Source organism: Erithacus rubecula (assembly GCF_903797595.1).
Source record: "Erithacus rubecula genome assembly, chromosome: 6".
Lineage (NCBI taxonomy): Eukaryota > Metazoa > Chordata > Aves > Passeriformes > Muscicapidae > Erithacus > Erithacus rubecula.
This window is the reverse complement of record NC_136688.1, coordinates 50582005-50703900: the sequence shown is the minus strand read 5'-3', so window position 1 is coordinate 50703900 and position 121896 is coordinate 50582005. Positions and strand designations below refer to the sequence as shown.

At 41.9% G+C, this 121896-nt stretch overlaps 1 protein-coding gene across 15 annotated transcripts; it reads right to left on the bottom strand.

Annotated features, from left to right (window-relative positions):
- Nucleotides 1–1467: 1467 nt before the first annotated feature.
- Nucleotides 1468–71061, bottom strand: TRAF3 (TNF receptor associated factor 3). 15 transcript variants are annotated; one of them, XM_079309484.1, is made up of 15 exons: nucleotides 70872–71061; nucleotides 70507–70639; nucleotides 69856–69911; nucleotides 56303–56445; nucleotides 50127–50270; nucleotides 35681–35937; nucleotides 32643–32694; nucleotides 30239–30343; nucleotides 29313–29480; nucleotides 25245–25325; nucleotides 22512–22586; nucleotides 20624–20716; nucleotides 16044–16184; nucleotides 10460–10634; nucleotides 1468–9276 (listed from the first exon to the last, which is right to left on the bottom strand). In XM_079309484.1, the coding sequence occupies exons 6-15, from the start codon at nucleotides 35920–35922 to the stop codon at nucleotides 8705–8707; spliced, it is 1704 nt and encodes a 567-aa protein (XP_079165610.1). In that variant the 5' UTR covers nucleotides 35923–35937; nucleotides 50127–50270; nucleotides 56303–56445; nucleotides 69856–69911; nucleotides 70507–70639; nucleotides 70872–71061; the 3' UTR covers nucleotides 1468–8704. The 15 variants fall into 15 exon arrangements, with proteins under 15 accessions (XP_079165610.1, XP_079165613.1, XP_079165603.1 ...); XM_079309487.1 differs by lacking the exon at nucleotides 50127–50270; XM_079309477.1 differs by lacking the exon at nucleotides 56303–56445.
- Nucleotides 71062–121896: the final 50835 nt, after the last annotated feature.

Sequence of the window (121896 nt, the reverse complement as noted above, 5' to 3'; positions counted from 1 at the left end):
CTGGCTCTTGGTGCTCCAGAGCTGGCACTCTGCTCGTGTCACCTTAAGTGCCAGATGGCCCACTGGGGAAAAGCACCCCACGAAGCTCACAGTCACCTTCTGGGACCTGGCATGAAGGAGAAACCTTTTGTAAAGCCCCACTGGAGCCAGGAAAGGCACCACCTGTCATTTCAATCAGGATTCTTTGCTGGGGGAGGAGTAGCAGGGAGGCAGGAGAGAATTAGTGTTTGCCTTCACGTTTAAAACAATTTGTTTCCTCTCTGCTTATCCTGCTGCTCTGTAATGATGGAAGTGTCACATCTGAGCAGCACCAAGCTCCCCAATTTGGAAGGAGGAGTCTCTGCTGGAAGGTAACCCACTTCATTAAGATGAGGAACTCCCCAGCCCTCCACACTCCACAGCAGAGATGTGGAGAGTTTCGGCAGCACAGCCTCAAGTGCCAGCGCTGGGAGTGTGAGTGGAAAGGCTGATGAGCAGGGCAGAGTCACATACAGTGACTGCTTCCAGCAGCAAGGGGAACATCCACATCACCTCAGCACATCCTGCACCCGTGAGGATGGCACCTCTCACCACCCTCCCCATGCTCACCTGCCTGCCTCTGCCATCCCCATGGCATCAGAGAAGGCTGGCCAGCACTTTCAGAGTGCCTGCTCCCAACACCGGCGTGGGCTGGCCAGGTCCTTCTCACATTGTCACATTGTCACATTCCAGTGCCAGCACCGCCGGTGGCTTTTGCCAACACTGCAGGTTTGTGTGTGAGCACAGGCAGGACATTCCTGCATTGCTAAAGTCAGTACTACCCCTGCAGCCATGGGAAGGAAGGGAAACTGCAACCTCAGTGAGAGAGGGGTGGGAGGGACAGCAGGGAAGAAACAACAGTGTTGTGCCCAGTAAAAGCTGCACGCTTTGTTCAACAGCCCGAGGGATCAGGGTTTGCATCTCTAGGCTGAATCTGAAACGTGGTGGAAATGCTATTGCTCCACACATTCCAGAACTGCCAGGTGTTTTTACAGACTGCATCATGTTCTGTGATTTCAAGCACACACCTGGCATGCAGTTCTGAGCAGAGAAGAGTCACTGATGACACAAGAGAAGAAAAAAATAAGAGATCTACATCTTTAGAGATTCAAGCTATGCTTCAACTCTCTCACACCTCTTTGGGAAAGCACTGTACCACAAAAGCCATTCCATTTATTTCTACTCTGTCTGCACCAGGGCTCTCAACTCTGATGTTAGGATGAACACCATCACCTGGATCATTCCAGCAGAGTTAGCACATAGAAAACAGGAGTCTGACAGAAGTTATGGCAAGTTACCTGTGCAGAGGATGGGAAATGCCACAGCAAAGCTCTATCAGGTGTGTGAGCACAAAGCACAGAACAGCCATGCACTGAGCTCACACAGGAGGAAGGATGTACCCTGGCCATCTGCAAGTCAACAGCAGTCATTCAAATTCAACACACCAGGTTTTTGTAAAAAATATGATTTCCTACTTATTTATTTTTCCTTTAATAACACAGTTTAGCATTTCAGAGTTCAGCATTCTACACTCTTACACACTGTCCTTGTTTATTAGCATTTAAACACAAAAAGACATAGCAAGACCTCCAAACACAAATAAATACAAGAACACAATATACAGTAAACTGAAATACAACATATAATAATGCTATTGGGAAATTAAGACATGTTGCTAATTCCTTTTTTTTATTATTATTATTTTAACAACATGGTTATTGCTGAGCAATAAATTATACATTTTAAAATTGTTTTTCCCCCCTAAAAGAAAAGGACAAGAACCACTGGTTACCAGATCACTTGCACTGTATCCTTACAGCTATTGATAATTAAGACAGGCAGAATATACACAATCAAATGAGGCTGGCCTTCTTTGGTCTTTGTTTTTGATCATAAAACTGAACACAAGTGTACCGTTCACTGAAGAGTATGAGATTAAAGAAATGGATACACAAGTTTCAAACACATTAATTTGTACATTATTCTCAATCACTGATGTCTTTTCCATAGTTCTCACAGAATTTCTTGGAAACAAATGTCAGCTTTAGTTTTCCCAATTATTATGTTGTTCCATGCATCTTAAAGGTTATCCTACTTGTCTAAGAGAAATGGACCTACATTGAGCCCATCATCTCCTAATGGGGTATTTTCCACAGCTCTCTAGTCACCACTAATTCATTGGAGTTTTATACCTTGTAGAAAAAATCCTGAACTTCCCCATTTTTTTTTTCTATAAATCTGAAAAAAAAAATAAAAAAAAAGAAGTATTAACTGAACAACAGCTATAAGAAAAACCAAACAGGTGGATTACACGATGCATCAGCAACGATGGAAGCTTGTACCTTCCCATTCCACAAGTACAGATTACACAACTCTCTGCCAGTGACGCAGGTCATAGTTGGAAGATGTGTCCTTTCAGGTGCGAGCTGTATTCAAATCCAAAGCTCGGAACACTATGCAAGAAAATGACCTTTACGAATGATAATGCTGGTTTATCTCGGTAACCCTTAGACAGAGTCAAATTTTATCACCACGCATCGCACTGCCAGCAATGGAGCGTGTGAACACCGGCATCGCTAAGAAGTTAAAAAGTCCTTGCAGAACTGGCAACCAAATTAAAAGCTTAGTTCCAAAGGACCAAAAACACAAACACCACATAGAGACAACAAACCCTTCCCTGAATGGGTAGGTTAGTAAGCCACAGAGTTGGGATCCAGATTTGAATTCCACATCAAGTCTGGGATGTTTGAATCCAGGGTTTTGGTTCAGGTGCTTCTCTGTGAAATTCAGATCTTATTTGAACCCTAAGGAACTAATCCTAACTTGGAGGGAAAATAATGAAGAGACACAGCCGAGTATCTACACTGACATCGTGAAATGGAAGACAGAAGCTGCAGTCTTATTAGAAGAGAAACAGGAATAGTCAGATCCCTTACGTGTTGTATAACTCTACCCTTCTAAATCTTAAGAGGATGTCCCTGAATCAGCAGTCCAAAGTTTTCCACAACCTTCCTATCTGGTGCTTCTCTGCAAAACGCCTGGATTAAGAGTCAAGAAAGAACAATTAAGCCCTCCACATTTTGATTTACAGAAAAAGGGAGAAAGCCCCACAAGAAAGAAATGGTCAGTCACACTGACTGGTAGAACAAAGATGAACGCACTTCACTGTACAATGGTATTCTCCCTCCTTAGTAAAGAGGAGCATCAAACAAGACTGGTTTTGTTGGATGAGGCTGAACAAACAGAGCAGGACACACGTTTGCTGCTGTTACTCACACTGATGCTGTGCTGGCCTTCACTGCACAAGTCTGGGCCACCACGCGTGTGCAACCCCAAATCACGACAGCTTGAAAGTTTAATTCTAGCCCTTACTGTCCTGATGTGGGTCTTCAGGGTATGTCAACATATTTTCCAGTTCCTTTAAGGGACTAATGTGTTAAAAGAGTAAAACCTCATGATTCAGAGATAACACTAGGGAACTGAAACCTTTCGTTCAGTCCCAGCTCCAGGAGATTCCTTTTGTGACTCTGGGCAAACCACATCTTATCCTTGATTTCCTTGTTCCAAAAAAGAGGAATAGCACTTGCTATACAATGTACACAGTATTAAAACCTATTCTCAGATTAAACTACCAAACCAATCATTTTTATTGCAGCAGCTTTGACTTCTAGGTCAACCAGAATATCAAGGTATTGAACCGAATAGGACAGGAATTCCAGAGAAGAGGTCCAGATGCTTGTTATAATTTTTTGTTCCAAAGTAGAGGAAATAATTTGCAATCAAAACGTTGCCCATCACTATAGTTGTTTAAAATACAGGAATCTCCGAATTATCAAAGCATGAGGAAGAACATGTGTCCTAAATTACAATTCAAAGTCTTCAGAAAAGCTAAACAAAGTGTTTGCTACATACAGGTCTTCAAACCTGAAAGATATGAACCAAAGTTTGCCCTTAGCCAAGATCCTCCCTTAGCAGCAGCAAGTTATATTTGCACCAATTGATCAAGTGTAACTTGGAGGAAAGGGTTTTGTTTCATCACTTCTACATAAAGAAAAGACTTTGCATATTTATGTGCATGCATGTCTGTGTGCACATGTATGTACCAACACACATACAAGTAATTTACAGAGCAAAATCTAAGAGATTAGGTATGCAACCCAAGAATTTCCCCCCTCACCTATCTGTATATTTGCATAGTTAAATCATATCAAAGGCATCAATACTGCAGTCACATTTTTCACTCTTCTGCAGTGCAGGCAACTTTCCTTGTCACTCCTACACACTTCTCTGTCTTGGACCAAAGAGCACCAGTGCTTTAAAAACTAAACAAAATATCAACAGATACCCTGCACTGTTGGTGAAATGCCTATCCCAGGTGATGGAATACAGATACAAATAGGTGGTAGCTTTTAAACTCCATCTCAGCAAGCCAAAATCGTGGCAAGCTGAGGAAACAGAAGCGATACAAGCACAACCTAACATTCATGGGTTCAACACTTAAATCCCAGCTAACACAAATCTCTATCACACCTTTGCATTTGAGAAATTCACCAGGCACAGAAACAGGCACATATCTTCATTTTTCCTTTTCCAAGTAGAAAATATCATGAGAAAAGGAAATAAACTGCATTTCATGGTTTTTTTCATATTTTAAAAAATCTAGCGTGTTTTTTCCATCAAAAGTATGCCACCCACTATTCCCTTTTCCTATTGCACATTCTTTTTGTGAAGAGCAACATTTACAGTACAAGGCTGAAATCAACATCGCATATTGTAAGTCAGCAGTTGAAGGTGTACCGTGTAGACAGTAACTGAAACAAGACCCCAATTAATTAGCTCAGACAAGCAATGCAGACATGGTCATGCATCATAATTGCAGGTTGGTCTTTAAACACCCAAATAGTTTCATCCTGTTTAGGATTCAAGACTTTCTAGGTAACAGGTGCACTCACTCTGTGCTGAAGAGTATTCACAAAGGGCAAAATCCAGATAGTCACACACTGGAATCTCCCTAGAGGAAGTGGAAACGGAAGAGGCTTGTAAGAGAAGAGGCTTGTCACTTGGAGCATCACCGTGAAGAAAGAACACCAGTAAGAGACTTCAGCTGTGTGCTGCTAAGAATTACTAAGTAGAGGACAATATGTTTCCACTGAACAAACTCTGTTCAAAGTGATGCAAGCACTCTGGGACCCCCTTGCACTAGTGGCACCCCCCAGGAGTTTGCCAGGGTTCAGGAGTATACCTGGGGGCAGGGTGTTGTCCCATGAATCACTTTGAACAGACAGGCCCTAGAAAACTTCGGATATCTCAGTCAGGAGCAAAGAGAAAAAGGATAAAGGGCATTTCAGCGATGAGAGAAACAGTTAAATAACTTAAAAGTATTGAGTAAAGCACCAGGTATCTTTTCCTTTCAACTCAGAGAATATACAGTGGCCTTGTTTTCACAAAATGCTACATACTCCTTGCTGGAAAGCAGAGGAAACCGATTTCTATGTACACAGTAAGAGCTCTACAGAGATGGCCTGTGAGCTCTGCGGAGAAAGGGGTGGTACAGTCAAGGCTTCGGGTATTCCACAGCAGGCGGTGTCTACATTGGTGTAGCAAGATCCTGGATTTCACAGTACGCAGGGTTGGCAAACTGGAAATTCTCTGGCAGCTTCATGTAGTTTTAAAAAATAAGTGCAGTAGGCCTCTGTTTTATTAACTGTGATAAAAAGCACATATGCAAAAATATTTTTATATCGATAGCACATTACTGCATTATAAAAGCTGCCCAAGTGAAGCTGAAGATTCTGGCAGCTGGTGCTTTTGGCACTTGGGAGATGTGGAAAGCAGCATAGAGATCTGTGAAATACAACAGTGACTGATGTTTCTGCTACAGTGATCGGCATTTAGATAGTTAGCAGTGTTCATATTTAAACTTCTCTGTGAAGTTTCTGAGTCAATATCCCACCAAGACGAGATATTCAGATCTCTTAAAGCTACTAGTTTAGGCTGTGTGCAGACTCAGGAAGACTTCCCTATTGGTTTACACATTCACATGTTTCAAAGTCCTCTTTCAATCACCAAGGCTGGAAATGCTTTTTTTTCCTCCTCTTTTAAAGAGCTTGGATTTAGAAGCGCAATTCTGTCACAGAAGTTGGAAACTGTAGTCACAAATCTGCAGAATATGCTGGGCCCTGCTTATACTCAAAATCTCCTCCAAGTCCCAGATTGAAACAGGATATAAAGTGTTTTGAGATGGCCAAACGGTTTCATTTAATTTTACAAGACATGCATTAGCAATGGGAGGAGAGTCCTTTGGACATTTCCACTTGGGAATCCTGTCTTCAGTAAAATTCTGTGATGCACAAACACAAAAGCTCAGCTGCCTACATTCACAATTATTAAAATGACACAAGTCGAGCGAACCTTCGCCCTAAAGCGTAAGTGATGGGTTTACTTATGCAGCCTGCATAAAACTGCAAGTGCCATACAATTATATCTAGAGATATAGATGCAGGTATATCTATAGATATTTGTCTCTTGTGCAGAACATCCTCCTTCCATGCTAGAAATGAAATGCTAGCACGTGCCTCCATATTTGAGCTTGCACCTGTTGACAGCCACGTACCATAGAGGAGTACAGTACCCGGACAATGGAAGGCAAGAAAAGGAAGACAAGGTGCTACTGACAGTCAGGACTATCAGCAGCAGGCAGTATTCTAGCAGGTGCCTGGAAAACCCATGAAGACCACTTAGCATGCATTGTATATCCATAAATACTTCTTGCAGGCACTGTGTGTGAAGGCACAGCCAAAAAAGACAACGGCAAAGACAAGCTGAAATACAAAGGCATGAATTCAACTGCACCTTAGACAAAAATTGTGACTATGCCTCAAAAAAGCAGAAAATTGATACAGCCTGACATTAAAGACTGAGATGCAATAGTTTGTTTCAAGCCCATGAAGGCTGGAAACACAGTGGTGCAAGCCTGCTCTGCTTAAGCAGGATTTTAAAGAGCACCACAGTCAGGCTGTGTCTCTGGACTTGCTTGTCACAGGCTATTAAATAGAAGCAGATGAACACAGCAGGTTGCAGTCAGCATGTTTCAGGGCTAGCAAATGCTTTCCACTACAGTTCAGGCTGTTACAAGAAAGAAGCCCATGCATTCCCCATTAGGATGCTTGTCTGCTGCGAGAAGCTGCCACGAGCATCCATATTCACAGCCCCAGAGTTCTCAGATGGATTCGTTTCAAGTGATGCCACCTTACAGCCACAGGCATTAGAGGAAAAATGTTGCCTGCCTTCACAGTGGCCATGGAGACTGTCTAGTCCAAGCTCCATAGGAGCACTGAGCATAACGTTTTTGGCACCTCAATAGGATGGATTCCACCATGGCCAAGTCATAGAAGCTGCAGAAGCCAAAGGAGTGGGCTTTGGCTTCTGTTTTGTACATTGCAAGGTACCTAAGGGCTCTGAAGACAAGGCTAAACATTATGCCTGAAGTCCAATCAAACTACCATTTCAGATATCAGAATTAATCTGAATAAAAAGCTATGGTTTATAAGCAGCACAGCACATCTAAGGCACATGTATGCATGCAAGCCACCATCACTGTATTAAGACATTGCTGGTTTGTCTTGAAGCAATGGCTGCTAGTACAGAACAAACATAGAGGCTTTTTTCAGCACTAATCCTCCTCCCCAATACTGAAAATACTATATACTGCTGACAGCATAATGTGCAACATATATAGCTTGATTGGAAAGCATGGGGCAGAACTTTAAAAAATGTACAGGATTCCGTTTAGAACTCCAAAGTTCAACAAATGCCCTATTTTAGGGTGAAAACAATTATAAATCTGATAATGATGCACAGCATCCATGAGTGATTTTTCCTTAATTTTGAAATAGTGTCATTAACTACGACATATATTGTAGGTTTACATTTCTAAAGAGAAATAACAGAATTGAATAGTTTTTTTTTCCTATCACAAGTGATAACCAGTGTTTGATATCTTCTATTTTTTCTTCCAAGAAATATCAGTCTATCAACAGTTTTAAAATAAAATGTTTTCTGTAACAATAGAACTTTAAATAAAAATATGATTTTGATTCAGATACTTTTGAGAAGACATGGATACTTTTCCAAGATCTTCTGACAAAGTAATTATTAAAACAGAGACCAGATGAGGCCTTAAAAAGACAATATACTATATTTCAGACAAGATTGCACCTCAGTTTTTCAAAGAATATCATAATTGCAACATTACTTCATCTTCTTTTAACATGCTGACAATTTCCAGCTAGCCCACGTGTGAAGGGTTTTTCTTGTATTCTAGCTTAAAAGAAATAAAAGTCAGTAATTGATTCAGCACATACTGTATATGTCTTTTCACCTCCAATTGACTAGATCATTAATAAGTTAAAAAAAATCCTCTCTGACCATAATCACTATCCTGATGAGGGATAAGTGATTCTTCAGAGCTCAAGTGTTGCTAGTTCTATTAAAAAATATACCATGGTATGATTTCTTAATGTGTTGCTACTTTCGCAATTGGACCCTATGCAGTTATGCCTTCAAACTCTTCCATCTGTTCCACAAGGTGGTTTCTGTGAGCTTTAGGACCTCTGATTGAAGACAAACTGATATAAAACCCCCAAACGGAGTTGCCTTCTGTTTAATCCGCCTCCCCCAGTGTATGTCAGGGGTCTGGTAGATCCGATGTATCCACTATGACTTTAATAAAAATAGTATCATCTTTAATATACGTTCCATTCTCTAGAACAGTTTGAGCCACAAAGACTGGGCAGCCAGACGCAATGTTCATTTCTCCAGTTGGCTTCTTGAAACTGCTGCTGTTTGGGTCTGGCTTGAAAGCATCTCCCAAGTGGCGTCGAGACGGTCCCTGATCCATGAGCATGAGAGTCACTTTCTGCTTGAAGGGCCAAGGAAGCAAAGCATCGTATTCTCCACGCATTATGACAAAAAACAGAGACAAGTGCGTCCCCTTTCCCATGCCATCTCCGTTCAGGTAGACTCTGGCACACATCTTGTAGCCAAAGTATCCAGTATAGAAGGGTTGGCTGTACAGGGACAGAGTCTTCCCCATGACTGCTTCCTGCTTCCGCCGTTTGTAGTCGCGGATTTTCCAGATCAGCACTCCGTTGTAGCTGGCAGTTTCCAGAACCTGGAAGCGGAGGTCCATGTCAGCCAGCCGGATGTCGTGCACGCTCAGCATCTGGTCGTGCCTGCTCAGCTGGGTCTCCAGCAGGCCTGCCACAAACACAAAGGATGAGTGAGAAACCTGCTGCTTACGAGAGACTGAAAATCAATCACCAGTGCTGCTACTGTGTATGGAAACGCTTTCCTCCTCCAGAACCCGAGCGCATCTGGTCACTGATGAAGCAATTTCTACAGGCTCCAATTTGCTGGCTGGTGTCTAGGTTAGCTGGGAGTTTTACAAACATGGGTGTTATTTGTACAAGCAGTAAAAGTCAAATATTCAAATCATCTAACAGATTTTTCCTGGTCACTAAACAGCATAACCAGAGGCTTCCATTTTTCAAAAGGAGACTCGGTAGCATTATCTGCAGATTGCTATTTAGCAGGCAAGACCTTGGAAATAGTTATATATCCTATGTAATCCCTCTGAAATTCAGAAGCATCCCTGATCACCCAAAAAATTCTTTTTATAGACACTATTTGTCTCAGAAGCACAGTGCTGTTACAATGTCTAAAAAACCCCCAAAAATTAAGCTTAGATCGGCATTATAAGGTTATTTATTTAGTTTGGAGGGAGGACTACATTTTCTGTGTCACCCTTCCCTTTCATGTTACTCTTTTGTTTTGTTACTGGCAAAACTGGCCAACACACAATACTGAGAAGCAGATTAATTCATAAGGCAGGTTTATCTCTATAGGTCTATTTAAATGTTCTGTCACTGTCATTTAAATGCTTGCATATGATCTACACTGTCCTGCTGAATTCCAGTCTTTATGCAGAAGCACAATAACCTTATTCTTAAGCAGATCTGTTTTCTTAGGATCAAATACACCTGTCTAACAGAATCAGGATGGGTAGTTTCAAGTGCATAACCATACTGGTCCATTCACAGGGGAGAAGAGTAGTAAAAAAATGTCAATACACCAATACTATACTTAAAGAAGTTGCTGAAAGCTATTAGCTATCAAAGATCAATTAAGAAACTGCTTATAATGAACTAACAATGCAGTCAAGACAAGAGTCAATAAAGCAAAACAGAAGACAAGAATCAAGCCCAAGAAAAAGCACAGAAGCAATGCCACACCATCAACAAATGAGATACACAACCTCCCACTCAGAAATCAGAAGCATCATCATTACTGATGTTTCCATACAGGAGTCACAGTGGGAGTGCCACTCAGGGGACACTGTTTTCCTCTCCACAGCACCTCAGCCCATTGTGCTTGCACTCACTTGTATTCCGAGCTCCTTGCCCTGCAGTTTTATCAACACTTTCCAGCTCAGTCACTCTGTTCTGGAGGGACTCCACGCTGCTCTTCATGCTGTCAGCCTCCTCCCAGTTCTGCCGGAAGGGACGGATTTCTTTGTCCAGTTCTTTGAGTTTCTCTGCTTGACTGTCTATCACTCGCTTTATAAAATAACAGCAGACCAGTTAAAATAACATCAAGACATTAATTTATGCAAATTAAGCAAAGATTATATGTTGGTAATAGGACTGAATTCCAACATAAACAAGTCTTGCTAACGTCTAATATTTTATAAATAAAAACCCTGCAAATTTAAAGGAATAGCCCAGGTATTTATGAAACACTTAAAAAATATTCAGTGTTGTATAGGTAGAGAACTATCAGAATAAGCCTTATTTTAAAAAAGTCAACTTGTTACTGTGTACCTCCTAAGGTAGTTTGATTTTGTATTTTTTTTAAACCTTTCAATGTAAGAACAATTTTCTGAATGTCTCTATATTGGTATTATGGGCTGCTACTTGTTGGGTTTCATGTGAGGGTACTTAAGCAGCAAAGCATGGGCACAATCTCCTGTGGTGTGGATCAAATGGCTGCCCATGTGCACAGGTTTATATTGGTTTACAGCAAAATAACTTATGCCTCCAGGAAAACATCATTCTTCTTGCACACATGGAACACAAGTACACACATGTGCAAGCTCCCAGCTCACATAAATCAGTCATCACAGCTCAAGTTATTATGTGCCCATAACTGTATCAGAAACCCTCAAGAATGTAAGCAAAAGAACCACCTCTCTCCCCTAAGTACCTTTAAAATTCCCACTCTTACTTCCTAAACTCAATAACCCATGCATTTTGAAGGTATTTTCAGTTGAGTCCCCTTAAGAAAACAAACAAAAAAAATTGCCCAGCTGGTTTTGCAAATATATCACTTAAGAAAGAAATAGACAGAAAGGCCAGTACTCTCTGAAAGAGGGACACTGCAAGCACCTTAGTATATTACAAATATAAAGAACATATTTCTCAGTCTACCTGAAATCTTATGCAAGAAATACACAGCACTTTACATTATCACATCTAATTTTGACTAGCAGGAATTTTAGCCAGAACCCTATAATCACTCGTGAAGTTCAAATGATAACAAAAATATCTGAGAGAAGAAACTACTTTTGCTACCACCTACAGTTAAATTCCAAATCTAACTTTACAGCTTTATAGTTTATCATCATTAAGAGCCAACAAACATAAAAATGGTTTTTCTTTTTTTTCACAAAAATAAAGTGGCAGTTGAGTACAAAACGAGAAAATAAATTAATTTTGCATTTGCCTTCTGGTTAGGCATGTGGATTCAGTGTTTCCCACTGATGGGGAAAACCCTTCTGCCTCATGCAACCTCCATTTCATTTCCCCTTTGAGCCATTTGCTTTTAATCACGTGGTTTCAGTTAGACTGAAAGTCTGTAACCTTTAATTGAAGGTTGTCAATTTGATGAGCCAGCTAGCAAAATCAGGTTCTAGGAGTCCTATTTTTTGTCTCAAAACCACTGAGCAATCTAACATATTTCAGGATTAACTATTTATTTCTATGCTCATGTTTTAAAAGAAGTTATGTAACTCTGACTTCCAGAATTAGGGCTTTGTAAAGGAAAGCTGTGCACTGAATAATAAATGCCAGGGGTATGGGCCCTGTAAATATATGAAGCAGCTTGCCTGAACTTATGAAACATCACCTACCAACACAGTCACACCCTCCCACTGGGGCTGATGGCAATCTGACAAGAGAGCAGGGAAGGGCTCTTAGCCATATGTGTAAGGAACATACCACAGCATGGCCTGAATGCATGTTGTGAGAGCAGAAGCAAAGCATTTGGCCACTAGTTCACAGTTAACATGCAAAAGTAACCCAAAATATGCCCAAGTCTGATATTTTTCCTTTACTCATACCAAACATGAATTCTCCAAGGCAAGGACAGTAACATGGCTGGGGTTTGCACAGTGCCTCACAGCCTGCACCTCTTTGGACTAACACAGCGTCAAACAAAATAAATGATCACATTTTTACGTGAATTGGGGAAGTGCTAAACATGCAGAAGAATTGTAAGCTATTCTTTTGGGAGAAGTTTACCCAAAATTGTTAATTGGGACCCACTTCTCTCCACCAACCTGTTCAACATTCTACTTTTGTGCATGTATAACCAATTCTAGTTTAGCTGCTTCTGCTTCACATTGGCAAATGTGTAGCATTTTTATCTACTGTACCTTGACATAAGAATTCAAGAGATATGAAATAATCAGAAATAAGACTTCTATTTAATTTTTAAAAAGCAGTGGGATCTCTTATCTTTTTACTCTACAGGGAGTCAACCTCCCTCCTGCTGGGAGATACTGATGTACTAAATCTGAATTTAATGCAGCAGTGGAGATTTTTCAGACTAATTATTCCATTAGAAAGCACACAGATGTTTCACACTGTACTCATAAATTTTCAAGTAGATATAAATTTTCTGCATGCGCTTTTCATTCCAGCAACTGACCTCTCTGGATCATTAATCCTGAGTTATGTGCTTGGCAAACCATTGTGAGCTCCTCTTGATGTTGATTTTCTTATGAGGTTTTGTTTAGTATTTCTACCAACTTCCAGAATTTTAGCACTATACTTACTAAAAGAATTTTAGAAAATGTCATGAGGAATTGAAGAGCTGTAATGACCTTTCCTCTGCAACTGATGGGGAGAAACTGAAAAGCTCAAGAACAAACTAGAAAAGGTACTGCTTGACTTGGGAAATAAACCACGTGTCCTTCTCTGAAGGAAGGTATTACTCAGCAAATCATTTTATCTTCATGAGGCCACTGTTTCTTTTGTCCCTCAGTACTTCATGTCCCAACTCCCCCTACAATGTGCTTACTCACATTTCCATATGAAAGACTGGACACTGCATGTGCAAGTTCCTCTGCATGTGGCAGCAGCCAAAAAAGTATCACACACCCTTGGTAAAAACACTTTTCCTAGACACTAATATATATAAAACTGAGAGGAATGTTACATTTGTCTTTACAAACAAACTGTAGATCTGTTGGTAGGTAAAGTTAGCACCTATAGATAAAAGAAACAATGGGTGGGATTACACTGATTGATGAATGGAAAAAGAGATTTGCCTTTACAAACAAACTGTAGGTTTGCTGGTAAATAAAATTGGGTAACAGAAGATGAAAGAAGCAACGGGGAGGGGGAAAACTGAATTCTACAAGAATTAAAAATTAAAGGGAGGGTTATACATTAGAGGGGAATGTCAGGTGTCAGGCGTTCCGGGAAGTCTGTGCCTCTCGAGTACCTCAGCCAATGGGGAAAGAGAGAGGGAAAAGCGGCCGGGAAAATAGGATAAAAAGGGAGGCTGTGTCCTCCAAAAATTTGGGAGATCCCAGGGGAATGCCCCATGGCCTCTCCCTTTATTCGAATAAAGCAAAAAGGACTCCTCTGTCTCCTTTTTGGACATAAACCTCTGGTGTTTGTGGGTTAATTTCCCTTACAAAACTCATCTGAAAACAAAGCATCTCTAGCTGAGGTTCCTGGCAGTGCTCAGACTCCCTTGATGCTTTTACACTGGTTGTGTCAGATGCCTCCCAGTGCAGAGGATGCTCAGTGATGCTGCTGCCACTGCCCAAAAAAGGTCACCTGACTCCAATACTACAACTGTACTAGACATCAGTAGCATCTGTAGGTCTTGGGGGGACTAAGCAAACAGCCCTTGCCCAGACCTGAACTGGTTAGTGCAGATCTGTCAGTGCAGGGCTGCTCAACACAACCCAGGAAAGGAATGGCTCACAAAAAGTAACTCATTCCTTCCACTCCTGGTGGGAAACAGGAAGAGGCTGATCCAGGAAAAAACAAATTGAAGTGTGTTTTCAGGATACCCTTAACAATAAGACTGAACCAGGAAATTCTGCTAAGTGGAAGGAATCAGGTTGAAATAACTTTGAAATACAGTTCGGCTTAAAATTGAAATAGCTGGCAAGAGAAAGTAAAGAGCAGGAGGGGGAAAAAAAAAAGAGAAGAAAAAAAAAAGAAAAAGAAAAAAGAGCAAAACATTTTCTCCAGTACTTATTACCACCACAAAGCCACCTGTTGGAATCTGCTGCTTTGTAGTGGTTTGGGGGTTTTCTTTTTTCCAAAACCAACCATTTGAAAATTGATTTTGCTAACACTTACAGCTCTCAGAAAAAGATATTGCAATCTGTCACTTAAGACAATAATGAAAAACTCTGCTCTATGTTTTTTCTATTTCCACTCTCATTGAGACAGGATGTATAAGAACTCCAGGCTTACAAATTAACTTACCTCCTGGTAGATTCAATCAGCAATATCACTACATACAAGGATTAGCTCCCCAGTCAGAATGCAATATTGGAAGAAGGCAGCCATAGCCCAGACTATCATCAGACAAGTAACAATGACTAAGGCAGGCTGAGCTGCTTACTAAGTGGGCAGGTCATGGAAAGAAATTACTGATGTGGGGAAAAATGCTGTAGTTGCCAAACTTGAAGGTTTCCTCGTAAACCATTATCAAGGGTCTTCAGGATCTGAGCTCCTGAACATGCCACCCTTTGAAATTTAGCCACACACTGCTTTGGAGGCCTTTATCTTTCTTGAATTACCTATCTTGAATTATTATTATTATTTGCAGTTTATACGTGAAGCGAATAGTAAGTGAAAAAGGTAATTTTATTTACATTCTTTAAGGTGGATGCTCCAACAGGTATCTGATATTCTAGCAGCAGACATATTACATTAATGTGCAAATGATACCTCCACAATTGCTTGCTAAATATCTCCTGAGGTTTCCCTAATTGTGGTTAGTATCATGCAAGCTAATAAAAATTCCCAGCACCCATATTCCAAGTCAGCTCTGAATACAGAAATAGGAATTTCATCCTGGGCTAACCACCATGCCAGGGCATCCAGAGGATTTCTAGTTTCATACTGGCTTATGGCCAGGTCATTGGAAACACAGAACACGAAACTCAGACCTATGAAAAAAGGAAGAACTAGATAAATTTTCCTCAGAAGGACAACAGAATCCACAGAAATGTGGATTTTTAAAAAGTGTATTCAAATGCATTATGCTATGTTTGAATTAAATCCACACCAGACTGATCTCACTCATGATTCATATTTTTTTAAATACCAGCAAGTAGAAAAGAAGTATCTGTAATACTTGACAACTTCAAGGTGCTAATATTGCCCTTCAGTGGAACTTCCTTCAGTAGTTTTGTTTAAGTAAAAAAAAAAAAAAAGATTATTCTTCATATAAGATTTCTATTTTGTTTTCAATCTTTTCCCTTTTTAAACAGTTTTTTTGTTTTAACATGGGCTAGGCAATTGCAGTGTTTTAGTGAATTATCTTACCCTGTTAGATGCAACAAACTAGAAGAAAAAAAAAAAAAAACAGAACGGCTCTCTAATAATGAAAAATCTCCCTCCCCCCTTTTTTAATTAGACCACCTCATTTCACAAAGGCACAGAACAGAAGCTACTACCATTTCTGCTTCAATGGGGAGATTCTGTATTTCTTACCTGTAAATGAAGTATTTTAGATTCATTATTCCGCAGCATTTCCTTCTGTCTTTCAATTTCTATTTCAAAGCTACAAATCTGATTATGTAAAGTTTGTATACTCTTGTTCTTTTCCAAACTTTCATTCTGGAGCAAGGCCACCTGGAAAAAATTCTACAATTACTCCTGCCAAAGTTTATTAAAATACCTATAACTTTGTTAGTTTAAAGCGGTCTTAAACACATGAAAGGGATAAGATCCTAATAAAATCTCTCTCCAAGTCTTGCAAATAAATAAATAAATGAACAAATAAATAAATAAAACCCAACCTTCTGATAGCTATTTTTGCACTTCCAGTCTATGGCATTGATACAACTTTGGCTTAAGAAAGTGCAGATGGGATACAAAACCAGCAAAGAACTTGTGTCTAAATGCAACATTTTCTTTTTTAACTTGTTTTTTAATGGCTTAGTTTCCTGGTTTCCACCAACTGACTTGGGAGTTGCTTGGAGTTTGGAAGAAACAACCTAATTCACTCTAAATTGGTGTTAAGAATTCAAGCCCTGCACAGAAGGGACACCAGAGACAAGCTGAGCTGGTTGGATCAGGGAACAGTAATCTTCTACACCTACTCCAATCTGTCCTGATCTATAGCAAATTTAAAGAAAAACATCTGCATGACTTGACTTAAAAGAATGTGATGGTGATGAAAACTCTTGAAATGAGTGAATACAGAAGGGATCCATGCATTTGAAGGACAATCCAATGGTGCCTACTAGCAGAAAAAACCAAAGAGCTACAGGCTGTGAATTATATTTTCTCTCTGTACTGACATTTTATGAATTTATTCATTAGTGACTCATTCTGTTTTTAAAACATGAGCCTTGTTAAAAGAATATCGTATTATAAAGATCTCCTTGGGGATGAAAGTAATACAGTAAATATTTTCTGCCACACTGCTTACTGCTGGTTCATTAATGTGGCTTGCAGAAGGGGGCTGCTTGGTGGTGATACATTGCTTTTTTGAGAAGGGTAGCTCTTCCCCAGGCAAGATCATTCAGCAGCAAAAACGTAGAAAACAAACACGTGGCACAAGATGATGTTTGGACAGGCCCTGACTGTTCAACAGATAGATCTTTATATGGATATGACACAGCACCATTTCAGACCCAAAAAATCTTGATAAATTATTCACATCAAGACCAATTACTTGGATGTTTCATGTTCTCAAAAAAATCAACTCCCTGGCCTCTGTTACGGGTGCTAGTTTGAGGCTAAGCCATCCTCACCACTGATGTGGGTGCCACTGCAGAATTCCATCCCTTAACTGCTCCCTAATCAGACACCATCACCAAATCCCCTATGTGCCACTGCATTCCTAGCAGAACCTGGCCTGCTTGAAAAGGTAATTATCCCAAGTCTCTGAACCAGCCTAAACTAGACAAAGGACCATCAAAGTCCACAGGAATTCAGCAAATTCATTGGACAGGGGCCCAAAAATACAGACACTATAATATATATATAGGTATTACTTTTCAATATAGTACAGTACAGTATGTGTGCATATAACACACATAGTTTGGTTCTGCACTTTATACATGGAAAAACTGGCAAAAGAAACTCAACAGAAATGAGACAAAGCTAAGTTTGTCAGTCCAGAGAGAGATGCAATATTGAGGCTGAAGGAACGCATGCCTAGGTACTAGAAAAAATTTCAAGAATAAGATTAAATTTAAACCAGTACCTCTGCCTCCCAGATATTTAACATCTGCTGGGTGGATGCTTCATTTTTTTGCATCCTCCATTTCCTTAATGAATCAGAGTTCTTTAGTTAATTGTGATCTTTACATTTCCCTTTTCTCACTGTTTCCTCCCCAGGCCTCCCAATCACAAGGCAGTTGTGCTCTGGGTCACTAAGCATTGCATTTCCATTTTTGTACAAGTTATAAAACGTGGGTCAGTCTTGTACTGAGATTTTCCACGCAGCTTTACAGAATATAAGAAAAGCAGAATTATGTCCTGCAGTCCTTAATCATACAGAACTGTCATTGCAAAGTCAGCAATTGCAGTTTGGTGGTGAATTGTGAATAAAAAAAAAAAATTAACACTAAATAGTTTCCCGACTATAGTTTCAGCATAAGTCTTTGGAACTTCAGTTTAAAAAAGGGTAAAGGAAACACAGCATCAAATTACAAATTGCATCAGCTTCCTTTACTTAGTTGGCATATTTGAAATATTCCTAGGAAAAAGCATGCTCTTATTCAGCAATTTTTCAAATTAAGCTGTTGCTTACTAAAGAAGAATGGAAAAAACTTTACGCCGCAAGAAACAGGTCCCATATTTCAGTCTCATATTAAAAAAGAAAAAACAGTTTATACAGTTCTCTGTAAGAATGTGATGAAGCCACAAAATTACATTCAACTGATTATTTCCAACATTACAAAACTGTGGGAGTTTGGTCTGCAGTTCTATGCCATCACTGAAGGAAAAAAGCACTGAATTTTAAATCCTCCCACAAAGTTCTGATTCAAGATTTTACATCTGACCTTCTCTTTCTACTCTTTGCCACCAGCACTATTCAATACCAAACTCCTAACTTAGCACAGGCTTTGCAGCTCTGAACACTTCCAGTTTGCCTACTCCAGATGCACTGGTAAAGAATGTGATGACTGGGAGAAGACAACTTCTCCTTTCCCCTCCAGATGTACCCCAGAGAGAGCCCCAAATGAAATCTTGACCCTATACAAACTAAGAAGACTTCCACTGACTTCAGCAGGGCAAAGATTTCTGAGACACCCATCAGCCACGTTGATTTTGCACTGTTGCTCTTCAGGGCATTGATTAATTTTTTCCTCAAAGAAGAGCACAGCAATGAAGTTACAAATCATTCTGTTACCCCTTCCCTAGAATAAAGTCACTGACATATGACATGTGGTTAGCTATTCTGGTAACTTGGCACTGGCTTGGGATTTCCAGTGATTCAACTCTTTATTATGAATAGGAAGAAGTCTACAAAGCAGGAAGTAAAAAGAAAAAAAAACGGACATATGATGATAAGCAGTTATGTCCAAAATGAAAGTTGAAACAGAAGCCCAACATAAAACAGTAGTAGAGTGTATTCTCTAAGGTCGGTAAGAGACAAACATAGAACCACTGGGCATTTCTTAAATGACAAAGCAGCTCTCAGGACACTGACAAAAGGCAGAACATGATCTATTCTGCAAGTCACAGGGAACGTGGGTTTTTTCCTATGATGTGAAATAAACTGTGTAGTTTTAATCAGACTAATGAAAAACGAACTAAGGATATGAATCTGTCTCAAAATCGAAAAATGTAAAGCTCCTACACTGAAAAAGTGTCACATGCAAAAGCAAACTGAAGTAATGTTATGGAGTGTCAAACTAGGACCTATTTTCACACGTAGAAAAGTTCTGTCTAAAAAAACTGTATTAGATCTCTCCCAGGTCCAATGTCTTCCTTAAGAGGCTTCAAGTTCAAAATCAAGCAGTTCATGGACAAACATGCTGGGGCAAAAAACATATTACACTGTTCCAGGTAATGTCTGCCTCAAAACTACACTTCCTGCAGCTGCAGGACCTTGCTGGAGACCCAGGCAGAAGAGATCTCCGTAGGCCAAGAAGGCAATGTGCTTTCTAGACAGGGTTTGCTAAATTCTACCTTGTGATCTGCCCTGAGATGACAGAAATCATCTTCTAAGTCCACTGAGTTTACACTGAAATTGCTACTTGTGAACTCATTTGAGAAAAGTCTGAAGGGGTTCCTGACTCTTGTGCCTGCATTTGTAAAATACTTTTGTAATTCTAGGATTTGCTTTCCCCTAAAAATACAGAAACATCAGTTTGATGTCTATGTAAGACTTTTTCGAAAGGATTTAAGAAAACAGTGATTTGTTCTGAAGTTTTGTATTTTTTAAATCAAAGCCTTGAATTTTATTTGCAGAACATGTGGTTAACTCATTCAAGCTTATTCACAAGATCATAGCTGATACAACTCCCAGCATCTCCCAAATCCCAAACAATTTAAAACCTGGAGTCCCAAGGAAACACTGCAACATGGACTTCATGCTGGTCTAGCACTAAAGCAGACATCATGCCCATGAGTTACAGTATATTTAATTTAATTAACCTGTGCAGGTCTTTAAGTTTGGAGAGCAAGAATAAAAATAAATAAAATAAATAACCAGCTTATTACACACTTCTGAAGTTGTGTCAGGAAAAATGATGAAGCAGAAAAGATTCAGCTCATAGTGCTGCCATGGCTTTCTGAACTCTCTGTTCTGTAAGAAGGCAGCTCAGAGAGGAAATACAACACTGGACTGTTTATTTATGTGAAGAAAGTGCTTTAATTGAGTTATCAATGAGGAAAATTGCCCATGGAGTTGCAAAGCCAAGTTTCTCACAGCATTTTATTATATAACAAAGGTACAAAGGTACACTAAATGCCTTGATAGCTTTTGAAGCCTACTAGTGCCTTAGCTGTAAGGTTGAACAGCTGTAAAATAGGAAAAAAAAATGCCTCTGCCAGTACTTTTATATGATTTTAAAAAGTCAATGAAAATTAGAAGTGAGTAGAAGATATACCTTATTTTCTAGAGCATTGCTCCACTCTTTCAATAAGTTAACATGCTGCACTGCTGAGCTGGCTTCGTGTGCTTTAATTTGTTGGTTTGTTCCCTGTGACAACAAAGAATTTATACATTTTAGCCAATTCCACTTCTTTTAAACCCACAAAGAAAGAGTATATAAAGACATTGAACCAACACTACATATTTTGGTTCACAGTGGTGCTTGTTGCAGAACTGTAGAGAGGAGGGAAATCTCCTTGGGAATTTACAAAAATCAGGAATACATTTAACATAGCAAGTGTTTTATACAACTGCTATGCTTCTCCATCCAGTGTGCTTGATAACTCAGAAACAATAAAGATGAACAAGATTTACAAAATGAATTGTATTTTAGTCTTTTGTGTAGCTTAGAACTAAACAAAGCACAGTAAAACTCTTGAGTCATATAAAATCTGAAACTTCCAATTCCACTAACTGTAATTTAAAAGTTCCATTCTATTTCATGAACAGCTTCATAAGCACTACATTTTCCTTCAGCTGAACATTAAAGACAAATATTTAAGATAAATTTATCACCACTGGAAACCTCCAGCTTTATAAACTACACTGAGAGTTATTACAATGCCTATTTTGTCATGTTTAAGATGTTACCATGATTGTTCTGTGATATTCAGATATGCTGCCTCTGCACAACCTACAAGAGCTGTTACAAATAACCAGTATATAAAGAGTTTACAGAACACACACAGATTATATACAGAGTACATAAGATGCAGACCACATTACTTATTTCACTTGTATCATGTTGCATTACACCTACTTCAGTAAGTGCTTTGCAATGCAGAGAATATCAGCTTTGATGGTGGACAGTGCTGCAAAGCAACTGAAAGGGTTTCAATGATCCTCAAGGTATGTACTCTATATAAAATCCTATAAATATATATGTGGATATATGTACATATATGCACACATATACATACATAAAATGAATGGCAATACGTACAACCAACATAACAGTGGGCAGGGTTACAGCATTGATCACTTCTACCACTGAGAGCATTACTGCTAACAATTAAAAAGCTCATTATTAAAGAGCCTGGAAATACCTGCAGGACATCATCTATTGAGAACTGCTGCTCCTCAGTGAGTCCTTGTCTCTTTAAACAGCCATGGGCTAACAAATGAATCATTCTATCAGATAAATGCCATTTTTTCCTGTCAGCAGTTTCTGAAATATCCTGACTAATATTTTCATTGCATAAGCATCCAAATTCCCCAGGATTTATGGCAAGGGAAGCAGAATATTGGAAGAAACTGGAATAACACTACTGAAACTAAACTCTGAGGTTTGACTTTATTTTTTAAATTTTGCAGGGATTGCCAGGATTAAGATCTAAAACTTTTTTAAAAAATAAATTTCATGCTTTGATTATACACCTATGTGCACACAAACATATTAATGCACATAAAAATACATGTTTTAAGTGTGCTAACCTACGTGTAACCTCAATTAAAAATATTAAGACACACAAATGAGAGAAAATATAAACATACTTAGTTCAAGAAAATGCTTTCATAGAAACAACTGAAGTTACTAGTCTGTTTTCTGAAGCACTAAAGAGACTTTCCTCTTATCCTAAGTTAACAAGTTCTTCAAATGTGTCATATTCCTATTTCAACAAGATACCCCTAGTAACTGGACTCACAAACCACTGCAGGAACATGTGGGCTTTTCATGTTGTTTATTTTTAAAATGCAAAATCAAACATCTCCTGTATAATCACTTGGTGCAACTGGATGATTTTCTTAACTGAAACTGGAGAAGTCCAGAACTTTCATGTTAAAGAATTAGGTTCTATTTGCAGACTTTCATCAATTGGGAAGTATAATTGTTATATACTGACCTGAAAAGTGCAGCCATAACGCTTAAAACTACAGGTACTTGGGGCATTAATACATTCTGACAAATGTGCATTCAACTGTAATAGGAAAAAAATGTGAGTTTTGGCAAAAAGACTTTTGCATGATAACATAAAGGGCAGAGGTTATCAGGTTTGTATTGTGTGCCATTTGCAGAACATACAACACACATGTGTATATTTTCTCCAGTCTGATCTCAGGTGCTAATTCTGTATATACACATATGTAAACCACACGCACATGCCAATACAGTATACAGAGTGATACATTTAATATACAGTGAAACTTCTACCAAAGACTATTTCAATAGGCAACCCAATTGAAAAAAACCAAAACAAACAGAAAGAACATACTCTGCAATTATTTGTTTTCAACTGATTTAGTGAATGGCTAATCTTTTCTCAAAAAGTGATTTTTTTTTTATTTTACTGGTGCTCTGAGCAAGTCTTAAGATCAGTTTCACTGTAGTAAAGTACATTTTTTTCTAAGCCTAATTTCATGAGGAACCAACTTTTCAAAACATAACATGCAATTCTCCGTGCCTAAATTTAACAGTTAAATTACACAAAGAAGACTAAACAAGTACTGCATGAAACAGACAAAGAGTTTTAGAATAGGTACAGGTCAATAACTTTAAGAAAATGCAGTACATAAGATTAAAACTGATTAGTAAAATGCCTGCATTTGTCACAGATTGAGATTTAGTCCAATATTTTGGATTATTACAAGCACAGACCACTTTTCATTTAGAAGTAAACCAATTTGCAGAAGCATATACATATATATGGGCAGCAGCAGCACAGGTGGCAGCAGCTGGATGCAAACTGTCTGGAAGTTGGAGCAGAGAGACATTTTTGGAAAGGACAGCCTAACAAACAGTCTCTTTTCAAAAGAAGTGTGCAGTTTCTATTTCCCACAAAGCAGACAGAGCCAGAGCCTGGCTCCTCAGCTGGCATCCCTCTCCTGGGCTGCAGAACCTCATCTGAAATTCCCAACCTTAATCCCCACAGGACTCAGCTCATCCACCTCCCTGGAAAGAAGTGGTGAATCAACACTGCTTTGAGTGTGTAGCTCTGGAACAGGCAAGAGAGTCTTTAAAATCTCATACTGAGATGCCATCAGTCACTCATCTCTGATTCACAACTACTGTGTTCTAAACACTACCTGTAAAAATTCATAGTAACATTTCAAAAGACATGTAGTAGAGACAAAAAAAAAAAAAAAGAAGAAGGGGACATGTGGTCTAACAGGTTTACAAGAACACCACGTTTTTCAACTTCTCAAAACCAGAAGTCTGTCAAAGAGTTATGAATTAAATATGAAAATTGCCTTTTATTCTACAGTAAGATATCCACTTGTACACTACAGAATTTTCTCAAACTGTTAGGCAGGCATTTTTCCATTTTCTGCATTAGACCTCTTGTCCCTAGTCATGCAACCAAGAAATACACACATTTTCACAGTATTAGAAAAAAAAAAAAATTAAGCAACATACAGCAACAGATGATGCAGGGCAAAGGGCTGTTTAAAGTTCTTTTTCTACCCATGGTTTCAAACCCCATTCTGCCTCTGTGTGTAACAACCCAGCCTTTAATGGTGCAGCTCTTACAGGCACTCAGACACACCTCTCTGAAAGTAACTGCTGAAGTCAGGGCTTAAGAATAAGCCAGAGTGCTCCAGAACCAGGATCTAATCTTGGCAGTAAGCACTGGTAATGTTGGCCAGTATATGTATTTTCTCTTTTCTTAACAGTTCTGTTTCTCTTAATAAATACAGTATCTCTATTTTGTATTTCATTATCTTGGAGGAAAAGACTGCACTAAGCTTTGGGAGGAGTCTTATGTGCCTTCTGCACTCTGCTACAATTAATAATTTACAAGTGCAACTGAAAAATGGTATGAATCCAGCTCAGGAAGTAAGTAGCAGAGGAAAGAGAAAAGCTCATCCTCAGATCAGAAACTTCACTTTCCTTAAAAGAGGCTTACTGAGGGATGAAGACTTCAGTAAATTCTTCTCTATCCTTGGCAAATAAGTTCTACTTTTAGGGAAAAATTAAATAACTCAATTTTGACAGATGCTACTTTTATCTTTTCAGGTACAAGAACATGGATCTCATCAAAACAAGGCTTTATTTTTTTTTTATCTACATATTACTGGAAGCTTCTATACAGTAGGAGAAACCTTTATATGCATTGCTGCATCTGCTGTGCTCTACACCTCAATCTTACACCATTTCTCTATCAGTTACTATTTTTCCCCCAAAATTTAACAGACTTAATCATAATTTAAGTTTTTTCCATGAAATTACACATCTATATGATTTCTGTAGTCTTCACTAGCTCTTGTCAACATGCTCTGAGTTCTAATTGTGTATTTTTTATTTTAATATAAGCTAACAACCCCAAGATGCTGCTCTGTGAGAAGAGGGAAGGGCAGGGGGAGAGTTGCTAAAAACAAAAGCAGGAAGGACATGCGCTAGCCTTGGACAAGCCAAGTGTAATAATGACTCAAAATCAAGAAATTGTTTCTTTTTAAAATAAATTTTCAAGAAATTATAACAAATATTTGAGTGTTATCACACTTAACTGTGTGGTAGAAAAAGCTTTTCCTTAGATCTCACATTTTTAACAAGGAAATGGCTTCTGGCAAAATTCTTGCGAGATCTTACTAAAGACATTATTTAATTTTTCAGCACAACACTGGGCACGAGTCCTTACCTCGCTCCTCATCAGTGTTTTAACACTGCATTTATGGGGACAGGAGACCATGACACATGGGCAGTCTGTATCTTCATGTTTCTACAGAGGGAAAAACCAAACAAACCACAAATCAGACAATACTCTTTAATTAAGAGGAGACTTACCTGCAAGGAAAAGCATCCTACAATCATTTAAAACCCCCACAAGACTTTTTTCCATGTTATTCCCAATTGCACAGTTAGAGAACTGCAATTTCTCAAACATCTCTTTATACTTCTGATGGAGGTGTTGATATTCTGAAGCAAAACCAAGGTTTTTTTGTATTTTCCCATGCAAAGAAAATCTATTTGCTTACCCTTTTATTGGTTTTACTTCAAACAATGAAACAGTAGTCAAAGTTAAGTTTAATCCCCAACAATTACTCACAAAATTGAGCATCTTTAAGAGAAAGCAGAACCACCCTTTCTGGTAAGGGTGCATAGTGCATGGAAAAGTTAATCAGAATAGTACACTGCCCACTGTCAGAGATTCTCTTTCCTATGTTTGGATATTTCCTTCCAATTCTTTTCTAATTTTGATTCCCAAACACCTGATTCTAAGACTCACTGTTACACATCATGATGCTGGGCAGGGATTTTAATCTGAACCCAGATGACAGGTATGTCAGCATAGCTGTCAACCCTATCACCCCAGTGAGGGAAGAAAGTCAGGCCCAAGAAAACTGAATTTACATTTCCCCTCAGTTTTCTCAGCAAAATGAAAAATCTGTTTCTCGTCAAGTGACACGTCCCATTCAACTTGAAACACAGTGCTTCATTTCTGGTACTTAAGAAAAGCAAAGGAAACAAAGTTCTAGATTTTTATGCCTGTTAGAAAGGGAAGAACAAATAGTAGGCCCTTTTTGCCCAGTAACCAGGTCTGTTTTTTTGAAACAAAACCAAGTCATAAAGGAGATCTGACCTCCAAGATGTGGAAGGCCTTGGGCAGAATTCTGCCACTGTCTGAAATGGTGTGCAGGCCAGCAGATGCCGTCCTGACCCACCTGCCTGGCCATGCTCCCATTCACACCTGCTCATTTGGGCTGTGGCACAGTGACACAGTGACAGGGACAGTGACAGGGAGCCTTCAGCTGCTCCTTAGCCAGAGAGCTGGGACAGCTCCTGAGCCATCCTCAGTCTGTCCCCACCAGGGGACCCAGCCAGGATCCCTGCCAGGAGCAATGGCAAAACCAGCCAGGATCCCTGCCAGGAGCAATGGCAGCCCCTCTCCTCATTGCTGTCAGGGTGACAGCAGAGTCCCAGAGCATCCCTCCTGCTCAGAGTCAAGAGCTCTCACTGCACACATCTGGAATTGTGCTCAAGGGAGACATCACACACAACCATGTGACTCTACACACTTCCTTAGTTAACAACTACAAACCCAGAAAAACAATACTCTCTTCTAATGCTCATTCTCTAATTTTAATTTCCTAACCATCTGACAAAGACTGTGACACCGGCAGCATTCAACTTCTCAGCATTCTCTCCTGTTCTCCTCCTTGCTCCACATCCCAGTGTCCACTCACTGAAGCCATGGCAAGCCAGGATATACCAGAGTAATCCCAGTCCAGTGGCAGAACTCAGTCCCTCCTAATCTAAATTCAGCCAGCTGAGCATAAATTCAGCACAAACCAGGTGATGCCACAAGCAGGGCTCCCAGCACAGATGAGGGCAGGCAGGATTTTAACAGGGCTCCCAGAAAAGCCAGTGCCACTTTAGGACCACATCTGGCTACTTTAGGAACACATCTGGCTCCAGAGCAGTGACAGGGAGCAGGGACAATGTCTGGGCTCTTCCCAGTGCTGTCCCAGCCAGCTCAGCTGAATTTCAGACACTGGGCAGGGCCCAGATTGCCCTGGCAGGCTCTGGGTTATGGCCAAGGTTTCAGGGAGGGGCCCTGGCACAAACAGTGCTGTCCTTCCAGATCTGCCACACTACTGCTGTCCAAGTATCAATTTTACAGGACATGCACTTCCAAGTAGCTCTGTGGACTATACACAGAAAAATACAGCAATCCAGAAGCATTTCAGACTACTAATTTCCATTTTAACAATGCATCATCTTTATCTGTCAGGAGGTAGAGAATAGAAAAGGTAGGTTTGTGACAAAAAAGAAACCCTAAATTTCTAGATAGTTTGAGCAAAAGACATTAAGAAGCTAAGTCACTGAGTGAGCATGCAGGCAAGACAACTGCAATCTAAAAAAGCATTTTACTGATATTGTTAACTTGTTGGAGTCTGCCTCCAACAACGGGGATTTCCTACCCTATGGGTCATGGGATTCTATGAAGACATGAACCACATGTTCTCCAGTAAATTATTTTGTTTCCATTTGCATACCTTTTTTCTCAGTCTGCCCCCCTATCTCCATTTTCAGTTCAAGTCACTGAGGCCAGCTTCAGTCATTATTACATTAGAGAAAATTCTAGGCTACAGAACCTAGAGATAAATTCAAGTTCATCTCTAAAAGTCCAATCTTGTCAATGGGGTGACAAAACTCAAATGAGAAGTCAAAAGGAACTTAACAGTACCTAAAGGGGCCTACAGAAAACCAGAGAGGGACTTTATACAGGGGCATGTAGAGATAGGACAGGGAGAAGGGCTTTAAACTGATAGAGGTTTAAATCAGATATTAAGAAGTTCTAGACTGTGAGGGTGGTGAAGCACTGGAACAGATTTTCCAGAGAAAAAGTGGATGCTTAATCCTTGGAAGCATTCAAGGCCAGGCTGGATGTGGGCTTGAGCAACCTGGTCAAATGGAAAGTGTTCCTGCCCACAGCTGAAGGGCTGGAACAAGAATGATCTTTAAAGTCCCTTCTGAGCTAAATTATTCTGTGATTCTAAGATTCAAAAATACAGTGTCATTAAGCCTCTGATTCTTATTATTGAAGTATAGTGAGGTAGCATTTTAATCAGGCCACAACAAAGAAGCCCATCTGCATTTCTATAACCATTGAAATTTTAAAAATCTAGGAAAAAGTTCCAAAAGTATCAGCCAATCCAGTTTGCAGAACATAGTTAAAACTCACTGATTGTTAATACACCAGACATTTTTTATTATCATTTTTTGCCTCATGCCAATCCCCAGCCTAACCATATTTCTGGGAGAACAACATCCATAATCTACCTAAATACACTTTCACCTCTATATCAGAACATACAAGAATAAATACAAGGCAGACTTAATTTTTTCTGTGTATTTTCATGTCTCAGCTGCCTTATTCTAGGTAAGGCACAGTTATTGAACTACCAGCCCCTGCAAGCATGCACTCAAATAATTGAGAGACAAATTTTCATCACTCTCACTATTGTGAGATTCAAGACCATCAAACTACAGAAACTATGTAGACAGAATTTTTAAAAAAAAGGTTAAAATCATACCAAGATAGATTCAGCGCAATATCTTTCAATGCAAAATAATACAAACACAGTCAAGTTAAAATTCCATGTGTAAAGAAAGCATGGCTTTCTCAACCTCTGCTCTGTAATTCTAACCCTCAATATCTGATGCCAAGAACAGCATTAATTCATCCTAGGCCACTGCTGGTTATGGCAAGGTACAGTTTGCTTTTACATTCTTTCTTTCCTTACACAATGGGTTTTAAATTCTTCCCTTCCTCCCATAACAGATCACACAGCACCCAAGAAGGATTACATAGAAGATGCTATTTTTCCAGTCAATTGCAATGCTTATGCTTTTCATGCACAATATTTGATTATTATTATGGTATTTACATTTATTATTTAAATTGCAAAAAAATTAAAAAGCATAGCAAAATTAACTTCAGTATCAATACCAGGTAGTGGATATGAACTTTTTAAAATGCAGTATCTGAACATCAGAATAAAAAAAATATTTCCTATTCAATGCACTTTTTTCCCTGCAGGAAAAAGACATGTTTTGAAAGTCAGCCTATTTTCTTTTTTTGAATTATTAATTCTGGCTGAGAAGCCAAAGTTCTTTTGGCAGCAGAGAAGGACAAGAAAGTTGTTATTATTCTACATTAGTGTAGGGAATCTTGATGTATATGCACAAGAAAATACTGCACCTGCAACATAATCATTGGGACTTGGCTTTTACAGTATTTACAGGTTGTCTCCCGGTATTTACAGGTCTTCTCTACATGGTCTGGCAAATCTTTCCTCAGTATTTTTTCTTTGCAATCAGCACGAGGACATGGGAGTTCTTCAAACTGACAATCAGTTCTCAAATGCATCTGAAAGATTAAAAAAAAATCAATTCAAGTAAGTTTTGTGCATGTCTTCTGTCCTTTGAAGACATCCAACATTAAATAACTTCAGAACCAAAGTAAGGAGAGTTATTTTGTGAACTGCATCACACAAGAGCAAACACTGACAAATCTACTCAGGAAAAATATTACACAGGCTATTTAAAGAAAAGGTAAGAACTCTTTTTAAAGGTATATTATAAACATAGATACTGCTTCAAGTTGTTTAGGTACCTGAGCTTGTTCACTCAAAGCAAGAATCTACACATCTCACAGCAAACAGTTTGTTGTGTTACCACACAACTGCTGAGTTTCTGAATTACTGCTATCCCATTCCTTCACCAAAACAGCTACAGGTTATTTTACACAACTCTGGAGAAGCAAAAGGTTTAATTTCACCCCATGAGAGGATTAAGACAAATAAAAACACACCAAAGTAGAAATCAAATTTCTCACATTTGTCAAGTACACATTAAGATTCTTCACCATTTTATTTCTCCTTGCAGTTTTCATTTGGTTCATCCATTTATATTTCCAAGCCTTAGTGCTAGACATTCACATATATTATACAATTCCTTACAGTTCATTGAAAAAGCTGAGTGCCAAAACAATTTAAATCTAACATTTATAAATCACATTAACAACCAGTGAGAGCAAGTTAAGAAACTGACTGATTTTAATTTGTAAGAATTTTTTTCTTCATCCTTTAACTCAAAAGAAAGCTTATCACTGTTAAATTATCTTACCAGTAATTGACCCAAAGATAGCTGTTCCTTACAGCCCTTGTTTTCATTTCTGCAGTATATCTGAAGGGCAAGTAGTTCTCTCCTGCAACAATTATCTTTAAATACCTGAAAAATCAAAAATCACTTTATTTTAGACACTGAAAGCCACTCAAGGATATGCAAGTTCAAATAAAGTAGAAGCCATGCAATTCAGCTACAGCAGTGTCATTCCATTCTAGCTTTGTGTGCCAGAAATAAAATCCTGCTATTCTATTTTCCTAGAATGTGCACAACACTGTGGTTCCTCCACTGTGAAGCAGCTGAGTGAAAGAGTATTTGGACAGATACTCCTGTTTCAGTTTTACTATAAAAGCAATAAAGGGAAAAATACAGGAAAGGACCAAATTTGCTGCTATTTGCTTGCCAATATTAGACCTGCACAAGCTAAAACTGTGTCCACTGGGAGTTTGGGGAGCTGCTGTATTAGGCACAATACCATAAGACAAAAGAGAATCAAAGCACAGTAATTTGCAGGGGAAGCATTTCATGGATGGTGGTCCCAAAATTACTAGATTGGTTGGCTGGAATACCTACTTGCACTTCAGTGGTAACACACAATGACAGATATTTTCTAAGGTTTGGGATGGAAGGAGGTTTTTTATTTCACAGATAAGTGGGCTTTAACTATCTCTCCATTTTAATGTTTATAAGAACTTAGTGTTTTTTGTCCACAATAAAACTGAAAGAAGTTACAAATAGAGAGGTTGGGGTTTGAGTTTTACACCTTTTATAGGAGATAACCCATAACAGACAACACAACTGAACTCTCAAGAAGCCAAATTGAGAATGGCAGAAACTAGAGAGAGAAACAAGAATTGAAAACCACTGCTGTTATTTTTAAGTCCAAAACCAGAGAGATAAACTTCTAATTGCTTTTTAACTGCTTTAACAGCCATTAAGAAATACCTTAAGAACCAAGCCCAACCTATGACTGCTTCTCTGATAAACAGACTCCTGTGATACTGTGTACACTGCAGCACTCCTGTAATTATAGAATGGTTCTGCATGCTAACACTAAACCAAGAATTATGATCCTGCCCACAGTGACTATGAATCTATCCCCAGCATCAGTGAAGGAGGGAACACTGCAATCCCTCTCATCTGATCTCATCTGACACAGGTCACTGATTCCTATTTACTTTTCAGAAGCGTGTGGGAAGTTTAATGAATCAACAAGTCTCATTTAAATAATCAATTGGCTATGCTGAAGCATCTTTTCCAAAGTAATTCACAGGGTCAGTATGCAGAGTTTTGCTGCCTGAAGATAAGATGACAGTTTTTAAATTTTTTTAGACTATCTAAAAGCATTTCTGTGATTTAGGATTTCAGCATTCTGTGGGAAGAGAGGTTTCCAGTTTCATGAAAAACACTGATTTGCACAGTTATTCTAATTCTATTCTATTTAGTATACAGTGGCCTTCTTGTCTTGTTTTAAAATATTTGAAGTTCCAGAATAAATGTACATATTTATGTATATTGAGAGCCAGAAAGTCAGAGTTAAAAGAACAAATAAATTGGACATCATGATTATTGGTCTGAGCTCGTGGGGAGTCCAACCATGACAAAACCAAATTATGCTGAGCACTGTTCAGAGAACTGCTTTGGATTAAAACAGAGATTAACACACCCATCAACCTTTTCTTGAAAATTGTTATGAACAGAAGTATTCATTTAGGCAAGAAAGACTACTAGCACAAATAATCTACTAAACACTTTAGCAACAATGTAAAAACACATAAACCATGTAGTAAGCCAGTAAGTTTTTCAACCTTTAACGTTTCAAAGGCAGCAAAAAGTTTTGATGTGACAAGCAGTGAAGAGGGTATCACTGAAATAACTTATGCATATAAAAATAATCTGATTCCATTACTATTAGTGTAACTCCCCATTGTCTTAATCCCAGTGGGGTTCACTGAACACCACACTGAAAAAGAGATGAGTGAAAGAGCAGTCACTGGTCTAAACCAAATCTGTTCCCCTAGACCTGTCACATCCCTGCACCTACAGGAGATGCAATATTTTCCCTCTCTATAGGGGATGGAATATTTTCCCTCTCTATAGGGGATGGAATATTTCTTACCACCCTCTTGGTTGATGGGAGGACAACTGCAATGTGCTGCTGCAGCTCCCAGCTATCAATATGAGATGTGACACCTGTCTGGACATTTTGGGATGAAGCTGACATGTTTTCCACCATGAGGTTAACAGGAAAAATGAGCCACCTACCTAAAAAATGCATGGCTCAGGTTGCATGACAATCCTAGCTTTTTAGGCAGCTTATTAGGTTTATGAAATAATTACCACATAACAATAACCCAACTAATGTACACCACACAGTGTATATAACCAATTATTTTAACAATACCTTATCTTTTACTATGCTTTCTTGACATGCTGTACATTTGGGACTAGAAGACCTGAAGAGAAAAGAGAAAAACTATTTTAGCTCATCTGAATTTTTGCAGTACAGAAGTTTCCGTTTATGAGGCATTTAGTTTTGAATATTCAGTATATTCTAAAACCATTAAAAGTGGATATAGTTCATTATAAGGAGAAAATACAACATTATTCCAATGTATCTGGCATTCCCAAAGAAGTAAGACCACCACAATGTCTCCAGACAACCACATAGTGGTTTTCAAGTTGGCAAAATTCATTCCCTACTTTTCAGTCTGCACCTGATCCAAAACTGCTGTAACTCCTCAATCTGTGCAAACAGGCAAAATACTGTTTCTTCAATTATTGTTTCTCAAACAATATCTAATGAAAATTTACTTTCTCTAAGAGTCAATTTTGCATCCTTTTAGAGTAAAAAAGTATTTATGTCCATCTCCTTCAAGTCTGTTCTGGTTTTAGCAACTGTTACAGGTGCTTGCTGTCTCCTTTATCTGAACTACTGCTTTGTAGCTGTCTTGGTAAACTAAATACCAAACTTGTGACCTCTTGGGCACCAGGTAGAATCAGGAGCAGGGAAGACTGTGACAAGGAACTGGAGTGCAGAAAACCAGAGCTCCTACAGCTGTTTCTGGCTCTGACCTGCCAAGTGTTGTAGTGTAAACCCCTTAGAATCACAGAATGGATTGGGCTGGAAGAGAGCAAAGCTCATCTGGTTCCATTCCCCTGCTATAGAGAGGAAGACCCTGCACCAGACCAGGCTGCTTCCTTCCTTTTTAGCTCCTTTTCCCACATAAAATGGGAACAGTCCAAATTATCTCCCTTGTAAAGCACCGAGACAAAAAGCACCAGGTAAAAGCTGTGTGAATTCTTTCATAAAGCAACTCACTGACAGGCTACCTAGCAGCAGTGCAAATCAATGCAAAAGGCTGAAAAAGTTCAATCCTGTTATATAATCTGTATGGTTATTTCCAATCATCACTGCCTTCTGCTCTTCACACCAACCATTTTGTGTCTCATCACATTTCTGAGCATCTTAAGTACCTTGAAGCTTCAATATCTGTAACGCTTTTCATAAGTCAGAGAAAAAAAAAAAGGAATCTAAACTACATCAGGGCATATAGTGTTTAATACAATGTCATGCTTTCCTTGCTCTTACTGAATTCACTCAAGCATCCAGCTTGCTTTTTCAAACTACTCTTGCATACTGAGCAGACATCTTTACTGCTTTATCTCCACTAACTCCCAATTCCTTGTCCTCAAACAACCCTGGAACAGAAACTGCTAACATAATTAGTGTGTTTGTGTATGCAGCAATGTATCAACACTGAATGAAAAAAAATTGTTCCAAATGCAGGACCAACACAAACCTATTTTACCTTCAATTTTATAGCACATATTTTATTAAAAAAAAAAGAGGAGAAGTAAATTTTATTTTAATATAGGATTTGTTTGCAACAAGCTCTTAAATAACCCAATGGCCTTAAGTGTCCTTTTCAGTAACAGACTGGTTGGAAAGTCAGGAAGATAAAATTACACATATTCTAGCTACATTGTAATAAGCACATGTGCATGTCTCACAGCAGGGAAGGAAAATTGCCCAGACTCTAGGAATGCCAAATTGTTACTGCTTAGATTGTCAGGGATCTGTTCTGTCCACCTGTGCACATCCAAGCACGGCAGGTGCTTGGTTTTTTGCAGTCACTGTCATTACCATGTAAGAATCTTCCAAAAACACATACTCAGTAAGAAATAACTGCATTTCTTAAATACCACACCTCACATGACACTATGTATCAAAAGAACAGTCGGTGGGTTTTTTGGTTGTTGCTTTAAATTTGAAGTGCTGTAAGCACAAAACCTGCAGGAGTGCACTTAGTGAGCCTTGTGTCTGCCCAGTACAGAAATTACTCTTTATCAGGAGACAGAATATTGTAATAACTTCCATACTCTTTTGTATACTACTGCATATAGTCTTGACTTAGTTATCTAAGTATTAGATATCAGATTACAGTACTTCCAAGTGACATATAAACCATCTAGAGTCAGAATGGTAACAAAAACACTGGTAAACAGATCGCCAAGGCTTCCAAAGTGAAATGCTCTCTTTATAGTAATCCAGTATGCAACACTCATCAAGCCAAGCATCTTCTGTATTTCTGCTTTTCCAGTAGTACATGAACATATTTGCTGCTTATTTACTCCAGGAGATTGCTAAATGGTATCCAAACATTATATACAAGGTTTTGAAATCACACTGCTGGATACAACCAGCAGTAATGCACCAACACTGACAGGCAAAGAAATCTACTGATGCACAGGTACTTCTTAAAACCTAGACACTCCCTAAATGATTGCACTTTTATTTTTATCTAGACTGGGAAAGCTTGCCCCTCTCAGCATTCCTTTTACATCTGTATCACTCCCTGACCCTCTGTGCACTCTGGCCCAAACATCTCAGCAACAGATGCCAGCCTTTCTGACCCTCCTGCATCCACAGGACACACAAGTGCCATGGCAAACAGCTGGAAGGGCTACAAAGAAACTGCTCCACAAGCAGTTACCTATATCCAAGGGTCCCACACCCATCTCTGAGGCTGGGTCAACAGCCAGGTCAGGTATCACCACCCCAAGGAACGTGTGTACAAGCTCAGTTCCTCACACAGACAATTTACTGTGTGTATTTGACACCAGATTACCCAAGTCAGAAGCCTTGAGAAACAGATACTCCATTTGGCCTCCACAGGGAATGAAATTCTTACCTAACACATTGCTACACAGGATTACACCACCTTAACAACTGTTCCAACAATACTGATGGAAAGCTCAGTTGCCTTACCCTGACCTAGAATAGAGCACAAATGTGTGCACCAGCACACAGATAACAAATTCTCAAGCAAGCAACAGTGGAAGGCTCATATTCCTTAAGCTGCAATGGTGTTCACAGTAATGTCAGTAGTTCACAACATTTAAAGGTATCAAGATGCTCTGCCAGAACAAACAACATACCTCAGCAAGGCATTCATGCAGGTTTCACAGAATCTGTGTCCACATTCAGTCTGTTTAGGATTGCATAAGATGAGGTGACACTTTTCACATTTGTACTTATCTTCCACAGCATTCACAAATTTCTCCTTGTAGCCCCCTTGCTCTGGAACGTAGATGGAGGCTGATGGGCTGCGGTCAGGATTGGCCCTCTGCTGCACCATTTCTACAGACAAAGGGGGCTCTGACTTCTTACTGGTGTCCATGCTCTAAGATAGTTTCTGTGAACCAAAAGAGAGAAAAACTGAGAAACGAGGACCTCTTTCACATACAAATAAAACAAATGGAACATCTGAGAGACTGCATAAAATCAGAAAGGATCAAGAAGAGATCTGTGTCCACACATCATGTGAACACAACACATACATTTCTGCCTGAGTATATTTAGCACAAATCTGGGTCTACATATTCAAAGGCTCTAGAAAGCAAAGAATTAAAACCTTCTCCTGAAAATGAAGTGTCAATTATGGCCATCACTCTAGGAATACATAAGGCATTCTTTCAGATCTTTCTCTCTCTTTCTTTCCAAAAAGTATTGCTTAATACTGAAGCCCAACCATTAGAGGCAGCAGGAGGTGTGGTGAAGAAGGTGCTCTGGCACAGCACAGCCACGATTCTGCTCAAATGCTGCAACAGCACACAACCACCAGTGTCCTACACAGGGTATCCAGAGCCTGCCCAGCTCCCCTGCCCACTTTTCCTATCAATCCCTTTGCAGTACCATAGTGAAAGACACTGCTTTAAGTCTGCTTTACAACACCACTAAAGGGTTTTACTTACTGGACACTTTCCAACCTTTCCAGTGCATATGTTCACCTGAAGAGAGCAGCTGACAAAGTCTAAGTGACAGCAGAGAAGAGCCTATGTAACATGGCCATTTGATTAATTTACCAGGGCTAAGCACAACTGACAGGCAGCTGAGAAAATAATTAATCCAGCTGGAAAGTAAATTACAGTACCTATTATCTTGGACAATTCGTCTTCTAGGTCAGCATGCAAAGCATTAGCAGAACAACAGAGGAATAATATCCCAGGTTAAGTTTTTAAATGTGTTTTCAATCATTTCCTAGCTAATCTCAGAGTCAAACAAGCATAAGTGCCCTTTGAAAGGCTCAGCATATACAGGAGAAAGCACAGTTGGAGGATACAATAGCTATTTACCTATGAGAAGTGTCTGGCAGTCTGCAAGAGGAAAGAAAACTTCAATTCTCTCTCCATGTTAACTGGCAATTTAGATATAAACCTATTCTACTGCCCTGCAGTTGCCTCAGCTGATTTAGTTATAATACAAATTTTAAGAAGCAGAATAAAGAAATGAGGCTCAGTTCACTTCTCAAAGTATGTCCACAAATGCTACTAAGAGAGCCAAATGCTTCACATCCCAAATACACAAATCCTCTTGTACACAGCTTTTGTGGTATCTTACCTTCCCTTGCTAAGCCCAAAACCACACACTTGTAGTGAAACATATTTACTTGTAGATATTTTCTGCATCTATAATTTTGGTACAGAATTCTCCATGCAAACTAAGCGGGTAGGGAATTTTCTTTGATTTCTGATGCCATTATTTACAGAAACAAAACCCAAAATCATTGTGACTCAATGCTGAGACCATTTCATGTTTTTACAACACCAGCTGAGCAAGGGTGAAGAATTCTCACTTCATTGCCCCCTTGCCCAGGGGAAAGCCTCTCTGGTTTCCACCACAGTCAGAGAGAGCCCAAGGAACCCTAACTGCATACAGACTCAGTGATTGTTCCATATTCAAAGAATATGTGATACCTTATCCAAAACCAACAAAACAACACAAACACACCCCCCAAAAAAGAGAAAATTAAATGAAAAGCTACTATAAATTCTAAGCCATGATTTGAATTAATGTTTTCCTATTCCTTGTCTGCTCTTCAAAGACTGTAGACACTTGTCTTGACAGAACAATATGTGAAAGAACCCGAAAAGTCTGTGCTGAACTGAAAGTGACTCACACTTCTCATTAATGAGGAAATTCAGATTATTTCAGACCTTAGCTAGAGTTTCACCAGCAAGCATAAAAACCCAGCAGGTAATAATGACACTGAAGAGGCAACTCGAGATTGTAACCAGCACAAAAGAAACGAGACTGATGTTGAGAACATGATTCAGACAAGGAGGTTCACAGAAGTGCCATGAATGAGAAAGGAAGCAGCTTACAAAAGTAGTCTGGATTGAGATACTGCCCAAGGCATGAGTGCTGCTGCTGTACATCAGTGGCTGGACATGGGGAAATGCAGTCATGAGCTTAGGACCTGACACTTTTCTGTGGTTGTAGGAGAAAAAGATTAGCAAGAGTTGGAAAAAAGTGCAACTCCTTAAGTATCCAGGCTGCAGAAACTTAGTTGCCTATGGACTTGATTCCAGTGTGTCATTGGAAAAGCTTCATTTGGCACTTTGTTTAGGAGTCTGTAAATGTTCCTTGATTTGTAGATACTTACACCTCTTTTCCCTCTAAAACCATATTCCAGATCTCCACTATTCTGTCAATTCTTGAAGTCAAAAGCCAAATTCAACCACGTGGACTTGTAGGAACAACACAGGGAACATTACTTCCCTTAAAATGACAAAAAAAACCAGGCATGACCTGCTTCCAACCCACAAAAGAAATATAGAAAAAGAGGTACTAAAAAGAGATGCTGACAGGAGAATTGTCAAGTTAAGAGAGCTCAAACTAGCAAGTCACAGTCCCCAGCTACTGAATGTCTGCTTCCCCATTAAGTTTCTTCTGAACAAAAAGAAGCTAAAGATGATTGGAGATGTGAAGTCTTCCAAAAGCAAGACTTCTTCAAGGAAACTGAGTAATTAGTCATAAGGAGGCAGGCAGAGGTGACAGGAGAATATTCAAGACTCAACACAGACAGCACCGAATGCCAAATGAGCAGCAGGTGAGAGTTTCACAGAGATACAAAATTGCTCCAGGCTGGACTGTCAGCTGTCAAGAGAGATTTCACACCAGAATAAACTGCACAGGGTGTCACAGGACTCCACTTTTGGAACTGACACCTTGGAGATCTTGTCACAGAAAACAAGCAGAAAGCACACTGACAAATAAAACACACTATGTGATATCCTAACAGTCAGATCTGTCTGCCTCGGGTTCTGCATTTATTTTATGAAGAAGTATATCAGACCAGAAAAGCTAAATAAGCTGTGCAACAGAGCAGCCAGATTGGTGAGGAATTCTCTTCCACAATACTCTGAATGCCAGCCTCTTCTTGTGCAGCAAAACTCAGAAGCCATTCATGAAGTACTGTCACAAAACACAGCAGAGCACTGAGCTCACAAGACGACCACAGCTTTATTCCAGTAAACAAGCTGTATTTAACAGGGGGATGGGGAGAAGTGATGTTTATCTGTCTGTATGCACACAGCTTTGCCATCATGCATATTAGTTAAATGCTCCTACATCTGCATGTGGGATCAGTGGTGAACACAAGCACAGATAACACAAACATTTCAGCTGCCACCCTTTTGTAAACAGCACTCTGTTATGGTTCCCATGCCACTATAGGGTGTCATCTGCAATGGCTTCTCTTCCTTTTCAAGAACCTTTAACAGCAGGACTCGGATTATTCCCCCATAATCATGTTTCAAACTGCCAAGAAGAAGCAATTTTGAAGTCACACCTCAGTAAGACACTCTGCACTTATGGCAGTGGAGGTAACATTATTTCCAGAGAGCAGGGAGAGGAGCCTAGCTGGGGTGTTCAGGTTGGGCTGGTTCTGGTGGGGGCCTCTGGTTCCTAAAGGCAAGGCAAGCTGCCATCCAGCCAAAGACTCTGGCAATTGCTCAGCAAGCTAAACCTCAATGCCTAATTAATCACCAGCTAGTTCTTACATTCCAGTTTCTTATCTGTGGGAAAAGATCATCACAATGAAAATATATGAACTTTTAGATGCATTTTAAAACTGCTAAACCCTGGACAATCACTTTTCAGGACAGATAAGCACATAAAAAAGAGGCACAGTCACCAAGGCACTGTGACACTGCTTGTCCAGTCTGGTCACTATTGCTCAATACAAGTGGAATTCAAGCACCTGAGGCTGGACCTCAGCTGATACTTCAAGCTGTACATACTGCAGTGAAGGTCAGAACAACTTGCTGGTGCTTAACTAATACTAATATTAGTACAGAAGCCTAGAAACTGGAAGCAAAAGTGAGTTGACCCATAAATTGTTCCGAGAACTAGGAAGCACGGGAATTCCCAAACAAAAAGCATTTTGCTCTTTCCTTATTTGAACAAGGGTGTTGTTCTCACTGCACAAAGAGCAAACACCCTAAAAATCTGCACTGGTGTTCTGTATTACCACATAGCTTTAGGATTTGTTCTTTGGGAATAAAGCCAGTTTGTGACATAGAAATACAATAAAGCTTCTATGAAAATTCAAAATAAATTTGCATCCTCAAGAAAACAGAAAAAAACTTCCTCTTACAGAAACCTAAAACACTCCCAAAAATTTGACTGCATTTGGTACCATGGGATTTGGAACCTAGAAAGCTCTGCATGAAGACAGTTTCAGTGTATTGACAATATGAAGTAAATAAGCTTTTACCACAGTTTTGAAATTCAAAAAGAGCAAAAAGCTATTAGAAATAAATGTTTTCATTACAGTACCTTAGAAGAGAATAATGCATGACACGGTTTAATTTGGTTATTACTACAGGACAGCAAAGCTTTTTGATCAAATTACAGTTTGCACTGAGAACATCAGTTCCTGAAACAGAACAGCACTGCATGAACAATATCTAAATTAAGCTCTGAAAGAGAAACCTGAAGTGGGACAGGGAGCTTAAGATCAGAGCAGAAAAGTAACCTTTCCTCTTCAAAAAAAATTTTGTATCTAAAACGTGTAAAAGCACACAAACTTCAGCATCTCACCCTAACCAGGTCATGTTTTTGGGCAGCCTGGGGTGTAATTTTTTTATATAGCTTTTAATGAGATAAGGGCTTGTGATTGTGCTGTCTATCAGCCTCCCAAAACCACATCAGAACCAACTGGACAGCATTTTCATGAAAATGAACAGCTAGGAGGGGAACAGAAAGAGAAACTTAAAGTAGTATCCCAGTGAGCAAGAGGCTGTAAAAGTGCACTATCAGTCAGCCAGTGCACAGACAGGTACAAACCTCCTATACCAAAAAAAAGCAGGGCTGGGCTGCAGATTTAGAGGTTTGTGTTGTGTGATTGTTTTTTTTTTTTTTTTTTTTTGTTTGTTTGTTTCTTGTTTCTTTGTTTTTGAGTAGGGGTAAAAAAGGGATGTAGAACCAAGACTAGCAGGAAAAGAGACTTCATCAGTTTCACTGCTCTTCACAGAATTTTCTTCCATATTCCACAGGATATCCTCAGAGACAGATAACCAGGTACCAGGAGAGGCATTTCCAGATCTTCAGTCCTTCCAGCTCACTTGCTTTCTATCATCAAGAATTATTGCTTCAAGTTAGCACTCAGAAACCTTTATCTTAAAATTAAATTATTAAAACAACCTGAACTTTTTCTCTGTTATATTTCGGTATTTTATAGCTTCTAATAAATTCCTGGCACATGCTAAAAAGAATGTCCATCTTTCTTACACTATTTTATACAAGTCTTGAGCTGGTTTGGGGGATTATAATATGCAACATCTATTGGCATACTCTGATGTCTTGTTAAAACAGTAATGCAAGCTGAAAGTAGAATATTGGTGACAACATACTATCAGCTTACTCAAGGCACACATGTCAAAAAATATTAAAATAAGGCTTGACCCTGGAGCTCTCGAGTGTGAAGGGGTCCTGCTGCAGAGTATCACAACACCCAGCACACCTCAGCCTGGCCTGCTGGAACAATCCCACTGCTCAGTCTGGAAAGGGCACTGAACAGACAAACAAACAAGATGCAAATGGCTTGAATCACTCCAAAAGAAGACTCAGGCCATGAGTGAGGCAGCCCTAGAGTGGCAGGTTTGAAAAGCAGATGACCATCCATCAGATTTGTTTTGGGTGAGGTCAGAGGTCTTGTTTGCACAGGAGAATTACTGATTTATTTATTTTTACCTCCATGCATTTCATGCTTGAAGTGCTATTTACTACTTCTCCAGAGCATACACAGACACACACATATATATATACACACATACATATATATACACATATATATATATAGGACCAACTAACCAGAGGTTCAGGTATTTCCAGATACCCAAATATTTGATAATATAAAAAATATACTTATTTTTATACCCTAAGCATCAATGCTGCTTTTATTTCCGTACAGAATTAGACATTGTATTTGTGTGTAAATCCATAAGAAGGTGAGGAGTGGTCTTATACTTCTCACTGTGTAAAGTTTTATCAGCATTGGTGATTTAGCAACCCTTCCCATATTCTCTCTATGTCCTGGAAATAGGTATTATAATAATAAATATTGATATTTAAAACTTCTTTTTCTCTGTGGTAAAACAAATTTGCTATTTTACCTACTTTAAACTTTGCCCTACAATTTCATAAGCGTGGGCCTTCCTTGCTGTGGAGAACACCTGGAGATCACACATATTATATTATAGAACAGATGGAGACCAACAAGGGGAAAAAAAATTAAAAAAAAAAAAAAAAATCAGTGCTTGGATGTAAGCAAGGAGGCCAAACATTTGAAAACACACAGAAGCAGAGCATAGAGTGCTCTCCACACAGGCAGCTTCTGCAGCCTCCCACCAGTGCAGTGCTCCAGCTGCTGAGCCTGCAGCACCTCTGGAGCTCACCCAGCCCAGGAGAGCATCTTCAAAGTCAGCTCAGGCTGCCCACTGCTGAGTTTTCAGAACAGCCTGGGTGAAGAAACCTCTCCCAGCACTTACCACCCCTCTGTGTGGAATTTTTATTGTAGCAATAATGATGTGATATTCTGAGGGAGCAAAAAGGACCCCTTCTGATACCTGAACTGCTATGGTCTCAAGCAATTAAACCACATTTCACCACAATCTCCACAGGCTTTAGCCTTTAGAAATTACTGAAAAAATAGGAAAACTATTTGTTTTTGGAAGGTACAGACCAATACTTCTTTTTCTATCTGACCTAAAAAATCAGAAGTAGCATCAAAAGATGTTCTAATGATATTCTTGGAAAAAAAAGAAAAACAACCTTGCATGTCACTTGAATCACAAACATTGTGTATCTCCCATGATCTAGTTTGCAAGATGACTGAAGAGCTGAAAATGAAAGGCAGGTTCAGTTTTACATTGCTTTATTCTTTTAACTTATCAATTTCCTTGGCTGCATTTATTTAAAAAACAAGTCTACACACCTATATGAAGTGTCTGAGAGGATTAAACAAAACAGAATCCCCATAAATGGATCTCAATTTAGCAGGTCTGCTGGACTATGCTGTCATGAAAAGAGTTCTAGCATATACTCTCTCCTGCTCAGTGTAACAAACTTCTAGATTCCAAATAAAGGACAGATTTGGTCATTTACATTAGCAATTTGGTCAATTACATCAGCACTAAGAGGTTAGAATAGCAGTATGTAAATAATAACATAGTATTAGCATAGCTCAGAATGCCCAAGAAGCCAGGGAGTGACACTTTTAGTAACTATCCAATTATTTGATGAATACAATTCACATTTAGTCTAACACATATTTCCCCAGATGAGAGAAAACAAAACCCCACAACTTTTAAAGGGCTTAAATTTTATCCAATAAAAAAAGACAACAGGAGAAGTAAGTCAGTGCAATTAAGGAAAGCTGATTTTTATGTGACACTATGTTCAACTCTTACTTTATTGAAGGTTTACAGCATTTCTTTGAATCATGACACATGGGTTGGCAAAACAGTTTTAAGATCCAGCCTCAGGCAGCAGTAAAAATAAAGTGTTTGTATTTTGATTTACACTTGCTATCTACAGCTCTCAGTAATTACTTCCTAATCTCACTGGGCTTCCAAAATACAGTATAAAGTCATCTGAAGTGCAAGAAATCAAAAGCATCTTTTAGAAATCAAAAGACCTCTTAAGCTTTGAAAGCCTGGGTTACAAGACAACAGATAAGAGAAATGCTGCCCAAGCTCATGACGAGTGTTCCTCTGCATTCCCAATTCCAATTCTGGCTCCTGCACATTTCCTCTTTTCTCTCATCCACCCCTAGACAAAGCTATTGCATTTTACCTATTAAGTCAACCCCCAGCTGTGATCTGTATTTCTATACCAGGCTTTTAGTAGAAGCAGATAAAGAACAGGAAAGATCAAAAGATGATCAGATGAACACAGAACAAAGTATACTTTAATCTCTTCCTTTGCTGTTTAGGGGAAGTCCATGATTGAGATATATCTGATAGTCCTATCTGGGGGAAGTGGATGAACACTATGAATTTTTTATTTTTTTTACCTTCTGGCTCTGTTTACAAAGGAAAAGTTCTATCTTCTACAGAAGAAATACACTCAGATAAAATATTGCCAGAAACACCATGAAAATCATCATATTTGAAATTAAAGGAAGTGTCCTCTCAAAATGGTTTTACATGTGCTTTGAAGAGAGAAGTAGGAAAAACCAGCTTGTATGTGCATTCAGAACACTCTGTTTTTATGGAAAGCTATTTCCATCGATCCAGATTTCCTCCAATTCCTGTTTCACAGCAAGCCTAACACTTCCTTCACTTTTCCTGCCTTTGGTCCACATGATACAAGTGGTAGGGTCAAATGACAGACACCCAAAATCCCAAGTGCTCACTGGGATTCCCACTCCTGCTGCAACAGGGCACTGGAACCAGCCACAAACCCCAGCAAGGATCAACAAGGGTTCATGCACATGGCATGTCCCAGGCATTCTGACCCTGGCATACAGTCCTAGAAAATGATGCCTCATCCTCTACAGACCTACTCTAGTCCCCTTTTCTTCCCAAGCTGTGCCCTCAAAAAAAATCTGCTGCATGAATAATCAGGAACAACTTCCTTATAAATTACAGCAATTTAAGACAACCAAGTCTCTTCATCTCTGAATTCACCAAGCAGGAATCAAAAGATTATTGCAGTATTTTTGTCAACCTTTTCTTTGTTCTTAAACCAAGACCTATCAATCAGTGCTATTCTTTTCCTTTCTGTTAGTCAAAGAGATCCTCAGCTTCAAATCTAACAAAATTTCAAGTCTATCACAAGAGCAAAAGATATTCCCCAAATCAAAGTCTACCTACCTACACTGCCAAGTGCATGAAGAATATTTCTGCATTGCCAATTCCTGACAGAGTGCATCTGTGCTGCCTCTTAATAAACCCAGCCTTGAAGTCTCAGCAGAGATAAATAAGACAGGTAGTACCTCATCTTCTACAATTAGAAGAAAGTATGTGAAGGTAAAGGTGTCAGAGACCAACAAATAAAAAGAAAAAACCCAGAGCACTTCAAGAAGCTTATTATGAGTAATTACTGCAAAACTGCCTTCTCAAGAATACCTACAAAATACTACTTAATTAATTTTAAAATGCTGCTCATCTTTAACAAAAATAGTCCTCCCAGGAAATTCTGAACACAGCAGAGTTTAGAGGAATCTGGTAAATGAAACAATTCAAGTGTGGCTGGGCACTTCTTGAACTCAACACTGAAATGAAGTGCTGTGTAACCAGAAATGACCACACCAGAAAACTGAAAACACAGTATCTCACTTCCACATTAAGTTCTTTCCACTCTAAGCATACATCCAAAACTCAGAAAAATATAACCTGTCTTTTATGGAAATTAACTCACTCCCATAAAACATTTCCTGCTCCTCCATTTTATCCCAGTGAACACAGCATACTATGAACACAGGTAAGAAAGACTTTTTTACACTGCCCTCTAGAAATTAACACAGCCTGTGACATTGTCAGAATACTTTATTGAACACTAAACTGCATGGAAGACATTTATTCATGCACATAATTCAACTTCTCACTAATCCTGAGTGAAAACTCTCACCATTCTAGATAATGTATTCAGCTTTGTCTCAATCCATTCCTTCTTATTCAGGAAGGAAAAGTAAAAAAGAGAGTAACTCTCTTTGCATTTGCCTACATTTTATTATTTATCAGAATGTGAGGGAAAGGAAAACATTGTTCACTTATGTAATGAAGCAATAGCAGGTTTAACTTCAGTGATTTCAATGTCTACACTGTACACTTCAGGGTTTAGATTTTATTATCTATGACCAACATCTTGGAATTTGGGAAAAATGTGGGAGTTTCATTAAGATTTTTCTATTAGATGAAAAAAAAACCAAAACCAAACAAACCAGATTTGTAAACAGAATATGGAATAAAGGAAAAAAAAAACCTCTCTAAACCACTTGTGCTACAATTTCTAGTTATACTAAAGTCCATTCCAGTTTCTGTGGCTCTAGTAAAGAAGTATTACTGAAGTTGAGTTTTCAGGACAAAGTCACAAACCCCTTACCCAGACTTGTCACAGTACTCATAATCACAACTTCACATTCACTGCTATCTAAACCATTTCTTACCTTTATTAAGGTATTTATGGAGGAAGCTGTGTTTTCCCTAACTGAAAATTTAGATTCACAAAATATGTTTCCCAGCAATGTAAGAAAGGAAGGAGCATGTTGGCTCCTCTTGTAGCAGACACAGACTTTAGGAATGTGCTGCTGGAAGCCAAGATACCTAAAACACAAATGCCTGCTGGTATATGACAATATTCATTATTCCAACTGTTGAGTGCCATTAAAAGACTCTTACCTGGAACCTGCATGCTATTTCCTCATTTCTCTCACAGTTTCTATCTCTTCTTTGTGATTACTTTGCCAGGTAACAAACTATGCTATTATTTTTCTTGCCAACCTCAATGTTTTATTTGCTGCCTGCAGGTTTACACCAAGTGCAGCTCTGGAGGTTTCAGATCAATAGATACCATTGACATCTTGAGAAAAAGTCATCTCTACAGCCCTGGGTCAGACAGGATACTACAAAGGACCAAAAACCTCAGGTCTTTTTGAAGGTTTCTCTTGTAGTGGATTAAGAGAATTAACAAAAATCAATGAGGATGTTATCCTTCTACAACATACCTAATGTGGAGGTTGTAAAAGCAATTAATAATTTTTTCTGACTGAATCTCACATCACTACCCAGAACCAATTTATCACTGTTACACATCCAAAAAAGTTTCACACAAGCGTTAGCAACCTTCCAAAGAAACTTCTGATAACATTGCACTGTACTGCTGCTGCCTCAGAATCACATTAAAACTGATTTCCACACCATCCACAAGGCCTTAAAGAGATCTGTCTTCAGATTTGGAACGTGAAGTCGACAGTTTTAGTTGAAAATTCTTTTTGCATGCTTAGTGCCTGAGGGCTTCTTTAGTTAATATTAATGAAATCGTGTTCGCTTCTACCAAATAAATACTTAATAAAGCAATCCTGTTTAATGTATTAATGGCAATCTAACCTTTAAACACGCATTTTTATTTCTGAAAATTCAAACCTGAAAGCCTCCAGGTGTTACACTAGAAACTAAGTGAGAATACTCAGATTCATTGGAAAATTTATGCTCATAAAGAATTATCTGCTTCCAAAGATTCACAAAGGCAGATATGCAGAATGAAAAGAATAATTTACTACTGGAGCAAATGCCATATTTAGAAGTATGCAGAGGACACTCACTGATGGAGCAAGTGACTTAAGTCCCAAGATTAGAGCAATAGGATCCTGCACTGCTAATGACACTTCAGAGGAAAGAGTGCTGGCTCCTACTTTTTGCAAATGAAGCTTCCAATATTACAGCACTGGTTTGGATTTTTTTCTCCACCAATTCTACAGAATTGCTACATGATTTTAAGACTTGATCACTTTGTTTCTCCCTGAACTGTATAATAAGCAAAAAATTGTCCACCTTTTATAGCATCCCTGGCCTGAAGTGTTGTACATCAGCAGGAAGCATTATTTTTGGACTCTTCTAGCGGGATTTGTCACCACTCTAAACCTTCCTGGAAGTCTTCATAAAAAGAAATAACTTTCCCACACTTCTTAAGTGTCATAAGATATTCTTTTTTTTTTACATGATACTTTCCAACTAAACTGTACACCGCTGCTGTATTATCTTAGGAAGCAATTCCAGGACCTGAAAACACTAGGTATAATATTAAAGACAAACCTACATCTCTAGGTAAGGAGAACTACCACCTTAACATAGGATTCTTCTCAGAAGTATTTACATTCTTCAATCTGCTTCACACTGTTTTGGAAATTCTTTTATGGCTGCCTTTAGAAGATCCCAAAGGAGTGCCAAATTTAATTCAATTTAGAATATATATAAATGCACTTCCTGCAATATAGCATAAAGTCACAAAACACATTAAAAATAGTGTAATGTTGATCCATCAAGCCAGGCTCAAACCATTTCCTGAAACTTTTTCCCATCATTATACAGCATCTACAATACACAAGGGGATAGGCAAGAAAAAGAAAAGTGGGGGGAGGAAGGTAGCTCCAAAGATTGTGCTAAGCATGATTCCTATTTCCTCTATATATCTGCTAAATTTACAAGCAATTATTTTGAGGCCAAGAGCAGCAAATTCTTAGTGTTATCTCAGAACAGTGAGTTCTGCAGCTTAGACAAGTGTCATAGTGTCAAAAAAGTGGGTTGTCTTTGTCCTGGGGCTTTTAAAAACAATTTTCCATTTTTCAAGACATTTATTTGGGGGAAAAAAGACATCATTAAATTAGCTACATGTAAACTCAAATGCATTTTTATCTTTATATGGTTTTACTACTTCACTAATTTATTCTCTGGGGTACAGACTGCACCAGAGTTACATTCATTCACTGACAGCTGTGCTGGTGATAGCTGTGATTAGTTACAGTGAAGGCTATTCCATTTTGGAACAAGGATGGGTTTTGTTATCAATCCAAGCAGCTTCTGTGTGTCAGTGAAATAAGGGACTCCATCAGAGCACTAACACAAGACACAGGGCTGGCAATAGCTGTAATTAAGGCAAATCCACAGCACCTTAAGTTCAGCTGAGAGAGGACAATCCTAAGTTTCTCTCACTTCCCACAAGAAAATTTCACATCTTTAATGATATGTCACCACCCAGTTTTCTAAAATCATCTCCAGATAATTTTTTTAAGTGGCCTAAGCTGAATGTAATAGGCACATAAAAGATTGTCTCTCTTAGTACAAACTTTTTGTACTCATTTATTTTCCTTTATATAGGCCCCCTTTCCCCCTCATTTGCTTAGTTTTAGCAATAATTTCAATCAAGCCCTCCATTACCACATTCAAGTTTTACTTTGATGCACAACACAAAATCAACACTACAGATGCCAGGAGAATATATTGCAAAAATCTATTTTACATCATACCAGCAATGCAATGCTGAATTGGTGAAAGAATTGCACATGAAAATTCAGACCAAGGTGATAAAAGTAAATGCTCACAAAAGACTGCATCACATTTTTTTACACAGAGGAGGAAATATTATGTGCATGACTAAAATTAAAACCAAAGAAAAGCAGATTTCCAAGCACCTACTTCACAGCAGTATTAAGACTGCTTAGGTAAAATGTTCTCTTCTACCCAAATATTAACACTTTAAGAGAAAAAAAATAAAATATCACAATATCTTTAATAAATGTAGCAGCAATTTGCCTCCTAACCAGTACATAGCAAGGTTATGAAACTTGAATTGAGAACAGCCCAGTTCAGCCGTGCACTCAAGCACAAGGCAAAAGAAACCTTTGAGAGAAAGTGTATCAAACTGCAATTCCAAATAAACCTCCTTCAGAGTCTATCCAATGCTGTCAATTTTTCATGTTTGACAAATGTGAGAATTTTCCCAGCAGCCAAAAAAAACCTTACATTAAAAACAAAAGGAAGGATTTTACCATATCAGAGCCACAGAAAGGAGTGGCAGTGCCACCAAGGAACATGTCATATGTGAATATGAATATGTGAATAGAGTTTCACACAAGTTACAAGCATTAGGAGTTTAAAGGTGAGTGTCCAAACTCACAGTAACACAATTCCATGAAATGTATGCATTTTCTTAAAATCTAACCTTCAGAGAAGTTCACCTTAAAAAGAGGTTACAGGACCCTTTCCCATTTAAACACCTCTTTGGTACCACAGATGTTGCCAGAATAGCATAAAGGTTGGAATCCTTTACAGTTCTTGGTTGTTAGTGCTTTTTCTAACCTCTTCACTAATTACCTGCTAACAGGTAAACTCTGCATCAGTCTGGAAATTATATGTTCCTTCTTATGTAACAATTCTCCTTCACAGACAATCGAAGAGACTATAACATTAAAAACTGAGCTGTTAGCTTAAATTAAAGCTTTTAGTTTACAAGGTCCATGCAACAGCTTTCTTGATCAAATCTGTATATTCCTTTTCTTCCCACACCTCCCCCAAATTTGGAAGACTCTCTGCTTACATTTCCTTGGTTTTATCTGAATCTCATTTGATCCGCAGCTTGAGAAGAAGGAAGAATTGGCTTTCTCAATGCTCTGATAGGGTTCTCTTTACTCTTGCCAATAAAGGGAGCTTTGCTACAGTCTGCCTGGTTTCTTTCTTTGCCCTGAAGAAAGAAAAAGCTTGAGTTACATTACCTTCATGCAAAAACCCTCTAAAAGGCTTCTCAGAATCTATCAAGCTACTTTGTTAATTTCATTAGACCATCACACTAATTCTTACCTAAACATAAGATAAATAACAAAGAACACTACACAAAATATATCAAACATGATTTTTAAAACTATTGTTTTCTTCTCCTCCACTACTGCTCACAAAGGACTCTCAATAAAACAGCACTAAAGGAGGACATGCACAGTTAAAAATCCCAGCTAATATTTTTTGCTTTTTCACTCATACAAAAAATTCTCCACCCATACACACTGTCAGTCATTGCAGACTATACAAAATCTTCAAAGCAGTGTTATTTTCTCGGAAAGTCTAACAAATTCCATTTGAAAACACCAGCTCAATTCTGGGAAAGTAATTAAGTGTTCTGCAGAGTGTTTTCTTAAAATTAAAAAAACCAAAAAAAAAACCAAAAAAAAAACCAAAAAAAAAACCAAAAAATAAAAAACAACACACCACGACAATATTCCAAGAGGCCATTAGAAGTAAGCAACTTAGTTTGGGGAAGTTTGTTCAATCCTGCAATTTTTACAAGTGCAAAGATGAAATGGGTCCAAAAGCATAATTAATATAAATTTACAGTAAACTCTGTTTAGGTGCATTCTTGAACGTGGCATAGAGCTCAGTAAAGTTCTCAATGCCCAGGTCAGCACACTCAAAGCCTGATGTCCCTCTCTCCCCTTCAGCCCCCAGTGCACACACGGTGCTGCAGATACGGGTCAGCCCCAGCAGGCACCCACAGCTGGCTACAAAGGGGCACACAAATGTCACACAAATGCCACTGACCCTGCACAGCTGGGCTGGCCAGCACCACACCAAGACAGCCTTCAGCCAGCCAGAGGAATGCCACGAACTGCCACAGCTACCAAACAGGGGGTTTGTGGCTTTCTGATTTTTTTTTTTAATCATAGTCATGTGCTACAATTCACCTTTGGTCCTCAGGGAGCGGAAAGGAAAGGCTACAGCTGCTAATGAAGTAGCAGCAATGGTACTTTGGACCATCATCACAGTGGGTAACATGCTAATGAGTGGTTACAGATTCTGGCAAAACACACACAGGCCAGTGAAAACCCAATCTGGCTCATTCTAGAAACACACTACCTGGAAAAACAGCCCAGCACTGAGATTTATAGAAAACTCCAGGAATAAATGCTTACTCAAACAAAAAGGAGATCTGCAACACTTTCCCCACCAAAACAGTATATAAATTACAAGTCAGCCCATTATACCTACAGATGTCATGAAGGTAGTACAAATTTCTGTACTAAACATTTACATATTAACTCAGCAAAAAACTGAAGCCCTAAAACTCTTAGCTCCCATTCTGACTTCAGACACCAATTATATCAATGACCCTGGGCCATTATATGGCCCAGAATATGCTCCTTCATATTCTTAGGTATAAATCCAAATTTAGTGCAGGAAGCTTTGCACTTTCAGCCTCCCCTTTCCCTCCCAAGACACCAACCAACCCCTTCCAAACCACAGAGAATTAAGGAGGCTCCAAAGTTTCATTCTTACTAAACAAGTGCACTCCACAGCTGAACAGCAGCATTATGACAGTGCTACACCCTTAAAAATCTGGCATGAAAAAAAATAAAAAAATCCAAAGATATTGGCAAAACATAGAAAGATTGGGGATTTAGCTCCTAAGATTAACATAAAAAGAGGAACATTCTCAGAAAAATTGAAAAGAATTATCTTGAAAATAATTCTGTATTATATTGGAAAAACAAAGTGAAAACTGACTACCAAAAAAAAAAAAACTCTTTTAATACTAATGAAGTACACATAACTGTTTCTCAACTTGAATATACCAGCTAATTCAGGGAAATTATCACAAAGAATTTCAATGAATTACAAGCAATAAAAAAGGCAATCAAAACTTTTACTTTCCAACAAACACAGTTATTGTTGCATGCTACAACATACAGAAATTACTTCCATTATCCTTTATATGTTAGTCAACAAAAAGTACCTTACCTTATTCTCCACTGTCTGAGCACAGAGGATTAAAAACAAAATATTAGGCAGAAACTGCAGGTGTTTTGTATCAAGAAGAAAACCCAAACCACTGCATCAATAAGCTTAGTGGCTGCCCAGCATGCCATGCACACTCTAGGGACATTTAATGAAAACTTATCCACATCCTTTTTATTGCAAGCTTCCAGATTTCTGAATTGGAAACCCAAAGGCAGCCGCTCGTTACCTCCTCCAAAATGCAGATCTCAGCAACCCCACACTGCAAGAGGAGCCACCACAGCTTGATTTTCCCTCCTAGTAATTCCCTCCTTGCCAGCTACTGCACTGCAGTCTTTCTGAGGGCTGTGCAAAATGCTGTCAGGGGAGGGCTGAAAGAGCCCAGCAAAGGATCACAGCTACAGGAAAGTTCTGTCACATCATCTCATGACTTCCTAGTTGTGGGCTGAAAGGCATAAAGTGCACAATTTAGTGGGATCTCTTAGCATTTTCACTGCTGTTCCTCCTCTAATGCTCCAGCCTACTTTTTATTTCATTTTTCACAGGAAAATTGGAGGATAGTATTTTGTGGCAAAACTAAAGGAAATAAGGGGGAAATAATAAACAATTTTGTTTAATTCTCATAACCATAATATTTTAAGGGATTAAAACTAAAATGTCTTTTAAGGTTTAGGGTGCTTTGGTGTTTTCTCAGTTCAGGGAAGGGGGAGACACTGGTGGATTTTTTCTGCTTTTGTTGCTTAAATTGGGGAGTTTAGTCAATTAACTACTTAGCACTTGGATGCCTTCCCTATACAATTAAAACTGCAGTGATTACACAACAGCAGTATTTGTGAGACAAGTGCCCAGCAGGGGCATTTGTAATTATTCCCCAAGTGTTCCACAACAGCAGCAAAAGAATACATTCAAACATTAAAGAAGCTTTCACAGAAGCCATGGGGTTGGAAGGGACATCTGGAGACCATCCAGGCCAGCCCCCTGCCCAGGCAGAGCTGCCCAGCACAGCCACCCATTGGGTTTTGAATATTTGCAGAGTGATTCTAGCACCACACTGGGCAGCCTGTTGCAGTGTTTGAGCACACCCCCAGTCAAAAGCTTTTCTTGTATTCAGATGGAATTTTATCCATTTTTTCCTTCATTTATGCCCACTGCCTCTCTGTACACTAGAAGTCCATAATACATAATAACTCTAATTAGTTACCTCCATCCCCCTCCACTCTCCACAGCTGTGTTTAAGAGCAAAGGGAGCAGCAATGAGCCCTCAGTGTCAATCAGCCAGTCCTAGGCTCATCTCAAACAATAGGCTCATCACTGCTTCCCACCCCTGCTCCTTCTGCATCCTGCAGAGCCAGGCTCAAGGCCAGATCTGTTAGCTCGTGGCAGCTGCCTACCATCAGCAACCCATTATTGCTGGGGATCCAGCCCTCCCTGGGGGAGCATCCTGCCCATCTCCTGCTTCAGCCTCCCTGAGGAACGCTGAGCACATGCTGCCAATGACATGGAAAGCTCAGAAACCTCCAGAACAGCCCTCTGGCACCTCCCCAGCTGCTGAGCAGCCCCAGGAGAGGGGCAGCAGCCAGCAATCAGAGCGTGTTGGATGGGGATGAGCAGAAAGGAAATGGGACAGGTTAGCAGGAGCTGCATCCTTCAGGGGCTTGGCTCAGAGCAGTGCAAAGGCTGGCTGGTTTCAGGGTCATGTTTCAGGGTTTTCCTTTCCCTGAAAAGGCCAATATAATGGGCAACACAGGTACAGACTCAATGAACACAACTACTACCCACTCCCCCACCAACAGAGGAGGATTCATTTCTCAAAGCTGTGCAAAAGTCCTCTGCTTACTCTTCACAGGGGCTCCTGAGCTCCCATGCACTGAAACAGTGATTTTACAGTTCTTCTTCTAACATGGCTTAGCTAACATTGACATTCCTGTAGTGGACAATATATACCCAGTTTAGGCTCCCAGTTATAGTTAGTTTTGTTTCAAAGCTTTATCTATTGAAAATAATTCACCACCGAAGGTCATCTTCAGCTTCAAGTCCCTTCCTTGGTTTGCAGACCACATGACATACAACATTTTAAAAACACGATCACAAATTTGAAAAGGGGAAAGAGAAGCCTGCTGGCTTTGAAACAGAAGAACAAGATCAGAAAAGCTATCAGAGACCTTCTGCATGACTTAAAGCACTTGTGTATATTTCTATTCTCCTTTGTTGAGGAACAGATCCCCCTTCTCTGATCTTACCTGGGCACCTACCAAGTTCCCATCTCTTCATATGTATTACCTTGTATAATAGGACTCCAATCTTAAGCTGGGAACTGTCAAAAGTGAAAAAATAACTAGAAATGAGGAACACAAAAACAATTATATCTTGGTAAAGTAGGGGAGAAGAAGGACCAAATATATCCCTTTCCCCTAAAAACCAAACATAAATGGCAAAATAAGATATTTAATTATTTTTTGTTTGTTTGTTTCTGCAGTTAGCCTAAGACTAGTACCTTAACACTTCTTAACCTGTTCTGCTTCAGGAAAGTGAAAATTACTTCAAGGCAGCCATGTGTAGCCTAGTTCTTTTCTGGCAGGCATTCACATACCAGCACAGAGGCACACAACATTTCTTAGGAAAATGACACCAAACATCTAGCACTAACTTACAAGACATGGCCAAGGGAAAAAAAAAAAAAATCTTACAGAAAGATAGCAAGTCTGCTTCATAAATTGTTCATGGTCCTGTGTGGGAGAGTAAAAGAGAAAGAGAGGAGGCCAAAAGAGTGTCCAGTTATTCCAGCAGGCTACTTCCTTTTCCTGAACCCTTCAGATGGTATTTCCAGATCATAACCTAAAAAGGACTTGTTATACTGTCATGTGCACCTAGAAAAAGAATTTATTGTGACAAGAACATGAACTTCTGTATATAAATATCATCATTAATTCACATAATTTATTACCAACAAGAAGTTCTTAGTCGCTTAGTGTTTAACACACAATCTAGTAATACTGCAGTAAAAAGCTTCATTTTTATCCCTTTCCACAAGAAATTTTGAAAAAGCCTCTCTACCTTCCAGCTTGAAAAAGCTGTACCTGTTCCAAGGAAAAAGCCACAGAGTAGTCCCAGAGCATCACCTGCTGCTCCTCTACGAAGACACAACCCCATCACACTCACCTGAAGGACTGACGAATTTCCTACGTTCATGTCAAGAAGTTGAAAGGAGCACGTTTCACTTCTTTTATCCATTCCTAATTTAAAGCTTAAACTGAAGGCAAACAGGACTAACTTTTTTTTTTTTTAGAAGTATAATTTCTTTTTAAACTCCAGAAAAGGTAGAGTGGAACAAGGAAGGAAAGCACAACCCCAAACATATAAAAGGTACTGTTCTAAAGGATTCAGGATATTTTCTCCTCTTGCAACTAAGGTTAAATGCAGTTTTCCAAATTAGGCTGTGGCTGACTGAGGAAGCTGGTTTTAATCACATTTTTAATCTATTTGAAATCAAGCATCTGAGGGGAAGATTTTTTTTTGGTGAAATAAAGATAATAATTTGCTTACCTTCCTTGCAAATAGAACTCATAAAACAAAAAACCAAGCCTCCATACACTATCATGCAACTTAAGCCCATCAGGCAGAATGCAGAACTTGCCAAATAATCCATTCTGATTGTGTGCAAGACACACAATGAGACAGAACAATGCTACAAGAGGGTTTATTTATGGAAATGAGAATGAAACTTGCTTTGACTTTTGAGGTATCCCCTTCATTCACAACTAAACCAAGCCCAGGCACTGCAGACAATTTGTTAAATTATTATCATCAACTTAAAGATGTGAAAACGCAAAGGAGAAACGAGGTACTTCAGAGTCATGCAATGATACTAGTATTAAAAAAAAAAAAATTAAAAATCCCATTAAAAAAAAAAAAAACATCTCACACAACTGCCATGAGGTTTCTCAATATACATATTAAAAACATACACAGCAGAAAATTGTTCCTACCTACCTGCTTACATGAAAAAAATTCCCAACACAAACCCCAGTGACACACAAGAGTGCAGTCTGTGCCTCCGCCAGATTAATACATAGTTTCCCACTGCTGAGAGCTGGTCTTGATGCAGTTAAAGCCTAAGCACTCAGGCTTTCCTGCTGGGAAACAAACAAGTCAAGTTGGTTTCAAGCATCTCCTATTAATATACAGAAACAATTCTCACAAGCCTGAAGGCAAAAAAAGAAAAACAGTAGGTAAAGGCTGCACTAAACTGTAACAAACTACAGCAAATCAAAAAGCTGCACTGAAACTTACTAGTTCACTAGAAACTCATTGCAAAAGTCTGTTTACTTCATGGAGGAAGTCACCACTACCATCAGTGAGTCAATATCTACAAGAATGTTTTACATAATGGGAAAATTTTTATTGGGCAGAGGTTCACAGTGTTCTTTCTTTCCAGAAACTGCAGATGTAAAGATACTTCTGTTAACCTAAACCAAAACCAAGAAAAGAAACTCCATTTCACAACACAGCTCTAATTTTACTGGCTACTGCTCTTCAACCTTCTCGGCATAGGAAAGACTTATACTGATATTAAAGGCTGGAAATGTGAACACTGGAAACAGAGGAGAGGTGGCTGTCACACTACCACCAAATGGCATTAAAACATATTAGTCAGCATAAAACTTTGGTTAGCACATTGTTGCCATTCTGAGCTGTGATACTAAGAACTGCAGTAGTTTAAGGAACCAGTTTTGTTTTTGTAGAAAATTAGTGAGCCAGTCAGAATGTATTTACAAGGAAGCATGATACCATCTTAGTTCTTCCATTGTCACTTTTAGCTTTTAAAAGCTAATAAGAGCCAAGAATCATTAGTCAGTAATGATCTGAAAGGAGTTCCTTCTTTTAACAAGGAAAATATGGTCTAACACCACTACACTATAAAATCCAGTACTTCACTCAAAGTAAAGTAGCTTGAATGAAAGAATTCTTCTTAGTTTTCAGAAGGCTGATAACAGTTTAAGGATTACATTTAAAAACCAAAAAGTAAATTCAAAACACTACCCAGGTTATATTATTCCTCTTAATCTGCTAAAAATCACCTATTATTTTAGTTGCTGTTTTTAAGATATTTTGAATGATACTTAAGAGTGATCTTTTTCATCACACAACTTTTTGAAAGTTGGAAATGGAATAAATACTTTGAATTCATGTCATGGATCATACATGCACAAGCATCAGGATTAGAGTTCTAAAAGAGACTTTAAATTATGAAGCTGCTCATAAACTAAAGCCTAAGTGTTAAATTTCAAAAGTACATTTTAGAGACACATTTTAGTATTGAAGTAGTATAATTCTATCACCATGACAGTGCAAAACAAGTTTCCTAGCAGGCCACAAAGCATTTAGGGGGACACCCGAGTAGAAGCTCAAATTCAGAAAGTTCAGTTCAATCTTTAGTGCTGGTGCTCCATAATGCAATATATGAACAACTGTTTCTGTAGTTCTTATTTTTTTTAATCTGCTTTTGGTGATGCAAATCCTTTCTAAAGCATTCAGTCCTACTGAAACATTTTTGTCTCTCCACAATACATCAATATATCCCATCTCACTTTTCTTCTGATGGACAATTTACCCATGTATTTGCCAGCAAAAGCCAAATTGATGGCAACAGAAGAATGAATGAGAAAGGTCTTCTGACTTAAGAAACTATATGCTTCTTTTTAAATTAAACCTAGTGATGGGGGCTGCCTCCACTGCACAACAGCACCAGCCTGTAATTATGGAAAAAACAAAAAAGACCATGCAGAACAGAAAACAAAAAGCATGTTCTTTCTTTATCTGCTGATGCACTCATTCATCTAAAGGCCTAAATTCTATGCCTGGAACACACAGACCAGGAGCAGCAATGCAGCTGCACTGCTCAAGTAAAAAGCAACATCTCCATAATTACCAAAGCATTCTCTTGGGACCTCAGCACAGTTCCCAATGTGTCACCAGTTCACATGGAAAGCAAACAGCAGCACAGCTCTGTTTCCTGGGACAGTGAACACTGCTCCTCACCGGCAACTGGACCCTTCTGGTCAGGCCTGTACAGTCTGTATTTCCATGGAGTTCACCATCTTTATCCATACACAGACACAAGTCCTCACCCCCCATGAGCTGGCAGGCTCACTCCCAATTTGCCTTACTAAAAAACTACAGCCAGAAAAACAGTGGCTTTGTGCTTTGCCTTAGGTCTTCCACTCAAATCTCAAGAGCAAGCAATCACAGCTCTTCCTACAAAGTTAAACATCTGGAAATCATGCTGGAGCAAGCTTAATGTGCCACTTTGCAAGATGGCCCTGCAGAGCTCAGAACCCTTGGAGCTACTCTGACAAGCTTGAGAAGAGCTTACCCATCAGCTCAGCCATTGCCTCCATTCAGACAGGAACATAATGGCAGAGAAGCTTCACTAATTCTGTTCTGATGCTGCATCTCCACATGGTCCAGGGAAGAATTCCAGTACAGTAATCCAAAACACAAAGCTCAATGCGAATTAGGGAAAAAACTCGAAACAAAACCACACAAGAAATAAAATGCCAATAAAAACCTAGACCAGAGATAAAGGGTGAATTAGAAAAATAAATCCTTGCAGCAGCAACAAACAGCAGTGTTCCAAACTTTAGTCCAGCCCCTGATCTAGGTCTCTGGTGAATGAGAAAAATGAAAGCAGGCAGGACACCACTCCACACCTGAAAGATCCTATTTCTGTAATGGAGACTTGTGTCTTTCTACAGTGCCCTTCCCACAAATTCTCCTGTAGGACAGATTGGCTTCCCAGACTGCACAGCTCGTCTGAGCACACACTGGAGACAACCCTGAGCCTCCTGTGCTTAGACAGCCATCAGAAACAATTACACCTGGGCAAATTGCAGGCAGTGGTTACTGATTTTATGTATGCAACACTCCAACATCTATTTCCCCCATGCATTTCCTCCTCACTTCATATCAGTACCAGTTTTACCAGTTAATGCTGAAAATTCATCAGCCTGATTGCAATTCCCATACTGCCTGCTTTTCCAGAGTTAGTTTGGATTGTCTAACTCGTTCTGCCACAGTCATAGCAAAGCTGTGATACTGTCAAAGAGCACTGATTGACCACAGAGGGTATCTGCAGAAAGAATGACCCCCAAGTCACCACTTATCTTAGTAAAAACAGATGAATACCCTACATCATCTCAGAACAATGGAAGCTGAACTCTTCTGCATTAATTTACTGCCATTATACACCAGCCTCTTTTCTCTTGATGTGAACATCTGGGTAAGGAGGATAGCTCTAGGGAAACACCACCTCAAAAGTCACTTGAGTACAAACATTAAAGCTTTCATAAAAAAAAAAAAAAAATCTATTTACAGGAAAATGAGTAGAGACCAGAAGAACACAGACATCACTTTAAGGAATGCATCATATGGGCTCAGGGAGGTCTAACAGGGAATAAGGCCATACAGAAACATTACTAAAACACTCCCTAAATGCCCTTGTTTCTATTTTACTTAATGTATGTAATACTTGGCAATAGGCTCTGATGCTTGAGCCCTGGTAACTGACTACAACATTAAGATATTGATACATCTTTATTTGGCATTCCCATTTCTTCCTTGGAATTTACTATGCTTGCAGTAGTGGAAAAAAAAAAAAAAAAAAGGCAAAACAAAAAGAACCCCAAACCTAAAATCATGACAAAATCATGATTTGGTTTTTACAGTTCACTCCACAACATCATATAACATAAGACTCATGCTCAGAAGTGGTTTAAAATGGTTTAAACACTGGGCTGGGAGGTACAAAGTGAGTTCCAGCACTCTGCAGCTCTTGCCCTACTCTGAGTGATGGAGATACACGATTTCATTTTGGTGCCAGTAACAGCATCAAGCCTGACACATTGCATCTAGTCCTACCATCAGGCTCTAGCATTTCATTTAATAACTCAGGACAGCCATCCATATTTATTATCAAGAGCTTTCCTGTACATCAATGAATTCTTGCACAAGTGCGTGGGACGTACTCCTTTCTCCAAAAATACCTCTGCAAATAAAATCCTTTATTTATGCCAAATCTTGTTTGATCATTTATTTACTACCTTTTTTGATACCCACTCATTTTTGGTGGGTATATCACAACCCTGCTCTTATCATTCCCCAATCCTCCCCTCATTACCTTCTTCACCTAAAAAGAAGAATTAAAAAGACACAACCTCAATACACTATAATATGTTGTCACTTCTTTTCTGTCCTGACTCCATCCTGTCTGATCAGCATGCCAGTGGGATGTGCTGTTGGATGCCACTGGCTGTAGAACCAACAGCTTCTAGATTGAGGAATTCAATGAGATTCCAGATTGAGGAATAAGCACAGCAAAATGCAGTGACAAATCCTGTTAATTGCCAAATCTTATCCTGTAAACAGAGTTAGTCTCCCAACCACTTGAAAGTCAAGGCAGGAAAAAGAAGTAAGGCTAAGTTTTGTTAATTTTTATATATCTAATAAGACAGTGTAGAATACTATTAGCCTTGTCTTTATGCACTATCCTGGACAATGTCAGAACCAGGCTTTCTATTCAAGGTGACCAAGCACAATTTTTTTCTTCCTTCCTAATTAATTTCCACGTTTGGTTTGGCCTCGCTCACCAAACCAATCCCATAAGAAATGACAATTTGATACAATGTCATATGGCTGGACAACATCATAGCTGCTACCTCTGAATTGCCCCTTTAAGGGGTTATTATTATTATTAGCCAGCTCTAAGTCATTATTAGAAAACTGATAAAACACTAATGGCCAAGTTCTCTCACACAACAACTTGTCCATTTTTCCTGTTATCACACTGTTATTCCAAAATAAATTATTAAGATCAAGATGCAGCATCCCCCTGCCTATTATTTGAACCTGTTATATTTCAAGGAACTAACAGCATCTGGCAATCACACATTTTAATCCTGACCAAGGTTAGAAAGTTAACTAATATTTTTGCAAATTTCTCTATTTCTCTTTTTGAAAACAGAAAATTGCATGTGACACCCACTGGCTCTCTCACACAACTTCAACAGCTGTTAAACTTAAGTCAAGTCTGTTAAGCTAGGCTTCCAGCTGATAGATCTAAAATTATTTAAACTTTCTACCTCTAAGAATTAGATTTTTGCTATGCTACATCTTCTTCAAAAGAAAGAAGAAGGGATTAGTCTCAGTTTCTTACGAAAAAATGCATTTACACCATTTCTTGCTCAGTGCTTTTTAATACTACTAAACTGGTTTTGTTAGCTGGTTATAGTCACCTTGGTTCTGTAAATCACACTAAAATTACTTCTACCTGTAATGAAAAGAGAACCCAATGTGACTAACTTCATTTCTCTTTGTCAACACCATTTCTAAAAATGAAGTTTGGGGATTTTTCCTACTCACAGCCCTGTGGTGTGGGAGAACTCAAGGACCTCAGCAACCTCATTCTGCTACCTTTGAAGCAATCTTACCAGCAAGGAGTACTTAACAAATTCACTTTTAATTTAGTTGGTATCTCAGCTCTAGCTACTGCAGAGAGTCAAGGGTCTGATCACAGGTGTTCAGTACAATCCCAGATGCCAAGTCCTGTGCAGAACTGGCAGATAAAGAGTTTAGCCATATGGAAGATCTCATGATGCTTTTTGAGCATCAACCTCACACCACAGAGGACAACTTACAGCATTTAAGATGGTACTCAGTGCCTCTGAGTGTGTGCAGGCACCATCTCTGCTCCCTTAGGTTTTTCTAAAGTCAGTAGTCAGTCAGGGCTTAAAGAAACATCATCACGATGTGTTAAAGTTAAAACACAGCTCTTTAAAATTAAATGCTAGTAGATAGGGTAAAAGACATCATAGGAACTCAAAAAATTCACAATGTAATGGTCAGTCTAAATAATTTCTGGATGTTTAAATCAAATATTTCTTGAGACTGCATTTCTTTAATGCTACAGTATCCCCATCCACATGGTAGCAGGGTATGAACATAACAGAGTCAACACTTGAACAGATGAGAGCTACAACAGAGGCAGCTGCTAAAATCTAAATCACCCACACAAAAAGCATATGATTGATTCCTTCCATACCCCTTTCCCATGAGGACAGCCTGTCTTTTTAGTACTTTATCTAATCACTCCAAACAGAAAAAAAATCCATGCCTTAGCAAGCATTCCTGCTTTTGAGAAGTTTTTTTAATAAAGAGAAGACCTTAAAAAGAAAAACACAGACATAGAAATAGTGCTAGGCAGAATCCTGTTTCCATTAAGTATATAAATATTTCAATCCCAGCAGCACCACCTAATGGAGAGTTCACCAATTTCCCCCTTTCTTTAACATGACAAATATTTGAGTTTGGAGGTGTTAACAACTGGTACTTTAGCACATGGCTTGATTATTACCCTATAAAATCTGATTAGTCACAAGAGAAGCCAAATCATTTCTCCATAGAAAATCAGGGTCCTTTTTTCTGCAGACACCCACATTACATTCATACAGAAATTTCTTAAGAACACAGGACATTTGTTTAACCAGGAGATAAGATTTTAGAAATTTATAAAAAACCCTCTAAACTAAACAATAACTGCAGCAGTGCCAGCTCCCTTAGGCATGTTTCAACTTGCCCTCAGAAAGGAGAATAGAGATGTCACTACCTCTGAAGTGTACAGAACATTGACAAACCCAACCTGAGATGAAGCCATGCATTCCCAGACATCTTCAGGCTGCAATTCTGATACTAAACACCCTATGGGAGAAGTGCAGCAATTTATTGTAAGCATCAATAAAGTGTACAGCACCATGCCTGTTGTAAATATCCATCATTTATTTATCTCTTGCCAACAGACATGACAAACTTATGTATAACTGGATACATAAGTCAGTTTTTTCCTCACTGCCTTTTGTCCTCTGTGTCCATTATATAAATCACAACACAGTAACTAAGGGTTCAACTACTCTGAACTTTTCCAATTAACTCAGCATATGGACACTTGTTCTGGAATAACTGCCTTTTTATGTATGGTTCAGAGGACCTTCAAGGTCTGTCTGCCCAAGCTCATCTCAAAACAGTCAACTAATATACTGAGAGTTCATAATGAAAAAAAACCAAAACAAACAAAAATACCACTAAAATCTTAGTCATTAATTCTGCAAAATTACACCACCATACTTTGGCTATATGTACTGAAAGCTTTATTTACACAAACAGGATAATTCCAAGCTTCTTCCTCATTTATTTTGAGAGTCTCCTCTGTAAAAATACACAGAATGCAGTGGGTAGATATTTATTTGCTTGCCCTAAATCTGTCTTTATAAAGCAAACAAAAGCACACAAAACCAACCAAACAAAAAACCCCAACACAACAACAACAAAAAAAAACCAAACATCAACCAAACGACACAAACTACCAAAAGAGTAAATCCCCCAAAATTCCCTCAAAATCTTGCTGCCTAAATACTGAAAGCTGCATGTCTAAATAATCCTTCTCAAAATGAAAGTGCAGTTCTCAGGAATTTGCAAGAAGGGAAGAGGAATATGGGAAATTTATGGTGCCAGCTAATGAAAAATATCTGATGAAATTCAATACTCAAATAACAATAAACTTGTTTCATCTTCCTAGAAAGTGCAAGAGAATTCTTCTGTCCATGCTCAAAACCACACAGCTACAAAAACCACCTGCCAAACAGTATGAGCAACACAACAGCAATATCTGCTGGCTGAACTACAGCACAGGATTCATTGGCATTTCCATCACATATTGACACCATGGGTGAGCAGTGAGATGTATGTGCTAATCTGAACTATAGCATGGTCAGATTCTGTAGATAGAAACAGGGTTCAGCTCCTGACAGAGAACAGGATACTGACCTCAAGGGATACTACATGTCATTAATTTCTAATGAAGTTAGCACAAGTCCTTTATTCCCCGCTCCCTAAAACACTAAATTTGAGAATGCAATGAAAATACTGCTGCATCAAAGGGTTCCAAAACTGCTAGAGATACACACATGCAATTCAGCAGTCTTCATTTATTTAGGTATCCAACCTCCTTCTACTCAAACTGCCAAATGGCAGCCTTTTGGGAACATGGCATTTTACAACCACAAGCACTTTTACCTTCATCTACTGAATGTGGAACTGGTATCCTAATCAAGCTCAACCCCAACAGTCATAATGATAAAAACATTCCCAAGCAAGGATGTGCTGAACAGAAAAAAGGACAGAGCAAAGGATGGAGTAAAAGCAGGTGTAGAATCATAGACATATGTACTTCAGACAATAGCAGGGTACACTGCAGTGTATCTCTGGTGCCCTGGAAGAGAAGAGCATGTTAATTCACCTGGAATGGAGGTGGGGCAGAGAGGGAATCACAGAAGCAGGTAGCTAGAAAGAGGTCAAAGAAAAGTGGATTTTGCAGACAGAAATTACTTGGCAGAATGTGAAAATAAGTACAACCCTGGAAAAGGGTATTTCAAGAGAAAAAAAAGAATGATGTAAATGGAAGTAAAGGGAAGAACGCAGGTACTTTGCTCAAGTGCAAGGACAAAACCACCTTGGAATAAAAGTCATCTGTTAGCAACTCTAAAATTGTAAGAAATCTGATTGAAAGCAGGTCGAAATAAGTCACTTCTAAGAATCAGAAGAAGCAGCTGGAGAAATTAAGAGCATTTATACTGTTTGGACAAACAAGCTGGAAGAGAAGCACAGCACGGACAAGAGCAATCCATTGGTAACTGAAGAGAGTAAAATGCAGAAAGAGGAGTCACTTGGGATGGCTTAAAGGAGATTAAAACAAGAACAAGTTAAATGAAAAATATGAAGTTATACTTCCTGTGTAAAAATCAAGACTTACATCTGCAAGCCATTAATTTAAAAGCCTCAACACAAAGCAGCCCACTCTCACAAGGTTCCTCTCTGTGTAAAGACAGAGTGGGCACAGTCAATCTGGTACAGCACACAAGATCTTCATTATAAAAACATCTAATAATTGTTCTAATTATCTCCCTCTTGCATGTACAGAGATGAGCTTACAAAACAAAATCCATTCACATTGCTAAAATTAGGTTTATGAGCTGGGCTTTGCTGTTACAAAGTGCCACAGGTATCATGCAAGCTGGGTCCATAAAATAAGTTAAAAAAATGTTACTTCTCTAGAACATTCAAAGGAGAAAGCCAGGAATAAGTACAAGCACAGGAACAGCTACCACTGATGAAATTCTGTCCTGTACACTCAGTTTCATTGAGCACTGCATGTTTGCTGTGAGCATCAATGGAAGAGAGAAGCAAGTGCTGTGTCCTGCCCCACAGTGCTGATGGTGCAGGACAGCAGAGCTCTGCAGGGGCAGGACTGGATGCCTTCACACAGCACTTGTAATTCACTCACTTTATCAACAGATGACGCTTGCACTGCCCTGCTGGGTCTCAGCACCTCATCATTTTTATGTCCTCAGATCATAGGAAAGTACCGCTATTCCCATGTTATTACAGGCCAGGAAAATGGTCTGTATATGCAGCAAAAGCTAGATTAAAAAAAAAGCCAGTTTTTATTTTCAGAACTCCCAGTCAGTTACCACCTAAACCTGCACAACATCCAAGTGCCTCTTCTCCTTCCCAGCATGTATTTGACGCTTAAGGAAACATCCTGAGAAGGCTGATAAGCTCAGGAAGCACATCAAGCTCAGATGCGTGAGAAAACAATAAACAAAACAACAGTGGATGAAGCATCAGCAGACTCTAAGTCTTTACTCATTCTGGTAATCCTAAAAAAAAAGTCCTAACCACTTGACTGAGACATCATGCTTCCCCTCACTCTGTTTCTTAGGCACACTGAGTTTTGATTCTTCTTGGCATGGCAAAAAGTTTCAAGAGAAGGAAGTGACACTACTCTTAACTGGCCTGTGGCTTGATGATGAGAATACTCCCCAGGGAAGAAGGAAACTGGGATTGGAATCCCCCTTCTGCCCCTGGGACCGTGGTGATGTCACATCTCTCAGCCCTGCAGCATCAAACCCCTGCTGGTCTGGCCCCAGCTGAAAGCCTACAGCACACACATCTACAGGAATGAGAAAACCAAAGCCCAGCCTCCAGGTCTCCTAGCCTGACACTGGGATCTGCAGTGGAACATCTTCGCTTTCTTGACAGATGTCAAAGCCTGCAGGAACAAAGTGGCAGCCAGGAAGGCACTTATCTTACACTAGCATCTGCAACACACTTCTCAAGACAGATGAAATCCAAATTACTTGTTTTCCTAGACACCTAAGAAAGCTGTAAAGACTCATGGCATTTTGAGTCTGTCTTCAGTGCATATACCTTACTTTATCTACAAAAACATGTTTTTCACAGTAATGCAGAAACCAAAATATGAGACGAAAGTCCTGTATTACTCCAAATGTCAAATTTTTCTAATGATGAGCTACCATACAGTCATCACTAAAACATGTAAAATGGAAGATTCATTACTTTTTTCAGTATTTTTAAAAAACATTTATTATTTGTGAGTGAAAAGATTCACTTCGCAGCATTTAAATCAGAATTAGTAGCAACTTTTATTATGGCAAATAATCTACAGAATGTTTCCTCTGTACATCAGAGAAAACTATTTTACAAATCAATATTCCATTAAACTATATAAAATAATACCAGAACCATGAAATATTCCAACTTAAGGCATTCCTGCTATGCCCATGGAAGATCTAACATCTGCAACTGGCGAAAAATCAAATCTTGATGTCCAGGTGCACAACACCCCAAGTTTCAGTACAAGGAGTGAGCAGGAGATGGAATCCTTCTCACACACACACAATACTGAACTTCTGCACACACAAACATGTTGAGACTTTGCTTCCCAGGCTGCCTTGACTAGATGAACAGCAGAACTTGAAATTCTACTAAAATCACATTTTATACATGCAGAGTAAAGCAGCAGGGAAGAACAACTGCATGGAAATCAAAGGCTTAACATTTTTTGGGGGGTGGAGATGATTAGTGACCTACAGTTGTTGTATATAATTTTAGAGACACTCGCCCTGTTAACCTAGTTACAAAGCCAACAGTCAGGAGCAATTGAAATGACAGATATTTTTCTGTCAGGGCTCCAGAAGAGATGATCTACATGAAGAAAACAAACACTCCCCCAAAGACCATGTAAATATCTCTCCCTCTCTCACACACACATGGAATTCTCAATACCAAATTACCTTTTGCTTCATTTTCTCATTAAGTTCTAATATGTTTCCACTGGATACTTTCCTTACTTCCCTTAGATATCCTAAGAGTTTTTTTGCATTTATTTCTGTTTCTCTTCTTTCCCATTGCAAAAAGGGAGAGAGAACACATCTTCCTCCATTGTGGGCACCTAAAGATACTTCATTGTAACTTGATTTCCTCTTTCTCCCAGTTCTCTAGTTCTTTTTCCTGCCGTAAGGAAAAAAGAATAAAAATAAAACGTCTGTGATTTGTCAAAACTAAATATACTGACTTTAAATGATCCATTTATGAGGGCATGGGCTTCCAGCAGGCAGAGCTGAGAAACCAATTATATTCTGTCAGCCCTTTACTACTGTAGTTTCTACAGCACTACCTCATAACAGCTTAAAAAGTTTAAGATACAACCTAGTGCAACTACAGCACTCCCTCTTGTGCTACAATCACACCTTTATTCTGCTCCACAAAACCACACAATTCTCCCTCTCTTGGCTTCTTTCCCCCATATCTCATTTTGAAATCTCCAGTTTCTCCCACCATTTCTGGTGTTCCTGAGCCATACACCAAATATTCAAGGAGGTTTCAAACACAGGCATTCTACTCAGAAAGTATCCACAGCTTAAAAAACAAACAAACAAACAAAAATGTATGCCTTGGAAATTCTTTAAAGGAACTGTGCACCAGTGTACAGATACCTGAAACCAATGTGTAATGAGCAATCTTCACACATCATAAGATGCAGCACCATCAACTAAGAAATCCCATGAAAATAAAAATACTCTAATGAAATCCAATAATTACATCATCTAAGACATAAGAGATCAGAATGTTTTATTTTTACAATATTTATTCATACAAGGCCATTTTAGGATATTGGAGTACATTTAAGTAATTCCTATTTTTAAACTGCCTTTTTGTCTGAAGAAAAACTATGAGAAGCTGCTTATCAATCAAAAATCAAGTTTTTTGGCTTTTTGTATTTTCAGCATTGCCATATCTACTATAGAACAGCTGGACTTCAGTACCAAAAAGCCATTCTCCTTCATTCTTTAAGTGATCCTTATGGACAAGAACAATGTAAAATCTAAATACAACATGATCCCAAGATCATTTAAAAGACAAACTGTATTAACATGGACGAGTAAGACTTCACAAATAATCTCTGGTCACTGATGCTACCTACTGCCATCTTACTGAGTTTTCCAAGGTATCAACAGTAAATATGCTTACACAATACTCAAATTCTCTGAATCCATGCAAGAATGACTTCTCAAAATTGGTATCATCAAACTTGATTGCAGGAGGACTTCAGGAAAGCCTAAAGACTGAGTCATTTAGCACGCCCTTTTGATAAGAGTTCATTTTTTTTGACACTGAACGCACTTTATAATTCTATATTCTAGGTCCAGCTATTATTAGAATCACCTCAGCAAGTTGTATTTCAGTAAAACACCTACCATTCTGGAACAACCCAACTTTTATAACCCCCTAGTGCCGCCTGCTTGCAATGCCCAAGCTCACGATACATCAATGTTTCCATTACCAAGCTCTATGACAAGGGGTTTCCCAGTGCGGCCATAAAAAACTGATTTCTGTCCAAATGTTTGAGTATTTCTCACCTTAAATGAACAGCCTTCTCCCTAATCACCACAAATAGCACTTAGATCTTAATCCATGTGTGGCATAAGCCAGTGGTACATTTAAAAGGACAACATGCAGTATATGCTATGGTCTCTCCTGTTTTGAACAACCATCACTGTAGCCTTTCAATCCAGGCTCCTAGGCAAGTCAATAGCCATTTTAAATACAGATTTTTACTAACTACTTCAAATTATACTGTTTCATTTGGTTGAGCTAGACACTGCTAGGACACCTTTGCATCATGCACTATACTCCTTTACAGTCTATGAATACAAGTTCAGATTAGTGCTCAACAATGCTACGTGCATCCTATGGGACAAATCTGCAAGGGAAAACACACAATTCTACACAAGAAACAGAAAACACGTAAATTACAACATACAGTATATAAGGCTCCGATCTCAGCAAGCTAGAGAAGTCACAGACCCAAAGAGACAGCATATTTCAAATTGTATCACTGGAACTTCCCACATTTTACTACTACAGAACAGCCTAAGATGAAAGATGCCCTGATGCGTGGTACAGATCCACGCAGAGGAGCGCATACAGCCTGTCACGTCACACACAAGCTCCGATCGGCACAACATGAGATTATGCCTCCCAACATTAATACAGCTTCTCCTGTTTTTCTGCAAGTAATTCGGATCTCAAGCACTCAAATACACAAATAAATCAAGAGGTAAATGCCTTACCTTCCTATTTTACAAGCCACTGCAGTTCGCAGATTATGAGTCAGTCATAGGTTAATCTGCAGAGGAATGACTCAGTATAAACTTTTAAACATTCATTATTTTTTCTAACCTACAACACGGCGATTCATTCAACGCGCTAAAACGCGGCGTCGCGAATCAGCGCATGAAATGAATGGCGTGAAAACAAAACACTTTTCTTTCCGCTCACGGCAGGCAGACGGGGATAGCGCAGCGCCGGTGCAGGCAGGCGCACTTTGCGAGAACACAAGTGCTCCCTTGCCGAGGAGCGGCAGCTCCGGCGGGTCCCCATGGCCGGGGAGCGGCGGGGGCTCCGCCGCAGCGGCACCGGGGGGACGCGCAGCCGGGACCGCGCTCCGCGCCAGGCGCGGCGCTGCCGGCAGTGCCCCTTTAAAGGCGTCGGCCCGCCCCCAGCACTGCATATGGAGGGAGCCAGGAGCGAGCGAGCCTTCTGCATTCAAACGACACATCAAACGCCGCAAGCGCCAGCGCGGCTCCCGGCTCCGCTCCGGCCTCGCCTCCCTCCGCTCCCCGCACGGGCACACGCGCACCGCGGGGAGCGGGGCACGGAGCGAGGGGAGCAGGGGAGGGAACGGGGAGGCGGGAATAAGTAAGCAAGAAAGAAAGGGGCACCTGCAAAGCCCTGGAGTGCGAGTGCGTCCGGGCAGGAGAGTCCGCGCCGCCCCGCCGCAGGCTGATCTATTCCCGAGCACCGGCGGCCGCCGAGGTCCCGGCACGGGCTGCGGGTGCAGCGCTCGGCCCCTGCCTGGCAGCAATGCCTCGGTCAGCGCCGAGCCCCCGCCGGAGCGCCCCCGGCTCCCGCCGCCCGCCCGGCCCCGGCCCCCTGCCCGGAGCGCCCGAGCGCGGCAGGCGAGCGCGGCCGGTGCCGGAGCCCGGCGCGGAGCCGCCGCCACGGCGGCACCGGAGCTCCCGCCCTCCCTCCTCCTCCTCCGCCGCCCGGCCGAGCCGAGCTAAGCCGATCCCCGCGGCCGCCCTACCTGCGAGCGTGTGCGGGGAGCGGGGCGGCGGGCGGCAGCTGGAGCCGGGCGAAGGCGACCGCCAGCCCGGCGGAAAGTCCCGACCGCTGTGCGCCGTCTCCCCCCGCCCCGCACTTCCTCTCCCGCCCGCTCGGGCTGGAAATCCCCGGCGAAGCCCGCTGCTCTCTTGGCTCCTCCCAGTCACCGAGGGCGGGCCCGGCACAGCCGCTCAGCGCGCAGGCGGCAGCCGGGGGCCGGGCTTGCCCTGGCCGCTGGCCCCGGCTGCACCTGATGCTGCTGTCACCCCCTCCCGCGGCACGGCTCGGGCACGGGGGCCCGCGGCCGGCGGAGGAGGCGCGGGCTGGGCACTGGGCTGCGGGGACAGCGCGTCCCGCTCCGGGCGCGGGTGGAGCCGCGGGGGCTCGGCCGGAGAGCGGGCGCTGCTGCGGGCACCGGGGGAAGGAAGGGCGCGGGGATGGCGCCGGGACGCGGGGCTCCGGGAGAGCGCGATCGGCGCGGCCGAGAGCCGCTATATTCCCCTGCCTGTCCCGAGGGAGCTGCAGCAGCCCCCCTCAAAGAGGCGCCTCGAACACAATAGCGTTTATTACACAAAGAAAATGCCACTGGGAAGAATGGGAGGGAGGGAGGGAGAGAAAACAGCAGTTGGGAGGGGGAGAAGGGTCTGGAAGTGATCAGGAAAGCGCAGCCAGCCAGAGCCGCTCGCCCCGGGAGGGGCCGGTCGGGGCCCCCGGCCGGAGGCGCCAGCCCCGGGTCCCGGTGCCGGGCGGGGTTTGGGGTGTTCCCTGCCCGTGCCCCGGACCGTGAGAGCCGCCCGCGGCCCCTCCGCAGGCACCGGGGAGGGGGCGGCGCTGGCAGCCCGTGGAACCTGTCGCTCCCGGCAGCCAGGTGAAATAAATGCCTGCGTCGTGCTCCGCTGGCATCACGGCGTGTCCCGACCGGGGGTGGCATTTGTTCCGCCTGTACCGGCGGTCTCGCTTTTACACGGGGCTGTCGTGGCTGGTCGTGTTCCCGCCGCCTCACCGGGATGCGGGGAGGGAGGGAGGGGGAGAGGCGGCTCTGGCGCAGGAGCGGCGCGGGGGCTCAGCCGGAGCCGGGAATGCCCAGCCGAGCTGGGGATGGGGGCTCAGCCGGAGCCGGGAATGCCCAGCCGAGCTGGGGATGGGGGCTCAGCCAGAGCCTTGCTCCAGGGTGAGCTGGAGGAATTGCCCCACAGGGGCCCTAGGAGCCCTGGGTGCAGCGATGGGGCTGGCAGCCGGGAGAGCCGCAGCTCTAAGGAATGTGCAGAGCTGAACACGGGGAAATGTGTGGTGTTTGGCTAATTTCAGTGGGATGAGGTCACCGTCCTTTTTGGACGTTGTTTATCGAGGGATCACTAGGGAGGAACAGTTGGATGCGTGATCCTGAGCGGACAAGCTTTGCGTCATAGTTGCCGCTTGCAGCATCTCCACGCGTCCCGAGATCCATCCTGACCCTCCTCGCTCTTCATGTCCCCCGGCTCTCCGCACCGCCCACGCCACGCTGCCCTGCAAACCTAAACATCTCTAGCTGTCCTCACCAGCCTCTAAATCACGAACCTTGGCCGCACTGCTAATTCCCCCTGTGTGCTGTTTTTCTCCTCATCCCGCTTCCCTGCTTTCTCTCTTTCCCCCTCTCTCCCGCCTTTGCTGCCGTCCCCAGTCAAAGGCTGGCTTAGCTGTCAAGACAACTGCGGCTTTTGAAAGGATGCCGTGAACCTGCCACCAGAAAGACAGCCTCAGACGGATGTCTTGCATGTTCTCATCACTTGTTCAAGATTGCTTAGCTCTGGACCAGCAGAAATGATTGTACATCAAGCCTGGATTTCTCCAGCAGCGGGGCTGCAAATAAGTTTCTATCAGAGACAAACCTGCAATTTCTTCCTTTGCCACTCTTTTTGCTGTTGTATACGTGTCCTCTTGTTTTGCCCTTAAAAAAAAAAAAAAAAAAAAAAAAAAAAAAAAAAAAAAAAAAAAAAAAGAAAAGAAAAAATGGAGAAAACATAATAGGATTCCAGTGCCTGTAGCTCTAGTAGCTGTGCTAATATATTCTTCCCCAAAAAGAGAAAACAAATTCTTATACCATTTAAAGATGTCAGAAGCCTTTCCACATTAGAAAAAAAAATCTGTTGACAAAGGGATAAAGTGATGATTTAATGAAATACCTAGCATTTCAATTGCTTTGGTGGTTTTTTTTTTCTTTTTGCATATTGTGACTGCAAAATTTTAGAGATTTCTAATGCAATTATTACAGCAAGATATGCCACCAATGTTTAGTCTTTAATTGGTTTGGAATTCTGTGTTATAAGCAATGTTTTCTCTGGGGCTGGAAGTGTTGTCTCAAGGCTGCTTTGATAATGCTGAACACTTCTGCTTGGCAGTAGTATTTTGAATATAATCGTTGGAGGGGTGGCTACTTAAAACAGCAGAAATTAGAGTAAAGGCCATGGAGTAGCTCTGTATTTCAGTACATTGTTTGAAGAAATAAAATAATAGTGCATTACACTGGAAAATCACCTGAGAGGAAAGAATAAAAAAAGAAATTCACTGAGAGAAGAGTGGTAATCCCTTACAAACTTGAACAGGGATGCTTATCTCCAGAAACTATTTGGAAGACATAGAAGAGCAAATGGCATGTGATTATGGGAAACTAATTTCTCAGCTACAGACTGGAAGGTACCACTGGGAACTGGTAGGGCTTAAATGTTCTGGAGTGTTGTAGAAACTCGATTTCTCAAGCAAACAGTCCATGAGAGAGGATGCTATTTTAGGACTGGTATTAATAAGCAGCAAGGACCTTGTAGAAGGCCAGAGTGTTGAAACTGATCATGAACTGAGTGATCACAAGCTAATCCAGTTGAAGTTGAACTGCAAGAGGAACAAATGCAGATATTTGACTAAGACTTGAGATTGCAGAACAGTAAGCTTAGAGAAATGGGGAAAAGTCCTGAGGCTGACATGATGGATGAACAATGATTTTTACTTAGAGATATTGGAAGGAGCAGCAAATAACAATTGCCAATGCAAGGATTTGTTCAAGGTTAAAAAGGCTAGAAGCAATACCCTGTGACTACAACAGTATAGTGAAAGAGAGTTGTGATGCTGATAGCCTTGGGTCTACTGCTTTGACCTTACTATGGGGGTGAGTTCCTCCATGAGAAAATGACTGTGAGCTGCCAGCAGAATGGCTGTGGAAAAGACTCACTTGAGTCTGTGATGCACAAAGCATAGTATTTTTAGGAGAGAGAGGGAAGTATTAATCTGGCTTTGCACAGTACAGCTGAGGAACCTTGTTTGGAAAATTGCATCCAGTGCTGGTGACTTACAGTCAGAAAGGATTGACTCAGGTTGCCACAGGTGCAGAAGGGGAATACTGGGGTGGCAAGGGAGCAGAGTATCTGTATTCTTGAACGGGAGCTGCAAGCAAGCAAACTTAGCTTCCTCAACTAGCCAAATTGGGCCAAAATAGCACAATTCACACAATATCAAGGAAAGAGTAATATTTAAATTAAAGGATTATGTTAGCAAAGTGATGCATGGTCATATATTGGTCATGACTGAAAAGCTTTCTAACCATTCCAAGAGCAAACAAGCAGTATTCCAGGGACAAGCACCTACAGGATTTTAAATGAGGGCATGTGTCCAAAGGGGATCTGAAGATGATTGAGCTGCTGACCTTTGACACTGTACTGTAATCATTCCTGAGTTTCAGGCTTACTTCTGGTCCTCTGCCCCATCTGCATTTGTCTTGTGAGGTTTTTTCAACTCTGGGGCACTGGAAATTAGTCAGAGACAGGATGTAGAAAGGGCTGGTGACATTAAATCATCAGGTGGTTTGTGATGGATCTTGCTCACAGGCATACTGTGATTGCCAGATTTGTGTCATCACAAAATCTCTTCCCTCAGGTGAGCCTGGAAAAGGACTGGAGTGTTTTGTGTTCCCCCTGCCACCTTCTCAGAATCTTCTGGGAGATTTATTTGGTAAATATCTTGTTGCATGGGTACTGGTTATAGTCTTACCTGATATTGTGCTTGAGAGGTTTAGCCTTTTACTGCAACTCTTAAGTTTATTAGCTCTTACCAAAAAGGGTTTGGTGAGTTGATGAGTGGGGATGCAGAAAAATTATTGCTCTGAGATCTCCTGAACAAAATGGCCATTATGTGTTTGTAGAGGGGGACCATTCTCAGTCCTATCTTCCCAGAAGTGGCATCAACAGGTTATTTTTAATTCTGGAAGTAAACCTGAGAGAGGGAGAGAGAAATAGGGTAGCAAACCATAGTTTCATGTGTGGATTTGCTTATTACAATTAACAGTCATTCAGCTGAACATGTGGAGTTTGGAATGGAAGGGTACATCCTTATCAACCCTGCTGTTTCAGGTGCAGTTTGGCACTGCTTCTATACAGAATGCTAGCTCTAGGTGCTGTGGTTTGTGTGCTTCACATAGCTTCTCCACAGTTTCTGCAGAAGGTGGTTATGGTTTTTTCTAATCAATACGTATTGTGGATCTCAGCAACACTTAGCAGGAGCCAGTTTCTAAATTTCTGACACTGGGGCTGTTTCTTGATTTGCAGCTTCGTCATCCCATGCTCTGGATTGAAGATACTTATTAACAGAACAATAAAAATCATTAAATTTATATTCTTTTTTATTGCTGAAGCTTTGCCCAAGAGGATCTGTATGGTGGGAATACACTTTTTTTTTTTTTTTGCATCCTATACATAGGTAGGGGTTCCTCAGGTTTTATTTCAACTGCTACTAGGCAATAATATCTAATGTGATAGCCCATTCGTTTAGGGAAAAAAATTCCCTTGCCCAAGCTATGATTTTCTACTTTAATTTCCTAAAAAGTGACGGTTTTCCTAGTAACAAGCATTTAGGGTGAAACATTCCCTAACTCTTCCAGAAGTAAGTTATGTATGCTTTTCTGAATTTGCTATGTAATATTTTTCTTTTCTTTCAAGCTAATTTTAATTCCCAAGTCAGCTTATAGAGCTACTTAACATTTGACAGGGAATATTAGTATGGCATAACACAACTGCATCTCAGTAATCTTGGGGCCTTCTTGCTTTCTTGTTGAGGCTATTTAAAATATATTGAGGTCCCCAGGCTCCTCTATTATCAAGACTGCCATTGTGCCCATGCCAAAATGACTTTGGAGTCAAATGAAATTTTGGAGTGCATGTCAGTGGATTCCCAAATGGGCTTGTGAAGTGGTTCACGTGAACTCTAAGCTGTGCCTGGAAAAAGAGACAAGATACAGCTCCACAGCAGGGAGTTGCTGGAGCACAGCAATGCCTCAGCCATACATCTGCCTCTTGGTATGGCTGCAAAATCAGAGCTGTGATGGGAAGAGTGCAAACTCAGCAAGATCAGCTCTTCACCATATGGAGATTTCCCTGTGACAGCTGAATCTGAATATAACTGATAAAAGCATCTTAAAGGCTGCTCTGTTCCTTTAGATTATCACAAAGAAGCTTTATCAGGAAGAAGGATTTGGTCCAAAAGATTTCTCCAGACATAAAGTGTCAGTTATTATGCAAGTTTGTAACTAGCAACTTCAAGGATTCTGTTGAAACCTGGCAAAGTAAAAGGCTGACATGAATATAACAGCTGTACTGATTTATTCAGATGCCCTCATTTTCTCAATGAAACATCCTTAGGATATCCTGATACCCTTGGGATCTTTTCTGCATCAAGAATCTCAGAACCTAATCAGACAAGAGAAAAAGCCTTACCTAATATTGTCAGAAAGACCAGGTGGGTATAGTTTCAGTGCTGAGAGTCTTTTATTATTGTAGAAATTGTTACAGGTTCTTCTTCAGTAATCAATAGTAGCTCTTTCTTCAGCGTGATGTAACTACTTTTGCTTTCACCTTTTCTGCATGTAGTCATGGGAACACCAAACAACCAGTAAGAATCAGGCTTAGGAATAATTTGAGCATTTGAGATGATTGGGAGGTGGTCACTGTCTCATAATTTTCTTGGCTGTCAGCTTAACTGTGTGCCATACCCCCCGTGCTGTCAGAGCATCAGAACAGGTCTGAAAGGTTTTTTCACAGCCACCCCTGCCCCCTTTTATTGATAGTACTCTAGATAGTTCTAAAGAGGTATTTCAGAGTATTCTGGAAGGATGTGTGAGCCTCTGGATGTTGCTTTGTTGTAAGTAAACTGTCCATAAAAGGCATTTCCAAAGCCTGAAGTATTCTGTCCTGAATTCATATGCAGGCAGAACATCCAGACTTCAGTAGTGAAGAGATTACATACATCCACACCTATGGGATGCACACCTGCATGACAGCATAAAGCCCTTCTCTATGAATTTTTCCTTGAAGCTTGTAGTCCCTTGTTGATCTGCCTCTTGTGACTCCACAGTTTTTCCCATTGTCCTTAGCAATTTTCTCACCTTGTATAGGAAAATGGTAATCAAAATTTACAGTTTCCCAGGTACCATTCATTCTGTCTCATGGCAGTGTAGATAAAATGAGCTATGCTAGAGAAGCAGTAATCATCCAGCTGTTTGTCTAAAGATACCTCTGAGCTGGATTCTATTTATCCACCTGGATCTTGATAGTTAGAAAACATCAGCATATTCACTGGATGATATTTAGAATTATTTCACTTTCACATATAATTTTTTATCATAGGGGTTGGGGAGGTTTTCCACATGTGCATATGAACAAAATGACTAAAAGTGCTCCAGGTGGTATTGGGAAGAGAGTGGCTGTCTTGAGATGAAAACAGCTGGCTGTCTTAGCAACCCCCACATACTGCATTGTTAAAACCCAAGGGCAGATATCTAGTTTAAATGTATCTTCAGGGAAGCAAGATTATATTCAAATATTTTCCTTGCTGAGTTTCAGATTCTCTGTATCAAATATTCTCAGTTTTCAAGTAAAAAAAGTAAAATCCAAGGGCCCTCAGAACAATTTCAGCCTAGCCCCTATGAATCAAGCTTCCCTTCTTACTGGTTATGATGAATGCTCTGCAAGCCACATTATGCCCTAATCAGCATTTGCATAATCTTTACTATCTCTGTGATTGCAGTATATAAGCTAGACAGTAATTAACAAGAGCTAGAAAGAACCCAGTTCCAATGATTAGCATGAGGCAGCAATGATTCAAGAGCTGTGAGTCTTTCATGTGCTGCATTTGGAAGAGAGCTGCCCTGCTAAGGAAACTACTTTGAGGTTCTTAATCATAAGGGCATAACAGACAAGTTCTCTTGGCACCAGCCCACACAAGAGCCATGTCCACCAGAGAAGCAGCCCTTCCTGCTCTTCCAGATGCTGGTAGACCTGTAGTGGAAGTGGTGAAATAGTAGCTAAAATTCTACAAAGGTCTGAGTTGGGAGTATTAGAAAAATTCCCTTGGAGCCTCCAGATGGTTGGAAAGGAGTGTGCCTGACAAAACTGGCTCAAAGACTTTCCATAGTAAATATATGAGCTACTTCTCTCAGCAGTGGTCATCTGTAGCCATGTGATGGTGTCTCAGTCACAGGCTGAGAAATGGGCAGAGAGGGGTAACACTTTGCTCTAGCTGCCCTTGAAACTCAAAATTGCTTAGGCTGCAGCTCCATAAAGAACCCTTGGAGCAGTGGAAGATTTAAGGAGAGGTCAGCTTACAGGACACAATTAGTAACCTGCTGCCAGCGTAGAAAATAAAGAATCTTTACAAATCAAAACAAATTTTGTATTTATTTGTTCATAAGAACAGATAATAACAGAACAGAACCTGTTGTCAAACTGCAGGCAAGCCCAGACACTCTTATCATTTTAGCAGATGGAACTAAAGGAGCCTCAGAATATTCTAAGGACACCCCTCTCACTTTAATAATAGCAGGCAAATGTTGTCAGTGGGTTTGAGGACAAGGAGTTGCTGTGTTCAGCCTCAAACAGAATAGCTGAACTCTCAGGAGTCTTAGGGAGCTGAGACAATGGGAGCTCATCATTCCCTAGGTCACACCACAGCAGTTCCCAGCTCCTTCACATTTTCATCCTTCCTAGTTTGTATCCCAGAGAGATAAGAGCTTTTTTCTGATCCTGTACTACTTTCCCGAGTTCAGTCCTCAGAGTCTGCTCCAGCTGCTAAGAAAAATGCTTTCACATCCTGAATTAAATGCTCCTCTGCTGCAGACAGACACGAGTTAAAATGCACAAAATCTTATGTCATCTTTGCACTGAATTAAAAGCCACAAAAAGCAAATTCTTCTTTGGCCTCATTCTTACCTGGGGAATGCTAATTTTTCTTTGTGCAATTGCTGCAGACTGACACCAACATAATCCAGAGCAGAAAGAGGCCCCAAACCTCTCCTGGGCTGTTTAAGATACTCCACAGCCATAAAGCCAAAAGCCAGTATCCCTCCCTCCTGCAGTTTCCCCAAGGTATCAGAAAACACTCTGGTATTAGATCCAAAGTGGAAAGCTGTGATATTTGCACTTGCTTTCTTGGAGCCACTCCCAGTCCATACCGTGGTAACAGACCCAGCTGAGAGCAGAACTGTTTTTCATTTCCTGGGCCTCCCATTCAGTGGCTGTGGAGAGAGAAGGTGGCAGTCTCCATCTTTCCCTGCAGAAGGAGAAGTTATTTCCATGGTATTGATGCTAAAATATAGCTTTGCATCTTTTATAGACTTCAGGAAGTTCTTTATTTGTAAGAAGGGCATTTCTAAACCTCAGACACATCTGAGGAGCTATAAATTGCCAATTCTCACAATCTTTATGGTAAATTCTGTGATATTTGAGGCTTTTTCCTCAAAGTACCAGCTCTTGTAATGATAGGATTATGTAAAAAACTCCCATTTTTCTTTCACTTTAACAAAAAACCAGGAATTTTCCTGCTCTCATAGATAATATGATAGAATAGATAGAAGCTTAAGTTGCAGATAGACGTTAGAGATATATATATAGATAGATAGATAGAATTTATAGATAGAAGCTTAAAAATATAAACTGAGCACACTGCAAAGGCTGAGAATCAGAAGGCAAAGCATAATTAATTGAGCACATATTCACTCCTAAACATTGTAACTAGAAGTCCCTTTCATACTTTTTTTAAAAATCTGACTCATTATTTTTAAACTATTCAGCTTGGCAATACCATATAGATTCATTATGCTCTTGGATAAAATTCTTTGTCACGCTAAAGGCTAAATTGAGCCAAGAGTAAGCTCACTATAAACAATTACATGTATTGTCTATTCTCAGCTTTTTAAAAACATCATCTAGTCTTTACAAAAACTCTAACACAATGAAGACTAAAGCTTTCATCTAAGCAACCTCCAGTATATGACAAATATAAAAATTGAAAGGCACAATGGAAATAGAAGCTAATAAAACTTGAAATAGGTGAGATTTATTTCTTTAAAGTCTCGCTTCTCTCATACCCACTGGACCACAGTCTGTTCTGGGTTACACTAGGGTAAACCCAGAGTAAATCCAGCAAAATAATATGACTTTATTGTTCACCACATATATATTTTGCAGTGAATTGATATCAGTTCTGCTAAGTGTATCTGTCATTCCATTTCTATTTCCACCACTTATACCAAAATCTAGTAACAGCAATGTGACTGGGGGACTGAGGAAGTATTAATGTTAAGCTTGTGAGTGCAGCTTCAGTTTGTGTGATATTCCTCCTGCCCTGCTTCTGAAGGGGTATTCTGAAGCTCTTAATGATGCAATCACATTTTTCCACGGGATCTGCTCCTTTCTGAGTAAGGGATCATTCTGTTGGGGTTTAGATATGAAGCATGCAGCAAGAGGGACTCCTGCCTTCCAGAACTTTATTTCACTTTATCCTTAAAGAGCAACTTGGTGCTACAGAAACCAAGCCCTATAGAAACTAGGTGAAAAATGGGTATTTGTACACTCAGCATGCTGTGCTTCAAACACCTTCAAAGAGAAGGGAAAACATGCAACCTGCAAAAGAAACACAAGCCAGGAGTCATACTTGCAGTCCTCTAATTCATAATCAGAAGGTATTATCTATTATGCTACCAGAATGCTATTGGCAAGGTCTTTGCTTGGATAGATGCACACTATAATTAAAGTTGAAAGATGGATAATTAAATTTATTTCTAAAACCCCCACCTAACCTCTCTCAAAAATAACAGAGCAAAATTAAACCCTTGCCAAGCTGATATGAAGATCAATTGAGTGCTTGTGAAGCCCTCAAGAGCAGCAGTGATGAGTACTAGAGAGAAAATTTTAGGACCTGAGCTAGCACATCACTGACAAAAAGTAAGAGGAATAGAGGTTTTACATGGTTACTCTCAAATCCTCCAAAGCCAAGAGCACTTATCCCTCAAACCCTCTTTTAAAATCCTGTTTATTGCCTAAGAGAATCATCCAGCTGGGATTCAAAGGGCAGAAAAAAGTATGTACCAGAGAAAAACAAATACATAGTACCCTTACTTGGGAGGAAACAGATGGCTTTTCAAACAAGCCTGGATAACACAAAATAAATATGTAGGACATCACACATTAAATACTGCAGATAAAACAAAATTACTAATAGGTCCTCTGTCCAACTTGTGCATCAAAGAAATTCAAGTCCTTCAGAAAGAATAGTATCCCACTAAGAGCTGCATGATAACACCATCTTTATTCTGACATTTTTCTGAGTCATCTGAATTTCTGAATCACCTGAACTTCAACCTCATTGTCACTTGTTCATGTGAATTTCTATTTTGGGTTGAGGGCAAGGAGAGGGACGAATTTTTTTTTTTTTTTTTTTAATTGTGTCATGCAGAGTAATTCATATTCTCATGCTCAGACAGAGGAGACTCTTTACATCCACTCCACAGCCTTCTACTGCCTGACCCAAGAGAGCAGCTTGTCACAGTGCTGCAGTGCCAGGAGCTCTGGAGGAAGAGCTCCTCTCCTGCCAGCACCACCACTGCTGTTTAACCCCTGCAGAACAGGGAGGCTCAGCAGCCTTTCCCTGCCCTATGGGGGGTGTTGCACATCTTGATGGCCATTCCCCTGAAAGGGACCCTGGTTCCTCTCGTGCTGCTCATTTTTCCTGTTGTTTTAACTTCACTGTCCATTTCTCAGGGATCCCATCCTCATCCCAGTCTCTCTCTCATTATAACATCCAACTCCTGATTTTCCATCCAAGTACTCTTCTATTCCTACACTGGCAATGCCTTTGCACCAAAGACCAGCCATCTTTTAATCATGTTCATTCCTCATTTTTCTCCCTTGTTCTTGTACCTTTCCCTTTATATATCTCTGTCACCTCTAAGCCTGTGTCCCACACCAGCTATCACTGTGACACTTTTGCCAAAACAAACACCCAGAGGTGGGTTATCTGAGACAACCATGCTGCAATCTGAATCCTTGTTGGTGCATGAAAACTACAAATAACACAAAGTATTGGAAAAGGATAAAAAGCCATGCAGGAGCAAGGGACAATATGTTTGTCTGTTGATCCAAGTTCACAGTTTCATTGTCCATCATGCAGTGCACTGCACATGCACATTTTAAGGTATTTATAGGAGGGCCCAGGAAGCCTGAAATCTGTCTAGAACTGCAGGGTTCAAGAATCAAGATTTCTAACATGCTGTGATCTGCTGAACAGACCAAAGGATGGAGGCTAATTGGGCTTGACCCACTTTTTCCTGAAACAGTAGGCTTGGTTTTACAACCCAAATGGAATGGGAATATTCTGGTGAGGATATTTATTGAACAGGAGGTAAATCCAGGCTCAGTCCATTCCATACTCTTAAAAATTAGGCAAAAAATAGAAAATTCCCCAGACTACTCATGGCATAGTCAAAGGCCTTTTCTTATTGAAGAAGATCAAGGAAAACGGATTTGAAAATCTAAAATTCACTTAATTTCTAAAGAAAGAAAGAAAAGAAGATGACACCAGATGATTTTACCATGAAGCATTGAAAGACACAGGTGCAAGTAAAAGGGTCACAGTAAATAAATACAGCATAACCTGAAGCCTTCAAGGGCATAGCAATAAGACACTTAATAACTAGTGTCAAATTCTTGTGTCCTTGGAGTATTCCAGTAATAACTGGAATAAGACCGAATTTTTTGTCTCTAATCTTATATGTCTCTTTCCCAACAGTTCAGAGAAGCCCTGCTGTCTGGAATAAAGCTCTGAGAAGACAAAGACTGAACTAGTCTAGGCATGACTAGCTAAATTAATAGGGATGGCCTGGGATGCTGAGACTCAGAGACAGGTACTGTAATATCTGGAACAATTATTCTCCCCCTTTGTTGTCCCTCAAGAATCTCTAATTAGTTCGTGCAACACATAAAAGCTTTGAAAGGTCTTCAGGATCTTTCCTTGTAGCATAGTTCCAGCTCTGCCTCAATGCTCTGCTGGTGGCCAGGAGGTGAATGGATCTCTTTGTCAAGTGCTCTAACCCCTGCCTCTTGTGTCATCTCCAGCAGCTGACACACAAACAGCACAAACAGCATCCTAACACAATGAAGCAAAGTCTCAGGCATCAAGCTGCAGTTTGAATTCTGAAAGGAGACAGGCACTGCCTGGTGTCAGATGTCTCTGAGATGGGATGCATTTAAAGCTTGGGTCAGGTGGCCTTTGCAGATGTAACTGTGGCAGTGTAAGGAATGTCCTTGTCCTTCAGCTACAGCTCCTGGCCTGGAAGCTGTTGCTTTCCCCTAGCAGGGCTGGCAGAGTTGCTTGTGACACAACTCACCTGTCTCAGGTGAGCTGGTCTGACATTGCCCTGGGGCAGTGCTCAGGTGAGCTGCTGTGCTGTGACACTGGGGACCTTGGCAGGGAGTGACCAACCAACAGCTGAAGGGATGATCATGTCTTAAATTGGTGCAGTTTCTTCTAAAGTGGTAATCTATACCCAAGGATGTCTCCTCTTTTCAGTGCCTCCTACTTTTGGTAACTGGAATCTCAGGACAGTGGGTTTTGGGATCTTCTTCTGATGTTACCTTGCCATCTCCATGCCCTGGGGATGGCAAGGGGTCTGCAGATCCCCCTGTGGCTGATGTGCAGCTGTCTTCTAATCACCCCACCAGCAGGGCAATGATCCACCTTCCACTGCAAGGAAATGCACTAATAACTCAAAGGCACTACTAAAACACAGGAAAGAGCCCACAAGGAATTTTTTCCCATACCAACCTCAACACAAAATTGGTCAAGTTTAGCCAAGAGTAACTTGTAACAAAAGAGAATATTCTTTAACTAAAAGTAATTGTAACTCTTACATGATGATTCAAATAATAACTTGAAATAAATCTTTACAGAATTAAACCAATAGAAGCAGAAAGGCTTGGAGATGCCAGATGGAGTCTTTAGGGTTCCCAGACATGCACAAAGCCATCAGGCTGCCTTTTAAACCTTGAATGTTTTCGCTGTCAACTGACTTTGCCCTCTCTTCTGCCTCTCTCCCTCATCATCACTATGGTGACTACTGTATCACAGCCTTTTAAACTCTCTTTTTCTCTCCCTTATTATTCTCTTTCCTTTTGCATCCCTTTTCCTTTTGACCCAATCCTGCCCTTTAAATGATAGGATCAGCTCTGGTCTGAGGCTGAAGTCATCCCAGCTGTCCAGCCTGTCTGTGCTGCGTGCTTGTCTCATTGCTCATCAATCATCTCCTGAACTACCTCAGTTTGCCAAGCAACATTTTAAGACAAACTGAAAAAAGCAACAGTTCACCTTGAAACACACACTCCCAGCTGTGACAGCCAAAGAACTGACTGACAAGCAGCTGTACAACAAATGGGAGGGAAATGAATGTCCTAACATAAACTTTCCCTTCTCTTAAAACAGCCTCCTCCATAATACAGGTAATGAATGCTCATCCATCTTCCTCTTATTGATTTAATCTTATGTCAAAGCTACCTTTTCACATATTCTGGAAGAGGTCCTGTTTCCCTGCTCATGTCACCCACCATCACGGAGCACAGCAAGTGACAGGAGCAGGGTTTGGGGACGATAACGAGCTGTGCTGTTTCTGATGCAAGGCACAGCCCCAAGGGCTCAAAAGTGCTAATTCAGCTTCAGCTTGGCAAATGAAGTCCGAGGCTTCAGACAGAGCATCTCAGCCCTGTGTGTCTCCCTTAATGTGTTGGAAGGGAGAGAAAGTATTAAAAGCACCAGATATGTGAAGGATCAAGTACAACTGTTATTTTAACAGGACTTGCTCCCTTTCACATTTTATACTGATTTCCTATAGAAATAAAGCTTATGAAATCATCTGGGCAATGCACATCTCTCACCCTTCAACCTTCTTTCCCCCATTAGCCAATTTCAAGAGCACTTAATTGAAAGCAAAGTCCTTCAGACTTAAATTAATTCTTACAGGATTTATAAAAACAAGTGGCCAGGAAGCAGAGACCATGGCTTGGACTTTCCCAAGCTGACCTCTGATGATTTTGCTCCTGTTATCCAATTTATAGAATATGGCTTTGCTTTAAAACACTTGTTAGGGGTAGGTGGGAGCAGGGAGTGGGGTGGCAGGAGTGAATTATGTGTGGAATATTGTAAGGGCAAAGCAAAGGGGGGAGCACAGCACTGTGGTGAGTACACCAGAGCATCAACTAACACCATCCACAGCAGGCACTGCAGAGCTGCTCTGCTGAAGGCCAAAACCAGGATCCTCACAGCCCCCCTGGGGCAGCATGCCATGCACAGGCATAGGAATAGCAGGGGGATAGGGCAAGACATTGCAATGCCAAAAACAGTGTGAAAAAAACTAGGAAGCCTCATGTAGCTGTGGTCACACCAGTGCGACCAACAAGCTTCTCCAGAGCAGCCCACCCTATGGTCCAGCCAAATCCTGGCCTAAAGGTCTGAAGTCTGACTTAATGTGAGCCATAAAAGGATCCTGTACATTAAGGATATGTCATCCAGGAAATGTCTAAATATAGCTTTACATGAAATGAACACGGGGCACTGAGATGACTGCCACGAATGCACGACCTTAGGATAAGGATGAAAAATTAATCAATTAAAAATGTATAATAAGAGATAGCAGCCACTGAGGAAGTGCATTGCACAGTGCAAAGGGCTGATTGCATACCAGGGAGCAGCTGTGGCTCAGTTTTCCCATCTTTAGCTGCTGTACCATGTAAGCCCTGGTACCAGTGTTTGGCTACTGTCCCCCCCTACCAAACACTGGGGTGAGCCCTGTGCTGTCCAGAACTGTGTCAAAGAGCTGTGCACTAGTAGGCAGCAGGAAAAAGACATTCCCCAGCTGGATTGTGCTCAGTGGGGAGATAGTCAACTGTGGAGATGGGCTGTGGTGGGTTCCATGTCTAGAGCACAGCGAGTTCTGGAGAGTGTTTAGTTAATGGGATGTGAGAGACCTTGAGAGCTCACCAATTGTAGAGGAGTGGAGTGAGTGCTGCCCTGTTTTCCTGGAGTCCCCATGTGCTGGGAGCTGTCACTGCTCAACCCCAGCCCAGCTGTTAGTTATGCTGACAGCAGCAGCTCACACAGCCCCTCCATGAGAATGATCGAGTCAGGGGAAGGGATGGGCTAAAAAAGAGGAGGAAATGACAAGACAATCTCAAGAGAAATCTGGAGCAGCAGAAAAACACAGAGGCTGTGAAGTGCAGAGAAGATGGGAAGGAGGACGAAAGGCTGAAGGCAGCAGAGCAGCTGTGGGGAGGTCAGGAAGGCAGAGTGGCTGAAGAACATGGAAGTTGCAGGGCATGACATGCTTTATGCTTAGATAACAGTAGATTTGAGTATAATTAACTTAAAAGTCAATACTGCCCTTTACATGACTGGAACATAGATCTGCAGAGAAACAGGCTTCATTATTTTTCCTGCTTATAGGATGACCTACTCTCAGGGAAAGTCACTCCCTGACTGGCTCTTGTAAGGTACTGGAGGTGACAACAACTGTCCATGTTGACAAAAAGGGAAAAGGTTATTTCAAATGGGCCACAGGAGATGTTGTTCTCCTTTGTTCCTCCAGAGCTAAAAAAAAAGACAAGAGCAAGCAAATGGAGGGCAGGAGGAAAGAGCTGCAGAGGCAGAGAAGACAGCAGCTGTTGTGGTGCTGACTCTTCCTCTCCATCTCATTGTGAAAGAAAGGGCACAGCTCACACTCTTACCATTTCCTCTGAGATGTTTGTACCAGCACTGGGCACTGCTCAGCCTTCCTGAGCACCCTTGCTGTACCTCTAGCACAAATGCAATCTTGGCTGCTTAATCCCCATTCTGAAATAGGGGCACCAGCAGATAGAGAAGAGGAAGCAGGGAGAGGGAAGGAAGAAAATAAGAAACTGAAGCCAGCAATGAACATATTGGCTAGATCCTTTCCTTCAATTTCCTTAACTACATAACTTTTCTAAGATGAAGTAGATAACACTCATTTTAGTAACTTAGTTGTTCCTGGGATTTGAAAAATGCTTGGGCAGGGCAGACCTGAGAATTAAGAAATGTTTACTTCACCTAGTGCTCACTGCAGACCCAATATGGGCAGAAACCCCACTCAGTCACTATTTATTAATGACCTTTTAGTTTGCCCTGTGAATCTACAGAACCCCGAGTCTGTGAAAAAAGGCCTTTTGTGCTAATCAATTCTGAGGTTTTTTTAATAATTTCATTACTTTTATGTTTTAAAAAAATCTTGTTGAAGGGACTGAGTTCAGCCCTGAGTAACCCCAAATGCCTTATATCTGTTGATTTTCATGTTTTCACTTCTCTCTATTCAACCACAGTTAGTTCTGCTAACATTTAATGTTGTGGACTCTTAGAACTGCTGCATTTAGAAAGCCCCCACTGCCCATGGCTGGATCCTGTGTTTGGGGCATTTTGTTCATGATGTTTTTGCATGATAGGCTGAGGGTCACAGCTGCTAACTCCTCTCTCCCTGCATTTCAAAGGTGTCACTCCCACCTCAGCCATCCCAGCACAAACACTTACTCTAGGAGTACAAACACAAGGAGGAATAAGTTGTTAAAATATTGTATGGAGTGAAGCAGAGAGTCTCCTGGGAAATACTCCTCTGCTGCACTTTATTAAACAAAAATAACTTGCAGAGGCCAGAAGCTGAATATCTGCCCAGGCCCCAGTGAAGAGATTTGATTTTTATTGTACTCTTGCCTCTGTCCTGTGAAGGAAGGAGGATTAAAACACCTCCCCAGGTGGGCAGGGAGGTCTGAACAGGGTTCAATGTTCAGGTGAGGCAGCTGAAACTGAGAATGGTGCTGGGGCTGGTAGAGAACAAGGGTCAGGACCAAAGAAAACCAGACAGGCTTTCTGCATCACTCAGTGATACACCTGCATGAAGCCATCCAAAGGACTGATATCCTCCAGGTCATTTTATCTATTTACATCTTAATTTTATGCCAACAGAACTGAAACAGGGCTAAACAGACATTGCCCATAGACCCTGTAAATTTTCATGAGTCAGCCAGGTCCTTGTTTTGCTTTAGGACCATCATTTTTCATAATAAGCTGGTCATTGCTCCAGAGGTGCCTTGGAGCTGAAGGACTATTAAAGCTGAGGAACAGAGGTAGGCAAGGAGCACACCAGCCCAAGAATTAAACCCCTGTAGTCCTTCACAAAACTAAATCATTACTTAATACATTTTAATGCATTTTTTCAAAGTGTAGAGTCCAAGAAGTAAATCAAAGTTATCTAGAGACTAAAGTGTATGTATTGGTCTCTCCAGATTCTCCCCAAGCCCCAGCAGATAACACTTGTGATACTGGGATACACAGAGACACCAGCCCATTTTAGTTCATTTCTTGCTCTTCCATGGAAATACTCACTTTAAGTCTCTTCACTTCCTACCCCTCAGGTAGGCTTACCTGCATCTCAACTTTGGAAGATTACTTTGGGGAAATTGGTTAATACTCTGCTATATTTGGGACATTCAGGATTTTGCAGTGGGGGCTGGCCCATTCTTTCATTAAATAAGGAGTCATGAGTGTGTTTTCAAACTACTCAAGCATCAACACAACCTGAAGTTGGTCATTCCAAAACCAGCCCAGAGCTGCAGTTTCCATGGTGGAAAGCATGGCAGCTCCCTACTTCTTGGTCATCAGATAAAATAACACATTACAAGGCAAGGCTCCGGCATGATTTGTGCCACTAACATCCAAAATGAATGATTGCTTTTGGGTCACTAAAAGTCCTTCTTTTTCTCTATCTAAATTACATATTAAATTACTTATTTCTTAGGTTATTACCAAATCTTTGTAGCCCTCACACTCAAGAATTGCAAGAAGAATTTTTATTTGGGTAACAGATAAGGGACTATCCCTGGGAAAGCTGGGAAGCCCATGCTTCTACAAACCTTGGCACATGGGTCTCCATGGGCCAGCACTGCTTGAGACTGTGAGCAGGGTCTGGGGAAGATGAGATCCTGCAAAGGAGCTGCTTTCCTCCTGGATGTATAGTGTTTCCAAGAAAAGGGTGTTCTGTTTTCTGCCACCTCTAAAAACAGCACTGTTTCTGGAATCTCCAGGTTTGTTTTGCTATGCCTGATATTTTTAAATTGTTTATTAAAACCAGTGCTGATTTAATTGGGTGTTTGCAATAGCATGAGAAGTGTGCTGCTGGCAGGAGCCAGAAGGCTTTCCCCATCCCACTGACATTGGCAGGACAGAAAAACCCTTTTCAGCCCCTCAGGACTAAACCTCCTTCATGTGATTCCATGGCCAGCATCAGCTGGGGTGAAACCACTGTGAGAAGCTGTCTCAGAGTCTGGAATCATCCACAAAATCACCTCGCTTTAATTTCACCATAATTATCTAAATTTTTCTTCAAATCCTATTGCAGCCACAACATAGAAAGGGTTTATGTAAAAGTCTTTTCTCCTCATGCATTTACCAGAATCATGATGCTGTAGCACTATTGCACTGGAAACTGTTATAAGGAAAACTCATTAAATTTCATTGCAGAAGTGATCAAATATTAAATGTAGAGAGCAAAATAATTTCAAGGAAAGATCCTAAAAGAACCCATTTCAGGAAGCTGAAAATGCAACTGTTTCCATCTGGAAACTGAAGAGAAGACTGAGCTTATGTAGTTACAACACTAAAACAAATACTAATAAAATACAGAAATCATCTTTGTAATAGTTAAATAAAATCATTGCTAATTAAATGACTGCTTACACAAAATACCCTAAATAAAAACAATCTTAAAATTACAATATTAAGACATAAATACACAAAAGGGGAATTCTAAATCAAGTCAACTCTTTGCTTAATGCAATTCTTATAAAATTTACACTTTTCCAGAAAGATACCTAATTCCCAGCATTTAATTTTCTATAGCCTGGTGCACCAGGCAATAGAGTAAGAATGAATAAATGATTGTTTACACAGTTTAATTAATGCTCCATATCTCACATCCACAGATAAATGCTGGGGACTCGTATCCAGCAATGTGAACAAGCTGCCAGGTCTCCATTTCCCTCTTAATTCCTGTCATCCTACACAGCCCAGAGTCACTTCTGCAGAGGAATTGGTGATGTTTATGTCCCCCTGCCTCATCTTTTCTCCAGAAACAAAAGCAACAAGATGCCATGAAGCCTGTGTCACCTTTCTCCCCACTGCTGCCTTACCCAGGACATGGCAGGGTTTGTGTCTGAGCCCATCACCCACCCACAGCAAAGGGAAGAGGGGACAGGAATGCACACTCCAGGTGCCACAAGAAACAGAGCAGGAGACAGTGGGAGAAATATGCAACAGAAAAGGATGGAGGAAGCAAAATTGAAGAGAGGGAAACTAAAGAAGAACTTACTCCTCTTGAGGAGAAGGCACTGGCCCCTGGAAAAGTCCTTATTAGACAAAGCCTTCTTTCTGTTTCCAAATTCCTCATGCAGAAATGTGGACAGGAAAAATTTTCCTCCTGCTCTTGACAAAATAAATTGGGATGTGCCCTATAAGAAGGAAAATCAGCATTAGCACAAGAACAAATGGGTCTCAGCTGGCCACAAATTCGTTTAAGGTGGCAGCGAGAAGCTAGTGGCTCTGGGGTGGGAAAGCACTGGAGCTTAATCAGGTGTGGAAAGGAGCTTGATGCATTCATTAAAGGGATTATAGAGTGTGATCAGCTCTGAAGACAGGCAACCTGTTTCAATGGTACCTGAGACCCCTTCCTCTGTTCCCAAATCCCACTCTACTTTCTTTGCCTCACTTTTGCCAACCTCTTGTACTTCCATGGACCCACACCTTCAGCACCAGCTTTCAACGATAAAGATCCAAAGCACAAAAAATTGGCTGCTATTAATGCTGCACCACACAATTTTACACTCTTAGATAAGACCAAGTCTTTCACTTAGAAGTACTGGGCCTTCCAAGGGCTGCAAGAGTACATACAGATCCATCCCAAAATAATGCTTTCTGTATATTTCAGGAATGAGCCTTAACTATACTTAGGATAAGGAATTTGTCTTCATGTGATGAGCCTGAGCTCATCTTCTACATAGGGAGAGCTTGTGAGGAAGCAGACACTCCTCTCCTCTGCAAGGTCCAAAACACCAGTATATTTCATATATTTAAAGTACTGATCTGGAACCCATTGCCATAGTGTCTGGGTGCCTCATAGTCTGCCTAAAAATAAATAAATATCAGTTACCCAACTGGGTGACTCATAATCATACACGAGCCCCTTCCAGTGTGAGCAGATTGGCTGGTTAATTAACTTGAAATCTGACTAACAGATGATCCTGGTATTATCCCCAAACTACCATCAAACCACTTTACTTACAGTGTATAAAAGGGTCAAAGTGCACAAAGCTAGTAAACTAATTGCCTCTTCCCTCACACATCATGTACCAGGAAAAATTCCCTGTTCCCATCCCAGAATCCATCTTTATTGATAAGAAATGCTCATAGAGTTCTTTCTGTCCCACATCCAAAATATGGGCAGAAGGGGAGGTTTTCATCATGTTACCAGTGAAAACCTTTCACCAAGGCATGAACCCAGCAAAAAAATCAATCCACTCTCTGCAATGCTCAAATATTGTGTTGTTGATGCTTCTGATAACTTAACCTCACCTTCCATCCCCTCCACACTCCTAAAAATACAAGTCTATTGAGACAATCCTTCTGAATCTTGATATCATGGGCAATATTTGCTTTAAATAATACAAGTATTTTACACTGAATATATTTTTGAATGAGCAGAGCCCACTGGGATTCAATAAGTGGTTAATTTCCTTGAGTTTAGCTTTTTGTTTTTAAAAACTCCTGTCTTCCTATAGGTATACACACACACAAGAATAGATACAGATATATAGAGATAGAGATAGATATATACAGATATGCATTAAAATACATAGGACCACAGGGAACCCTCTTTGCCAAGCCAGACTCATCCCAGAGGAAGCTTTGCTGGCAAGCACAGGAATCTTTGCTGTCCTTTGACTCAGTAGCAGCCCCTCTCAGTGCCAGAAACATTTGCTTAGTTACCATTCAAAAATGCAGGAAAAAAAATATCTGGGTATAATTTCCTTAAAAAGCTACCAAACTCAAATGTTCCAAAAAACCAAAATTCACCTTTGGAAAAGAAAAAAAAAAACCAAAAACCAAAACAAAAACCAACCAAACAAACACATAAAAAGTAAGAATGTAAAAAACAACCAACCAAACACATCTACAGATTTCGTGGCATCTTTATGAAGTATTACTATGAAGAAATTTTCTTTTAAAATAAAACTGAGGTTTAAACCCATGCCTTACTCCACATGCTGCTTGCTTCCCAGTTTGAACAACTCCTCTGGGCTGGAGCAAGAAGCAAGGGGGATCCTGAGAGACACTCCTTATCTATAATCATCACCTATAATTGCACTTTCCTTTAGCTGGCTCTAGCGTTTTCCTGGCTAAACCCCAGCATCCACATGCAGGGAAGACTCTCTGGAAGTCAATACAGAACTGCAGCTCTAAAGTCATCCTGAATTGACTTTTTCAGCCTCCCTGCAGGTGCCAGCCATGGTGGCTTTTTGACATCCCTGCATTACATTGGCTTTGTGTGTACAAATGAGTGAAGTTGTTCCCTAGGGACTGATTTGAAGGGACTTATTACTACCAACAGCTGCAGGAACTCTCTTTTTGCTCAAGACATAAAAATGTGGGGTTTGGAGTCAAACAACCAGACAGGGAAAATAAAACACACTGAAGTTGATGAGAGGACTCCTGCCAGATTCAATGGGAGCAGAAACCAACCCTTCCTCCTGGGGGCTGACAGGTGTGTGCAGTTGTGCCTTGGATTTGGGGTTTATGTCCAGCTCACACCCCCCAGGTGCAGCCCTGCAGCATTTGCACACAGCAGGATCAGCTGTAAAACCAGAGCTCACATCACAAACAGGTCTTGTACTTCCAGCAATCCCAACATTTTTCTGCTCAGAATTATATGCTGGCCAGCACTGTTTAATGAATGAGAAAAACATCTGGTTTCATAACTGCTCCATGGAGCTGAACTGAAGCAAAGCTTACAGCCAAATGCACACGTACAATGCTCCTCTCGGTGTTGCTACTTGAGTTTTCTATCAGCATCCCAAAATGTGTGAAAACAAAGATAATTCAGGTTTTCACCTTACTTTATTGACTGTTTCAAAGTGATGTTCACCAGTGCCTACATAATTATCTAAGTGAGATAATACAGCAAACACCTTTCAAGCTGCAGGACTGCACCAGTGGATGAGCTGTGCATTTCATTTGTACTGTGAAAAATAGTGTGGAAGAAAGCAGGGACTTGTGCTGAGTTATCAATCAAAAGTTTGAGGGAGGTTTTTGATTGTTTGTTTGTTTGTTTGTTTTTGGTTTGGTTTTTGTTTGCTTTTTTTTTGGTAGGAGTTATGAAACTACACGGAAACAAATGGAAAAATGTGCTCTAGAGGCAAACACAATGCTCACCACAAAAGCCATCCCGAAGAAAAAAGTAATTCCCAACATTGTGTTATGTTGGGTTTTGTTTCAGGAATAATAATTAGCATGAATAGCATGAATATGCAGTTTTCTGAACTGGCAGGAGTCTGAACAAAGGCAAGAAAATCTTGGTGTTGTGGGGTTTTTTGCCTTTTATTTTAAGATGCTTGTAAATGCCATGGGATATTTTCAGCCTGATGTTGGGACTGTGGTAGAAAATGCAGTTTCATGTGCTACACCTGGCCCTTTGCACTGCATGCTTTTCTGGATATATAACTGCAGTTGCCTTTTGGGCTTTCTTCTTACTCTAGAAAAGATCTACACAGAGCTACAAGAGGAAAAAACAGCTGATTTTACATGAAAGTAGCAGCAAAACCAATTATGCCGTGGATGTGGTCAAATCTATCCAGGGAATACACAAGAAAAATAGAAACATTTAAATAATTTTGGATAAAAGCAGTGTGATGCTGAAATTGGGACCATCCTTTCATCATTACCAAAGGTTGCCACTCTTTGCTGGGGGTCAGAGTCTTGTCCTGTGTAATGGGGGTTTCTCATTTAATGCAGGTACACAACCCCTGGTCGTTAAGCTGGGGTCTTTTTCTACTTTGTATAAGTAAAGCAGGAGATGAAATAAGAAAGGAGAAGGCACAAAAACAAGAGATGGCTTTAAAAGACATTCAGACCACAAGTTTCATTTCTGTCTAAATTATGTAATTTGTGCCAATGTGCTGTGTGCCGTGACCATTACACTGCAATAAAGGGAATTCTGCCGTGAATGTTACTGAAGGAAAATAGCTTCTAGTGTAACTTCCACCTTGGGAACTGTGTCTGGATTTGTTTTTTGAATGGATGGGCTTTTTTCCTTGCTTTAAACTTTCTGTGTAAAAAAATACCATCTTTTTTTTATTATTTGTTTATTTTTTCCAGATTTCAGGGCCTGAAAAGAAATGGATCCCTTTTGCTTGGGTGAAATCCTGTGGTGGAGTAATGCCCCATACTTAGGGGACTGCCTTTGCCAATATCCTCAGGATAAGCCTTTCTCTTTAATTCCCTTGGGGAGGAGTTCCCTACTTGTCCCTCCCCTTTTCTCTGTTCTCAGGATCACAGAAATGGTTCCCCCATATGAGTACTTCATCCCCTGCTCATCTGCCAAGCAGTTCCTCCAGGATCCAGAGGATCTTCACAGTCCCAACACAAGCCAGGCTATGATTCAGTGATATGATTTAACAAGTGTTTGGTCTCTCTCTCCTTTGCTGTACCCTGAAGCAACAAGGGCAGTGAGTTTTATCCCCAGTCTGCCTCAGTGCACTCCAGCACACAGGGTCACACCCCACCCATGCACAGCACACATGCCCTGAACCATTCCAGCTCATGCACATGGGACTTTGCTCCAAGTGGAAGCACTTCCCAGGTGCCACACATGGATGGCTGAACCAGATCAGAAATAGGTCCTAAAGTCCACAGAGATCTCATAACTGAGAGAGCTTGGGACCAGGTTTTTGTCATGACACCAGTGACAGAGGGACTCAGAACACCTTGTGATCATCAGGTCATGAAGAAAGGACTATCCTACAGCACTGCTGCTGTTTGGGGGCACTGATGGCAGGCAGATGGATTCCAAAAATCCCCCCAAGCCCTGGACCCTGTGAGTCAGTAACCAGCTGATGCTGTGACACCCGTGCCAGCCCTGTAAGCCCTGGAGGCATGTCCCCTCCATGCCAGCAGTGTGTGTCTGTGTGACACCCAGCCCAGGCTGCCCTGCCTCACTCATATCACAGCCCTGAAATACCTGCTGAGCACCACCAGCACCCCAAAACCACATCAGTTCCCACACTGGTTTACACCAGCAGCACAAACTCAGGCTTTGAGCACAATCCTGAGGTATTCTGGTACCTTGCCATGAGCAGTGTCTAAAGCTCCCTCACCCACTTATCCTTCCAAAATTCAAGAGAGAAATTACATCTCATCACCACCCCACTTTCTATCAATCCATCATCATCTAAATTTGACTTTTTAGCATCCTTCTCCAGGCATATTCAGGTTGTTGTTACCTTTGTTCCCAATAGACTTACACACCAAACAAACTGGCAGGTCTGGGTCAGGTACAGGCAGGGTTTCTCTCTAAACTCACTGTGCTGGGTTTTGGCACAAGCAGCCAAACCACCCTGATGAATTTCTTGGTCTTTATCCCCTGATTGCTCCTGTTTCAGGCCATCACTGCTGGTCAGCATGTCCAGGCTGTGTTACAAGGTTTGTCCATAAGGGACATCTGAAGAGCAGCTGCTCCCTGTTCATCCCTCCTCCCAAAGCACCATGGCAAGACAAGGTCCAGCACAGATGGAAAGGCTGTCCTGCCACCAGGCTTTAAATAAACCTTGAGTCTCAGTGCCATGGAGCCCTGCTTGGGATCTTCATCCAGTAAAACAAACAAGGGCAATGAATCAAAGAAACATGTAATATGTGTATAGCAAAAAGTTTTGTTTTCTACAAACAACATCTTAAAGGTGAAGCTTGAGTCTTAACAGACACCCAAAGAAAGACAAGTGGCTGTTCCTTTCCTGTGTTAGGAGTGCTAACAGGTCTTCCCATTCATGGAACTTGGGGAGCTTGGTATTTCTGAAGTCCCTGAAATTTTGTCTTATTTGGTGAAACAAGTTAATAATCTGAAGGAAACAGAGTGATAATATGAGCACACAGTATCATTTGCAGAGTAGCCATTTAGCCCAAGCCACAAACACCTTTCCTGAAACTGCTGGTCCTCTATGAGAACTAAGAGAGGACAGCAGGACATGTGTCACCTGAACCTTCTCGTGGTGGGAAATTTGTTGTACAAGAGCACAGCAAAGTGTCACAGACCTCAAATGGGATGTCTCTCTGTGGGCATGAGTTCATCTCTATTTCTTCCCTGCTGGCCCATTAACACCAGGGGACAATTCACAAACAGGGACCCCCATTCACTGCTACATAAGTAGTAACACCCTGCAGAGCCTGGAGTGGTCTATTCAGGCCTCAAACCACCACCTCAGGACCTCCTGGAGCTCCTCTGATTAAGCCCTTGGTCTGTGTGGCTTGGTGGTTCTCATTAATGTAAAACTGCTCCCCCTTTCCTGCTTTCAGTTTTCTGGCTCTCACAGTAAGAGCAGAGGTTCAAGAAACATGCAGGACAGCACTCCAAAAACTTGAGGTTTGTTTCCTCATTTTTCTTGTTTCAGTAGCAGAAATGAATATGAATTTGCAAGTGGTTGGTCGATTCATGTTTCCACAAGGATATCTTTTCCTTCCTGAGCATCCCCACCTTCCCCAGATATGGGTCACACCTCTCAGCAAACACCCTTAAGGAAATGCAGCTTATTGCAACCTCCTTCAGCTGGGATATCTCAGACTGGCTCTTAAGAGATAGCAAACAATGCCAGCAAAGTCCTTTTCAAGTGATACAACTGCATCAGCACTGGGACATTTGCCAGCATAGATATTTTCTGGCAACAGAAGAGTGAAAAGCCACTGCTCCAACCAACATAACAGCACTGGCAAAACAGCAGGACAGAGCATTGCATCCCTGATAGCATCTGTCTCCCCTTTCCCCCTTCCCTGGCCCCACTTTCTCCACCATCACTTACACACACACGTTTGGGTCAGCCCAGGAAGGGGAGGGATGCACTGCTGTCTTCTCATGTAAACAAGTCCAAAGGATCTGTGAGAGATGTGGGCTGTGTGCTACAAGTCAATTCATTCACTCAGCCCCTCATTGAGCCCCTAACCTGACAGCACCTACTCAGATCTCACCTAACTACAAAGGCTTTGTTTCAAAGGGGAAAGCTTTGAATGATCTTTGTGCAGGAAAAGATTCTGTGTTGGCAATGAGAGCTGCAGTGCTGCTGCTGCTCAGTGAGGCACTGCTGAAAGCTCTGAGGAGCCAGCGTGGCTGCAGCCCTGTCACTTTAATCAGCAGGGAACTTCATGGGGGACTTGGGACTATTTCATCAATAACATTTGCCCCCTTACCTGCTGCCTGTGAAAAAGGAGAGAAGTTCAGTCCTGGACTCTGCACTAATGCAACTGCAAAATTGCAGCTCAACAAAAGCTCAGAAAGGGGAAGCCAAGGGGCTGTGTCAGCAGCAGCCCTAGTCCAGCCTTGCTGCAGTGACCCAGGTGGGCTCCCCTGGGCTGATAGTCTTACAGCTTCCATCATGATGCTTTGGCAGAGCACAGAGCTCAGGGAACTTGGCACAGCCTGGATGCAACTTCCAGAGGCTCTGCAGGCTCACACCTTGGCTCCCATTTTAGCAGGCAGCACATGGTGCAGTCTGACAGTGCCTGGAAGGAGCCTGTGCCACACATGCAAGCAAACTGAGGAACAGGTAGGAAAAACAAACTATATGAAGTCACATCTCTGCTGGCAAGCAGGTGAATCCTGATGACAGACTCTAATCCTTCTTGTTAACATACCTAAATTTCTTACTACCATTTAGCAAGCTGATGCTATTTGGACAAAATGCCACAATCAACATATAAGTTGGCAGGCACAGCAAATTGAAAAGGCTTTGAATAATGTTGTTCCAATTCCTAGCTTGAAAGCTTATAGCTTACAAACAACATAACATGTAACAACACTGTGTATTGATTTCATTAAATAATAGCGGGGGGGGGGGGGGGGAATTGCTCTGAATAGTGGCTTTTAGGAAAATCACTTTGTAGTCCATAGCATCTGATAAAAAAAAGTGCTAGCAATCAAGACCAAGGGGAGAAAGAGCTGAATCAGAGGCCCTGGGGATGCAGTGCCAGTCTCTGCTGCAAGGGTGTGGGAATCCTGCAGCAAATTTTACTAATTCTCCTCCAGCCCTGCAGTAGCAGCATGTGATGCAATCCCCCAGCCCTGCTCTGCCCTGCATCCCCAGGAAGGGCTGCTGAGCTCCTCCATGGCCAGACACAGCATCCATCTCTGCCCAGCCTGGGCAGATCCTGACACAATTAATTGTGACAGAATAAAATGCTTCAAACTAAAAGAGGGGAGACCTAGATCACATGTTAGGAGGAAATTCTTTACTGTGAGGGTGCTGAGGCACTGGCACAGGCAGCCCAGAGAAGCTGTGGCTGCCCCATCCCTGGAGGTGTTGAAGCCCAGGCTGGATGGGGCTTTGAGAAACCTGGTGAAAGGTGGTCTTTAAGTCCCTTGCAACCCAAGCTATTCCATGATTCTATGATTTGGGTAGGGGCTAGAGCAGCACTGGTGGGGTTTTACCAGGAGAACTAGAACAGGCTGTCCCCAGGCAAAGTTGTCTAAGTGCAGATCTGCAAAAGTAAATTTCTGTCAGATAAACCTACCCAGCATCTCCTCTGCTCCCCTTACCCCAAACAAGCCCAAGTAGGAAAAAAAGCTGCTTAGGGCATATCCAAGTGGCTTTTTCCATCGCTTCTATCTCCATTATCTGCTGGATCTCACAACACTTCCAGCTGGTCTGGCTCTGTGGGGGTAAGACCTGAGCCTGACCTCCAGTAAGACAAGTGGGAAAAGCCACAAAAATTGACAAATTAGCTGCTGCTCAGAGCAGCACGAGCTGTGTTGGATGTGTGGGGCAGGCATTTAACCTCACCACTAAGTTTCCATCAGGTGACACCACTGCCCCTGCCAGGGTGGATCCCAGTTAATTGGACTCGTCCCCTCCCCATCCCTGGCTCCTCTCATTCAGAGCAGTCTGTAAAGGCACAGACCTTGCCAGCCAGAAGCACACTATTAGTAGTACTAGCAGTGGCACTGTTATTATTAGCCAGTCTTGTATTTATTTTTTCGGAAGTTCTACTGCTGGACTGCAGACCTGCCTGCAGTGCTTTCCCGAGGGGGGGCTGGGGAGGGCAGACTCCCCGGCACCAAACCCATCATTAATCTATTTTGAAAACAAGATCGTGTTTTCCAAATAGCACTGCATGACTCGCTCCCATTCTGCCAGCACATTTTTATGGTGGTTTGGGATTTTTAGGGGGTTTCTTGGTGGTGGGGGAGGAGCTTAGTGACTGATAAGTGCACTAGTCTGCTGTGCAGCCGGCCGGGAATAGAGCCTGTGCCTCTCATGCCCCTCACCCTGGGCTGCTGAGGCAGTACAGCCCTTCTGCACGGGCTGGGAGCAGGAGCCTGGGAAGCCCTCTGCCCAGGCACTGCTGTGATCCATCCCAGCTCCAGGAGGTGCCCATTTCAACATGCAGCAGTGTCTGGAGGCAATGGCATCACTGCCACGCACCAGTGCTGGTGTCCCACCTCTGTCATGATGAGCTCAGTGACAGCTGCATGCCAGAGCTGCTCTGAAGGGTTTACAGTGCTGAGCACAGACCTGTGCTCCAAATCCAAGCAGATTTGCCCTGCATCTCAGTGCACACCAGCTCAGGGTGGAAGGCTGGTTCAGTGTCCCAGCTGCTGCTGTTGAGAGCTGTGTGCTGTCCAGATGGGAAGAACTGAGCTGGCTGCTGGCAGGATTGGGAGGGACAGGCACAGACCATCGGCTTTGCAGCGAGCACAGTATGGAAAGTGAAACCCCAGCATTTCAGCTCACAGCTCTGGACCCCCTTTGGGGAATTCCCAGCCTTCAAGATGCTGTTTGCTTCTTCCTGGGGTCCCCTCGGGAGCCTTGGGGCAATTCCAGATGTGTGTGGTGATGCTCAAAACCAGCTGTCCCTGGGCAGAGAGGCAGCCTGGTTCTGCAGCAAGGGCTCCCCATGGCCTGGAGGAGCCGTGCTCAGCGTGAGCAGAGGTGAGAGCACAGACCTACAGCTCAGAAACAGAAACACTGCTTCCAGCAGCACCTCTGCCTCCTGATGATCCTGTACAAGGCTCAGGGCCTCGGTTTCCCCTCTCTGTAAAACAGGCAGCATTCACCTTCTGGCAGGCAGGGAGGGGAGGCACTGCAAGAGCCATCACTCAGCTCTGCCCTGGGGACAGGCAGGGAGAGGGAAGGGTGCATGTGCCAGATGGGTAGCAGGAACAGCAGAAAGGACCTTAGAATCTGTGTTTTCCACAACATTAATTTTAAAAAACAAGGAAAGCTGGATGAAGGAAAAGAAATTAAGTAAGTCAGGTGAGAAACCAGGTGGCTGGTGAAGTCACACAACTCGGGAAACTGAGGCAGAGACAAGCTTCACTTGAGAATCAATTCTCTGAGTGAAAACATTTTCAGCAGAGACTCTCATCCACTCTTGAGACTAAGGCATTCCTGGCAATGAGAATTCCATATGCTACTTCTAAATATTGCAGAAAGTTTCAGCTGCTGCAGGGAAAGGACTCTTCCCCCTAGGACAGAGTCAGGCTGGCTCAGGACAACGTGAGTGTGCTGCAAAACAAATCTGTGAGAGAGGTTCCTGGGTGCTCTGCTCATTTAGAATGGCATTGTGCTTATTCATCTTTGTGCAATGTCCCTGTGATTGCACACGGCTGCATGCAATACTGGGGGAGTTAGGAGAAATTCAATTATATTGATTTAGGGAAGAAAGAGACAATAACAAATGTAATGGGTAGTTGCTATTCCATATTTTATCATGAGCCATTAAGACTTCAGGTTCTAATATCCTCTACCTTTAGAATGAAATTAAAACAATCATTTTCAGGATGAGGTGCTTCTCCACGCAGAGCCTGGAGCTGCCAGCTAGCCAAGCGTCGACACACATAAATCAAGACCTCCTCAAATCTGGGTGCCCTCAGGTACTTGCTGGAAATCAATTGGAGAAGATTCCTCTCACCAGAGGAGCTTCTTGATACAAAAGATGCCAAGCAGGTTCCCCATTCATATTGCAAACCTAGTCATAGGCTGCCTAAATACACAGTAGGAATCTGAATCTGAGGAGGAGCATGTTTAACATCCATGCTTCAAAGACCTGCCTTCTACTTACTGTTTAGGTGAGCAGAGTCTACAGCAGGGAAATAAAAACCTCAAAGTTATGCTGAAGCAAGCTTACTGGTCTGTAGCATGTTCCAGCTCCCAGTAATCAAAACCTGACTGGGAGAGACTTGAATGGAAAAAAATATATATTTTTGAGAGGGGTAAGAAAACCAGTCACCCAGAACTTGAGGCTACCAGCTAAGAAATCCCTGGCATCTCCCCCTGCTGGGTGCATGTATCACTAGAGGCAGCATGATGTGCTGCTGCTCTGACACCAGGTGTACACTCCCACAGGAATAAATCCCTGAGTCTTCTCCTAACCAGCTTTCCTCCTCTGGCTCATCTCTCATTAGGTTTTGCAGTACCATGATGGCCCAGATGGAAAACAAAGTGCAAGTGATTCTCCAAAGTTCTTCCTTTCAGCAAGCACGGTGTGAAACCACCTCATGGATAAGTCTGCTGCCAGTGGAGCAGTTTTCCTCTCCAACATTCAGGTTCTGCTGGGGACACACAACCAGGCAGCTGCTCTGTCTAGCAGTGCCTGAAAACACTTGGGGTTTTTTATGGGCAAGGGCTAAAAGGCTGCTGAGACACATTCCAGCATTACAATATTGCTCTGAATAGAAAACAATAGAATAAAACTCTGGTTTAGTGAAGTAGAGCATATTTATGTTAATTGTGGTTTAGGAGCTCTGCTCAGGACTCGAGTGAGCGACCATTTGTTTGCATCATCTTAAGCTACCACTGCACGCAGTTTATGGCAATTTAACAGAGTATTTATAGCCAAGGTTAATAGTTTCCCTGCAGTTTTTCTTTGCTCCTTGCCATCACCTGACACCTTGAATAGCTCCTGCCCACCCACTGCCTGGACTGTGCAGCCATGTGCTGCCAAAAGGGCAGCGACGCCTCTCTCAGCTCTCTGTCTCAGCTGAGTGATGGCAGCAGCTCCTGCTACCTCCAGCGTGGCCCCTGGTGCTGTCAGTGCTAAGGGCTTCCCAAAACCCCCCTTAACAGACACCACAGCAGCCTGCACACCCCTCACAGGGTCTGCTGGGACCCTGCAGCTCCTGCAGGACATGAGGGAGACTGTGAAGGCACCAGCCTTCCTCCAGTGAGCAGAGCAGGGTGCTGCTCCAGCTCACAGCTGTCTGGCACTCCTCCAGGTGATGCTTGCTTGCCTTTCAAATGCAAGCCACCCACAACCAAACCACCACAGGGGGTTTCCCCAGAACTGGCTTTCTGCATGAAGCCTGAAGGCATCTCATGGTCCAAAAGCCCTGGTGGGTGGGAAGTGACCTCTGAGCCCTTCACTTGGGCACTGCCCAGAGCACTGCTCCTGCTGACAGCCTCCAAAGGGCTTGGGGCTCCTACCAGCAGAGTCCTTTCTCTGCATGGGGAGAGCCCAGAGGGCAGCTGCCTCCATCACAGCTCCTGTTCACACCTGTTTGGATGGATGGACGGATGGATGGATGGATGGATGGATGGATGGATGGATGGATGGATGGATGGATGGATGGATGGATGGATGGAAGCAGGGATGCAGGGATGGATACAAGGATGGATGCAGGGATGGATGCAGGGATGCAAGGATGGATGCAGGGATGGATAGATGCAGGGATGGATGAATGCTTCAGTGCTTCCACCTCCTCAGGATGCCCAGCCCCTGCAGGGCAGCTCACTGAGGGCTGGCTGTGTCCCATCCAGAACCTGAAGCTCACCCCTCCAACACCTTCAGGCCATCTCTGGGGAGAGGTGACCTGATGTTTGGGTGGAGGCCAGGCAGGTGGGAGGGGGCTCTGGGGCATGCCTGGGGTGCAGGGCAGAGGTGTAAGGGGAAGCAGCAGCTGCACACCTTCCCTGGGGAGCAGAGAGCTGAGCTACGAGTTTCAGTGCCAGTTTCAAAGGCAGTGCTTCTCACAATTAACCCTCTGACCTCCCTGCATGCCCTGCAGGGGAGGGCAGGCTGGGTTGCTCAACTGGGCTTTGTACATCTCTGACAGTAGAGATGCTGCATTCTCTCTGAGGGCCCTGTTCCCATGTTAGCCACTGGTAACATCCATAACATCCAGGCAGGCTGGAATTTAATCTCAGTCAATATCTGAAAATGTCATCAAAGCTGGAGCAGAGCTGGTCACTCTCACCCTTACCCCAAGTTTCCTCTGTGTCTGTGTAAAACTGTCACCCTCTGCCTGGCCTCAGCCCAGCTCTGCTCCTTGGGAGCCTGCACCATCTCAGAGGCTCACCAGGACAGGACACAGCCTCTCAGCTGGACCTACTCCCCTTTCTGAGCTCACCATCCAAGTGATAATTCACAGATCCAAATATTCTACCCCTTGCCATTTAACCTTTATCGGCAAAGTTAATTTGCAGAGGCAGATTGTGAGCTCTGTGGGACAGAAACCACATTTTTCTACTGTGTTGTACATAGTAACAGTTTCTATGTAATATTCCATAGAAATAATAGTCTTTATAAGACAGGCTAAATATAACAGCTCTAATGAAGTTACCTCTGGTCTTAAACATAACATGCCACCTTTCCAGCCTGCGGGGCTTCAGCACACACATTGTTCCCCTTTAGCAAAAATAGGGGACTAGAATGGTTGTTTTTCTGTTCTCAGGCAGCTTTACCTGCTTGCTTTTTGTCCTGCAAGCTGGTTAAATACATCCTTTACTTTCTAAATATCACATGGTGACCCCTAGGATATGTCACATTTCTCTTTTGCCACCTCCTCCTGCCCAGTCCATTTCCCAGGTCTGTGCCACCACCTCATGACCTCCTCACCCTCACCCCTGCCTCTGCCTTTCTTGGTATCTCCATCCCCCACTACTTCCCAGCACTACCCAAATCTCAGCAGAAAACAAATTTGCCACCTTCTCTTATGCTCTCTCTTTTTTTTTTTTTTTTTTTTTTTTAATTTCCTGTGAGTATACCTAAAAATGAGGAGATAAATCTGCTCTGAAAGAAAACAAAATCATCCCCCAACCTCAGGATGAAAAAAATTAAGCTCAAGCAGAATTGAAGCTTTCCTCTAAAAGCTGTCAGCACAATAGCTTAAAAACTAAGGAAAGTAATGACTTCAGCTAATGAATTAGGCAGCTCAGGTTGATTCCTACTTGTGAGTTACATGGCATCACACACAGTGCAGCAACACAGGCTAAAAACATCCACAGCCATCTTCAGGGCTGCAGACAGTAATGGAAGACAAGGGATTCCTTCCAGGCCTGAATTGAGAGTGCCTTGGATCACTGCACCCTAAAGATGTAAAGTTATTAAGTGTTTTTGTTGGGACCATCTGCTGTGAGAGCTGCAGCAGGCAGGGGAGGCTGCCTGCCATGGCTTGTTGTCTGTAGCTGCTTATCTGGAACCCGAGTCACAGTTGGCTGCTGGTCCAGAACTGAGAAGTGAAAGACACCCAAATGAAATGCAGTCAGCTCAAGCTTGGGCATTTCACTCATGGGCTGCCTCGTTTCAAATCACTTACAACTTCTGCCACACACACAGAGGAGAAGAGCACTCCAGAAGTTACAGATACTCCAGAGATATACACAGCCAAACAGTGGCTTAGCTAAAATTGAGTATAGATATGGGGAGGTGGGGCAGGAGGGAGAGCCCAGTGTTCCTACTATGCATTCCAGATTTATAGATAATAAGATTGCCATTGTTCTTTCCTGCCTACCATCTGCATTCTCTCTCACTGCAGACAGTGTTTGGAGAACCCAAATAAGCAAAGAGTACCCTGATGATGTGCCACTGCAGATACAGGGATGGCACTTGTTCTTTGCACACAATTGCCTTAACTGTGTAAAAGTGACTATACTCTTGTGAAACAAGCCAGAGAGCCTGTTCCACACTCCTTCATGAGAGCAGGCACCCCTGCTGTAGCTGTACCTACAGAACTGTATTCTGTGGGCAGAGAAGGTGCAATAATTATCTGTACCCAAAGATGAGCTGGATGAAATAGGGGAGAAGTTCCCTCAAGTACTCATTTTTCATTTCCTGTCAAGGGCAGACCCAGGTAATAGCACTCTGTACCATGCACTACCACAGGCTGTGGGTCATGCTGTGGCAGCCTGTCCTGCACACTGCCATGGGCTGTGGGTCACACAGTGTGATAAGAGCCTGTCCTGCACATGCCAAGCTGTTCAGGAGCTGCAGACAGGACACCTGGGTGCCTCCAGCTATCCTGATGTGCTCAGGAGCTGTGGAGCACTCTCTCTGGCAGCAGTGACCAGCACAAATCACAGCCAAAAGCCCTGAGACTGGGGTGGTTCTGTGCAGCCTCTGTGACTCCCTTTGCAAAGGGCAACCAAGCCAGTGCTCAGCTGGCTGGCTCCTGAAGAGTACTCCAAATAGCAGTGGGGGTTACCTGCTGTAGTGGGTTGACCCTGGCTGGGAGTCAGGTGCCCACTCAGTCACTCTATCTCCTCTTTTCCCACTGGGACAGGGGAGAGAATAGATGGACAATAACCAGCAGGGTGAGATAAGACAGTTTTATTACAGCAAAAAGAAAGAAACAAGCAGAGATCTGCATGAACAAGAGCTAAAGAGGAAGATCAGTCTCTACTTGCCATCAGCAGAGATGTTCAGACACTTCCTGGGAAGCTGGGCTTCACCATGTGTAATGGTTCTGGAAGGTAAACACTGAGAACTCAGGAATGCTCCCCCTTCCTCCTCTCTGCCTTAGCTTATATACCTGAGCTGATGTCATATGGTACAGAATATCCCTTTGGCTGATTTGGGTCACCTGCCTGATTATGTCCCCTGCCAGTATCTTGCTCCCATCCCCTTTGGTGGGGGAAGGAATGTCAGAGGGACAGCACTGCTCAGCAGCAGCCAAAACACTGGTGTGTTATCAACATGCTTCTAACTACCCATGCAAAGCACAGCACTGTAAGGGGTGTGAACTTCACCTCAGCCAGGCCCAATACACCTGCCCAATGGCATCTCAGTTTGGGATGTTCAAATTGCACGTGGCAGGTCAATTTATGGAGCTAGACCTGGAGCTCTGCACTTGCAGGGGCTTGAGATGCTCTTCTGAGCATGGCACTGTCACAAAGAACCAGCCACCTGCCAGACCTAAGGTCTCCAGGCTGGGGCTGTAATTTGACTTCAAAAAAACCCAAAACCCCATGTAATGTTCTTATTTTCTGTTTTACCACTCAAGAAATGCTGTGTTTTCTCATGTGGCCAACAGCATCCAGCTGTCACTGCCAAGCAAAGGCAGCTTGGCAGCCACAGCACCCTGGCACACCAAGCTGAGAGTGTGGCCACAGCCAGGGGAAGAGCTGCACCACAAGGACTGTGGAGAGCATCTTCCTTTAGCTTTGCTGTCTATTCAGTGTTTTCTCCTTTTATCACTTTCATTCCACCCCTAACCTTTCCCTGCTGTTTTCTTCCTCCTCTCTCCTTGATCATGAACCCACCCATGGTTCCTACCAAAGCCAGGGGGTTCAGCCTCTGATATTTGAAGCTCCCAACACTGATCCAAGCTGTGCTCTCTCTCAGGCAAGGATCAGCTCCCCACCAAGGCTGGTCCCCAGAGCTTTTTCCTCACCAGTCCCCAGAGTCACCCAGCTGTCTGGGTGAGGCTGGATGTGGAAGCTGCCAGCAGATGTCCATGGTGGCAGAGGATCACTGCAGCCGGGTGCTGTGGATGGCTGAGCTTTGATGCCACATCTGTGAGTCCCCCTGGGTGCACACAGTGCATCCCTCTGTCCAGCTCTGTTTGGACCCACAGCTCTCCCCTGCCAAGCTGTCACCTCTGTTCACATCCTCACCCCGTGCTCTGCCTCCAGCACTTGCTCAGAGTCAAAACCTGCTCCAAGTCAAATGACATTCACAGTGATTGGGTACCTGTGTCCTTCATTCCCACTGTTTCACCATGGCACAGTGAGCAAATACTCTTCAGATTCAGCTTAGTGCAAGAAATTCTCTCACTAAATGTTTACCAGAAACCCCCCACCTTATCCATGCTGTTTATGCAGCACAGGACTCGGCATTAATCCAGCATGCAGCCACCAGCAAACCATATTTGCTGCTAACAAACATGCAGCAATGCCTGGCCACTGATGCATCCATGACCTTGTCTCCAGCATCACAAGGAATTACTGTTTTCCCTTTACCTGATGCCTCCTGTTCCATTTCCCAGGATGTTAAACAGTCAGACATGGGGTGAGGAGGGAAGAAGGGAATATTCCTCCTTGCTCCCAGAGAGGGGAAGTAAGGAGCTGCAGGACATTTCTAGCCCAAGTAAAAAAGCATCAGGATAACAGTTTGGCACCAAGCCTCTCTACAGAAAAATTAGCAACTGTCCCCACTGCAACAGGAACAGGAGCTGGCTGGATATTTGTCAGGGTTTTGGCATGTGTGGGCTGGGGCTGGTTGGGATTTTTTGCTTTTACACAAATTAATTTGGAAATGGAATGCAGAGGTGCCTCTTTTATAGTGGTTCAGCTCAGAAAAACATTGATTTGCAGCTTTTGTGAAGGTTTAGGTGATAATCCTCCTCTTGCTTTCACTGTAGCTGCGCATTTTTACACCATGGACACACCAGTTTGCTTCCTCTTTGTTCTTTTGTGAGGAATGCATGTCAGCTATATATATGTTGTTTATTTTCTGTGTTTGTATTTCAAACCTCCTTTTTTCCCTCTTCAGGCAATCCTTATTGACAGCCTAATAAATATTACAGCCTCTCTTTGCTGTGGATTAGGAGGGCTGAAACTATCAGTTCAAATGCTCAGAATAAGCCATTTTTTCACTGCTCAGAATAGGGGAGGGGAAGAAAAAGCATCATAACCCATGAAGAGCAATCAGGCAGGGTAACAGCCTGATTTTGTGTACACAAAACACTAAGTGGCAGCTCTGGACTTACACTGTACCTGTTTCTGAGAGCTTAATTTGTCATTTCAGGATTTTGTATAGCAGAGGATCCAGCTGCAGGCTTGAATCACTGTATTCCCATCTGGGCAGTTCACAGAAATCACCCAGGAGGAAAGACACAGCTACCACAGGGTTTATTGTTTGCAGACCAGGTTAGAATGGGTGTTTCAAACCAGCAGCATTCCTGTATTCTGGACACACAGAGCTGGGTCTAAGGTTCCTGACTCAAGAGCAACCTTCTGGTTTTCTCAAGCAGCCAAATATCTCAGGGTGCCACAGCCTCACCTGCTCTCCCAGAGATGGTGCTGCATCAGTGATCTCATGCTGCAGTGTGGGACCAAACAGGGGAAAGCAACACCAGATGTGCAGGCAGGGTTTGCACCACTGATGTATTATGGATGCAAAATTCAATGCTCCAGGAAAGGCCAGGGCATTGGGACTTACTAAAATCACTGTTTTCCCAAAAAAAAAAAAAAATTGTACCTTTACTGCAGGAAATTACTCACAGACTCGTGGAGCTTTGAGAGCACAGGGCATCAAGTGAAGAAAACTGACAGGAGTAAAGGAGAAATGAGATATGAAATTAAATAATGGATTATAACACTTGTCTCTCCTGTAAGAATTTGGAAAATAAGAGACAGGAAGGTGCCCAGCACCAGAAATACCATCAATAAAAGCTCGTGCAAGGTTTTATTTTTATGAAGACATACTCAAAAGGAAGACAAGCAAAGCATGGCTCTAAAACAAATATAATTTTTCACAGTCAAAAAGATTAGTCTTGCTCAATAGTCTACAGCTAAGTGGGAAGAGTTGGTAATTAGGTGACACTAAAAAAGAAAGAGAACACTGCAGTCTCACAAAAAATAAATGTTGGAGGGATATCATTCTCATATAAAGAGAGAAACTTCTGAGGTCTAAGATGGGAGATTTACATCTAACTCAGTGTACTGAAATGCCTGGTTTAACAGTAGGTTATAAAGGCTGTCAGAGACTCCAAACTGGAAAAGACCCTGCTAAAAAAAGCCCAGTAAGGATTCACCAGTGCTGAGGATCACAGTGCAGATCCTGGCCAGAAACCCATGGTGGACTGAGTGAGCACATCCCAACACCAGGGACTGGTGCAGAGCCAGAATTGCAAGACCCAAGACAAGACTTGCAAAGTCAGTGTCCTTGCAGAAAGGGTTTTCCATCCATGTGAAAGTGCTGGGCTTCTGCAGCTCTGCTGCACTGCAAGAGCACAGTGCAGACCCAGAGAAATGCACTTGGAGCAGCCCCAAAGGTCCAGCCCCACCAGGAGCAGGTGGCCCCAACACAGAGGTGAGGAGGGAACCACCTGCAGGGATCTCTCCAGAAGTCAAGGCTCCCAGGGAGTGAAACCCCAGTGTGAGGGTCTTTTATAACCTGGGTACCCCTGTGAGTGGGTAGAGATGCAGTTCAAGGGCTGGAAAGAAAATGTAATCAAGCTCACTGCTGAACACAGTAGGAAATAATTTCTGTCATAGGCACAGGCAAGCTGGAGGTCTGAGAAAAACCAAATGTTGAAGCAGTTTGTTTCAAGTAACAAGTTTCTATTCCAGAGCTGAAAACATCTTAAGCTTCAGCCCCTGGACTCATCTCCCCAGCTGGATGGAAACCTGAGTCTGCACTGACTCATGGGTTAAGGGAGGAGAACCTTTGGGATGCAGTGCAGCTCACCTAGCTCAGAGATCTAACTTAGGAGGGCATGAGCTGTGTCCTAGAAGAGGGTATTTTTCTCCATCAAATCAAAAGGGAGGCTCTACAACACAGAGTTGTACAATCTGAGTTGGTCTCATGAGTGTCATGGTCCACACGAGTTGGTCGCCATCATCTGAAACCAGGATGGGATTCATCTCATCTGACTCAAGAAAAGCTTGTATGGTAGTACAGGAGTTTTCAGATAAAAAATAAGAGAAGCAGAACTAAAGAAGGGAACAAAAACAAAATAAAAGCCCAATTCCCAGTAGTAGGTGAAGGCAACACAGAAAGAGATACATCTAAAACAAAATGAAAAAGAGACAGAAGAATAAAAAAATCATAAGCTAGTGTTTCTGAACATACTGGTGGAAGCCAAATTCACAGGCCAAGGCTGGCAAAGGCCTGCTTTTTCTGGGAAAATATATATATTGATTTTGGATGATTGTCCTTAAAATCCCAAAATAGTGTGATTAAAGATTACAAACCAGTAACCATGTGTCTAAAGTCTATCTGCCAGTCACAGCATAACAACTGTGGAAACAACAGATAAACAAACCACAGCTCCTCTGTTACAAGCTAAATTGTTCTGGGGGGGGAAAAATTATTGTGAATAAAATCCTGTGAGCCCAAAGTGATTTGGCTCAGTCTGGGATCTGTGGCTTATCTACCTCATGGGAAGCAATGCCTGCTGTCCCAGACCAGCATACAAATGTATTATGGGGTGTTATTCTGTGTGCTGGTGGGCAATTCCAACCCCCTCTAAAGGGATCACTGAAGGAAACAGGAAAGCTTTGTCAGGTTCATCCAGGGAAAGGGGAGAAGGCAGCTCTGGCTCTCTGGGCTGGAGAGTGAGGCTGGCTGGGCTCATGGCACATGGAAAGGGGCTGAGGGGCACAGGACACTTGGGGGGCACAAGGGTGAGGAGGCCAGCGCTGAGAACAAGCAAGTCCTGCTCAATTGCTTGTTCACTGCCAGTCTGTCCTTCTGTCCCTCCAAACAGGCTGGACTGCAGCATCCCAGAGCAGCCCAGCCAGGGCAGGCTTGGGAACAGCTTGAGCCTGCAGCCAGGAACAAGCAGATGATGCCTTTCTTCAGCTGGCATCAGGACCTTTTAGATTTATTCATACACTGTGAGATGCATCCAAGTCATCCCTCCAGCCAGGCAAGGTCCCCCTCCTGCTGCAGGAGCTGCCTGTGTGCAGGGGCTGTCACACAGCTGGCACTGCACAGCCCTGTGGCTGAGCTGCTGCAGGGGCTCCAGGGCACCCAGCACTGCCAGGGGCTCAGCAGCTGCCCCTGGAGCTGCAGCTCTCTGCACCCAGAGCACTGCCCCTTCAGGGTCTGCTGCAAGCTTGACGTGCACGTTTGGAAACCAGGAATTTCTAGTCCCTGGCAGAGGCACAGGAAAGAATGGAGAGAGAGGGTGATGGAGAAGGATTTGATGGTGCTCTGAGCATAGTGAAAACTACAGAAAGAAAAAATAATCCTGCAGAGGTAGAAAAACTGATTTACAGCTAAGCTCATCTTTAGAGTGGCAGCCACCAACATCTGCTAATGGCAGTAAAAGTCCTCCCACTTTGGCTACACACCAGCTTCTGCATAAACTCCTCTGAAGGCTGGCAGGCATTCTGGGATGGCTCTTCCAGTATGTTTTATTGCTTTGGCCCTGGCAAAGGGAACAAATTTGTGTTCCTAATGGCCAAGGGCCACACGTAACCTGCAGCCTCCCCTCTCATGGAGATTTAACCCCCTGCATCCCCTGTCCCACACTGACCCACTGATGCTGCTCCAGGATGACAAGTCCTGGCTCAGCACCCACCTCTGCCAAGCCCCTGATGACAGCCCAGCATCCTTCCTTCATCCTTCCAGCATCCAACTTTCCTTCCACCTGCTCAGGAGGAAGGCTCAGGTAAGCAGCTCCAGGAGCAGCTGCCCAGGGCACTGCAGCAGGGCAGGAGAACAGCTACAGCTTCTGCTCAAACTCCTCTGCAAAGGACTCAAGATGCTAATGGGTTTTAATTTCCCATGAATTTGCAAAAGCAGTATCCTGCAAAGCTGCAGATGATTGTTCATGCTTCCTCACCTAGTCTAACATTTATTATATTTTTCAAACAGACATTAGTATTAATTTAATCTTGATTTTTTTTTTCCTGAAGCAGGCTATAATTAAATATGCTTTTCTCTGTGACATTTACTGGGATATAGTGAGGCCAGGACATTTTAAAAGACTCATTCAATATAACTAGCATTTCAATTAGTGTAAGCACATGGAGTAAACATTTAAAAAAACCGGCCTAGTCACTTGAACTCATCCACATGGGACAATTTGATTTTTAATTGACTGCAGTTTTCTATTTTTTCAAAGGATAGGAAGTCTGATTGAGTGCTGGAAGTCCTAGCAGAGTATGCATGCTAAAGCATGCTGAATTACATCTCATTTTCTCCTCAGAGCTGTCATTTATTTTCCTTTCCACAACTGAAGCTTCATGTTGACACTTAATCTCTGTGTTCTTGCTCTCACTTGGGGCGGTTTTCATAGAGGAAATTTCCTACTGAGCAGCACTGTTTCACTGAAGAAAGCTTCTCTTTTGGTCCATCCCATCAGCATGCCTGAGCATCAGCTGGGAAAAGCATGAGTAATATTTTCAATGGTTTACCCTTCCTCCTTAAAAACAGTAACAGAGAAATATGGTATTCATCTCATTCCTCTATTTCAGGGAACATCTCTTAAACAAAATACAATAAAGGCCTCCTTTGGGAGTTGACAGGTCCCAGCTACCTACTGAGAAGTAGGTCATTAAAGCAGGAGTCACATCTCACTGTGTCTCAGTGCAGCATCTCACACAACAGACCCCTGACCTTGCTTGGGGTGCTGGGCAGGAGCAGCAGCACTCTGCAGCAGGAACAGCCATAGAGCTTTAATAAGTGTATCAAATTACCATAGGAGACATTAAGGAAAGAGACATTTAATTACAGTTCTCTGTTAGAGGGAAAAAAAAGCCAAGCATCATTTTAATCCATCTCCCACAAGCGTGGGGAAGGAAGGCCACCCTGTCTGTGCCAGGTCTCCTGTCTGTGACCGAGGGTCACTGGGAAAGGGCACCAGTGGCTCCTGGAAAGCAACATGGAAAGCTGAACTTTTCCAACTCACTCTAAAGGCAGCTGTAATACAGCATTGGAGAGGTTTTCCTGCTTGGAGAACCCACCCTGTGATCCTGCAAGCCCCACAGTCCTGAGGGTGGCACATTTGTGAGAGAGCTCCAACACTCGTGGGCTTGTCACAGGAGCCACAGGGAGAAACTGGCTGGAGCTGAAGGGACAGGCTTGGGGAACTTTCCCTGCAGGAATCATGGGGCTGGGGGCTTACAGGGCAAGGGGGGCATGTCCCTAAAGTGACTGCTCACAGGCAGGTGCAGGAGGCTCCCACCATGGCAGCAGCAGCTCATCCTTGAGTAACCCAGCTGGGCTGCACTAAACTGGGCAGGTCTTTGGCTCCAGCTCTCCCCAAGACCTGGAAGAACATGGGCACAGCACTCAAGAAGAAACTCGGCATCTGCACCACTATTTCTCTTCCCAATAACACTGCTGCCATACCGAAATGAAGCACGATTACAAAAGCCAACAGTGTTTCTAAAAATAGAGAAATACCAGTAAATGCCATATGAAATGCAGCATTTTATCTAACACTCCCAATTGAACTAAACGCTGTGCTGCTCACTCTGCCGTTCCCAGGAAAAGCACAGTGCATCTCCAATTGATTTACCCTTATTACTCATTTTGTACTGGGGTTTGCAAATTCCTCTCCTGGTACAGCACATAATTTTTCTCTGCTGCTGATGAATGGCAGCTGGCTGACTTCGATAAATCCCACTTGGTCACTATCAAGAATCTCCACAATCATTCCTCTTACCTGAGTGGGTGAAACACTGCTGGCACTGCACCAGTGGGAAACAATTTCAGTAGTTGCCTTTGTCCTTCCTTTAGCCTATTCCACACACCCCAGAACTTTCCCATTATTTCAGATGCAAGATACGCTTTCCTCAACTTAGGAGGAGATTAGAATGCCATCATCTCTGGGTGGAAAATCACGTTTAGAAAGGCTCAACCTGGAACCATCAGCCACTCCCAAGGGGAACAGAACATCCCACTGCTCTTTTCCCATTTCACCAGAGGCACTTGGCTTGAGCTGGAACCCAACAGACCCGTGGCTGGAATAAGATTTGTGAGCATGTTTGGTTTTGTGCTCTCAGTTCCTACGCACTGACAAATGTCTTTAATATGACATTTCTGGGGCTGGCATTTCCTGCCCCACAGGAAAGCTGCTGACTCAGGGGCTCTTACTAATTTATCCCTGGTCATGCTCAATATTTGTGGACAAGACCCCTAAGTGAGGGTCCATGCTCCCTTTTTCTGTGAATAACCCATCTCCCCCTTTATTGACTGAACTTGCAACATGTGAATAACAGAGATAAACAGGGTAGAAGGAGCAAGATGATGAGTTAAACATGGAGCAGACCTGCCTGCCATGCCAATGAAGCTCCTCCACTGGCAAACCATTTCCCCACCTCTCCCTCTGGCAGCAGAGGTGGCACAGGACAGCACCACAGGGAATGCAGACCTGTGAGCTGTGCCTCTCAGTGAAAGGTGACATCTGGGTGACATCTTGCTGCAGGAGGGAGGTGGCACTCCTGGCTTGCTGTGCCACTGGAGCCAACCCCATGCCAGAGGAGCCTCCATCCAGCTCCCTGCCCCATGGGCTGGTTTTGCCTTCAGATCCTGGTGCCCCCCAGGCCTCCTGAGGAAACCACTTTTTTTTTTTTTCTCAGGGACACCTGGAGGCTTGCCTGGACTTTGCCAATTAGAGGCAGAGTTTCAGAGTCTGCAGAACTGCTCTCATTTTGTATTTCATTTTTTCATTTAGATTAGTTCAGGGATCAGAAAATGAATGAGCTTAGCTCAAGTCCCAGAAGCCTGCTTTTCCTCCAGGCAGCTAAACACGCTGCTCCACTTGCTAGGCAAACATTTAATCACTTTCTGCACTCAGCATCCTCCGTCACACAGGAGGTGGGCTCAAAGAGGCAAAGCAGCTGCACAATTATTTCCCAAGCAAGTTGTGGCCAATGCACAAGGACAAGCAGACAGGAAATCACCTTTTGGAAAGAAGAACCTTGGATTGGGTTAAATGGATTTTTTGGATTCCAGAGCATCTTCAATGCAGCCATGAAACAGGAACCAGATAACTGGTTGAAGCCAGTAGCCAACCTGCCTGATAATTTAATCCAGGAAACACAGAAGGGAAATTCACCTCTGCAGGTCACCAGTGCCAAACACCATGAGTTTGCATAGAAGGCATTTGAATTCTGTAAAGTCCTTCTTTCAATGAGAGGAGCAGCAAACTAATACTTGGTTTATCCAAAATAAGACTGAGGCACAGTTGCTCCCTCATTTACAAGTAGCAGACTGGGAAGAAGTGGCTGATCACAGTGTTTTTAACCTGGCAGAGGCAATGCAATGATATATGCTAGTAGAAAACAAAAAAGATGCTGGGCAAATTAAGGTAGCAAAGGTAACTTAAAATTGAAGCCACTTGCTTAGGGACCTTGTGAATTCATCATTGCTTGAAGTCAAACCTGGGCATCATTCCAAGAGCTATGTTACAGCTCGAGAATAAATTACAGGTGTGACAGAGCTGATGTTCTGGAAGCACAGAGATATGATAAAGGCTGTGGAAACAGCCACATCAAGCGGATGCTATTATGAATAAATTGGCATTCCTTACCTGCTGGGAGCTGCTGAAGTGTGTGGGAGAGGAAAGGGGAGAAAGGCATAATTAGGGCAAGCTCCCACAATTGCCTGTGCAGATGACTTGTCCTCCTGAGACATCTCCTCCCAAAGAGAACAGCACCACTTGGCCTGGCAGGCTGGATGAAGCCTTTGAGGTAAATACCAGCAGTGCTGGGTTTGGGAGAGCACTCCTCACTCAGGTACCAAATGCCAAACACAGGTTCCACACTCACCATCTGCTCCCTCTGCTGTCCTGCTGACCTGGGCAAATGGGGACCTGCTTTGTGGGACCTTCTGCCCTCAGCTGGGCAGGTCAGGCTGGTATCCAACACCAGCAACCTACCACATTACATCTGAAGGCAGCTGCATGTTTAAAACCCCACTCCTTTGTTTCCAGCATTCAAAACCTACAAGAAGTCATCCCACTTGATCATTTGTTGCTAGATGTGTGGGTCCTTCATGCATCCCAGCACAGCTTATGCCTCCTCTTCACATTATATTCATCTAGACTTTTTTTCAGAGAAATCCCCCAAATAAATAATTAGTGATTCATATTTTATTGAAGCAGTCCCCAGTTCTTTGGAACAGGTATTGCTTGGGCTGTCACCTGACAGACTAATCACTTTTCAGGGCCACTGGGAACACCTTCCCCATCCCTGCCTCCTCAGAGCTTTGCTGACTCTGGCAAAGTACAGGCTGGAGGTGCCACCTGGCACTGCTGCATTGAACACAGGCTGTTGAGAGTTTCTGTGGAAAGATAACCAAACTCAAAGTTACACAGCAATAAAGAATGCAGCACATCTGTCACTCAGCTCTGCTAATGATTAATTCCCTCTGCCACTGCCTTTCCAGGACTTTGTCAAGAGCTGATTTCTAGCCCTACCACACAGCCTGGGCTGAAGCATCCACCTGTTCACCCTCCCTGGCCAAAAAAAACATCTCCTGCAAAAATAAATTGTGTCAGTTCAGGGTTCCAAGCTGCTCCCTGCTCCAGGGGCACATCCTACACTCTGTGCCTCTTCTCCATCCCCCAAGGACTCACACCACCTCCCTCCAGCCCCTCCCCATCCCTGCTATTGCCCTTCTGCAGCCCCAGCCTCACCACTAGACAAGAGCTGCATCTTTTCCAGTAGCTTTGAATGGCCAGAGTGATGCAGATTTATGCCAAGCTTCCCACATGCCCCCTCCTCATAAGGGGGGCCAGAAGGAGTGCAGAGGAAATGCAAGGACACATCCATTCCCCTTCCTCCTGTAGGGTTGACAGTTTCTTCCCTAGCTTCTGCTGCAGGCACTGTATAAGACAGCAGCCAGCACACACTGCCCAGCTTCTAGCCACAAACACATGGCTTCCAAAGGCTTCTGAGAGCATTAATCAAACACTTCGGGACACACAGTTTTCACGTCCTAATTTACTTAAATGACATGTTACTTTGTCTTCTCATCCGAGACACCTAAACAGCTGAACAGAAATCACAAAGTGAATCTCAAAGGAATAATTAGTACATGAAAAATAAACCAAGCCAAGCTAAAGCCACCCAGGCAAGTGGCCCTTGGGGGTCTGCCTGCAAAACAACTCATTTAGAACAAAATAGTCACACATTGAAGAAATTTGGACACTGTTCTCCAAAGCTCCAGTTATTCTAGGAGAACAACCTGCTATAAAAGGCTGTTGTGAAAAAACGGAACTTGTGATGTGCAGCCAGACTCAGCAGAGAAAACAACTCAAACTTTTCATCCATTACTCAGGAATGGCATTAGGGACAGGATGGTGGCAGCAGTCCCAAGCCCAAACTCCCCCACAGCCTGTGATGGTGCTTCCACTGCTCCCAGTGTAGGTTCCAGGTACCTTCTGTTGATTTCTGCACACCCACGCTAATCTGCAGCTGGAGCACAGCCCAGCAGCCTTGTTGATGTGTACAATCAGGACATTCTTGTGCTCTCCAAGTTTACCCTGTGCTTTGATTTTGTCTGGTTAGGAGTTTCCAGAAAAACCTGCTAAAAATACCATCATTGCCAAGGAGCAAGCCAACACCATGGGCAATATCCTTCTAGTGTCAGAGAACTTCACGTTCAGAGAACAAGTCCATGCTGACACTTCTCCAGAAGCCTCTTGCACCCAGCTAAGAACCCATCCAGTCTGCTACACAAGCCTCTGTGATGTTCCTCCAACAGGGACATGCAGCTCAAGTCAGCCCCTTCCCACCAGCATTGACTTTCCATGGGGTTTGTCTTACACCAGTCAAAAATAACTCTTTGTTATTAGACAAGATCCACTACAAACCTCTTTTACAACCCTACTTGATCACACTGCCTGTAATGACTATTCTGGGGCTTTTGGTAGCCAAGTGCCACAAGGATGAGGAAATGTCTCTTCCTTAGGTACATAACTCCTTTTCTATTACTGTGATACATCAGCTAAGGGTTTTACCTCCCAAACACCCACAGGCTGGCAATGCAAGCCCTAGCTGGTCATTATTCTAGGACTGACTAATCCATGGGAAGGACACATCCTAACACTGCCCATCTGCAGATGTCAGCTCACGGGTGAGTTAACCTTGCCTTAGGTTAGGCAGAAATTAGCAGCAATTACAGTTTTGCTCCACCTCCAAGAGCATGTTACCAACTCACAGCAATGCCCAAACAACCAGCAGTTGTTTGAAGCCTTTAGCAGGTTCTGAATTTTTAAACAAAGACATATTCTCCTGAGGGTTTACAGGCCATTAAGTAAACATTTAACTTTTTAGTAAAATGCAAAAATATTGAAAACCATCTCAATTACTCAGCTTTCATTTATACAGCACTGTGACCTCTCCATCCCAGGAGGCTGTAGAAACAAAACTGAGTTACTAAACAAAAAAATGCACCTTTACAAGAGAAATAGAGATGATTCCACTGCTTTATGGCAATCTTTAAATGCAAGAACAGCAACAAAAATCACAAACACTCTCTTCACTTCATTTTACAGATAACTTTTTATTTTCATAACAGAAGAAAAACATTGCAGACGGATGGAAAACCAGACCATGTTCACTGCCCTCTTGTTAGTACAATTACTAGTGAAATCCTTGAGATTACCCAGTTCAATCCACAAAAATACCATCTCCAGTGGACAAAGTGAAAAAAAAAAAAAAAATTCATGAATACAACATAATTCCCTCCTTTGTGTCCTCAAAACAGGTCCACCAAGTAACAAGGAAACCATCTGAGGAGCTGGACACTCTTGAGTCAATAAAGCCTTGCTAAACCTTGCTGCTCTGACAGCACACCAACACATCCCCTCATGAGCAGGGCACATCCTTGTCAAGGTTCTGCTTGGCCCACACCTAATGAGAGGCTGACAGGTAATCATTTAAAACTGCATTTGCTCTAACATCATGAAGTTATTTACTACCCACCTGATTCAATTCTCCCTGCAGACTATGTAAATGCACCTAACAAAGCTTGGATTATCTCCCAATTTTTTTAGTGCCTATAGCAGGGGCTACACTCTCATTTGGGGGACTTATGGTTTAAAGCATTAATACAAAAATACTGTGGGAAATCCAGCAGACTAGGGAGTCATAGGTTATTTTTATATACACATACACACACATACACACAAAATCAAGTTTTTTCTTCTTATTTTAAGAGATTTTCTCTGCTCCTTGAGAGCCAGACTGGCAGAAGAAATCTCAGTGTATTTCTCATTCTGAAGGCCCTAGGCAGTGTACATTTGAGGGAAGAGAAGATGCAAGACAGTTGATATTTATTATGATCTTTTTTTCTTGACACTGAATGCTGAACCACAAATCTGGAGTCCCGGCAGATCCCAGCACTCACTTCTAACAATGCACTAAAATAAAACCATGAGGAAGAGAAGTTACCCATCCATGCCTTGGGCTAAAGGCATTGTTCATAACAAATTGCTTGACTAGTTTATCTTCCCTGTGCGCATGGAACAGTTCTCTTATATTATTTTTCTGCTGCTAAATCCCACTGTGGTTCTGGGTCACTCACTGAAAGTCAAAGTGAGAGGCTGCTTGTGATGGAGCACAGGCACAGGGTATTGTTTGCTTCCTGAGTACAGCACCGTGCTGAACCCATGGCCTCCCGTGATTAATTGCAGAAACTGAAATCTTTATACAAATACTTTTAAGGATAATTTGTTTAAGCTTAGAAGTTATCTTCTCAGAATATTTGCGCCAGTGAGACTTGACCACACAAGGGGGAGAACCAGTCACACAGCAAAAGGGAATTAGCTTAAAGGAGAACATCCAGTTGACTGCTTTTGGGTTTGGTTTATTAATAGTTGGTTTTAATTTATTTTTTGGGAGCATTAACAGCACAACATATTGATAAGAGACACAGAGCTACTTTTGGCATTAGAAAAGCTGTCCCTAAAGTTGTCCTGGAAAGGCTAAACATGGTAGAAAATATACCATTATAACGTTTTCAGCATTAGTGACACTTCTTCACAGGACACTTCTCACCTGAGCTGTCCCTTCAAGAGAGGTGGGGTACAGGGCTCAAAGGAATTGAAATTTGGCCCAGTGGGGTTCCCCACACAATAAAGGTACATTTACAGAGCACTTAAAAGGTTTCAAGCCACTGGGGAGCTAGTTCTATAATCAGAGGCAAATTCCAACAAGCAATGAGAATTCGGGATCTTGAGGACTTGTCTTTTAGACCACTTGTCTAAAAGCTCCAGAAGTTTCCAGCAATCCCAGATTCCCCACTGTATCTTGTGTCAAGAACACAATACCCCAGAGGAAGTTTCCAAAGCATTGGAAATTGGAAATATGAGGCATCATTGTTTCTTTGTCCAGCTCCAAGCACAATTCCCAGCACTGCAGTGATGGGTCCTTGTCCCCTCTTGGGTTAAGCCCAGGCAGCCATGGCACCAGTGGTTAATGCCCAGCTCCCACAGCAGAGACAGAGCCCTAGGCTCTACCTTGATCTATAATAAAGAAGTGAATAAGCACTTTCAGGATGTAATACATTAGATCAGTTTTCAACATCTAATTTAGGATTAAATTAATTATACCCTAGGAAAGCTTATTTCTCTCTAAGGGATTCTGGACAGCGAGCTCAGGCAGTGATAGCCTTACCCACTGATGAATCCTGCAGCTTGCCATAGACTAGTCAGGCACATGTGGATCTCTGCCAAACCCACTGCACCTATTCTTCTATTTCATTAATTCACTTTACATCATGTCTTATTCTAAACCTTGAATACACAAGGCAGCATCAAGAAGTCTGCAGCCACTGAGATCTCCTATTCAACTTTTTCTAATAGAAATCAGTTTTTTAACACACACAGTCTCATCTTCCATTTCAAAAGCTTATCCAGGTCTTTCTAAGCCACAGTCTCATATGCTAGATGTCAGACAAATTAAGTCTGTGCTCCCACAGTGTGCAGAGAGGGAAAAGCATCTCCTACTTCACATTTTACTTCCATCATTCCACACACCTTCTCCTGTTGCAAACTACCTTAATGAAAACCAAGAACACATCTAGAATCAGAACAAACACCTCATCTCTCTCACCCACATCTCCAGCTACAAACTAGCATGACGTGATTCCCATTTCCTGATGTGTGAGCTCCTTACCTGGTCAGTGTTTACTCAAATCAGAAAATCCTCCTGTCTGCTGCCCTTGTTAGCTTAGGCTGCAGCCTTCCTCCATACAAACTTCTCCCCTTTCAGTAGGGGAAACTTTCAGGTGATTTCTCCATCAAAGTTCAGATCTTCTTTACACTACTGTCCTCAAGAACTCCCTTCTTGATAACCTTAGAAACTTTGTTCCCATAAAATTTTACAGTGATTCCTCCTTAGTTCTTCTGTAGCAAAAGAAAACAATTTCCCTACCACTGTCAGCAGGCTCTTTGCAGAAATGTTTTTGTTTGATTTTGTTTGTACACATACATTTTGTTGACTGTTTACTAA

What these genes read in the sequence shown, in the direction of transcription:
- TRAF3 (XM_079309484.1), bottom strand. Translation starts at nt 35,922, where the DNA reads ATGGACACCAGTAAGAAGTCAGAGCCCCCTTTGTCTGTAGAAATGGTG. An exon ending in AAACACTGATGAGGAGCGAG is followed by an intron (nt 22,587 to 25,244) that starts GTAAGGACTCGT and finishes TTCCTATTACAG; the next exon opens with TTGAATGCACATTTGTCAGA. An exon ending in CTAAAATACTTCATTTACAG is followed by an intron (nt 10,635 to 16,043) that starts GTAAGAAATACA and finishes TATTTTATAAAG; the next exon opens with CGAGTGATAGACAGTCAAGC.